General features: G+C 46.7%; 1 protein-coding gene and 1 long non-coding RNA gene across 2 annotated transcripts; both read left to right on the forward strand.

The window, feature by feature from the left end:
• Nucleotides 1-32,333: 32,333 nt before the first annotated feature.
• LOC122944871 lies at nucleotides 32,334-92,421 on the forward strand. Its single transcript, XR_006391061.1, has 3 exons — nucleotides 32,334-32,441; nucleotides 86,394-86,493; nucleotides 92,228-92,421. It is a non-coding gene; the product is annotated as an uncharacterized LOC122944871 (long non-coding RNA).
• Nucleotides 45,040-46,850, forward strand: LOC122944866 (lamina-associated polypeptide 2-like). The gene is made up of 2 exons (XM_044303565.1): nucleotides 45,040-45,362; nucleotides 45,442-46,850. Exons 1-2 carry the CDS (start codon nucleotides 45,303-45,305, stop codon nucleotides 46,729-46,731), a joined length of 1,350 nt encoding a protein of 449 aa, XP_044159500.1. The 5' UTR covers nucleotides 45,040-45,302; the 3' UTR covers nucleotides 46,732-46,850.
• Nucleotides 92,422-144,179: the final 51,758 nt, after the last annotated feature.

The following is a 144,179-nucleotide window of genomic DNA, read 5'->3' on the forward strand; positions in this document are numbered from 1 at the left end:
AGGGATTATAGCACTATATAAGCTAAATTACAATCTATATGTGTATTTTACGAAATTTCGTAATATTGCTCTAACTTCGTCTTTTAGAATATTCGTAATATTCTAAAAGACGAAGTTAGAGCAATATTAAGAACATTTGCAAATTTCGCAAGTTGCGATGCGAGTAATATAACACGAAATAATCGCATGAAGATTTCAACTTAGCACTGCTATATTCCATATTCTAGCCTAGTATGGAATACAGCAGTGCTAACTTAGCACAGCTATATTCCATATTAGGCTAGAATATGGAATATAGCAGTGCTAAATTGAAATCTTCATGCGATTATTTCGTGTTATATTACTCGCATCGCAACTTGCGAAATTTCGTAAAATACACATATAGATTAGATTGTAATTTAGCTAATATGGAATATAGCAGTAAGTTGAAAACACCACTGACTGGAGCAGCCAGGAAGCCAGGAATCCAAAGGACAGGTAAGAACAACTTTAGAGAAGTGGGAAAGAAAAAAAATATTATAATAAAAAATAAAAAAAAAAGAATATTCGAATTCGCGAATATATAGAACGATATTCTAAATATTCGCGAAATCTCGAAATTGCGATATTCGAGAAAAAAATTCGTAATTCGAATATTCGCGCTCAACACTAATATGGTTGAGGAAGCCGGATCTAATTCCGTATGTGAACGGCGCTCTATAGGTGAGGTAGAGACAACACGTATATTAGGTAGAGCCCAGACGGGCAGGTGTTTATTTTCTTTGTTTATGTGTGTAATGGTGCTGAAGTGCCAAAATAAAGCACCTTTTGGACTTGAACCCCGTTGTCAGAGGAGAAGTCTGTGATTGCAACCTCCTGAGAGAGAGTGAGATAGATAGATAGATAGATATATATGAGATGAGATGACGGTTTGGTACAATTTTGGGGTACATCCGACTTTTTGATCGCTTGGTATTACACTTTTTGCGATGTTAAGTGATTTTATTTTTATTTTTTTTAACGGCATTCACCAGACGGGCTGGATCACATGATATTTTTATAGAGCAGGTTGTTACGGCCTTGGCGATATTTTATTTGTGCATTTTAGTTATTTTATTTTACACAATAGGAGCATTTAAAAAATAAAAATCATGTTTTTATGTTTCCATTTTTTTTTAAGTTTATATTTTTTCTCTTATTCTTAGGTAGGGTCTCATTTTTTGCAGAATGAGGTGACAATTTGATTGGTGCTAACTTTGGGTACATATCACTTTTTATACCATTTTTTGGGAAGTAAGGTGGGCAAAAGTTCAATTCCATCATAGTTTTTTTTTATGGCGTTCACTGTGTGGGGAAAGTAATAATGCTCCTTTTATAGATCAGGTTATTCCCCTGAGGAAGCAACTTGCGAAACGTGTGTTGGGGTTTGATCCACATTGGTCTGTATAAATTTATTTTGATGTATTTCTTGATGAACTTTAAATGTTATTTATTGCACATAGCACTTTTGCCCCGCTTGTACTGAAGGCTACATAGATGATTTTGCATTATGCAGGGATGAATTAGTATTGTTTTCTAATCCATTTCAAGAGAGGGTATCTTACTATATGTATAAGGCTCATTATTGGGATTTCTTCTTTTTACTGATATATGACATGTATTGTGGCTTTTTTCTTTGTATATGCCGCTGCTGCTGACTTTTTTAAAATTGTACATGATTGGTAAGGAATTAATAAAGAATAATTTGATTATTTATGTGCTGTGTATTTATAATTTGGGTGTGTAAAATATGAACTGCTTATAATTATATTTTAATTTCACATGGCATGCAACCTCCCACACTTTTGGGCAGTACTGATATCTCCAGGCTTTATTACTTTATAAATTTACTTCAGCTTCCACCCTTGTTTCTATCAGTACAGAGGGACCCCTCCCCGATATAAATGTATGCTCCAGAAGAAGTCAAGAGAGTGAAACCCAGGGTTGGGTGAAACTTGGAATGCTATATGCATTTAATTTTAATTTTGATAAGCTGTTCAACAAAAGTGTACGATAGAACCCCTGTGTTAACTGTGACGTATTACAGTGCTGCATTGTGTTAGATGGTGTTCACAACATAGAATTGAGGATCATATCAAGGGTTGAGCGCATCGAAGTATGCGAAGTGGACTTCCAAATTTCAGGGAAAATTTCAATCGCCGCAAAGTCGAATTTTCTCGTGCTTCGTGGTAACTAATACATTTTCTGTGAAATGGCAGTAAAAAAAAACAACATACTCACCTCATCCATTTTAGCGCAAAGAGGCCACCGCGGATATCTTGATTAAAGATCCTGTGCGCAGTGACATATAACTTCACCATGGCAGCTAGCGTGATGATGTCATCATGCACCGCATGAGATTTTGCTTGGGATCTTCAATCAAGATGGCCGCAGCAGCCTTTGCATGCTTAAATGTATAAGGTAAGTATTTTTTTTTTAAACTGATTAACCCCTGAAAGCCCCCATTTTTTATATCTGATCCCGCGATCAGCGATAAACGCAGCATCTGAGGGGTTTAATAATGGGGGACGGTGCAATCACCCGCCATTGTGCCCGCTACTTCCGAAGAAAAGTATTTCAGCAAAGTAGCCAAATCGAATTTTTGTAAATTTTGTTCAACACTAATCATATCCCAATTCTTCTTAAAAGTGCTATAAAGACCTGCAAGACAATTAAAGAGATAAATGCTGCTTCAAATAGTTGGATAAATCACCTGATTTATGGTGTCATCAGTGAGATAAATTGAGGAATTGATTGGTTTTAAAGGTGTTGTTCAGAAACACCACCATACCTGTCCATGGGTTGTGTCTGGTATTACTGTTCAGCAGGGGTGGATTAAGTACATAATAGGCCTGGAGCTGTCTGCCCATCTTGGGCCCCTCCCTCCATTTTAGTTTAGTTTTATTTTCTATATGAAGAGACTGCTGGGCTTCGTGAGCACCACAGTCTCTTAAAGTGAATGGGTCCGTGATCCGCTGCGAATGCCCCACGGTCGGTGTTTGTGTATTGCGGCCCGCAGCACGGCAACAGGGCGCACATGTTCGTGTGCAGGAGGTCTAAAAGAAAAATACCCAGGAGCCATTGGCTCCTAAACTGAAAAATGTAGGAGCCAAATAAAAAAAAATTGTCGTAAAATTTAAAATACATATAATTATAATAAACAAGACTTGCCCCCACACAGCCCCCATATAGTAATCTGGACCACATAGTAATTTGCCCCCATGTAGTAGTTTGCCCCTACTGTTCCTTCACTAATATATCCTCCTGTGCCCCCCCAGTAATGTCCCACAAAGTTGGCACACACACAAAAAAAAATATAAAAAAATAACTAATACTCACCTGTGTCCAGGCGCCCAATCGCTGCTGGTACAGGCCCGGCACAGGCATGCGATGACGTCATCACGCCCACCTGCGCCAGGATTTTACAACCAGAGGCCTCAGGCCTAAAGCCTATGGCAGTGATCAGCGACGGGGCAGTGAACTATGCGCTCCTGTGCCCTGCTGCAGTATGTGGGCGTTTGGGTCGGCGTTGGGCCCCCAGCGATACCTGGCCCAGGGCTGCCAACCCAAACGCCCTTATTATAATCTGCCATTGCTGCTCAGCCATGTTGAAGTGAAAGGGGCTGAGCTGCAGTACCACACCCAACCTATGGACAGGTGTGATGCTGTTTTTGGAACAGAGCAGTCTCATCCTGGACAACCCCTTTAAGGCCCCTTTCACACGTGCAAGTTTTCCACGCGGGTACAATGCGTGACGTGAACGCATAGCACCCGCACTGAATCCTGACCAATTAATTTTAATGGGTCTGTGTACATGAGCGTTTTTTTCCACGCATCAGTTATGCATTGCGTGAAAAAGGCAGCATATTGCGGATGCGATGCGTTTTCACTGATGGTTGCTAGGAGATGTTGTTTGTAAATCTTCAGTTTTGTTATCATGTGTGTGAAAAACGCATCAAAACGCATTGCACTCGTGCGGAAAAAACTGAAGAACTGAACGCAATTGCAGACAAAACTGACTGAACTTGCTTGCAAAATGGTGCGAGTTTCACTGAACGCACCCGTACGTAATCCGTCATGCTCATGTGAAAGGGGCCTAAGTGAACTTAGTTCAGTGGTGAGGTGTAAATATTAATACTCTTCATACAGCCATTTTTACAAACTATGCTATCCAGAGGATAGGTGATCAGTTTAAAAAAAAAAATAGAAAACCCCTTTAAACAAACCATTTCGTCTAGTTGGTTGTCCTTTTTTCTTTAGATGTACTGCATACATTAGTGCTAGTTCAATGCAAAGAATTGGCACATCAACTGTTTATTCCAAGATCACATGTAAGGTGCCTTTTTCCTATGCAAAAATCCCGGTAGCACCAGCCTTTTTATGGCAGGTTTAATTGATTTTGACTATTTTAACAGCTGCAGTCCAAAGCTGTAAATTGACTTTTATGCAATCATTCCAAGATAGAGAAAAAACATGGATCTGCCCGTCACAAGCTCTGCATTGATCTGTTGCTTTTCAACACAATTTACATTGGTTCTCAGCATAATTACTAGTATACAATGCCATAGTCCACTAATTGTACATGAGGCCATTTGTATACAATTTGAGCACAGTGCATAAGCCCGCACACCACGTCAAAGTTGTCTCTTTAGAGTGGGACCTAAAATAATTTGGCACTGAACCGTGTCACAACCACCGCCACCAAAACACAGCACCCACAGGCTTGAGACCCAGCAGCCCAACAGCAACCCTGCTGTCAGACTGAGCCCCCCTGGTACCACCACCCACAGGCACAGCAGCAACCACGCAGTACTGCACCATGTGAACAGAGGGATAGAGCTTACCTGTCCATGTAGTCTCAGAATTTAGGCTGGGCTGAATAGGAGAAGTGCTGATACCATGAAAGAAAGGCAAAACAATCAATAAAAAAAAAAAAGGAAAAAACATGGTGCCAAACTTAGCCGTATTTCAGGCGCTATCTGCGACTTTGGGCGCTCACGCCAGGTCTAAAATTGTGGGCATTGCGTGGGCAGGGGAGGGGACCATTTTCTACCCTGTTTTAGGTGTAGAAAAAGGTCTAAAATGTAAGATAGCAAGGAAGCTGTCTTACATTCAGAACTGGCGGAGGATCCGCTGAAGTTATGAAGAGGAAAGCGCATCTTCATAACTTCAGCAGATCCACAACCAGTTTAGGGCTTTAATAAGAACGGCGTCTAAAACGCAGGTCTTAATAAATGTGTCCCATGGATCGCACTTCCACAAGCTCTGCATTGATCTGTTGCTTCTCAGCACAATTTACATTGCTTCTCAGCATAATTACTAGTATACAAACTGACTTGTATGCAGTCTTGTGCTTACAACTGTCAGTCAATAGTTAAAAGCAATAAAGTGCTACAAAATGTCTAGTTGTAGTAGCAGCCTAAGGCCCCTTTCACATGGGTGTCGCGTGTGAGGGCCGGACAAGATGCGGGTGCGTTGCGGGAAAATGCACGATTTTTCCGCTCGAGTGCGTTTTGCACGAGTGTGAGAAAAATCGGCATGTTTGGTACACAAACCCAAACTTCTTCACAGAAGTTCGGGGATCGGTGTTGTGTAGATTTTATTATTTTCCCTTATAACGTAGTTATAAGGGAAAATAATAGCATTCTTAAATCAGAATGCTTAGTAAAATGTCCATTGAGGGGTTAAAAATAATAAACAAATTTAACTCACCCCATCCACTTGATTGCGTAACGGATCTACTCTTCTTTCTACTTTCTTCAGGATCTGGCTAAAGGACCTTTGATGACGTCACTGCGCTCATCACATGGTCCATCACCATGGTAATGGACCATGTGATCAACCATGTGATGAACGCAGTGATGTCACCACAGGTCCTTTCATAAAAAAAGACATGCCAGGCTGAGCGTTCAAGTGGATTAAGGTGAGTTTATTAATAGTTTTTTATTTTTTAACCCCCCCATCACTATTTTAGTAAGCATTCTGTATTAAGAATGCTATTATTTTCCCTTATAACCATGCTATAAGGGAAAATAATAAAGATTGGGTCCCCATTCCGATAGTCTCTTAGCAACCATGCTTGAAAAATCGCACCGCATCCGCACTTGCTTGCGGATGCTTGCGATTTTCATGAAGCCCCATTCATTTCTATGGGGCCTGCGTTGCGTGAAAAATGCACAATATAGAGCTTGGTGCGATTTTCACGCAACGCACCAGTGATGCGTGAAAATCACTGCTCATGTGCATCACTGCTCATGTGTATGTATTACGGACAAGGATAGTACCGTTCTATCAGGGGCCAGCTGTTACGTTCTGCAAAATACGGAATGCACACGGACGTCATTCGTGTTTTTTGCGGATGGCAAAATACATACGGTTGTGTGCATGAGCCCTAAGAGAGATCACCAATTTAGGAATCTCATTCTAGTTGCCTCCCTTTGAAGTCTTTTGCATAATTTTTACAATGTGAACCCCAAAAGGGTTTTTCAGGAAATTTATAGAGTGTATATTGCTATGTCGACAGTCTGCCTAGACCAGTGATGGTAAACCTTTTTGCAGACCCAAACTGCAACCCAAAACCCACTTATTTATCGCAAAGTGCCAACACACCAATTTACCTTGAATACTACAGTCCAATATAGTATATCTTCCATATACTTTATTATACTTAGGAAAAGTGTCCATAGACACCATAGACTTTTTCCAGGGTGCAGGTGCCCACAAAGAGGGCTCTGAGTGCCGCCTTTGGCACCCCTGCCATAGGTTTGCCACCACTGGCCTTGACTGTCGACATATTAGTTTCTTTCTGTAGCTTGCCTGGGGTATTATTATTTGGCATACCATAAAAACATACAACTACTTGGTGAGTGCTTTGTGTACTGAAATCTGTTTGGGTAAAACAAATTACTCTGCCAGATGCTTTCCTGTACAGCTGTGCTATATATGCAGAATGCAAATGATAAACTGAAACTAGTAATTGTTACCATGTTCCCTTTTAACTAAATTACTCAGGCACCAACCATTCTGTCTTGTCACACTACTTCCTAAAATGTGGCAACAATTAAAGGGGATCTAATAAGTGATAGTAAACTGAGAAGCATAACTTGAAGCTCCTGGGCCTCAATGCAATATCCAGTACAGGGCATCTCACCTATTATTGTGCAATTTATAGTCCTGGTGTCCTACTATGGGACACAGGGACCTTTACACCTTCCCGAAAACTAGTTTACACCTTCCCGAAAACTTCCCTATTTCTAGGGCTTGATATTCATTATACATTCCTCGCATTATTTTTAGAGATGAGCGAATCGAATTCACTGGAGTGGAATTCGATACGAATTTTCAGGATAAATTTGATTCGCCAAGAAGCCGAATTTCCTCGTACTTTGTGGTAGCAAATCGATTTAACCTGAAATAGTATTTTTTAAAAATATATAAATCATACTTGCCTCCTCCATTTGCTCGTGACATGCCGGCCGCCACCATCTTGATTGAAGATCTCGGCTGAAATCCCGTGCTCGGTGACATATGACAGTCATCTCGGGCCGCGCCAGAACTTCAACCAAGATGGCGCCAGCCGGCCCGACGCAAGCCAGCAAATGGATGGGGTAAGTTTGATTTACATTTTTTTCTTTTTATGTTAGTTTTACACAGTTTTTACACGCAGATGCTGTGATCATGTATAAACGTGGCATCTGAGGGGTACCATATAGAATTTTCTAAAACTTCTCTCATCTCTAATTATTTGCAATTTAGAAAATGCCACTGTAAACTGCAGCAAGTGTCTGCTTGGGGTTCAGCTCCATTCAGTGGGGCTAAACTGCAAGCAGTTCAGCATTTAAAGTAAAAAAAAAGCAGCAGAAACTGCAGTTTATTGCCATGGAGTAAGCAGTAGATATTGACTGCCTCCAAATCTGCAGGGTGAACATAACCTTAGGTTAGATCCTGATGGGCCTTTGCCTGACACAGGGATTCACAAACACCAAAGGGAGGATTCGTCCAGGCCTTCTGCTGGAGCACAGGAAGTATGACAGCGGAGCGAGGCGCAGACGTAGCGCAGTGGAAATTGACTGGAAGGGGGAAGTGTCCAGGCAGGTTAGGGTTAATATGGATTAGGAAAGGGGGATTGTTTCTGGGGAGGGTCTGTGGGGGTGGCAGGGAATTCGCGCGCAGTATATTAGGCTAGGGTTAGGGGCGGGAACGGCACCAGTGTCCGTTGCGCTCAGGCGAGTTGGGATAGTGCAGTGTTATGGCGTCTCTGGATGATTTAATGGCGGCGGTGCGGGCAGCGGCCGAACAGCATGGTTCGGCTTGGCTGGTGAGTAGTTTGCAGGCCGCAGCGGGGGCTCCTAGCGTGCCTCCGGTTGCGGCAGGGGGAAGGTTGAGGGCTAGGAGGTCGGTGCCGCCTGCGCGTCTGAGCCCGGAGGCGACCCCTCGGGCCCGGCGGCGTTTGAGGAGCCCTTCAGGGGACCCTCCGCTGCGATCGGCTGGGGTGGCAAGTGCTCCTGCCAGCCGGCGCAGTGGGAGGACTTCGGCGCAGCGTGGTGCGCTTGCTGTGGAGGCGAGGGTTAGTGCCCAGCGGGTGTCCCGGTCCCGGCGGGGGGGGGGGGTGCGCGGCGGTCCTGTGGTTCGGCGCGATGTGCGGGGGGGCGGCCGGGCTGATAGTGGGTCCGGCAGCGGTGGGGGAGGCCGGCCTGATGCGGCTGCGCTGGTGGCTGGTGCGGGCCTGGTGGTCGGCGGATCCCAAGTGGCTCAGCGGGCAGAGCAGCGGGCTGTGTGTGTGACCGGCGGCAGCAGCAGCGAGGGGAGACATGTGGATGCGGCTTCACTTACCTCCGGTGGTGGCCAGGCGGCTGGGGATGATTGCAGGAGGCTGAGAGCGGCATCCAGGTCCGGGTCTGAGGGACGGCGGCAGGCTTCTGAAGTGCAGTCTCGTCGGGAGGGTGCAGGAACATCGCCACCTGCTGGTAGGTATGCGCTATCAGGCAGCAGTGAGGGGAATGAGGAGGTGCTGCCACCTGCTGGTCAGTCCTCGGCACCAGGCAGAGGGATGAGGAGGTCTTCTATGTCGCCACCTGCTGGTCGATCCTGGGTATCAGGCAGTGGTCTGAGGAGTGATGCCATGCTGCCACCTGCTGGTCGGTCCTCTGTGCCAGGCAGAAGTTTGCGGAGTGATGCGCTGGTCGGCGGGTTGGACTTCGTTCCGCCCACGGTGCAGCACGTTGACGTTTTTTCTGCAGGATTGCAAGTTGCGGCTCGCAGTGGGCAGGCTGTGGAGCTGGGGCGGGATGTCCTTGGATCGGGAGTTTCGCAGCGGCCACTTGACGGTGGGTCGGCGTGCAGGGAGTTGGCGTCAGCGCAACCACGCCACGTGGATTCTGGCGGGGGTTTCTCAGCCGATCGGTCGTTGGAGGAAGGAGAAGTCAGCCAGGAGGCGTGGGAGTTCGGTGGTCGGATGGATGATGCGGACGGCGCGTGTCCCTCGACGTCCAGGTCCTCGGCTGGGTCGACGCAGAGAGGATCATCGGTGAGGTCGGCGGCTGCTGGGAGGATGCCCCAGGGACGGCCAGGTGAGGGGACGTCGTGTCCGGTTCCTGTTGGGGGGGGTGGGACTTCGGTGCCAGGGGAGGAGGGGTTGGCTCATGAATTGTTGACGGGTATGTGGTCGTTATTGTCGCGGTGGAAGACCGGGGCGGGGTCGTCTCCGGCCGCCGTTTGGGCTGCTGCGCCGGCGGTTGGGGAGGGTGTGCGTTTCAGTGGGGCGGGAGTTGGTGACACCCCTGTCGTGGGGGCAGGGTCTGCGGTGGTTGAGGTTGCCGGGAGTGGAGGCAGTAAGGGGGCTGCCGTGGACGAGGTTCGGTTGGCGGATGCTGCGAAAGGGGAGGTATATGTGTGCTTCGAGGGGCCGTTGGGGGCCCATTTGAAGAGTGATGTCAGGGAGAGGATTTGGAAGGACGAGTATGTTGAGATATTCTCGTTACTTCCTTTGGACAAATTTAACTTGGATAGGGGAAAGCCGGATGAGAGTAAAAAGGAGGAGGAGGAGAAGCGGAGGTACAGGTTGATTCCGCGTACGTTTTTTAATTGGCTGCAGGCTTTTGCTATTTTTGCCAGTGTGGTGGGGGAAAAGGCGCCTGAGCACTGTTCGGCCCTTTTTTGCTATATGGATGCCATAGGGGAAGCGTATCGGACCTATGGTGGGGTGGCGTGGCTCAGGTACGATGAGCAGTTTCGCCAGAGGAAGGCGGTTAGGCCTAGTATTCGTTGGGACCATAAGGACATTGGTCTGTGGATGCGGTTGATGGCGGCGCCAAAAGGGGCTAGCCAGCCCTTTCGTGGGGCGGCCGGGGGTCCCTCGGCGTCCGAAGCGGCTGGAGGAAGCAAGAGGGGATGTTGCTGGCAGTTCAATGAGGGACACTGCAAGTACCTGTCGGAGTGCCGTTTCAAACATGAGTGCTCCGGTTGTGGGGGCGCCCATAGTTTTGCGCGGTGTTTCAAGCGCGGTAGAGGGAGGGGATTGGAGGTTACGCAGAAGAGGGGTGACCCCGGTGAGGGTGGACGTGATGGAGCCGTTTCTAGAGAGCTATCCAAATAGGGAGGCGGCGGCAGTGTTGTTGGCCGGTTTTCGGGACGGTTTTCGGATTCCGTGCACAGCGGTGGGTTCGGTGGTTGCGACGCGTAATTTAGCTTCCGCGTTGCAGCGTCCTGAGGTTGTGTCTGATAAGATTGCGAAGGAGGTGGCTGCCGGTAGGGTGGTGGGCCCCTTTGTGGACTGTCCTTTGCCGGATTTGTGGGTTTCGCCTTTAGGCGTAGTCCCTAAGAAGGAACCTAACAAATTTCGACTTATTCACAACTTGTCTTACCCGGCTGGGGGTTCCGTGAATGACGGAATTGATGAGGTTTTGTGCTCCGTGTCGTATACGTCATTTGACGAGGCGATTAGGTGGGTGCGGCGTTTTGGGCAAGGGACATTGTTGGCTAAGACTGATATTGAGGCGGCGTTTCGCCTGTTGCCGATTCATCCGGATAGTTTTCGTTTGCTTGGTTTTAAGTGGGAGGGGCGGTTTTTTGTGGATTGTTGCTTACCCATGGGGTGTGCGATTTCGTGTTCGTTGTTTGAAATGTTTAGTTCTTTTTTGGAGTGGGTGGTGCGGCGAGAGGCGGGATGGAGTTCAGTGTTGCATTACCTGGACGATTTTTTGTTTTTAGGCCCGGCGGGGTCAAGGGTGTGCTCAGTGTTGTTGCATACCATGAAGCGGGTGGCGGAGAGATTTGGGGTTCCGTTAGCGAGGGAGAAGACGGAGGGTCCATCTACAACTGTGAAGTTTTTGGGGATCGTGATTGATAGTGTGGCTATGGAGTGTAGGCTGCCCGAGGATAAGGTGGTTGATTTGTGTAGTGAGGTGGGTTTTTTGCGTGAGGCGAGGAAGGTGCGGCTCCGGCGGGTGCAGTCGGTTTTGGGCAAATTGAACTTTGCTTGTAGGATTTTGCCCATGGGGCGGGTTTTTTGTAGGCGTTTGTCCAGGGCCACGGCGGGTGTGAAGGCTCCCTTTCATTTTGTGCGGTTGGGGGGTGAGGTGTGTGCGGATTTGGAAGTGTGGGAGCGTTTTTTGAGGGAATTTAATGGTCGTTCTGTTTGGATGGAGGCGCCCGTTTCGAATGTTGATTTGGAATTGTTTACGGACGCGTCGGGGTCATGTGGTTATGGTGCCTTTTGTCAGGGGCAGTGGAGTGCGGGGGCTTGGCCGGAGGAATGGAGGGTTGCTGGCTTGCTTGGGAATCTGGCTTTGTTGGAGTTGTTCCCTATAGTTTTGGCCACTGAGTTGTGGGGAGAGTTGTTGAGGAACAAGCGGGTGCGTTTTTGTTGTGACAATTTGGGGGTGGTGCAGGCGGTGAATAGTCAGTCGGCCAATTCCCCACCAGTGGTGCGGTTGCTTCGGCACCTGGTTCTGACCGGTTTGAGGTTGAATGCGTGTTCCTGGTGTTGATAATTGCGTAGCTGACGCTCTTTCTCGTTTCCAGTGGGATCGTTTTCGCAGTCTGGTTCCGGGCGCGGAAGTGACGGGTTTGCCGTGTCCTCAGTGGCTCTGGAGCGTGGCCTTGGGGTCTCGTTAGACCTGATTCAGCGGTCCGTGAGTAGCAGTACGTGGTCGGCTTATTCTTCCGTGTGGTCTCAGTGGGAACGTTTGATAGAGCAGGTGGGGGGGTGCGAGGGGGTTGATGATTTTCATTCGTTGCTGGTTTATTTTGTGGGTGTGTCGTTTAGTGCGGGTTTGTCGTTTTCGGCGGCGGCAAAACAGGTGGCGGCGGTGGCTTTTTGGTTGAAGTTGCGGGGCATGGCGGATGTTTCCAGGAGTTTTTTGGTGCGGCAGGCTTTGAAGGGGTATCGTCGTAGTGGGGTTCGGAAGGATGGCCGTCGTCCGGTTTCTTTTCAGGTGTTGCAGTCGTTGTGGGACCGGGCGGAGGCGGTGTGTAAGTCCTGGTATGAGGTGTGTTTGTTTCGGGCGGCGTTTTCTTTGGCTTTCTTTGGGGCTTTTCGGGTCTCGGAACTGGTGGCTGGCAGTCGAGTGAGTGGCGGTGGTTTGCTGCGGGAGGATGTGAGTGTTGGTGAGGCTGGATTGCGGTGTAGGTTGCGTAGGTCCAAGACGGACCAGGTGGGTAAAGGGGTGTGCGTTTGGTTGCGGCCTCTGCCGGGGTCAGTGTTGTGCCCTGTGCGGTGTTTGGAGATTTTTCTGGCGGTCCGGCCGGACGGGCCGGCTTCGTTGCTGGTTCATGTGGACGGTTCGGCTTTGTCTCGTTATCAATTTATTGCGGTTTTCCGACAATGTTTGACAGCGGCGGGTTATGAGGCAAGTGGGTTTGCGTCTCATTCATTTCGTATTGGGGCGGCGACTGAAGCAGCTAGATGGGGTTTGGGGGACGAGGCCATTAGGAGGATTGGCAGGTGGGAGTCCGCTTGTTTTCGTTCCTATATTCGTCCTCATATGTTATAAGGTCGGTGGGTGGGGGTGTGTTGATTGCATGTAAGTTGTTATTGTTGGTTTGGGTGCTAATTTCTTTTGTTTGTTTGCAGGTTCGCCTTCTTGTTTGGCCTGGATTTTGGGCCATTCTTATGTGTATTGGGGAGCGTTGAGAGCGGACGTGCGGAGGAACGGGCGGCAGTTGGGGTTCCGGCCGGAGGACTTGCAGGTCCGGTGGATTGGCGTGCGGGGTATGCTGTGGGGGCGTGTGTTGCCGGTATTCCATGAGTATGCTTCCCTGGATAGGTGCCCTGACATTGTGGTTCTGCATGTGGGCGGGAACGATTTGGGCGTTCGCCGCTCGAGGGATGTCATACGTGATGTGAAGTTGGATTTGCTGCGTTTGGCTGAGGAGTTCCCGGATTTGCTGGTCGTGTGGTCTGATGTGGTGGCAAGGAGTTCATGGCGTTTTGCGAGGTCCGTGGATCGCATTAACAAGGCGCGTGCGAAGGTGAACAAGGAGGTGGGGCGCTTTGTGCGGCGGCAGGGCGGTTTGGTGGTGCGTCACCGGGAGTTGGAGGTTGCGTCACCTCAATTCCTCAGGGCTGATGGGGTTCATCTTAATGAGATTGGGATGGACTTGTGGGCGCTGGGGCTTCAGGAGGGTTTGGAGACAGCGTTCAGGGTTTGGCGGGACGTCCATAGGTGAGGTGTCTCCTATGTGCGTCGATGGCAGGTTAACGGGGGGTCCTGGAAGGCAATTCTACGTTTTATTAGGTGCATGACACGTTGGAGCGTGCATCTTATGTGGTTTGGTAAGCTGAAAGCTGGGGGGCTCCTGTTGGGCTAAAAGGCCTACAGGGGTAGAGGAAGATATGGATTCTGGAGGATTCGGTGCCCTTGGGTCGGAGAGTGCGGCCGAGGGTAAAAGGATAAGATGTGAGGAGTGAAGATAGCAGCTTCCTTGGGTTGCCTTCTAGGATCCTTCCGCAAAGGGATTGTTGGGACATTGTACTGTTGATGTTTGCATATATGTATATCTCATGTTTGCATTATAATAATGTTGGATAAAATATTGTTATTTAATAAACGGCTGCTATGGCCTTTCCACCAAGAATTCAGGTTTTGCGTGCTTACTGGGGGTAGGGGGGAGTGGTTGGTGGGAAGAGTCTGGAAATGATCTTACCTCCTTAAGTCAATGTAACAGACACAGCATGAGTAGTGTTAGGCTACTTTCACACTAGCGTTCGGGGCTCCGCTTGTGAGTTCCGTTCAAAGGCTCTCACAAGCGGCCCCGAACGCTTCCGTCCAGCCCTAATGCATTCTGAGTGGACGCGGATCCGCTCAGAATGCATCAGTCTGGCGGCGTTCAGCCTCCGCTCCGCTCAGCAGGCGGACACCTGAACGCTGCTTGCAGCGTTCGGGTGTCCGCCTGCCTGTGCGGAGGCAAACGGATCCGTCCAGACTTACAATGTAAGTCAATGGGGACGGATCCGTTTGAATAGGACACACTATGGCTCAATTTTTAAACGGATCCGTCCCCCATTGACTTTCAATGTAAAGTCTGGACGGATCCGTCTGAGGCTACTTTGACACTTTTTTTACAATATAATGCAGACGGATCCGTTCTGAACGGATCCACCGTCTGCATTATATGAGCGGATCCGTCTCAGACGGATCCGCTCTGAACACAAGTGTGAAAGTAGCCTTAATCGCGAATAATCTAATTGCAAATTCTTATTGCGAATATTAGCACTTTGAGAATTTGCGAATATCTAGAATATAGTGCTATATCTTCGTAATTGTGAATATTCTAGATTTTTTTTCATCATTACCCATGATCCCTCACTGCTCCTTGCTTGTGGGCCAATGAGAAGGCTGCAATATCTTTGACTTTAGGAATAGGGTTGATCGCGGATTTTCGTATAGCAAATTTTTATATCAAATTTTCCGATTGCCGATTTTCGCAATCAAGAAAATAATGACTGGAGATCACGAATTCTCGAATTTGCAAATATATGACGACTATTCACCCAAATAGTCACAAAATATTGCAAATTCGAATATTGCCCCTGCCGCTCATCACTGAGGGTGAGTAGAGCATTGCCCATGCCTGCTCTGGAGAGTGGGGTAGCGGTGGGAAAAGGCACAAATTTTATGCGGAAATTGACCTGTGGTGCAGAAAATAAATCTGCATCTTGTCATTTGCAATGCCTCACTGCGTTGTGCACCAACATCAGTTTCAACTAATTTGTAATTTGCATCAGCCACTACTAAGACCACAGAAAACCAACATTGTCTTAAAATTAAAGAAACATCCTCCCGAGTGCTGTGACTGTTGTACCCATACTGTTTACCATTGACTGTATCTAGAGAGTTTGGAAATTTGGCTACAGTTTGAAAGTTGAATCACAGAGAGCAGGAGTTTAAAACTTAAAGGGCTTCTGTCACCCCACAACAGTCATTTTTTTTTTTGGGCTAGTTACATTCATTATAGCGCGATATATGAGAATATAATGTTGTCACTTACTTTCATGCGGCCGTTTCTTGAGAAAACAAAGTTTTATAATATGCAAATCCGGTCTCTACCAGCAAGTAGGGCGTCTACTTGCTGGTAGCCGCCGCAGAAAACCGCCCCCTCGTCGTGTTGATTGACAGGGCCAGCCGTGATCTCCTCCTCCAGCCGGCCCTGTCAGTATTTCAAAAATCGCGCGCCTCTGTTCATTCGGCGCAGGCGCTCTGAGATGAGGAGGCTCGTCTCCTCAGAACTCCCTCAGTGCGCCTGCGCCGATGACATCACCGAAAGAGAAGACGTCATCGGTGCAGGCGCACTGAGGGAGTTCTGAGGAGACGAGCCTCCTCATCTCAGAGCGCCTGCGCCGAATGAACAGAGGCACGCGATTTTTGTGGGGTGACAGAAGCCCTTTAACCTTTAATACTACTTTATGGATAAAAGGTGGCCGTCTTTATTATTAAATGAACCCTGGGCAAACATTTACTTGGGCCCCCTGGATCCCGTCTTCCCACACCCTTGCATGCAATCACGGCCTTCACCACAACACACACACAAAAAATCCACACACCTGGTAGAGTACAGTGAATGACTGTAAATACTTCCAGTTCTGAAGACTCCAGCGGCTCAGGATCAGTGCTCTGGGCAGCTGGGCTCAGGCTGGAAGTGGGCACCGCTCTGCAGGAAGGAGACCGGGGCTCGGCTCAACCTAGCGTTACAGTGCACCCCAGCACCCCACAGTATGCAGTATAGCACCCTATAGTATACAACACCCCACAGTGTGCAGTAAAGCACCCTATAGTATACAGCACCCCACAGTATGCAGTATAGCACCCTATACTATCCAGCACCCCACAGTATGCAGTATAGCCCCCCACACTATACAGTATACAGCACCCCACAGTATATAGCCCCAACACTATACAGTATACAGCACCCCACAGTATATAGTAGAGCAGTAAAGCACCCCACAGTATACAGCACCCCACAGTATACAGTATACAGCACCCCACACTATACAGCACCCCACACTATACAGTACAGCAGTATAGCACTCCACAATATACAGCACCTCACGGTAAACAGTACCTCACAGTATACAGAATACAGCACCCCAAACTATACAGAATACTGCACCTCACAGTATACAGCACTGCACAGTATACAGTAGAGCAGTATAGCACCCCACAGTATACAGTAGAGCAGTATAGCACCCCACAATATACAGCACCCCACAGTATACAGCACCTCAAGGTATACAGCCCCTCACAGAATACAGTATACAGCACCCCAAACTATACAGAATACAGCACCTCACAGTATACAGCACCCCACAGTATACAGTAGAGCAGTAAAGCACCCCACAGTATACAGCAACCCAAAATATACAGCCCCCACAGTATAAAGCACCCCACAGTATACAGTATAAAGCACCCCACAATATACAGTATACATCCCCCCACAGTATACAGCACCCCACAGTATACAGCACCCCACAGTATAGAGTAGAGAAGTATAGCACACCACAATATACAGCACCCCACAGTATACAGTAGAGCAGCATAGCACCCCACAGTATACAGCACCCCAAAATATACAGCCCCCCCACAGTATACAGCACCCATAGTATACAGTAGAGCAGTATAGCACACCACAGTATACAGAACCCCACAATATACAGCACCTCACAGTATACAGCAGAGCAGTATAGCACCCAACAGTATACAGCACCCCACAGTATATAGTAGAGCAGTATAGCACCCCACAGTTTACAGCCCCCCACAGTATACAGCACCCCTCAGTATATAGCCCCCCACAGTATACAGCACCCCACAGTATACAGTAGAGCAGTATAGCACCCCACAGTATACATCCCCCCACTATACAGTAGAGCAGTATAGCACCCCACAGTATACAGCCCCCCCCACAGTATATAGCCCCCCACAATATACAGCCTACCACAGTATACAGACCCCCACAGTATACAGCACCCCACAATATACAGCCCCCCACAGTATACAGTAGCTTACAGTATACAGCCCCCCACAATATACAGCCTACCACAGTATACAGACCCCCACAGTATACAGCACCCCACAATATACAGCCCCCCACAGTATACAGTAGCTTACAGTATATTAGCATAACAGCCCCTCTCACCTTCTCCTGATGTAATCTTCACAAAAAAAGCTCCACAGTTAAGGCAAACTTCTCCTGCAGCAACACTTCTAGTAGAAAGAAATGACCTTATAGCCATTTGACCAGTAATATTGCTAGGTTACTGGTCATATGGTGATGATGTCATCTAAGGTCCTTTCTGCTAAGAGAATCACAGCTCTCACAGTTCGCTGCCTGGAGTGCCGGCAGGCATGGTATGGCAGCACCCCCCTATGTAGCTGACAGCCTGACACCCAGGGCAGTGGCTAGCAGGGCCTTGGGCCCCCCAGGAGATACTTGGCCCGGGGCAGCTGCCCCTTTTGCCCCTTGTTAAAGACGACCCTGACTATATGGACAAAGATAATGCAACACCTATACATTACACTTACAGGAGCTTTCATGGCATCCCATTCTCAATTCATGGGCATTAATATGGACTTGGTCCCTCCTTTGCAAATAAAAAAGTTGCCAAACTTCTTGATAGACTTTCTACAAGATTTATGAGTATGTATGTGGTTTTGCTCACCCGATGAGCAGCACAAACCTGGCAGTCATTGATAGCTGGGCCCCTGCTACATACGCCGGCATCAGTGAAAACACAGATGCAGGTGTAGTAACCCTTTATCAACCACATGACCTAACCCCTCAAGTGAACACCAAAAAATACAAAAATAAAAGCAGTGTCAATAAAGCAATTTTTTGTCACCTTATCACAAAAAGTGTAATATCAAGCGATCAAAAAGTCATATGCGCCCCAAAATAGTACTAATCAAACAGTCATCTCATACCGCAAAAAATGGGATCCTACCTAAGACGATCGCCCAAAAGATTAAAACAACTATGGCTCTCAGAATATGGAGACACTAAAACATAGTTTGTTTCAAAAATGCTTTTATTGTGTAAAAAATAAAGTATACATATTAGGTATTGTCACGTCCATAACAACCTCCTGTATAAATATATCACATGAACTAACCCCTCAGATGAACACCGTAAAAAAAAATATATATATATATAAACTGTCAAAAAAGCAATTTTTTGTCACCTTACATTGCAAAAAGTGTAATACCAAGCAATCAAAAAGTCATACGCACCACTAAATAGTACCAATCAGTCATCTCATCTTGCAAAAAATGAGACCCTATCTAAGACAATCGGCCAAAAAAATAAAAGAAAAATTTTGTTTTTCTGTAAACTACAGAATCAGTGTTGTTTGGCTGTTAACCCTTGCTTTCTTACCGGAAAAAGATGGATTAAAATGGAAAATCTTCCAAAAAAGTGAAATTCTGAAATTTCATCTACATTTTCTTTTAATTCTTGTGGAACACCTAAAGGGTTAACAAAGTTTGTAAAATCAGTTTTGAATACCTTGAGAGGTGTAGTTTCTAAAATGGGGGCAATTAATGGGTTGTTTCTATTATCTAAGCCCCACAGTGACTTCATAACCAAACTGGTCCTTAAAAAAGTGGTTTTGGAAATTTTCTGAAAAATTTCAAGATTTGCTTATAAACTTCTAAGCCTTCTAACATCCCCAAAAAATTAAATTGCATTCCCAAAAGATCCAAACATAAAGTAAACATATGGAAAATGTAAAGTAATAACTATTATATGAAGTATTACTATCTGTTTTAAAAGCAGAGAAATATAAATTTGGAAGGTTGTGAATTTTTCCAATTTTTGGGGTAAATTTGGGATTGAAAAAAAATAAAAATGAAAAATATTGACTGAAATTGACCACTATTATAAAGTACAATGTGTCACGAGAAAACATTCTCAGAATGGCTTAGATAAGTAAAGGCATTCCAAAGTCATTACCACATAAAGTGACACATGTCAAATTTCCCAAAAACGGCTGGTCCTTAAGGTGAAATATGGCAGGGTCCTGAAAGGTAATCACTGCAGGTAATATTGCACCGAATAAAGACAGCTCAACCAGAGTATAAATGCCGTGCCAAATAAACTAGCTATACCACACCAAATCACAAAGCACAGCATATAATAAATCTACTATATTTAATACATATAGGAAATTACATGAATAAAAGATAACAGTGGAGGCATGGCTACACAGAAAAGACCAAGAACCACAGACAATAAGTCACATATCAAACATACAGACTCCTTAGTGACTGATATTCATAGCAATCCTATATTACCCTAAGTGTGAAAACCACACAGTAAAATGCATATCATGAATTCCAAGTGGAGAGCAAATAATTCATAGGAGAGAATGAAATATCGAATAATTTAAGTGTCACAATTAGAGTTGAGCGAACACCTGGATGTTCGGGTTCGAGAAGTTCGGCCGAACATCCCGGAAATGTTCGGGTTCGGGATCCGAACCCGATCCGAACTTCGTCCCAAACCCGAACCCCATTGAAGTCAATGGGGACCCGAACTTTTCGGCACTAAAAAGGCTGTAAAACAGCCCAGGAAAGAGCTAGAGGGCTGCAAAAGGCAGCAACATGTAGGTAAATCCCCTGCAAACAAATGTGGATAGGGAAATGAATTAAAATAAAAATTAAATAAATAAAAATTAACCAAAATCAATTGGAGAGAGGTCCCATAGCAGAGAATCTGGCTTCACGTCACCCACCACTGGAACAGTCCATTCTCAGATATTTAGGCCCCGGCACCCAGGCAGAGGAGAGAGGTCCCGTAACAGAGAATCTGTCTTCATGTCAGCAGAGAATTAGTCTGCATGTCATAGCAGAGAATGAGGCTTCACGTCAGCCACCACTGCAACAGTCCATTGGCATATATTTAGGCCCAGCACCCAGGCAGAGGAGGGAGGTCCCGTAACAGAGAATCTGTCTTCATGTCAGCAGAGAATCAGTCTGCATGTCATAGCAGAGAATCAGGCTTCACGTCAGCCACCACTGCAACAGTCCATTGGCATATATTTAGGCCCAGCACACACACAGGCAGAGGAGAGAGGTCACGTAACAGAGAATCTGTCTTCATGTCAGCAGAGAATTAGTTTGCATGTCATAGCAGAGAATGAGGCTTCACGTCAGCCACCACTGCAACAGTCCATTGGCATATATTTAGGCCCAGCACCCAGGCAGAGGAGGGAGGTCCCGTAACAGAGAATCTGTCTTCATGTCAGCAGAGAATCAGTCTGCATGTCATAGCAGAGAATCAGGCTTCACGTCAGCCACCACTGCAACAGTCCATTTTCATAAATTTAGGCCCAGCACACAGGCAGAGGAGGGAGGTCCCGTAACAGAGAATCTGGCTTCATGTCAGCAGAGAATCAGTCTGCATGTCATAGCAGAGAATGAGGCTTCACGTCAGCCACCACTGCAACAGTCCATTGGCATATATTTAGGCCCAGCACACACACAGGCAGAGGAGAGAGGTCCCGTAACAGAGAATCTGTCTTCATGTCAGCAGAGAATTAGTCTGCATGTCATAGCAGAGAATGAGGCTTCACGTCAGCCACCACTGCAACAGTCCATTGGCATATATTTAGGCCCAGCACCCAGGCAGAGGAGGGAGGTCCCGTAACAGAGAATCTGTCTTCATGTCAGCAGAGAATCAGTCTGCATGTCATAGCAGAGAATCAGGCTTCACGTCAGCCACCACTGCAACAGTCCATTGTCAGATATTTAGGCCCAGCACACAGGCAGAGGAGGGAGGTCCCGTAACAGAGAATCTGGCTTCATGTCAGCAGAGAATCAGTCTGCATGTCATAGCAGAGAATCAGGCTTCACGTCAGCCACCACTGCAACAGTCCATTGTCAGATATTTAGGCCCAGCACACAGGCAGAGGAGGGAGGTCCCGTAACAGAGAATCTGGCTTCATGTCAGCAGAGAATCAGTCTGCATGTCATAGCAGAGAATCAGGCTTCACGTCAGCCACCACTGCAACAGTCCATTGGCATATATTTAGGCCCAGCACACACACAGGCAGAGTAGAGAGGTCCCGTAACAGAGAATCTGTCTTCATGTCAGCAGAGAATTAGTCTGCATGTCATAGCAGAGAATGAGGCTTCATGTCAGCCACCATTGCAACAGTCCATTGGCATATATTTAGGCCCAGCACCCAGGCAGAGGAGGGAGGTCCCGTAACAGAGAATCTGTCTTCATGTCAGCAGAGAATCAGTCTGCATGTCATAGCAGAGAATCAGGCTTCACGTCAGCCACCACTGCAACAGTCCATTGGCATATATTTAGGCCCAGCACACACACAGGCAGAGGAGAGAGGTCCCGTAACAGAGAATCTGTCTTCATGTCAGCAGAGAATTAGTCTGCATGTCATAGCAGAGAATGAGGCTTCACGTCAGCCACCACTGCAACAGTCCATTGTCAGATATTTAGGCCCAGCACACAGAGGAGGGAGGTCCCGTAACAGAGAATCTGGCTTCATGTCAGCAGAGAATCAGTCTGCATGTCATAGCAGAGAATCAGGCTTCACGTCAGCCACCACTGTAACAGTCCATTGGCATATATTTAGGCCCAGCACACACACAGGCAGAGGAGAGAGGTCCCGTAACAGAGAATCTGTCTTCATGTCAGCAGAGAATTAGTCTGCATGTCATAGCAGAGAATGAGGCTTCACGTCAGCCACCACTGCAACAGTCCATTGGCATATATTTAGGCCCAGCACCCAGGCAGAGGAGGGAGGTCCCGTAACAGAGAATCTGTCTTCATGTCAGCAGAGAATCAGTCTGCATGTCATAGCAGAGAATCAGGCTTCACGTCAGCCACCACTGCAACAGTCCATTGGCATATATTTAGGCCCAGCACACACACAGGCAGAGGAGAGAGGTCCCGTAACAGAGAATCTGTCTTCATGTCAGCAGAGAATTAGTCTGCATGTCATAGCAGAGAATGAGGCTTCACGTCAGCCACCACTGCAACAGTCCATTGGCATATATTTAGGCCCAGCACCCAGGCAGAGGAGGGAGGTCCCGTAACAGAGAATCTGTCTTCATGTCAGCAGAGAATTAGTCTGCATGTCATAGCAGAGAATCAGGCTTCACGTCAGCCACCACTGCAACAGTCCATTGGCATATATTTAGGCCCAGCACCCAGGCAGAGGAGGGAGGTCCCGTAACAGAGAATCTGTCTTCATGTCAGCAGAGAATCAGTCTGCATGTCATAGCAGAGAATCAGGCTTCACGTCAGCGACCACTGCAACAGTCCATTGGCATATATTTAGGCCCAGCACCCAGGCAGAGGAGGGAGGTCCCGTAACAGAGAATCTGTCTTCATGTCAGCAGAGAATCAGTCTGCATGTCATAGCAGAGAATCAGGCTTCACGTCAGCCACCACTGCAACAGTCCATTGTCAGATATTTAGGCCCAGCACACAGGCAGAGGAGGGAGGTCCCGTAACAGAGAATCTGGCTTCATGTCAGCAGAGAATCAGTCTGCATGTCATAGCAGAGAATCAGGCTTCACGTCAGCCACCACTGCAACAGTCCATTGGCATATATTTAGGCCCAGCACACACACAGGCAGAGGAGAGAGGTCCCGTAACAGAGAATCTGTCTTCATGTCAGCAGAGAATTAGTCTGCATGTCATAGCAGAGAATGAGGCTTCACGTCAGCCACCACTGCAACAGTCCATTGGCATATATTTAGGCCCAGCACTCAGGCAGAGGAGGGAGGTCCCGTAACAGAGAATCTGTCTTCATGTCAGCAGAGAATCAGTCTGCATGTCATAGCAGAGAATCAGGCTTCACGTCAGCCACCACTGCAACAGTCCATTGGCATATATTTAGGCCCAGCACACACACAGGCAGAGGAGAGAGGTCCCGTAACAGAGAATCTGTCTTCATGTCAGCAGAGAATTAGTCTGCATGTCATAGCAGAGAATCAGGCTTCACGTCAGCCACCACTGCAACAGTCCATTGGCATATATTTAGGCCCAGCACCCAGGCAGAGGAGGGAGGTCCCGTAACAGAGAATCTGTCTTCATGTCAGCAGAGAATCAGTCTGCATGTCATAGCAGAGAATCAGGCTTCACGTCAGCCACCACTGCAACAGTCCATTGTCAGATATTTAGGCCCAGCACCCAGGCAGAGGAGAGAGGTCCCGTAACAGACAATCTGGCTTCATGTCAGCAGAGAATCATTCTGCATGTCATAGCAGAGAATCAGGCTTCACGTCACCCAACATTGGAACAGTCCATTGGCATATATTTAGGCCCCGGCACCCAGACAGAGGAGAGGTTCATTCAACTTTGGGTAGCCTCGCAATATAATGGTAAAATGAAAATAAAAATAGGATTGAATGAGGAAGTGCCCTGGAGTCCAATAATATATGGTTAAGGGGAGGTAGTTAATGTCTAATCTGGACAAGGGACGGACAGATCCTGTGGGATTCATGCCTGGTTCATTTTTATGAACGTCAGCTTGTCCACATTGGCTGTAGACAGGCGGCTGCGTTTGTCTGTAATGACGCCCCCTGCCGTGCTGAATACACGTTCAGACAAAACGCTGGCCGCCGGGCAGGCCAGCACCTCCAAGGCATAAAAGGCTAGCTCTGGCCACGTGGACAATTTAGAGACCCAGAAGTTGAATGGGGCCGAACCATCAGTCAGTACGTGGAGGGGTGTGCACATGTACTGTTCCACCATGTTAGTGAAATGTTGCCTCCTGCTAACACGTTGCGTATCAGGTGGTGGTGCAGTTAGCTGTGGCGTGTTGACAAAAGTTTTCCACATCTCTGCCATGCTAACCCTGCCCTCAAAGGAGCTGGCATTGACACAGCTGCCTTGGCGACCTCTTGCTCCTCCTCTGCCTTGGCCTTGGGCTTCCACTTGTTCCCCTGTGACATTTGGGAATGCTCTCAGTAGCGCGTCTACCAACGTGCGCTTGTACTCGCGCATCTTCCTATCACGCTCCAGTGCAGGAAGTAAGGTGGGCACATTGTCTTTGTAGCGTGGATCCAGCAGGGTGGCAACCCAGTAGTCCGCACAGGTTAAAATGTGGGCAACTCTGCTGTCGTTGCGCAGGCACTGCAGCATGTAGTCGCTCATGTGTGCCAGGCTGCCCAGGGGTAAGGACAAGCTGTCCTCTGTGGGAGGCGTATCGTCATCATCCTGCCTTTCCCCCCAGCCACGCACCAGTGATGGACCCGAGCTGCGTTGGGTGCCACCCCGCTGTGACCATGCTTCATCCTCATCCTCCTCCACCTCCTCCTCATCCTCGTCCTCCTCGTCCTCCAGTAGTGGGCCCTGTCTGGCCACATTTGTACCTGGCCTCTGCTGTTGCCAAAAACCTCCCTCTGAGTCACTTCGAAGAGACTGGCCTGAAAGTGCTAAAAATGACCCCTCTTCCTCCTCCTCCTCCTGGGCCACCTCCTCTTGCATCATCGCCCTAAGTGTTTTCTCAAGGAGACATAGAAGTGGTATTGTAACGCTGATAACGGCGTCATCGCCACTGGCCATGTTGGTGGAGTACTTGAAACAGCGCAACAGGGCACACAGGTCTCGCATGGAGGCCCAGTCATTGGTGGTGAAGTGGTGCTGTTCTGTAGTGCGACTGACCCGTGCGTGCTGCAGCTGAAACTCCACTATGGCCTGCTGCTGCTCGCACAGTCTGTCCAGCATGTGCAAGGTGGAGTTCCACCTGGTGGGCACGTCGCATATGAGGCGGTGAGCGGGAAGGCCGAAGTTACGCTGTAGCGCAGACAGGCGAGCAGCAGCAGGATGTGAACGCCGGAAGCGCGAACAGACGGCCCGCACTTTATGCAGCAGCTCTGACATGTCGGGGTAGTTGTGAATGAACTTCTGCACCACCAAATTCAGCACATGCGCCAAGCAAGGGATGTGCGTCAAATTGGCTAGTCCCAGAGCTGCAACGAGATTTCGCCCATTATCGCACACCACCAGGCCGGGCTTGAGGCTCACCGGCAGCAACCACTCGTCGGTCTGTTGTTCTATACCCCGCCACAACTCCTGTGCGTTGTGGGGCCTGTCCCCCAAACATATGAGTTTCAGAATGGCCTGCTGACGTTTACCCTGGGCTGTGCTGAAGTTGGTGGTGAAGGTGTGTGGCTGACTGGATGAGCAGGTGGAAGAAGAGGAGGAGGAAGCCGAGAAGGAGGAGGTGGCAACAGGAGGCAAAGAATGTTGCCCTGCGATCCTTGGCGGCGGAAGGACGTGCGCCAAACAGCTCTCCGCCTGGGGCCCAGCTGCCACTACATTTACCCAGTGTGCAGTTAGGGAGATATAGCGTCCCTGGCCGTGCTTACTGGTCCACGTATCTGTGGTTAGGTGGACCTTGCTACAGATGGCGTTGCGCAGTGCACACTTGATTTTATCGGATACTTGGTTGTGCAGGGAAGGCACGGCTCTCTTGGAGAAGTAGTGGCGGCTGGGAACAACATACTGTGGGACAGCAAGCGACATGAGCTGTTTGAAGCTGTCTGTGTCCACTAGCCTAAATGACAGCATTTCATAGGCCAGTAGTTTAGAAATGCTGGCATTCAGGGCCAGGGATCGAGGGTGGCTAGGTGGGAATTTACGCTTTCTCTCAAATGTTTGTGAGATGGAGAGCTGAACGCTGCCGTGTGACATGGTTGAGACGCTTGGTGACGGAGGTGGTGGTGGTGGTGTTGGTGGTACATCTCCTGTTTGCTGGGCGGCAGGTGCCAACGTTCCTCCAGAGGCGGAGGAAGAGGCCGAGGCGGCAGCAGCAGAAGAGGCCGAGGCGGCAGCAGCAGAAGAGGTAGCAGGGGGAGCCTGAGTGACTTCCTTGGTTTTAAGGTGTTTACTCCACTGCAGTTCATGCTTTGCATGCAGGTGCCTGGTCATGCAGGTTGTGCTCAGGTTCAGAACGTTAATGCCTCGCTTCAGGCTCTGATGGCACAGCGTGCAAACCACTCGGGTCTTGTCGTCAGCACATTGTTTGAAGAAGTGCCATGCCAGGGAACTCCTTGAAGCTGCCTTTGGGGTGCTCGGTCCCAGATGGCGGCGGTCAGTAGCAGGCGGAGTCTCTTGGCGGCGGGTGTTCTGCTTTTGCCCACTGCTCCCTCTTTTGCTACGCTGTTGGCTCGGTCTCACCACTGCCTCTTCCTCCGAACTGTGAAAGTCAGTGGCACGACCTTCATTCCATGTGGGGTCTAGGACCTCATCGTCCCCTGCATCGTCTTCCACCCAGTCTTGATCCCTGACCTCCTGTTCAGGTCTGCACACTGCAGAAAGACGCAGCAGTTGGCACCTGTGTTTCGTCATCATCAGAGACATGCTGAGGTGGTATTCCCATGTCCTCATCATCAGGAAACATAAGTGGTTGTGCGTCAGTGCATTCTATGTCTTTCACCGCTGGGGAAGGGCTAGGTGGATGCCCTTGGGAAACCCTGCCAGCGGAGTCTTCAAACAGCATAAGAGACTGCTGCATAACTTGAGGCTGAGACAGTTTCCCTGGTATGCATGGGGGTGATGTGACAGACTGATGGGGTTGGTTTTCAGGCGCCATCTGTGCGCTTTCTGCAGAAGACTGGGTGGGAGATAATGTGAACGTGCTGGATCCACTGTCGGCCACCCAATTGACTAATGCCTGTACCTGCTCAGGCCTTACCATCCTTAGAACGGCATTGGGCCCCACCATATATCGCTGTAAATTCTGGCGGCTACTGGGACCTGAGGTAGTTGGCACACTAGGACGTGTGGATGTGGCAGAACGGCCACGTCCTCTCCCAGCACCAGAGGGTCCACTAACACCACCACGACCATGTCCACGTCCGCGTCCCTTACTAGATGTTTTCCCCATTGTTATGGTTCACCACAACAACTAAAATATTATTTGGCCCAATGTATTGTATTCAAATTCAGCGGGATATAAATTTGAGGCCTAGTATTTAGGCGCTGGGTGACCGGTATGGATTTAGTGACAGAATTAGACTTGGAAATGCACAGTAGCGTGTGTGTGAAGTTATTCTGAATGACCCTATGTGCACCTTGAATATTATATACCCTTTTAGGGATAGATTTCAAATAGCTCTGATATAGCAGAAACCACTAAATTATGAAATTGCTAAATTGGGAATTGTATTTCAACCCAGAACAAAAAATGTGCTTTGACGGACACTAAATAACTTTCCCAGCCACAACAGTACAGCGGTAACGAGAGATTTAGCGGGATATAAATTTGAGGCCTAGTATTTAGGCGCTGGGTGACAGGTATGGGTTTAGTGACAGAATTAGACTTGGAAATGCACAGTAGCGGGTGTGTGTGAAGTTATTCTGAATGACCCTATGTGCACCTTCAATATGATCTACCCTTTTAGGGATAGATTTCAAATAGCTCTGATATAGCAGAAACCACTAAATTATGAAATTGCTAAATTGGGAATTGTATTTCAACCCAGAACAAAAAATGTGCTTTGACGGACACTAAATAACTTTCCCAGCCACAACAGGACAGCGGTAACGAGAGATTTAGCGGGATATAAATTTGAGGCCTAGTATTTAGGCGCTGGGTGACCGGTATGGATTTACTAACAGAATTAGACTTGGAAATGCACAGTAGCGTGTGTGTGAAGTTATTCTGAATGACCCTATGTGCACCTTCAATATGATCTACCCTTTTAGGGATAGATTTCAAATAGCTCTGATATAGCAGAAACCACTAAATTTTTAAATTGCTAAATTGGGAATTGTATTTCAACCCAGAACAAAAAATGTGCTTTGACGGACACTAAATAACTTTCCCAGCCACAACAGGACAGCGGTAACGAGAGATTTAGCGGGATATAAATTTGAGGCCTAGTATTTAGGCGCTGGGTGACAGGTATGGATTTAGTGACAGAATTAGACTTGGAAATGCACAGTAGCGGGTGTGTGTGAAGTTATTCTGAATGACCCTATGTGCACCTTCAATATGATATACCCTTTTAGGGATAGATTTCAAATAGCTCTGATATAGCAGAAACCACTAAATTATGAAATTGCTAAATTGGGAATTGTATTTCAACCCAGAACAAAAAATGTGCTTTGACGGACACTAAATAACTTTCCCAGCCACAACAGGACAGCGGTAACGAGAGATTTAGCGGGATATAAATTTGAGGCCTAGTATTTAGGCGCTGGGTGACAGGTATGGGTTTAGTGACAGAATTAGACTTGGAAATGCACAGTAGCGGTGTGTGTGAAGTTATTCTGAATGACCCTATGTGCACCTTGAATATTATCTACCCTTTTAGGGATAGATTTCAAATAGCTCTGATATAGCAGAAACCACTAAATTATGAAATTGCTAAATTGGGAATTGTATTTCAACCCAGAACAAAAAATGTGCTTTGACGGACACTAAATAACTTGCCCAGCAACAACAGGACAGCGGTAACGAGAGATTTAGCGGGATATAAATTTGAGGCCTAGTATTTAGGCGCTGGGTGACAGGTATGGATTTAGTGACAGAATTAGACTGGGATATGCACAGTAGCGTGTGTGTGTGAAGTTATTCTGAATGACCCTATGTGCACCTTGAATATTATATACCCTTTTAGGGATAGATTTCAAATAGCTCTGATATAGCAGAAACCACTAAATTTTTAAATTGCTAAATTGGGAATTGTATTTCAACCCAGAACAAAAAATGTGCTTTGACGGACACTAAATAACTTTCCCAGCCACAACAGGACAGCGATAACGAGAGATTTAGCGGGATATAAATTTGAGGCCTAGTATTTAGGCGCTGGGTGACCGGTATGGATTTAGTGACAGAATTAGACTGGGATATGGCCAAAAAATAACCACACTATTGCTGGTTAAATGCACTTGGTGACGGGCGCAGCTTGCCCCTGATGTAGTATATGGCCAAAAAATGAACAGACTATTGCTGGTTAAATGCACTTGGTGTCACAGCTTGACCAACCACACTACTGAGGGTTAAATGCACTTGGTGACGGGCGCAGCTTGCCCCTGATGTAGTATATGGCCAAAAAATGAACAGACTATTGCTGGTTAAATGCACTTGGTGTGATAGCTTGACCAACCACACTACTGAGGGTTAAATGCACTTGGTGACGGGCGCAGCTTGCCCCTGATGTAGTATATGGCCAAAAAATGAACAGACTATTGCTGGTTAAATGCACTTGGTGTCACAGCTTGACCAACCACACTACTGAGGGTTAAATGCACTTGGTGACGGGCGCAGCTTGCCCCTGATGTAGTATATGGCCAAAAAATGAACAGACTATTGCTGGTTAAATGCACTTGGTGTGATAGCTTGACCAACCACACTACTGAGGGTTAAATGCACTTGGTGACGGGCGCAGCTTGCCCCTGATGTAGTATATGGCCAAAAAATGAACAGACTATTGCTGGTTAAATGCACTTGGTGTCACAGCTTGACCAACCACACTACTGAGGGTTAAATGCACTTGGTGACGGGCGCAGATTGCCCCTGATGTAGTATATGGCCAAAAAATGAACAGACTATTGCTGGTTAAATGCACTTGGTGACGGGCGCAGCTTGCCCCTGATTTAGTATATGGCCAAAAAATGAACAGACTATTGCTGATTAAATGCACTTGGTGTGATAGCTTGACCAACCACACTACTGAGGGTTAAATGCACTTGGTGACGGGTGCAGCTTGCCCCTGATGTAGTATATGGCCAAAAAATGAACAGACTATTGCTGGTTAAATGCACTTGGTGTCACAGCTTGACCAACCACACTACTGAGGGTTAAATGCACTTGGTGACGGGCGCAGCTTGCCCCTGATGTAGTATATGGCCAAAAAATGAACAGACTATTGCTGGTTAAATGCACTTGGTGACGGGCGCAGCTTGCCCCTAATTTAGTATATGGCCAAAAAATGAACAGACTATTGCTGGTTAAATGCACTTGGTGTGACAGCTTGACCAACCACACTACTGAGGGTTAAATGCACTTGGTGACGGGCGCAGCTTGCCCCTGATGTAGTATATGGCCAAAAAATGAACAGACTATTGCTGGTTAAATGCACTTGGTGTCACAGCTTGACCAACCACACTACTGAGGGTTAAATGCACTTGGTGACGGGCGCAGCTTGCCCCTGATGTAGTATATGGCCAAAAAATGAACAGACTATTGCTGGTTAAATGCACTTGGTGACGGGCGCAGCTTGCCCCTGATTTAGTATATGGCCAAAAAATGAACAGACTATTGCTGGTTAAATGCACTTGGTGTGATAGCTTGACCAACCACACTACTGAGGGTTAAATGCACTTGGTGACGGGCGCAGCTTGCCCCTGATGTAGTATATGGCCAAAAAATAAACAGACTATTGCTGGTTAAATGCACTTGGTGTGACAGCTTCACCCTGATGTAGGCTTTAGCCAAAAAACAAACGCACCATTGAGGGTTAAATGCACTTGGTGACAGGCGCAGCTTGCCCCTGATGTAGTATATGGCCAAAAAATAAACAGACTATTGCTGGTTAAATGCACTTGGTGTGACAGCTTCACCCTGATGTAGGCTTTAGCCAAAAAACAACCACACCATTGAGGGTTAAATGCACTTGGTCGCAGCTTGTGCTGGCGCACCACAAGACACAAAATGGCCGCCGATCACCCCAGAAAAATGTGACTGACAAACGGTCTGGGCAGCCTAAAAACAGTGAGCAATTGAGGATCAGCAGCTCAATGATCCACAGCTGCAGATCGATCAGTTAATCAAGTCCTTTGGATGAGTTAATCTGCCTAATCTCGCCCTACTGTCGCAGCCGCAACCTCTCCCTATGCTGATCAGAGCAGAGTGACGGGCGGCGCTATGCGACTCCAGCTTAAATAGAGGCTGGGTCACATGGTGCTCTGGCCAATCACAGCCATGCCAATAGTAGGCATGGCTGTGATGGCCTCTTGGGGCAAGTAGTATGACGCTTGTTGATTGGCTGCTTTGCAGCCTTTCAAAAAGCGCCAGGAAAGCGACGAACACCGAACCCGGACTTTTACGAAAATGTCCGGGTTCGGGTCCGTGTCACGGACACCCCAAAATTCGGTACGAACCCGAACTATACAGTTCGAGTTCGCTCATCCCTAGTCACAATTTAAAGTGCCAAGTGCCATAAATAACATGTAAATATCAAGAAGTACTGATTGTAATAAAGTATACCGACGAGTGTGGTTCTTAACCCCCACGAATGTTTCGCGTGAAGCTTCCTCAGGGGATGTAGCTTTAGTATTCTTGATATTTAAACATGTTATTTATGGCACTTGGCACTTTGAATTGTGACACTTTAATTATTCAATATTTCCTTCTCGCCTATGAATTATTTGCTCTCCACTTAGAATTCATTATATGCATTATACTGTGTGGTTTTCACACTTACTTAGGGTATATTGGATTGGATTGTTATGAATATCAGTCACTAAGGAGTTTGTATGTTTGATATGTGACTTATTGGCTGTGGTTCTTGGTCTTTCCTGTGTATACATGCCAGCACTATCATATTTTATTCATGTATTGTCCTATATATATTAAATAAAGTATTTTTTATTTATTTATTTGCTCTGTTTTGTGATTTGGTGTAGTTAGGGTCCTGAAAGGGTTAACTGGGACAACTCCTGTGAATGACTCCTACATATGTGATGGGGTTCATAACGTCATCATTCTAGGAAATGGGCATTGGCATGTCATGACCTTCATTTTCTGTAAGGAACTGTAAAAACTATACTTCCTCATTGTAGCCTGGTGTTCACCCTGGCTGTCTCTACTAGACAGGTCTTATAGGAGGATCAGATGTCTCAGAGGGAGTAATGATCACTGAAATGCTTGAAGACAAGCTGAAGCTTGCAAAGAACATTCTCTGGAAATGTTGTCATTTAAAATACAACCATCATACTTACTGGAGGTAGGCAATGTGATTACAAATACATAGAAGGGCTAAGCCTTTCATAAAGCAACATTAACACCTTATGCCTCTTTCACATGAGCAATATAGAACTTGTCTGAATTTTGTCAGGGAAAAATGGATGAGTTTCCTGCAGTTTCCTTCAGTCTGCTTCAGTGTTTTCTACAAATCTGTTAAAAGGGTTATTCCATGACAAATATAAAAATATCAATATCAAATACAAAAATCAGACATCATATAGTATATGACAATCTCTCTCTAAAAAAGCTAGAACCAGCCCTGTACCTCACATGGATCCAGAGATCTCCCCATTCAATGCTCTGCTACATTGATATCAAGCTGGCAGCTCAAAGGGAGTGTCTTCTCTGCTGCAGCTAAGGGGGTGTGTCCATGCTCTCCCTATCACAGCTCAGCAGGCAGCTGAAGAATGGAACTGAGCATGTGCGGCTATGTCAGTCAGCAGGTCAATAAGAAGAAAAAAGAAATAAGAAAAAAAACAGCAGGTGGCGCTACACAGACACATTTTATTGAATAACTAAGGGTCTATGCTAAATTTTTAATTACATGCAAATACAAAAGTATTCAGATCCGGATGGTGGTTTGAAAACTGTTGAATATTTTTTGCTGGTCAACCCATTTAAGTTCTTAACAGGCAGCAGTATCCGGCAATGCCGTATCCGGAGAAATCCGGCAGGGTGTTTTCTGCGGGAATGTAAAGGTGTGGAGCAATGTTCATTAATGCTGTTGAATGTAATTGGTATTATGCCTGCAATGTCTCTCTTCTGTCAGTAGATGGCGACAAAAGATAATATATAGTCTCGCTGAAGCTGTTAGCAGAGAAAAGTTATATTTAGTTATCTTTCAAAGTTCAAATTGTCATGAGATGCAGGCGGCGGGCTTCTGTCCCCCTGTGCTGCCGGCGTTCCCCGATCTCTCTGTAGCCTGGACGTTCGCTGCGTCCGGCTGTGCTTCTGGGTTCCCAGCATCTCCATTGTCATGGTGACGGGGTATGCGGTATGTCTGGCTGCACTCCTCCTTCAGGAGCGGTTGGCGTTCCCCGTCACCATAGGAACCGGGAGGGGCTGAGCGCTGAGCTAGGTATTCGGCGCTCGGCTACAGTCCGGGAGGATGGGTCATGTGACGCTGGCCACATCACATGATCTCTCTCCTCCACTATTTAAACAGGCAACCTGCTGGCCACAGGTTGCCTGTGATTTCGTCGCTGGGGCTGTGTATATTGTGTGCTACTATCGTGATTTACTGGAATTTGACCTTGTCCGTCTTCTGACCTCCCTTCTGCCTGCTCCCTTTGTTCTGTCGCTACCTCTTGGATTTGACCTCGGCTCCCTCGGCTCGTTCTCGGATTTGTCTCCTGTCTCTCCCCTTTGTACTTGACGTGACTTTCCGGACTGACCTTGGTTAGTTGACCCACCATTGCCTTCTCTAGCAGAGGGTTTCTTGTCTTGTTTACTTCCCTGTCCATCTATCTGCAGACGTCTTGTTTGCCGTTCTCTGCCTTTGCAATCTTGTTCCCTCTCTGTCTCTGTCCTCTCTACTTTGCACTTATGTAGGTCAGGGACCGCCACCCAGTTGCGCCCCGTCGCCTAGGGCGGATAGTGCAAGTAGGCAGGGACAGGGTTGAGGGTGGCAGTCAAGGGGGTGCACTTCCTCTCTCCCTTCCTTTCCCATGACAGAATCACAGGCCAGATTAGCATTGACCCTCTACCGAGCCTCACCGAGCATGTGCAGGGTCTTGCTCAAATTGTCCAAGAGTTAGGGGAGAGGTTACAGGAACAAGAAACCGCCCAAACACCCTCATTCTCGCTCCCGCCGTAGTTCAGGCGGAACCGCATATAAAATTACCAGATCGATTCTCGGGTGACCGCAGGAGTTTTTTAACCTTTAAAGAGAGCTGCAAGCTTTATTTCCGACTACGGCCTCACTCCTCTGGTCCTGACTAACAGAGGGTTGGGGTAATTATCTGTCTGCTTCAAGGGGACCCCCAGGAATGGGCCTTTTCCTTGCTGCCTGATTCCCCTTGTCTGAATTCTGTTGACGGCTTCTTCCAGGCACTAGTGGTTCTTTACGATGAGCCTGACCGAGCGTCTGTGGCTGAGTCTAATCTTAAGGCCCTTACCCAGGGGGATCGTCCCGTGGAAGATTATTGTACCCAGTTCCGCAAGTGGTGCGTTCCCTCGGATTGGAACGAACCAGCGCTCAAGTGCCAGTTCAGAGCAGGATTGACAGAAAGGTTAAAGGATATACTGGTCTGTTACCTTAGTCCCAAGTTTCCTTCTTCCGGAAGATCGTCCAAGTCAGAGAGATCCAAGGACAAGGTACTCCCGGAGGTGGTAAGAACAAAAAAAAGGGGTCTGGAAGTGCTTTTGTGGATTCAGGATCAACATTTAGTTTTATTGATCTCAATTTTGTGGAACGGGTGGGGATCCCAATACTTAAGTTGTCCACCCAGGTCGTCGCCATCGATTCTACCCCCCTGTTGGGGGGCACAGTAAAACTCTGTACTCCCGAGATTACCCTGTCTGTAGGGGTTTGCCACTCAGAAAAGTGTTCTTTCTTTGTTTTAGAAAATCTTCCAGTTCAGGTGGTCCTGGGAATGCCCTGGCTCCAGCAACATTACCCGGTTATTAACTGGAGTTCGGGCGAGTTAGAAAGATGGGGTTCCAACTGTAGTTTCTGCGCAAGGTAAAGAGAGGCTGGGCGGCACAACCTGAATCCCCTGGTCGATCCCCGCAGCCTTTACGAGCAACACAGGTGCGGAGGTACAAACGTGATCAAATGGAGCTGCCAAACAGGTGGTGCAATGCCAAAAAAGCAAATAGCCACAAATTCCACAGGATAGGGGAAGATAATAGGCGGAACTCACCCAGCAGTACATACAAAATTTCTTTATTTCATCTGGGATACAGGTAACATGCCTGTCAGGGCATACAGGGGTGGACGGTCATCAAGCATGCACAGCGGCAACGGTCGTTTCACGCAAGACTGCGCTTCTTCAGGCCACTGACGTGGGAGCATGAAACCATGCTCTCTTTTAAACTAACCCAGGGGGGAGTTGCCATGACATCACATGACGCTCCACCCCCTATTACAGGTGAAATTCTTTAAAGAGACAGAATGTCTATAATTAAAAGCAAACATAATACAGATAGCAAAGACCTCATAAGAGCACACTAAGATAATTTTGGTCATTTAATCCTAGTTCACCTAGGGCATTCGCACGCAGGATCCATCTAGCCTCCTTCTGTAATAATAACTTGTGCCTGTCCCCTCCCGCAGATGGGTTGGGCACTATTTCAATACCAGCAAATTCAAAGGTTTTACAATCCCCATTGTGTGTTTTTCTTACATGTTTTATAAGCCAAGGGCAGCCTTTACCTGATTTTATGGAATTCATGTGCTCTCATCCTTTCAAAAAGGCATCTGATAGCCTTGCCTATATAAAAGTTTCCGCAGCCACATGAGATCACGTACACAACAAAGGTGCTTCTGCAGGTAATAAAATCTGTCACCCTGTGCTGTACACCACCAAAACTGAGAATACTCCTCTGAGAATTATATCTACAGAAGGAGCAGTTACTGCACCGATAATTACCCTTAGGCGTCTCTCATATAACCAACTATGGTTTTTATCAATAGTAAAGCGACTCCTCACCAACTGTCTCTAATGGTGTAACTCTTTCTGAAGGTTATCAATGATCTATCTACATATTCTGCGAGCGCCTCATCCCTTATGACAACCTCCCAATGCTTGTATATAGTTTTTCTTATAGCCTCCGCCATCGGGCTGAACTTAAAGAAGAACACAAACCTCTTCTTCTTAATCCGGCCTGAACATCTCGGCTCATTTGCCTCTAGGATTCTACCCTTATTCATAAGGAGGTCATTCTGGGAGAACCCACTCGCTTTCTGGAGGGCTATTTTCAAGATCTCTTGGGGGTAACCCCTTTACCTTAATCTCTCGGTTAACTCCGCAGCCTGTTTCTCAAAGCCCTTATTAGTACTATTAATGCGCCTGAGACCGATAAACTGCCCGTATGGGTATGTAGTTCCTGTCAGGGGCGTACCTAGAGCATTTGGCACCCGGGGCGAACCCTTTGTTTGGCACCCCCCCCCCCTCATCTGACCCTGCACTGAAGCAGAGGCATGGTAACCCAAAGGAAGTGCCTGTGCTACCCCAATCCCTTATTAACCCATTCAGTAACAGGATTAGAAACAGCAGATTTAGCAGAGAAAATAAATCAGAGGATGAAGGGACAGACCGAGAAACACGGGTTTCCTCACCAGGCAGAGAATCCAACATAGAGCGCTGCTGCTGTTCCAGGACATGAAGAGTTAACTCCATGTGGGGAGGAGAACAGCACTTCCTCTTCCGACAGCTGACCCTCGAAGCTCCACCCCAAGGGGGCGTGTAAACCCGCTCTCCGCGGACTCCGTCCACATCCAGCAGGTGAAGCTTCAGACGCTGCTCCCAGGCTCTCAGCGCATAAGGCTGGCATAGGTCACGTGACCCGGAGGAAGGCTTAGAGATGGATGGGGCTGCCAGCGCCTCTTGTATCCTGCGACCTCAGAATAGCCAACCACTACCATGGCAAACATGCCAGTCGCACCGCGACCCCAATCATTTCTATGGCTGCCCTGTCGGATCCAAAATTACTGTGTAGCATGTTGCGCGCCTCCGGAGTCGCGTCGCGGTGCAGCAGTGGATGGAGGCAGGGGCGTAGCTAATGGCTCATGGGACCTGGTGCAAGAGTTCAGCTTCGGCCCCTCCTTCCCTCAGTGCTTTGTAGCCAGGGGCAGGAAGCACAAGGCCTTTGTGCTGCCCGAGGCAAAAACTGAAACGGCACCCCCTTGAGCCAGAGGTGTAACTTGACCTGCATGCACTTTCTATAATACTGGTTTCTTCTTATGCACCACAAGGGTCTTTGGGTCTCCTCAGGCTCCTGGGCCCGATACAAACTGCTACCTCTGCACCCCCTATAGCTACGCCCCTGCTGTCAGCTAAAAAACGCACCATAAACCACCAGCATTACCTGGCAGATGTTCTCATTACGTTTCTAAATTTTGTTTTCTCTTTGCTCTCTGATACGAGGGCGCCACAAAACTATGCGTGCTTCTGGTCCTGTTAGTGACGTATACGCGCTGCATTGTTTTGTGGTGTGCTCGTGCAAAGGTGAGCCTGCACCTGCACATTGAGTCACTTAAGACAAGTACACAGCAGCGGGGAACATTTCAGAGGCGCCGGTATCCCGACAATACAGCGCATGCGTGAAATTTCAAGCTGGGTTTGTATATGAAATTAGAATGGATTCCATCAAATGTGAAGGGGCATGAAGGGGGGGCGGTGAGCTGGACTTTAAGCCAGAAAGCCATAGCACCCTTGACTTCAAAAACTTCATTTGCATGTGGCCTGCATGGGAATCAAGCTGTTTTTTCTGAGAGCAAAGAGAAAACCAAATTTAGAAACATGCTGAGAACATCTGTAAGGTAATGCTGGTGGTTTATGGTGTGTTTCTTAGCAGACAGCTTCCCTTTAATTTCTATACCCTAAATATATATTTATCTCTCTACTATTTGTCAGTGATTAACCAGCTACTGGGAGATGCATAACAGCTTACTGCTCGCTGTCATGTATCGTTCAGTTACCAGAGCTTCACTTGTAAAACTTGCAGGGCATGCTGCAACAAGTAGTACTTCGAACAGTGGGAGAGCAACTGGTTGCTAGGGTCTCTGTCCAAAGAATGGAAGGACAGGCAAGCACATTCCTGAGTCTGCAGCAAGAGGGGAGATGAGAGGGGGCTTTACGGTGCCAGATCTGTATTATAAAGTACTGTAGAGGGGCTAGAGGGCCCGGCGGTGGGCCAGAAGCTATTCAAAACTCACCTCGCGCCGCCAGCCACCGCACGTCCGCACAGTCACTGCCGCCTGCCTGCTGCTTCCGAGTGTCTGACTGGGAGGGAGCCGGAGATGTGCGGAAACCACGCCTCCGGGCGGCTCCTCCTCACTCAGTCACTCAGACCTCACCTCACTCAATGTCTGCTTCCGCGGCCGCCCCCTCTGACACAGTCACGTGAGCTGCCTACTGCGCTGCGCCGTGCGCACTGCCCCCGGGCCCCGGCACTATTAGATCACATTTTGAATAGGAGGCGGTGGGGGGGCCGTGGGCCCCCCTGGCTCAGGGGCCCGGTCGCAATTGCGACCGCTGCGACCCCTGTAGCTACGCCACTGGATGGAGGGGTGACTCCGTCATGGCACCCCCCTTGTGAGTGGCACCCGGGGCGGCAGTGGGAAAACTGCCTTTAACACTCCAGAGGGACACTTTGAGTATCTTGTTATGTCATTTGGTCTCTGCAATGCCCCACCTGTATTTCAGAACTTTATGAATTACATTTTTAGAGAACTTATCAGCAAAGTTATGATTGTTTATCTAGATGATATTCTTGTCTTTTCATCTGACTGGAAGACCCATGTTTCTCATATCAGATTGGTTCTTAAAATCCTCAGGGAGCATCATCTGTCTGTTAAGTTGGAAAAATGCATGTTTGGAGTTCAAGAGATTCCCTTTCTCGGGCATATTCTTACTCCACTTTAATCTAAAATGGATCCCAGTCAGGTTCAGGCTATCCAAGACTGGGTAAGACCATCCTCCTTAAAGGCACTTAAACGATTTTTAGGATGCTCCAACTTTTACCGTAAATTCATAAAAAAAAATTCTGTTATTGCCAAGCCCCTCAATGATTTAACTAAGAAAGGGTCCGATCTTGTCAACTGGTGGTTGGAAGCCTGTCAGGCCTTTGAGACTTTGAAAACCTGTTTTCAAATGGCCCCAGTCTTGGTTCAGCCTAAGGCCGAATGCACACAGCCGTACGAGTGTATTACTGTTGTACAGCGGCTGCATGAAGCGCACGGTGTCATAGCAACCAGTGACATTGCGCGCTCCTGCTCGCAGCCGGAATCCAGGCCGTGTGCATTCGGCCTAATCCTGAGTAACCTTTCGTGGTGGAGGTGGATGCCTCTGAGGATGGCGTAGGGGCTTATTAAGACCCTCACAAGGGTGATAGGTAACTGTAATTGCAGATTTGAGGCTGCATGAAGATATTAACTTACCGCATCACACTCTCCCACACACTCTTGGCTCTAGGATACAGCAGCATGGTGTGGAGGCTCCTTACGGCTGGGCGATGGCAGAATGTCTTAGCAGGACGCTGGTATTCATGGTAGGATCGGAGTGGTTTGCACGGGACCAACGCTGCGGTCTGTGACATGTAGCGCTCTGAGATGTAGCAGAGTTGGGCGCTAAACGGTTGAGTGATGGTTGTTAGTTGGTTCAAGCCATGCATGCTGTGTTTTCATATCAATGGTAAAAAAAAAAAAAAAAAATGCTGTAGTATTGCACTTGATGGCATGGTGCCTATAGTGCGGCATGCGATGCGCAGTACTCTGGTTCAAAGCAGAGTGGGGTGGTAACGGTCTAGTGAATGCCCGGCTGTCTAGGGGCTCGTTGGGGGCCATTGCATATAGTTATTGGCCTAGCAGGCGCCTGGAGTAGGTATGGTCGCAGGTTTCCTGAAAAAAATGTGTGTTTTATCACGTTGGGGCACATCTGTAGCCAACGCCAAACATGCAAGGAGTTGGGGTATGTATACCAGGGGTCTGCATGTGGAGATCCATGCAGATCAGTCGAGGCGCCCGCATTTGAGTTCTGATGCTCTTGTAGGTAAGTGTGGTTTATCTATAAACTGTATGTTATGGGCACGCATGTGTCAGCGGTTCTGTGCTGGGGTATAGGTGCACTATATGTTGATTTATGGGCGTCACATCAAGGTTCATGTTTATGTTTTCTTGGGTGGTGCTGTGGTGACCATCCCAGAGAAAAGAAGGGGGGGGGGGGGAAGCCTGCAGCATGGTGCCATATTCAACAATAACCTTTAAAGACATATACCTTCACCAACATAGACTGTAATAATAATTAATAAAAACAACGGAAACTTCAAGTGGATGAAAAGGCCGCGGTCTCTATTAAATTATTGGGGGTTACATAACTCAACCAATTTAAACCAATATAAAACCATATTAATAAAATTCAAGTCCATTTACTGAATTAATTTAAATCCACCCAGAATTCTGAGCGACTAACCCCCCCCTTTAAAGAAACAAAGACCGCGACAATATTCAGGGGAGGGCGGGAGGGACAAGCCTCTTCTCTGTTCTTGACACGGCGACTGATCTTCACAGGTACGACACCTTCTTAAATAGGTAGAATTCCCGCCGAACCGCTCCACAAACCAATCCAGGACCTAGATAAAAATAGAACAAGGCCCAGCAACCAGACAGCAACCGATTTAACCAATAGTAACACTGCCCCTTCAGCCACACTGACCAATCCAGAAGCTGCCCAGTATCCAGCTGGCTTACTTGACCTGAGGGAAATAAACAGAAACACAGGGAACAGACAAGGGGGAAAAAAGGCAGAAAACACAGTCCATAGCAACCTATGTTTCAATGGCACCATGAGGTGCAAAGCCTATTCAGGCCAAGCCCCTATCATTATGTGGAGGCGTTACCTTCAAAGCTATGTCCATGTGTCGGCATTTACAATTTATACTCTGTTCACCACTAGAGCTGCGTTCATGCGTTGCTGTTGCATCACATTGATACCCTGTCATTTCAGATTGCATTCACAGCTGCGTTATACCGTGCTCTTCATGCTCACAGCTGGGCCCATACCATGTTTTAGGCACTACTCACATCCACAGCTGCGTTCACCCACCTGTTCATACATCACTTCGGCTTCCACTTAAGGCTGCATTTTCCTTTTCATTGCTACATCATGGTTACTCAGTATTTTTTCTGGGGGAGTCAGTGCACCGCTCTGATACCGTTCTCCTGATGAACATAGCTGCTTTCTTTCAGGTTTATGTTTCTTCCCTCGCTGGCGCCTGGCCCCGCCATTAGGGTCTCTCGCGCCTGGCGATTAATAAATCCTGTCACGACTACAGGCGCTTACGAAGTCCTGTCACGACTACAGGCGCTTACGAAGTCCTGATCCATTACCAGAGTTAAGCGGCATATGCCATCTTCTAACTTTTGGGTCCTTTATAAATAATAAGAATAAATTAAAGCGGTGGCCTGGGGAATAAGTATAGGTGAAGTATTTGCTACCAGCAATAGTTGGTGTCCGAGCAGGGCCTTTAGCGAATGGTTGGACTTCATTAAGTCTTCCATCACATTCACCATTGTTATTTCAGTCTGCAGCTCCCGGGTTCAGACCTTCTCGTAATATGTTCATATGATCATCAACATAGGGGTAAATCGTTTCTGACTACCGACCGCTCTTTCAAAACATCAACTTTAGCTACCTCCAAAAACAACGGCATGTGACAGAGGTAAGGTATATAGAAGTCGCTGATATGTACGGTATATTCCGCACCTTCATCGGGTAGAGTCTTCTGCGTTCAAAGCGGGTGTCGTAATGGTATGTATGTTTTACTCTAAATAAGGTCTACGCTTTTTGGCCCCTTTAGGCTGCCCTACCGCAGCAGTTATGGCACAATTCTACTGCTTGTTGCAAGATAGGGTTAGATGGGTTAGGGACACCTTTCTGATAGCCGCTCCGACCACAAATATACTATACAGTCACCGTATGCTGGTATTATTTAGTTATTGTACGGTATTACTATACATTTTGTCAGTTAGAGATGCCTCCCCTTCACCAGAAACAATAATATGACATAATCACCCAATACAGTATCTTATGCAGTCACAGCATGGCATTGCTCCAGTGTTGTGGGTGTCTTGGTAAGACTTCCAACTTTAGTAAGGAAGAAAAATCTGGTTTCCAAATCAGGCACAAATAAAGTCAGGGGACTTTGATGACAATAAAATAATGCCTGACGTACATAGTTTATTGTTTGGTTTATTTTTCCTTAAGTAATTTAGTGAAATGAATTAAAATAAATAATCCAGGGGGTCATAATTAGAGGTGAGCAAAGATTTGGAAAATTCGATTCCGCTGCTTCGCAGAATAAAAAAATTTGCTTCGTGACAAATTACTTTGTCACAAAGCACATTTTTTGTAAGTAGCCGGCGCAATCACAGGGAGCAGCGATAGCGCCGCTCCCCATCATTGTACCCCTCAAATTCCGCGTTCATACAGGATTGCGGCATCTGAGAGTAATAATACAGTGTAAAAACAACATATAAAAAAATTCTATCATACTTGCCGCATCCATTTGCTCGCGACAGGCCAGCGGCTGCCATCTTTCTTAAAGATTGTGCGCAAAATCTAACGCGGCCCAAGATGATGCCATCACGCCGGCTGGCGTGGTGACGTCATATGTCACCATGCACAGTATTTCAGACAAGATCTTCAATCAGTATGGGACCGGTGGCCCGTCGCGAGCAAATGGAGGGGGTAAGACGGGGTTTATTTTTTTACACTATTTCAGGTTAAATTGATTCGCTACCACGAAGAATGAGGTAATTCGGCTTTGTATCGAATCGAATGTATCCTGAAATTTTGATTGAATTCCACTTTGCTGGATTTCATTCGCTCATCTCTAGTCATAATCTTCACTTGTCACCTCTCCTACTGTGATTGTTTTAATAAAATATTTATTACACATGAGATGAAATTCTGAAGCATCTGTTCTTACAACTCTGCATTGTTCCAGTCCTCTGTTATTCCTCCTAGAATTTTATGAATAAATTGACAATTGGGTGTTACCAGTTGGGGTTGTGCCTCTAGAGAGGTTTACACTATCCAGTCAGTGCTCACAGACTGTCAGACTGTACGAACACCCCTCTTTGACAAAAGAAATGGTAACAACCTTTTTTTTTTTTCTTTTTTTTTTTATTCATACATTTCTGGGAGCAATAACAGGGGAACTAGGCAAAGCAGAGCTCTAACGCTGGGTTCAGACCTGAGCGTTCGCGATGGAGCGCTCTGTATGCGCGATTGTACCGGCGTTTGCAATCGCGCATACAGAGACAAGCGAACGCCCATTGTCGCGCGTTCCCGAAAGTCTATGTACGGGAACGCGCGACAAGACGCCCCAAAGAAGCTCATGTACTTCTTGGAGCGTCGGGCGTTTTACAGCGTGATCGTACGAGCTGTAAAACGCCCAGGTGAGAACCATGCCGATAGGGAAGCATTGGTTTCTCCATGTTGAGCGTTTTACAGCGCGTAGGAACGCGCTGTAAAACGCTCAGGTGTGAACCCAGCCTAAGGCTGGGTTCACACGGGCATTGCGGGTGACATGCCGGAACAGATGCGGGTGCGTTGAGGGAAGATGCACGATTTTTCCCCGTGAATGCAAAGCGTTTTAATGAGTTTTGCACACACGTGAGAAAAATCAGCATGTTTGTTACAAGACCCGAACCCGGACTTCTTCACTGAAGTTCGGGTTTGGGATCTGTGTTGTGTAGATTTTATTATTTTCTCTTATAACGTGGTTATAAGGGAAAATAATAGCATTCTTAATACCGAATTCTAAGTAAATTAGGGCTGAAGGGGTTAAAAAAATTAATAATAATTTAACTCACCGTAATCCACTTGTTCGCTCAGCCCGGCTTCTCTTCTGTCTTCATCTTTGCTGTGCACAGAATTAGGACCTTTGATGACGTCACTGCGCTCATCACATGGTCCATCACATGATCCATCACCATAGTGATGGATCATGTAATGGACAACGTGATGAGCGCAGTGACGTCACCAGAGGTCCTTTTCCTCAAAGAAGAAGACAGAAGATAAGTCGGGCTGCGCTAACAAATGGATTAAGGTGAGTTAAATCATTTTTAAAAAATTTTTTTAACCCCTCCAGCCCTAATTTACTTAGCATTCTGTATTAAGAATGCTATTATTTTCCCTTATAACCATGTTATAAGGGAAAATAATAAAGATCGGGTCCCCATCGTAACCTAGCAACCATGCGTGAAAATCGCACAGCATCCACACTTGCTTGCAGATGCTTGCGATTTTCATGCAGCCCCATTCATTTCTATGGGGCCTGCGTTGCAAGAAAAACGCACAATATAGAGCAGGGCTGGCCAACCTGAGGCTCTCCAGCTGTTGTAAAACTACAACTCCCACCATGCTTTGCTGTAGGCTGATACCTGTAGGCAGTCTGGGCATGCTGGGGGTTGTAGTTTTGCAACAGCTGGAGAGCCTCAGGTTGGCCAGCCCTGATATAGAGCATACTGCGATTTTCCAGGACGTCCCTCCATGACAGCACCCATGGAGGTTGTCCTATTGGTCTCTGTAGGGACAGGAAGCGAGAGAGATTAAAAGGCCCCCACCCCTCCCACTCTCCAGTGTTCTTCCTGTCCCTACAGGGATGGGAGCCGAGAGAATCTTTTCCCTGCCCTGGGAATCTATATGGGGCCGAGCCTGGTCGGGGGGGTCTCCCTCTCCTCTTCAGGCTTCGGGGGCCCTAAAAGCTAGCACCTCTCTGGGTAGAGGTCCCCTGGCTTCCCCAGATACCTTCTTTTCTGGCCGCATCGGCGAGGAGCTGAAAGCGGTCGGGAGCGCTGTGTGGTGGCCGCGGTATCAGGGAGCCGAGGCCGCTTCTTCCGGTTCGGGAGCTCTGGGATCGGCTGCGGCTCCTGCGCTCGGCGCTCCTCCCGTTCGGCGTGCAGCCCATGTGACCGGAAGTGCGGGTCACATGGGCGAAAGAAAGATGGCGGCGCCCAGGGAACGCCGAGCCCGGCGGATGCACGCAGGGGGGGTCGACTCTGCATGGCATTGAGTCCCCCCCCACCTGGAAATAAGGAGGCGGAGCCGCGCGGCAACGGGTGGACCAGGTAGGACTTAAATTGAATGTCAGTTTGCTGTCCAGGTGTGGTATGGAGGTCCAGATGTCAGCTATGCAGGACACTAGCGCAGACATCCCTACCCCGAGTCATGTAAGTAAAGTGAGATGTATCCAGGTCCCTCTCCTTTATTCCTTACGCTGGGCTAAGGGTCTCTCTCTCTTCCTACCAGGGGGAGAAAGACACCACGGTTAAGTCGCTGGGAGAGCCTAAAAAGAAACCCAGAAGATGTGCGCTATGCTCAAAGAGACTGGGGGAGGCATATATAAAAGCCCTGTGTAGTGACTGCCTAGCAAAGATCCTCAGAGACGAACAATCCTCCCTTCTGGCAGACCTGAGAGTGATTGTGAAAGAGGAGATCCAGGCGGCCAGCTCTAGTGTAGCGCAGAAACCCTGTGCCGTCTCCCCTCCCCCCAAAAGACCCCGTGTGCTCAGGGAGTCGGATTCTGAAGAAGAAGGCTTATACCTTTCAGAAGGGGAAACCTTAAAGGGGGACGACGACGCTCAGGGTTCCTCCCATATGGCCGACGATCAGAGAAGATATCTCTTCTCACAAGAAGATCTAGATCCCCTCCTGTCGGCTGTAAGACAGACTATGGATATAGAGGAAGAGGAGCAGACTCGCTCGATACAGGACGAGATGTTCGGCGGCTTAAAAGCTAGGAAGAAAAAATTGTTCCCGGTGAACGAGAATTTGAAGGACCTAGTCATAGACGAATGGGCTGACGCCGATAAGAGAATGTATATACCGCGGGAATTTAAGAACAGGCTTTTGTTCAACCCGGAGGACACAAAACTGTGGGATGTAGTCCCTAAAGTCGATATCCAGGTGGCGAAGGTGGTAAAAAGAACCACCCTCCCCTTTGAGGACTCAGCCCAGTTAAAGGAGCCAATGGATCGGAAGATCGACGGTTTGCTCAAAAGAGCATGGGAAGTTTCGGCCAATAGCATTAACACCAATATTGCTGCTACGTCCGTGGCCAGATCTCTGTGTCTTTGGGTGAACCAGCTGGAAGAACATCTTAGGCAAGACACCCCTAAGGAAGAGATCCTGGCGTCATTACCCCTATTTAAGATGGCTGCATCCTTTGTAGCAGACGCCTCAGCAGAGTCCATAAGATTTGCAGCAAAAACAGACTCCCTAACCAATACGGCAAGGAGAGCCCTGTGGCTAAAACCCTGGTCGGGGGATATAGCCTCCAAGAATAAACTATGCGCCTTACCCCTTAAAGGTTCTCACCTCTTTGGTCCGGTACTGGATGAGATCCTGGAGAAGACAGCGGACAGAAAGAAGGGGTTTCCGGAGGAAAAAGGAAAGAAACCTTTGCCCTTTCGTAAGACAACCGGCAGCTTCCAGGGCACTCCCAGAGGTAAAGGGAAGACTGGAAGGTGGAGCTACCCCAAAGGGGGAAAAGGTCGAGGTTTCCTTTTTAACCCCAATTCCAAGCCTGAGAAACAATGACGCCAGGCCAGTAGGGGGCAGACTCCAGTTCTTTTGGGAAGAATGGACCAGGATAACCAAAAACCAATACATCCTGGAATCCATCCGAACGGGGTTCAAGATAGAGTTTCGCCTTCCTCCTCCTCATCTGTTCCAGACCACAGTCTTTCAATCGACCTCTCTGCAGGACCAGCTCCTGACGGACATCCAAAAACTTCTGACTTTAGGCGCAATCGTACAAGTCCCTCCTTCAGAGGAGTTCAAAGGTCACTACTCAAAACTCTTCCTCATCACAAAACCAGATGGCTCCAAGAGAACCATCATCAATCTGAAATTTCTGAACAAATGGATAACACATCATCATTTCAAGATGGAATCAATAAAATCGGCAATTCCGTTGATAAGCCCAGGGGCGTTCCTATGCACCCTGGATCTAAAGGACGCATATTATCACGTCCCCATTCACCCTCATTGTCAGCAATATTTGAGGTTCGCAATCAAGAAGGACGGAAGGATTATGCATTTCCAGTTCCAATGTCTCCCGTTTGGAATTTCATCAGCCCCACGCATCTTCACAAAGGTAGTGGCGGAGATAGTTGCCTATCTAAGACAGAGACAGGTAACTATAGTTCCCTACCTAGACGACTTTCTGCTTGTGGCAGACTCAGAGGAGGAGTTAGAGCTTCACAAAGGAAGGACTCTATCTTTACTCACTCGTCTAGGATGGAAAATAAACCTGGAGAAATCGGACCTACAACCAGCAACGCAAAAGAAGTTCCTAGGAACCCTCCTAAATTCCGTGACCCAGTACTCTCTTCTTCCCCAAGACAAGCAGGTCAGCATAAGGGAAAGAATAAGAGCCTTCAAACTAAAGAAAAAACGGACTCTGCGGGAAGCCATGCAGGTCCTAGGACTGATGACCTCATGCATCACAACTGTTCCTTGGGCCCAGTTCCATACAAGAACCCTCCAGGCGGAGGTCCTCGCTTCTTGGGACAAGGACCACAGATCACTAAACACCAAGGTATCTCTTTCAGACGGGGCGGTAAACTCCCTCTCCTGGTGGTTGGTAACAGAAAACCTGTCCCGAGGAGTTGCCTGGAACACGATACCGCTCAAAACATTAACCACGGACGCAAGCAGCCATGGTTGGGGAGCCCACCTAGGGGACCAGTTCTTTCAGGGCAGTTGGTCCGACGCAGACGCCCTAAGATCCTCAAACTACAGGGAATTGAAAGCGGTCTGGGAGTCCCTAAGAGCGGCAGAACATCTCCTCATAGGTCATCATGTCCGAGTGCTATCGGACAACGTAACAACAGTTTGCTACATAAAAAGACAAGGAGGGACGAAGAATCCTCATCTCCAGGACCTAGCGAATCTCATCTTCAGCTGGTCAGAGGAGAAGATCTTGTCCATTTCAGCCACACACCTGAAGGGATCTCTCAATTACACAGCGGACTTTCTCAGCCGACAATTAGTCAGGCCAGGGGAATGGAAGTTGAACCAGGAGGTATTCCAAATGATTTGCCAACAGTGGGGGAGACCTCAGGTGGATTTATTTGCGTCCAGCAGAAATACTCAGCTGGACTATTTCTTCTCGCTAGACCCAAGAGGAGGACCACTGGCGGTGGATGCTCTTTCCCAACCTTGGGATATGAGCCTAGCCTACGCTTTTCCCCCACTTCTCCTCATACCGCTAATCCTGAAGAAATTGAGAGGGTGCTCATCCACGCTGATCTTGGTAGCTCCAGCTTGGCCCAAGAGAGCCTGGTTTTCGGTTCTAAAGACCATGTCCATCAGGGAACCAATAACCCTTCCAAGAAGACAAGACCTACTATCACAAGGTCCTCTGTTTCACCCCAACCTGGACAAACTGAACCTTACAGCATGGATCCTGAGAGGCAAACCTTAAGGAACAAGGGACTCTCGGACAAGGTAATTTCAACTTTACAGAGCTGCCGCAAACCTATTACAAGAGCAATATACAACAAGATTTGGAAAAAGTTCTCATCCTGGTTGTCACAGAACCAGGCAGATGCCAGATCCCCCACGGTGGGTTGCATTTTAGAGTTCCTTCAGGAGGGGTTTGATGCAGGTCTGAAACCCAGCACACTCAAAGTACAGGTCTCGGCACTCAGCTGTTGTCTCGATACTCCCCTTGCAGATCATAGGTGGATTAGAAGCTTTCTAAAAGCAGCTTCCAGATTGAGGCCCACTTTAAGACAGTCGGTTCCCCCCTGGAGTCTGAACGTAGTTCTAGAAGGATTATGCGATCCTCCGTTTGAGCCGATTGGGCAGATATCCGAAAAATTTCTGTCTCTCAAAGCAGTGTTTCTTCTGGCTATAACCACAGCCCGCAGGATAGGGGAAATCCAAGCCTTGTCAATTAAACAACCTTACTTAAGGATTTTGGATGACCGCATAATCTTGAAGCCAGACCCAGCCTTTCTACCTAAGGTGGTCTCTGCTTTCCATAGAGAACAAGAGCTAACACTCCCTTCATTTTGTTCCCTCCCCAAAAATATACAGGAGGAAAGATTCCAGAGGCTGGACGTTAGAAGAGCAATCCTGGCCTATCTGGACAGAACCAGTTCCTGGAGAAGATCAAGTAATCTGTTCATCCAGTTCGGTGGGAAGAATAGAGGCTTGAAGGCCTCAAAACAGACGCTGGCTCGGTGGATTAAGGACACCATCAGAGAAACATACAGGCTGCAAGAAATAGCCTGCCCCTTAAATCTGAAGGCACATTCCACGAGAGCAATGGCAACTTCCTGGGCCGAAAGGGCCGACGCTACAATTGACCAGATTTGCAAAGCGGCAACCTGGTCTAGCTTCCTGACTTTTGCCAAACATTACAGGCTAGACGTTTTGGCCGGACAGGACTTGGCCTTTGGGCGGAAAGTCCTTCAGGCAGTAGTCCCCCCCCTAGGAGATTCAGTTGTTAGTTCTCCATGGGTGCTGTCATGGAGGGACGTCCTGGAAATACTGGTTTAGTTTACCGGTAAATCCTTTTCCAGGAGTCCGACATGACAGCACCCTGTACTACCCTCCCCGTTATGCTGGTTCCAGCCTTGTATGCAGTGTGAATATAACATTGTATTAATAAAGGTGTTGGATCCTATCCGGTGTAGTAATTTGGTAAAACACTGGAGAGTGGGAGGGGTGGGGGCCTTTTAATCTCTCTCGCTTCCTGTCCCTACAGAGACCAATAGGACAACCTCCATGGGTGCTGTCATGTCGGACTCCTGGAAAAGGATTTACCGGTAAACTAAACCAGTATTTCACGCAACGCACAAATGATGCGTAAAAATCACTGCTCATGTGCACAGCCCTCTAGAAGTGAATGGATCCGGATTCAGTGCGGGTGCAATGCGTTCACCTCACGTATTGCACCCGTGCGGAAAACTCGCCCGTGTGAAAGGGGCCTAAGGAAAGCTCCTGCAGAATTGTTATTATAAGGCCTCATGCACACGACAGTATTTTTTCACGGTCCGCAAAAACGGGGTCCGTAGGTCTGTGATCGTGACTGTTTTTCGTCCGTGGGTCTTCCTTGATTTTTGGAGGATCCACGGACATGGAAAAAAAAGTCGTTTTGGTGTCCGCATGGCCGTGCGGAGCCAAACGGATCCGTTCTGAATTACAATGCAAATCAATGGGAACGGATCCGTTTGACGTTGACACAATATGGTGCCATTTCAAACAGATCCGTCCCCATTGACTTTCAATGTAAAGTCTGGAGTTCCCTTTATTCCATCGGATCAGAGTTTTCTCCAATCTGATGGTATATTTTAACTTGAAGTGTCCCCATCACCATGAGAATGCCTCTGTTAGAATATACTGTCGGATATGAGTTAGATCATGAAAACTCATTTCCGACAGTATATTCTAACACAGAGGCGTTCCCATGGTGATGGGGACGCTTCTAGTTAGAATATACTACAAACTGTGTACATGACTGCCCCCTGCTGCCTGGCAGCACCCGATCTCTTACAGGGGGCCGTGATCAGCACAATTAACCCCTCAGGTGCCGCACCTGAAGGGGTTAATTGTACTATCATATCCCCCTGTAAGAGATCAGGGCTGCCAGGCAGCAGGAGGCAGACCCCCCCCCCCCCTCCCCAGTTTGAATATCATTGGTGGCCAGTGCGCCCCCCCCCTCTATTGTAATAATAGGTTGGTGGCACAGTGTGCGCCCCCCCGCCCCCCCTCCCTCTATTGTAATAATTCGTTGGTGGCACAGTGTGCGCCCCCCATCGGCCCCCCCCTCCCTCTATAGCATTAACAACATTGGTGGCCAGTGTGCGGCCTCCCATCTCCCCCCCCGATCATTGGTGGCAGCGGAGTTTCGATCGGAGTCCCAGTTTAATCGCTGGGGCTCCGATCGGTAACCATTGCAACCAGGAAGCTACAATAGTAGAAGATTCATACTTAACTGCTGGCTGCTGCGATGTCCTGTGTCCGGCCGGGAGCTCCTCCTACTGGTAAGTGACAGTTCATTTAGCAATGCGCCGCACAGACCTGTCACTTACCAGTAGGTGGGGCTCCCGGCCGGACACTAACATCGCAGCAGCCAGCAGGTAAGTATGAATCTTCTACTATTGTACTATTGCTAAGTAACCATGGCAACCAGGACTGCAGTAGCGTCCTGGTTGCCATGGTTACCAATCGAAGCCCCAGCGATTAAACTGGGACTCAGATCGGAACTCCGCTGCCAGCAATGATCGGGGGGGGGGGGGGGGGAGATGGGAGGCCGCACACTGGCCACCAATGTTGTTAATGCTATAGAGGGAGGGGGGCCGATGGGGGGCGCACACTGTGCCACCAACGAATTGTTACAATAGAGGGAGGAAGGGGGGGGCGGGGGGGGCGCACACTGTGCCACCAACGAATTATTACAATAGAGGGAGGAAGGGGGGGGGCGCACACTGTGCCACCAACAAATTATTACAATAGAGGGGGGGGGCCACCAATGATATTCAAACTGGGGAGGGGGGGGCCACCAATGATATTCAAACTGGGGATGGGGGGGTCTGCCCCCTGATGCCTGGCAGCCCTGATCTTACAGGGGGATATGATAGTACAATTAACCCCTTCAGGTGCCGCACCTGAAGGGGTTAATTGTTCTGATCACAGCCCCCTGTAAGAGATTGGGGGCAGTCATGTACACAGTTTGTAGTGTATTCTAACTAGAAGCGTCCCATCACCATGGGAATGCCTCTGTTAGACTATACTGTCGGATATGAGTTTTCACGAAGTGAAAACTTAGATCTGAAAAAGCTTTTATGCAGACGGATCTTTGGATCCGTCTGTATGAAAGTAACCTACGGCCACGGATCACGGACACGGATGCCAATCTTGTGTGCATCCGTGTTCTTTCACGGACCCATTGACTTGAATGGGTCCGTGAACCGTTGTCCGTCCCAAAAATTTTGACGGACAGGATACACGGATCACGGTCTCGGCTGCAAAATGGTGAATTTTCAGATTTTTTTTTTTATTTTATTTTTATTTTATTTTTTTCCCCCTCCCCCCCCACGGACTCCTTGAAAGTCAATGGGTCCACGAAAAAAAATGGAAAACGGCCACGGATGCATACAACGGTCGTGTGCATGAGGCCTTAGAGGAACACAAATATTTACTTAAACAGACCATTCAGGAGAGGTGACAGGTCCTCTTAAAACGTCCAAAACCTACTCCATGTCAGGTTTAGATCCTTTTTCTACCTATAAGTAATGTTAAGTGTTATTTGATATTTCATATCTCACTACATGAATGATCTTCAGAGGAGATGTCCTTCAGGAGTTTCTGAGGTCTGTGCAGGTGGTTCCTCTTTCTCTATTATTGTGTAATGGACATAACGGAAGTTGCGGAATTTAGAAAATTGTGTCCTCATAGTCCTGTCAGCAGCACAAAGCCCCCTCCTATATGTAGCCAATAAATAATACAGAACAGGGGTGCAGTCTGCGATGCCTTCGTGTTATGGTCATTAAAAATGACATTTGTTCTTTCAACACACATTGTAGAGATGTAGAAACTTTCTCCACCATTGTTCATACAAATATCATATGACTGGCTCACATAAATCATGTATTTATTAGCTAGACATAATGCGCACAATTCCAAAAGTCATAAATATACCTATACTCCTAGACTCCTGATATAAAAAAGGAACACATGGGAAGGCGTCACATGTGGCAAAACTGATACAATTTATCCAGTTTTAATGCATAAGACAAGTGAACGAATAGATAATTGAAACAACTATTTTAATGTGGCAGCAATATATATCCTTAACTGTATACAGTATATATACATGCGAGAGCTCCGCATGATATAGAGGTGGTGGGACCAAGACCTATTTTATATTTCATATTTTATATTTGATATACAAGCAGAGCCCTTCTAGCACTCAGTGGATGTTTTAAGCTGGAGTAGGGTTCCCACCCCTTTTATAATAGATACAAAGACTCCAGCCAAGTCGTATTTGGTGCAATTTGTTTTATTTGCGTATCAACGGTGGTTGCTGCGGCGGAGTGACGTTTCGGCACCTCCGTGCCTTCATCAGACTGCAGCAAAAATAAATATAGATATAATATAAATCAGTGAATAGAGTGCCGTAAAAATCCAATCCTAATGTGTAACAGACGGCCTAAGAACCTACGAGACTTACTAGTCCGAGCAGACATTGGCTCAGCCACCAGAATACCCCGCCAGACATTTCTAAGGACACCAAAAAAAGGCACATTTCCCTGTCACCACTGCATTCAATGTTCCCACGTACAAAAAGGCAGTAGCATCTCCCACCCATACACAGGCAAACAGTTCCTGATAAATGACTTTTTTACATGCGATTCTGACTTTGTTGTTTACACACTAAAATGCTCGTGTGGACTCATTTATGTCGGTGAAACCACACAAACCATCCGCAACAGAATATGTCAACATAAATCATCAATAGCAAACAAAATCTCCTGCTCCCTGTTCCACACCATTTCAACCAGGCCTCGCATTCCATCTCACAATTAAAATACCAGGTTATAGAGCACATCCCGGCACCAAGAAGGGGTGGTGACAGAGTTAAACTACAAAGAGAGGCCTTCTGGATACATAAGTTTGAAAGCATGGAACCAAGGGGACTAAACAGGTTATACGAGATACAAACCCTATTATAACGACCATAATGTTCACTGATTAACTACCTATGTTTTCTCTCTTCACAGGCCCATTGATTCTCCAGGACCACTCTAGTGCCGCAATGTATCCTTTATGTATCACAATGTAGTCCTATGTTGTATCATACTGTGGACCCACGTCGTATGTTATATCCCTATCTCACAACCATGTCCGTCTAAGTAACTCACATGTCGTCGCCACACTACACTCTACCATTATAGTCTGCTCCAATTACTATAGTCTACCATACAACCAATCACCTCCAGGATACATCCAATAGCATGTCCCCATCCTATACACACATCACCTCTACACATTTATTATACCTCATTATACTTTATTATATTTACTGTTTTCCTACTCCTCATATAGACTCCGCTCCCATAACAGCAGCGGTGTCCCTATTCTTGCCCCTACTATGACATACCCACTATATGACCCTTTCAATTAAATATGGCCCCTTATACTCTTTAGGACACCATTTATCTTTCTTCATTTTTGTATCATTTTTCTTCATTTCCCCTCATTTCTCGTATTCCTGCATAAATGGAGTCACTTGATCCCCTTATCCGTTATACTTGTCAGACCTGGATGCCCCATTCCCCATATCCGTACACAACCCTTGTAGCCATAGAACCCAGTATACCGACACACCCCCGTGACCGACTTCCGGTCGTTGGAACGCAGCACTTCCTACAGATGCGTTCCATTCTACCATGCAGCCCAAAACTAGATCATTACACAACATGCACCATCATTACAAACACCTCATGACAACACCACTCCTGTCCTGTCTACCCTCCTTTCTTCTCAGTGACTGCTCGTGCCGCTGTGCGCTCCACCAACATACTTCCTGTTGGTGGAACGCATCGCGGCGATAGTATGCGTTCCACGTGATGCACTTCCGGTTTCCGGAGGCGCGCTAACACGGCGGGGCAGCGCAGGGTTATTTAAACCCCTTACCACAGACATGGCGCCTATACCTGTTAGCGGTACTGTTTATTCCTGACTGCGTCCACACCTGTGTGACTCCCTCCACCAGCGGCACTAGGTAAGTTGCTCCTGGGGCATTAGACCCCCACCATTTTTTATCATGTACTTAATAGTTGGTCTGTTAGGAATGTGTTAACAGTGATAATAATAGAAAATGTTAAACAACCACTGCTTACCTGATAATTCCCTTAACCCCACATCACAGCCCTCCCTTCTTTGATTGAGAGATGGCGGCACCTGACTGTGTCCTTACCACGAGAGGCTCTTTCAGCCTTGAACTTCAGCATTTGAAAATATGCATTGATACCATTTTATTTTACCTGATTGCTTTTCTTTTTTCTTTCTTTTTTTCTTTGTTCCTTAAAAATTTGGATCCGTGAATCCACTACTCTCTTATAATATATACGTTTGTGGATGTATGACGCACATAGAGACTTATGCTATGTATCCGCTGTCATGTTATACGGCACTCTATTCACTGACTTGGCTGGAGTCTTTGTATCTATATTTTATATTTGATGCACAATTTTTTTGTGTTTTTGCATTTAATAGTTAAGGCTGCATGCAGCCTGTAATTGTGGGAGGGGCCAGGTCCCCTTCTTAAACCCCCTGCTCCCTGACCTCGATGCCGCGTTTGCTCCTCCGTTGTCTCGTCACTTCCGGTAGGTGTCACTCTCTGGTAAGTATGCCGGCCGCCTCGCACCGCGGCTCCCTGGTCATCCGCTCCCCCCCTCCTCAGGCTCGCCGTCCGGGGTCGTCGGCGCCCAGCCACGCACACCGCCCCGTTCCCGCGGGCTCCCGTCCGACCGCATCCTCGCGAGAGGTCGGGCCTGCCGCGGTCGGGTCCCGAGCACAGCGGCGGGGAGGTGGAGAGGGGGGGCGGGGAGAGCGGAGGAGGAGCCCCGACCGCTGCCATGGCTACCATGACTCCCGTACACAGCGGGTGGCACGCCAGCCGCCCACGCCGCCCCAGAGACAGCGTGCAGCCTGCACCAGGCCTTCATCCCCATGCGGCACCACCTGCTCTCTCAAGTTCCACTGTAGGAACACCTCTTACTCCCTTGCTGTCATGTACATCGCCATACCACACTCCCACCACTCACCTCATTGTCCTGGTCCATGGCATCACCCGCCATGCCATTCGGACGAGGGCATCCTGCAAGCTGGCGCCATGCCACATGCCGTCGGGGTGGTATGGTGGGGGCCAGTTCACTTCGCACCCGCAGGCCACCCCGTGCATGCCATCTCATTCCCCTCATCACATCCGCACCCGTGCCAGTTGCATGGGCCCATCCGTTCCCCATGTCCAACATCTCCAAACCTTGGTTCCCAGCACCGTCCGTGCACGGCGCTGGCCGAGTCTCCATCGTGGCACTTGCCCGCGCGCGCGGTGGCCAGCATGGCCAGCGGTCCTCGGCTGGTCCCTGCGAGCCTGCGACCGGCCATGCTGCCGTGCACGGACACGCGGGGTACTCGATGGAGGCAGGACAGCACTCTCCACGTGCCTCGGCTCCACCGTCCACTCATCCATGCCCCCCGCACCGGCCAGGCAAGCGGCACACACCCACCGCCACGCCTCCCAGGTCCGGCCTTGGCCTCCCAGGCCTTCCACGCCCCAGCCGGCCTCGCTCCTTCCCTGCACCCCACGACCTTACGGCCGGGCCTCACGGGACCCCCCGGTCATCGCCGCCCCCATCCTCACATCTTCTTTCTTTTTAGGTACCAGTAGCGTGCGTGGTTCCCGCCGTGTCTTGTCGCAGCATTCTGACAGCAGGTTTAGGTATTAGGCGGGGGTATTGCGGTCACACAAAAAAAAAAAGGAAAAGTGTTTATCTTTCAACAGGTTGCAGAAGATTGCTACCAACCACTCGCGGGAGTTCGTTAGTTCAAAGGTTCCGGTAAGTTATTACGGCTGTACCGTCCACCATAGCCTGAAACGTTCAGGTGTCTTCTCTGTCCGCCTCAGCCTGAGGCGTTCAGGCGTCTTCTCTGTCCGCCTCAGCCTGAGGCGTTCAGGCGTCTTCTCTGTCCGCCTCAGCCTGAGGCGTTCAGGCGTCTTCTCTGTCCGCCTCAGCCTGAGGCGTTCAGGCGTCTTCTCTGTCCGCCTCAGCCTGAGGCGTTCAGGCGTCTTCTCTGTCCGCCTCAGCCTGAGGCGTTCAGGCGTCTTCTCTGTCCGCCTCAGCCTGAGGCGTTCAGGCGTCTTCTCTGTCCGCCTCAGCCTGAGGCGTTCAGGCGTCTTCTCTGTCCGCCTCAGCCTGAGGCGTTCAGGCGTCTTCTCTGTCCGCCTCAGCCTGAGGCGTTCAGGCGTCTTCTCTGTCCGCCTCAGCCTGAGGCGTTCAGGCGTCTTCTCTGTCCGCCTCAGCCTGAGGCGTTCAGGCGTCTTCTCTGTCCGCCTCAGCCTGAGGCGTTCAGGCGTCTTCTCTGTCCGCCTCAGCCTGAGGCGTTCAGGCGTCTTCTCTGTCCGCCTCAGCCTGAGGCGTTCAGGCGTCTTCTCTGTCCGCCTCAGCCTGAGGCGTTCAGGCGTCTTCTCTGTCCGCCTCAGCCTGAGGCGTTCAGGCGTCTTCTCTGTCCGCCTCAGCCTGAGGCGTTCAGGCGTCTTCTCTGTCCGCCTCAGCCTGAGGCGTTCAGGTGTCTTCTCTGTCCGCCTCAGCCTGAGGCGTTCAGGTGTCTTCTCTGTCCGCCTCAGCCTGAGGCGTTCAGGTGTCTTCTCTGTCCGCCTCAGCCTGAGGCGTTCAGGTGTCTTCTCTGTCCGCCTCAGCCTGAGGCGTTCAGGTGTCTTCTGTGTCCAGGTTCCGGCAGCTGCAGGTGTCTTCTCTGTCCTTCCACCCTGAAACGTTCAGGGATCTTCTTTGGCCAGGTGCCCCGGGGCCCAAGGGTCCCCTCCGTCCCCCGTTGCCAACACCGTCGGGGTCTCGTCTTGGTTGCTTCTGCCTACTGCTCACAAACCCCATGACGGTCGCAACCAAGACGTCAGGTATCCTCCGGGTCCACGTTCCTGGCAGCTCCCAGGCAACCCTGCTTGCGCTCCCGTCCCGGAACATCCAGGTCACTCCTCACCACCAACCCCGGTACCTTCAGGCCGCCTCCTTTCCGCTGTCATCAATTCCGTCTCCGGGCTCACCCGTCATTCCTCCGTTCCTTCAGTGTTCTTTCTCACCCCACTGTGTCCAGCCTTGAGCTGGCACAGTGGCGGGTCCGTCCGCATATGCTTTGCTTCGTGTCCACTCCACTACTTTTCTCACGTCGCTCCTAACTTTTCCAGTCCTCAGGGCCAGCCGGGTCGTTCTCGTGGTTCCTTAGACGGTAAGGCAAGGGTCTCGAATCCCAAGCTTTCAGGTACGTCATCCATACGTTCACCCTCATCCGCAGCAGCCACGGTACTCGGTCCCCTTATCCGTTCCAGCGGCCATATTGTTGTCTCTAATTCCAGGTCTCGCTTAAGTCTCGTCCGGCGGCGAAACCATGTCTCAAGTCTCAGATATGGACGACGCGTTGTCCCTCCCGGGTACTTCGGTCTCTGGCCAAGGTGGGCCCGAGTCCCTCCGAAGATGGACCGTACCGAGGCTGGTGGCAGAATTAAGCAGAAGGGGCATCAGGCACCCAGCCTCAGCCAGAAAGGTGGAGCTGTACAGGTTGTTGATGACGGAATCCGGTCCTCCTGAGAGAGAAGATCTGACCCCGTCCATCCAGCAAGCCTTGGTGCAATTGCAGGCCTCAATGGATTCTCTGGTCTCGTCCGTGGCCGACATCAGGTCCAGGGTGGTGGACTTGGAGGCCAGGGCGCCGGCTCCATCTCAGGCGGTGGTCCCTCTCAGCGATCCCCCGCTGTACCAGCTACCAGCTCCAGGTACGACCCCTGCCGCTCCCGTGGTGGCTCCGGCACACTTCGTGCCGGACAACATCAGGAAGGACATTTTGGCGGGCAAGGACGTGAACCTCGCGTCCATCCTGATCGCGTCCCACGATGCAGCGGACAACAAGACCTTCGACTGCGGGGAGATCTCGGTGGTCCTCCGGGCTAAAGATGGCCGCCTCAACCGCAAACTCACGGTGCCTGAGTTTGTCTTGGCCTTCAGCCTGTATAGGGATGTGATCTGCTCCGCGTACCCAGCTCGCCGGGAGGAGCTGGACACATACCTATACAGGGTCACCGATCTGGGGCACAAGTACGGCGGCACGGCTTTCTACGATTATCATCGCTCCTTCTCAGCCAAAGCCGCCGCCGCACTGACCCAGTTTCAGTTTGCTGTCAGCTGGGCCACCTTGGACATGGAATTGTTCTGCCGGCACTTCGCCGGTCTCCGGGCCCCCGCGTGCTCAACATGCCAGTCAATATTCCATGCCACCGAGTGGTGTCCCCAAACGGTCACGACCCAGCCCGACAGGGCCATCCCAGGCCCCTCCGGGGCTTCCCGCAGCCCCTCCGCCACCGATAAACTGGGCCGACCCATCGTATACCTTGGCAACAGTCAAGTATGCAATAACTTCAACTACGGGTCATGTCTGTTCAGCGGGTGCAGGGCCCTGCACATCTGCTCCATTTGCTTCAGGGCTCACCCCAGGTCCACTTGTCCCAAGAAGGCATCAAAGCGCCTATGACTGGCCGACTGCAACATCGACCTCCTGGCCCTCCTGTTACGAGAGCATCCGGTGCCGGGTTTTGCGGATTTCCTGATCGCGGGCCTCTGCTTTGGTTTCGACACAGGGTTGGTGGCGCTCCCCCATTCCAACTGGGAGTGCGACAATCTGCAGTCGGCCAGAGCAGATCCTGCCTCGGTTCAGGAACTCCTGAACTCTGAGGTAGAGAAGGGGTTCCTCCTGGGCCCTTTCAGCCAAATTCCCTTCTCTCGCTGGCGGATCAGCCCCATAGGCATTGTGTCCAAGAAGGACTCAAATAAAAAACGTTTGATTTATGACCTCTCCGCCCCCCATGGTTCTGTCATCCCCAGCATCAACTCGCTGATTCCTTCTGAGGAGTTTTCAATGTCTTATGCCTCCATTGACGAGGCCATCGCCCTCATCCTCCGCGCTGGGAGGGGCGCCTGGCTGTCCAAAGCTGACATAGCGGACGCTTTCAAACTGCTGCCTATCGCCCCGCACCTATGGCAGTTTTATGGCATCCAGTGGGAGGGCAGGTTCTACTTCGCCAACCGGTTGACCTTTGGCTCCAAAAGCAGCCCGTGGCTGTTTGACCGGTTGGCGCAGGCCTTACATTGGATCCTGCTTCACCACGGCAGCACCCCGGCGGTCATCCACTACCTGGACGACTTCCTCCTCATAGAACCTCCGCTATGTCAGCCAGCCGGGCTGCGCTCCCTCCTGGACCTGTTTTCCGGCCTTTGCATTCCCATCTCGCAGGGGAAAACCGCGGGGCCTGTCACGTCCATCACCTTCCTGGGCATCGTCCTGGACTCCGACCGGATGGAGGCCAGGCTGCCAGAGGCAAAGCTGTCCCAGATCCGGGAAGTCGTGGCAGGGGCCATCACCTCGTCCCAGGTAACAAAGGTCGAGCTCCAGTCCATCCTGGGCCGGCTGAACTTTGCCTTAAGGGTGATGCCCCAGGGCAGGGCCTTCATCTCCCGCCTGCTCTCTCTTCTTCCGGCGGCCTCCGAGCCCAGCAGCATCATCCACCTGGACAGAGCTGCCATGGCTGACTTGCGCATGTGGGACAGCTTTCTCTCCACCTGGAATGGGGTCAGCCTGTTTGTGTCCCCGTGGTCCCAGTCGTCCACCAGGGTGTTCTCTGATGCCGCGGCGTCGCGGGGTTTCGCGGCCATCTGCGAATCCCGATGGTTGGCTGGGCCATGGCCGCCTCAGGTCAGTGCTGATCCTCAGTCCCTCAGGTCATCCCCGTTCCTGGAATGTTACCCCATCGTGGCTGCCGCATCGGTTTGGGGTCATCTCTGGGCCAATACCAGCGTAATGTTTGTCACCGACAGTCAGGACTTGGTGGACATAGTTTCCAAAGGCCGAGCCAAATCCGCCAGGGTCATGTCCTTGCTGCGAAAACTAGTCTGGCTGGCCATGGTCAATAATTTCCATTTTACTTGTGCCCATATTCCAGGTGTCAGCAACACGGCGGCCGATGCTTTGTCCAGGTTCAACTTTCAAACCTTCTTTCAGGTATGTCCCGATGCAGACCAGACCGGGGCCCGGATTCCCGGTTTCCACGACCTGATGTTGGATTGAGGTCCCTGCTGGCGACCGCCAGGGTACTCATGCACCGATCCCTCTCGGTCAACACGGCCCGGAATTACAACACGGGTTGGAACCTGTACCAAAAGTTTTCAAAAGAGCATCCGCAGCAAGATACCACCTTCGTGTCATATATCATGGCTTTCATGGCCCATTGCCATGTCAATCTCAAACTGGCACCCAGCACCATCCGTTTGTATCTGGCCGGGGCTCAACATTTCTTGGTTCTACGGAATCCTGAAGTTCGCACAGCTTTCACTTCCCAAGCCGTCAAGGCCACTCTCAGGGGTATCGAAAAGAGCAGCAAGGAATCAGGTCCTTCCCGTCGACCGGTCTCAGGCGAACTTTTCAGGCAACTATTCGCATCCCTAGATGGTAACCCTTTTGGCCCTTCCGTTAGCCTTGTCATCAAGGCCGCGATGTACCTGAGCTTCTACGGATTCCTGCGCCCAGGTGAATTCTCCGTCTCTTCCCAGAAGTCGACCTTCCTGAAGAGAAAACAGCTGTCCTGGAACCAGGACCATCTGGTGTTAAGTCTTCCATCCACCAAGACGTCGCAAACTGGTCCTCCCACTCGGATCCGCTTCTTCAAATCCGGTAACGCCTGGTGCCCTGTGGTAGTACTCCAGGGTCTCATCGATTCCACGCCTTCTCCAAACCCAGAGGCTCCGTTGCTCCCGTGCCAAGGGAAACCCCTATCCACGCCACAGTTTGTGTCTTACATCCGGTCGCTGGGTTAGGGGTGGACCCCAAAACCATATCAGGTCATTCCTTCCGCATTGGGGCGGCCTCCGCAGCCTCCAAGCACGGGACACCTCCGCACGTCATTCGCCACATGGGTAGGTGGAGATCTGCCTGTTTTTCCCGGTACATTCCGGATCCGCTGACTGAAACCCGCCAGGTATTCCGTTCCTTGGTTTTGTAATCTGTGTTGCACGCATTAAACAGCACCTTCCCTACCCTGTGTCTTTTGGCCCTCTTTTAGGCAGGCCCACGTCCCGTGGCTCCAGGCACACACCAGCCACCGTTAGGACCCCCTCCTGTCACACCTCTGACCGTGGCCGCGGCCACAAATAGTTAAGGCTGCATGCAGCCTGTAATTGTGGGAGGGGCCAGGTCCCCTTCTTAAACCCCCTGCTCCCTGACCTCGATGCCGCGTTCGCTCCTCCGTTGTCCCCCCCCTTGTTCCCTCCCTTTTCTTCTACTCTCCCTAGGGTTGGCCCTCTTTTAGGCAGGCCCACGTCCCGTGGCTCCAGGCACACACCAGCCACCGTTGGGACCCCCCTCCTGTCACACCTCTGACCGTGGCCGCGGCCACAATTGTGAATGTATATCAACTGAATTGTGGGGAGTATAGGTATATTTATGAATTTTTGTACAGACTTGTGCGCATTATGTCTAGCTAATAAATACATGATTTATGTGAGCCAGTCATATGGTATTTGATGCTGAAAGCTTATTAACGCTCCAGTGGTAGGGAGCGGACTGGGCTCCATGTTAGCGGAGCTGGTGAGCTGAGCCAATCTTTTATTTAACCATTGTTCATACAAGACTGACTACTTAGGCCAGGTCACACCTGTCTGGCAGTGGAGAAATGAATCAGCTCATTGGAATACAGTACGTGCCTAAGCTAGCAATCCTTTCAAAGCAATAGAAATATTTTTTAAAAAGCCATAATTGTTAGGCCTCTTTCACATGGGCGTCCCGAATTTGCTCCGGATGCGTCACGTGTGCATTATGGGAAACCCGCGCGAGTAGGCACGCAATTGCAGTCAGTACCCAGACCTGAACCCGGATTTCTTTACTGAAGTTCGGGTTTGGGTTAGGTGTTTTATTCTATATCTATGCATTTTATTATTTTCCCTTTATAACATGGTTATAGGGGAAAATAATAGCATTCTTAATACAGAATGCTTAGTATAATGTGCCTTGAGGGGTTAAAAAACTAAAATAAAAATTAACTCACCTCATCCTCTTGTTCGTGCAGCCGACATTGTCTTCTTTCTTCTTCTTTCAGGACCTGCAAAAAGACCTTTGATGACATAATCGCGCTCACCACGTGGTGAGCGCGGTGATGTCAGCACAAGGTCCTGCTGAATGAAGATAGAAGATCAGCAGGACCTGCGCTGACGTCACCGCGTTCACCACATGCAGCCATGCGTGAAAATCACATTGCATCCGCACTTGCTTGCGAATGCTATGCGATTTTCACGCATCCCCATTCATTTCTATGGGGCCTGCGTTGTTGTTGAAGTGCCTCTAGACCCTGTTCATGATCTATTATTGTATATAAAGAATTGACATCCAGTGCACCCAGTATGTACCCTTCCTTATATTCCATCTCCTCCAATATTTTGATCACTTCAGTAGTATCTTTGATATACGAAGGTATGTTCTTCACAATAGGTTGTAATAATTGATCAATATATCTTGACAAATTGGAGGAGATGGAATTTATCCCCGATATTATAGGCCTCTTGTAGCAGAAAAACTGCTACAAGAGGACATAGTTTTAAATTAGAGGGGCAAAGGTTTAAAAGTAATATCAGGAAGTATTACTTTACTGAGAGAGTAGTGAATGCATGGAATAGCCTTCCTGCAGAAGTGGCAGCAGCAAATACAGTATCGCTGTACTCAGGAGAAGTTGGGGAATTTGTTTTGGGGTGTCATTTTACATAGACCCATGCTGGGTGAGAGAAATATCTTGGCAAAAGACAACTTTTCCAATTTTTTTTATTCAAAGTTGGCATTTGACCAAGATATTTTTCTCACCCAGCATGGGTATATGTAAAATGACACCCCAAAACACATTCCCCAACTTCTCCTGAGTACGGCGATACCAGATGTGTGACACTTTTTTGCAGCCAAGGTGGGCAAAGGGGCACATATTCCAAAGTGCACCTTTCGGATTTCGCAGGCCATTTTTTACACATTTTGATTGCAAAGTTCTTCTCACACATTTGGGCCCCTAAATTGCCAGGGCAGTATAACTACGCCACAAGTGACCCCATTTTGGAAAGAAGACACCCCAAGGTATTCTGTGAGGGGCATGGCGAGTTCCTAGAATTTTTTAATTTTTGTCGCAAGTTAGTGGAATATGAGACTTTGTAAGGAAAAAAGAAAAAAAAAGAAAAATCATCATTTTCCGCTAACTTGTGACAAAAAATAAAAAATTCTAGGAACTCGCCGTGCCCCTCACAGAATACCTTGGGGTGTCTTCTTTCCAAAATGGGGTCACTTGTGGCGTAGTTATACTGCCCTGGCAATTTAGGGGCCCAAATGTGTGAGAAGTACCTTGCAATCAAAATCTGTAAAAAATGGCCTGTGAAATCCGAAAGGTGCTCTTTGGAATGTGTGCCCCTTTGCCCACCTTGGCTGCAAAAAAGTGTCACACATCTGGTATCGCCGTACTCAGGAGAAGTTGGGGAATGTGTTTTGGGGTGTCATTTTACATATAACCATGCTGGGTGAGAGAAATATCTTGGCAAAAGATAACTTTTCCAATTTTTTTTATACAAAGTTGGCATTTGACCAAGATATTTTTCTCACCCAGCATGGGTATATGTAAAATGACACCCCAAAACACATTGCCCAACTTCTCCTGAGTACGGCGATACCACATGTGTGACACTTTTTTGCAGCCTAGATGCGCAAAGGTGCCCAAATTCCTTTTAGGGGGGCATTTTTAGACATTTGGATCCCAGACTTCTTCTCACACTTTCGGGCCCCTAAAAAGCCAGGGCAGTATAAATACCCCACATGTGACCCCACTTTGGAAAGAAGACACCCCAAGGTATTCAATGAGGGTCATGGCGAGTTCAGAGAAATTTTTATTTTTTTGCATAAGTTAGCGGAAATTGATTTTTTTTTTTTTTTGTTTTTTTTCTCACAAAGTCTCACTTTCCGCTAACTTAGGACAAAAATTTAAATCTTTCATGGACTCAATATGCCCCTCACGGAATACCTTGGGGTGTCTTCTTTCTGAAATGGGGTCACATGTGGGGTATTTATACTGCCCTGGCTTTTTAGGGGCCCTAAAGCGTGAGAAGAAGTCTGGAATATAAATGTCTAAAAATGTTTACGCATTTGGATTCCGTGAGGGGTATGGTGAGTTCATGTGAGATTTTATTTTTTGACATAAGTTAGTGGAATATGAGACTTTGTAAGAAAAAACAAACAAAAAAATATATATATTTCAGCTAACTTGGGCCAAAAAAATGTCTGAATGGAGCCTTACAGGGGGGGTGATCAATGACAGGGGGGTGATCACCCATATAGACTCCCTGATCACCCCCCTGTCATTGATCACCCCCCTGGTAAGGCTCCATTCAGACGTCCGTATGATTTTTACGGATCCATGGATCGGATCCGCAAAACACATGCGGACGTCTGAATGGAGCCTTACAGGGGGGGTGATCAATGACAGGGGGTGATCAGGGAGTGTATATGGGTGATCACCCCCCTGTCATTGATCACCCCCCTGTAAGGCTCCATTCAGACGTCCGTATGATTTTTACGGATCCATGGATACATGGATCGGATCCGCAAAACACATACGGACGTCTGAACGGAGCCTGACAGGGGGGTGATCAATGACAGGGGGGTGATCAATGACAGGGGGGTGATCAATGACAGGGGGGTGATCAATGACAGGGGGGTGATCAATGACAGGGGGGTGATCAATGGGTGATCAGGGGTTCATAAGGGGTTCATAATGGGTTCATAATGGGTTAATAAGTGACGGGGGGGGGGGTGTAGTGTAGTGTGGTGGTTGGTGCGATTTTACTGACCTACCTGTGTCCTCTGGTGGTCAATCCTAACAAAAGGGACCACCAGAGGACCAGGTAGCAGGTATATTAGACGCTGTTATCAAAACAGCGTCTAATATACCTGTTAGGGGTTAAAAAAAATCAGATCTCCAGCCTGCCAGCGAGCGTTCACAGGAAATCCCGGCCCTCGCGAGATGACGCGTATATGCGTCGTTGTGCGCAGGGCTGCCGCCTCTGGACCGCACATCTGCGTTAGGCGTTCCGGAGGCGGGTAAATTCACTATGCTCGATGTGTTTTCTGTTTGTTGTACCTGCTTCTTCTTACAGTGTCTCCCTCTTCTAACCTTTCTTCTCCCCTGTGGGATTGCATTCTTGTATGTGTTCTCACCTCCTGGTTCTGTGATGGATAGTGATTCCGTGATGGATAATAATTCTGTCTGGAGTAGTGGTAATTGTGATTGTGTCTCTGTGACGTGACTCTCGTGGGTGTTTGTCGGTGTCTCAAATTGTACTGGTGAGGTTGCCTCTGTTCCCTCGTGTTGTCCCTTACTGGGGTTGGTGTTCGGGTTTTTCTCATTCTTGTTTTGTGATGGGGGGGTGTATAATCTAAAAAAAGAGGTGATGAAAGTGACTCATACCGATTTGATGTTGAGACATTATAATGGTTTAGGTCTCCAGTTTTGTTCATGTCGCCATTTCTTTGTAATCTTGGAAACTCAGTTGCATGCTCATTAGCAATGGGTTCCCCCGCAACTATATTGGGAATATCATTGGTATTGAGCTGCTTTAATTTTTTACATTTTTTATACATAATATCTTTCTCTAATGTATCTAAGTTTCTACAGATTCTCTGTTCCCATTTCTGTACTTGTTCTGTATTTGGGAAATGGTCCACTGTTTTTTTAAAGTCAGTGATCTGGTCTGAGATTTCACCTAAAATTGCTTTTGTAGCAGTTTGCCTGGGGACTTTTTTGTCCCCAGGCAAAAACAAGCAAATGATGAGACAATAAGAATGATCTTACCATTTCATGCACAATACAAAAATATGGAGAGAATCATTGGGAAATATCGGCATCATTTGCTTGGAGATAAGATAATCGGACCTACACTCACCAATACACCCCAGATTACTTATACCAGGGCTTCAAACTTGGGACTGAAGGTAGCGCCGTCTATAAAAAATAAAGAATGTGGCATACAAAAACAAAATTGGTTATCTTTTAAAGGCTTTCATAGATGTGGACGCTGCTCTAATTGTAGAATTACTTCATTCCCTAAAAAGATTTCGAAAGTAAGTTCAACCCAAAACTCATTCTCCTTGGATATCAAAGAGGGCCTAACATGTGATTCGACAAACGTGATTTATCTGATAGAATGCCCATGCCAAAAACAATATATAGGGTGAACAAAACGTACCCTAAAGAAAAGGATATCAGAACACGTAAATAATATAAAAAAGGGGTATGAATTACATTCCCTATCTAAACATTATAGGGATTATCACAAAAGTGACCAATCGAGTTTAATATACATGGCAATAGAGAAAGTTGAATATCCATGGAGAGGAGGAAACCATATCCTCCGAATGTCTAGAAATGAATCAAAGAGGATCTTTGAGTTCGACTCCCTTATCCCAAGGGGTCTGAATGCAGATATGGAACTCTTTGGATTCCTGTAGTGGGACGTTGGTCTGTCATGAATGAGACATCTGGTGTCAGGCTGTGTTATCAGCACCCAGATCTCCCCTTCCTGGTAGGCCCGCGTCCCTACACACATCACATCTGAATGTTACTATAGGCATCACAATATGGAAAAGGAACATGGGGATGAATTTCTGGTATTATCTTTAACTTCAACTCAAAATTTTAACAAAAACGCACCAAAATCGCAGGTGCGTTTTTTTTCTGAATTTTTGGGATGGTGATACTATAGTGATGCGATCTTTTAAATGGAAATATTAGTATTTATTGTTTTAATACATCCAAGTTCAATAGGTCTCTATACACCAACTACTGTATGATACAAAATGAACAGTTCTGATGAAAAAACTGATGTTAAAAGATGAATGGAAAAATAAAATAAAAAAAACAATATATGGGGATAAACATATGAACCCCACTTTAGAATAAGACCAGCAGTCTACCATTATCCTTATTATACATTTTTCTGTTTTTATATATTCTTCTGTTTTTATTTCAACATTTTTAGCAAAAACACACCAAAAACGGACAAAAACCGCAGGTGCGTTTGCGCAACATTTTGATACTACACTTATGCATTTTTTTTATATTTATCTTGATTAAATTCATAGATTTTTATGTTTAAATATTAGACAACAATACAGAGCTTTCAGCAAAAACTTCGTGATTTAGAAGGATGTATTGAAGATATGTCAATTACGACTTATACAACATTGAAATCATATTCGGATCACTATAAGTACACAATCGGACTGCTATAAACTGGAAATCCACATCCTGGTCTTCCGAGTCCCTCACTGTCCCAGCATGCATTTTACCAATTAATGACAATATAAAAAGGACACCTCAATCCCACTGTCTGTACCACTGAGGAAGGGGCTGCTGTACCCCGAAACGCGTATGGTAACAGACAGTGAGGGACGATATAAGGAAGAAATTTATATTCACAATCGGATGCCAAACAAATTTGAAAACCCCGCCTGGAATTGAAAGTCACCTGACCATCCAGTGGAAACCACGTGGGACGCCACAAACAGGTCCTGGAAGGCCAAAGCTATAAAGAACATTGTAAAGCAATATCCAGCAACACCAGGGATTTTCTATAGAAAAGATCGGATCCACAGGTACTTACAGCTCACAACAGAGCAATCGCATTTCGAAGGACAAGCGGTCTATAGGAGTGGTAAAGTACCTCTGCGGTTTTTGCAACTAAACGCTAAAGTACCTTTGTGACTTTTTACAATCAATATTGGCTCTTTGACTCCACCCTGGTGATCATTATATGTACCTTTGAACACAAACTATCGGGGACATTGATATATTTGGGCTTTAGAGACCCAATTTAGCTATTTCTAGGAGGCTATATGTGCGATTTTAGAGTATTTTATGTATCTTATGTTAATTTTATTGCAAGTTTTATACAACATGTTGTAAGTGTGATATAAATATAATATTCTCAGACACTTTTTTTTCTGATTCTGTCTGTTTGATGCCCGATATTGAGTGACGCCCAACTCTACTTCAAAATTTGATTCTAAAGGGGTTGGGTCACCTCAGCAGATAGCATTTATAATGTTGAAAACATGAATGCAAGCCACTTTATAATATATTAGTATTACCACCATTTCTTCCTACGCTGGCTGGCTTCATTTTAAAATAACTTCCTACACTTCTTTTTTCCATGGTTACGAACTCCATGAAATCCAGCTGCAGTGACCGCGCTTGCACAATACAGTTAAAAAAGCTCCAGTAGTCCCAGCCCATAGAGAGGGTGGCACTTTTTCCTTTTCTATGAAAGCATGGCCACCACTGCTGGATAGCAGCGTTGTTGTAACCAGGGAAACGTGCCTGTGGTCAAACAGTTGCCAAACGTTATATAGTTAAAATACAGGGATGGACAATATGCGGCTCTACAGCTGTTTACTAACTACAACTCTAAGCATGTCCAGACTTAATAAAGAGTAGGGATGAGCGAACTCGAACTGTATAGTTCGGGTTCGTACCGAATTTTGGGGTGTCCGTGACACGGACCCGAACCCGGACATTTTCGTAAAAGTCCGGGTTCGGGTTCGGTGTTCGTCGCTTTCTTGGCGCTTTTGTGACGCTTTCTTGGCGCTTTTTGAAAGGCTGCAAAGCAGCCAATCAACAAGCGTCATACTACTTGCCCCAAGAGGCCATCACAGCCATGCCTACTATTGGCATGGCTGTGATTGGCCAGAGCACCATGTGACCCAGCCTCTATTTAAGCTGGAGTCACATAGCGCCGCCCGTCACTCTGCTCTGATTAGCGTAGGGAGAGGTTGCGGCTGCGACAGTAGGGCGAGATTAGGCAGATTAACTCCTCCAAAGGACTTGATTAACTGATCGATCTGCAGCTGTGGATCATTGAGCTGCTGATCCTCAATTGCTCACTGTTTTTAGGCTGCCCAGACCGTTTGTCAGTCACATTTTTCTGGGGTGATCGGCGGCCATTTTGTGTCTTGTGGTGCGCCAGCACAAGCTGCGACCAAGTGCATTTAACCCTCAATGGTGTGGTTGTTTTTTGGCTAAAGCCTACATCAGGGTGAAGCTGTCACACCAAGTGCATTTAACCAGCAATAGTCTGTTCATTTTTTGGCCATATACAAAATCAGGGGCAAGCTGCGCCTGTCACCAAGTGCATTTAACCCTCAATGGTGTGGTTGTTTTTTGGCTAAAGCCTACATCAGGGTGAAGCTGTCACACCAAGTGCATTTAACCAGCAATAGTCTGTTCATTTTTTGGCCATATACAAAATCAGGGGCAAGCTGCGCCTGTCACCAAGTGCATTTAACCCTCAATGGTGTGGTTGTTTTTTGGCTAAAGCCTACATCAGGGTGAAGCTGTCACACCAAGTGCATTTAACCAGCAATAGTCTGTTCATTTTTTGGCCATATACAAAATCAGGGGCAAGCTGCGCCTGTCACCAAGTGCATTTAACCCTCAATGGTGTGGTTGTTTTTTGGCTAAAGCCTACATCAGGGTGAAGCTGTCACACCAAGTGCATTTAACCAGCAATAGTCTGTTCATTTTTTGGCCATATACAAAATCAGGGGCAAGCTGCGCCTGTCACCAAGTGCATTTAACCCTCAATGGTGTGGTTGTTTTCTGGCTAAAGCCTACATCAGGGTGAAGCTGTCACACCAAGTGCATTTAACCAGCAATAGTCTGTTTATTTTTTGGCCATATACTACATCAGGGGCAAGCTGCGCCCGTCACCAAGTGCATTTAACCCTCAGTAGTGTGGTTGGTCAAGCTGTGACACCAAGTGCATTTAACCAGCAATAGTCTGTTCATTTTTTGGCCATATACTACATCAGGGGCAAGCTGCGCCCGTCACCAAGTGCATTTAACCAGCAATAGTGTGGTTATTTTTTGGCCATATCCCAGTCTAATTCTGTCACTAAATCCATACCGGTCACCCAGCGCCTAAATACTAGGCCTCAAATTTATATCCCGCTAAATCTCTCGTTACCGCTGTCCTGTTGTAGCTGGGAAAGTTATTTAGTGTCCGTCAAAGCACATTTTTTGTTCTGGGTTGAAGTACAATTCCCAATTTAGCAATTTCATAATTTAGTGGTTTCTGCTATATCAGAGCTATTTGAAATCTATCCCTAAAAGGGTATATAATATTCAAGGTGCACATTGGGTCATTCAGAATAACTTCACACACACCCGCTACTGTGTATTTTCAAGTCTAATTCTGTCACTAAACCCATACCTGTCACCCAGCGCCTAAATACTAGGCCTCAAATTTATATCCTGCTAAATCTCTCGTTACCGCTGTCCTGTTGTAGCTGGGAAAGTTATTTAGTGTCCGTCAAAGCACATTTTTTCTTCTGGGTTGAAATACAATTCCCAATTTAGCAATTTCATAATTTAGTGGTTTCTGCTATATCAGAGCTATTTGAAATCTATCCCTAAAAGGGTAGATCATATTGAAGGTGCACATAGGGTCATTCAGAATAACTTCACACACACCCGCTACTGTGTATTTCCAAGTCTAATTCTGTCACTAAACCCATACCTGTCACCCAGCGCCTAAATACTAGGCCTCAAATTTATATCCCGCTAAATCTCTCGTTACCGCTGTCCTGTTGTAGCTGGGAAAGTTATTTAGTGTCCGTCAAAGCACATTTTTTCTTCTGGGTTGAAATACAATTCCCAATTTAGCAATTTCATAATTTAGTGGTTTCTGCTATATCAGAGCTATTTGAAATCTATCCCTAAAAGGGTAGATCATATTGAAGGTGCACATAGGGTCATTCAGAATAACTTCACACACACCCGCTACTGTGTATTTCCAAGTCTAATTCTGTCACTAAACCCATACCTGTCACCCAGCGCCTAAATACTAGGCCTCAAATTTATATCCTGCTAAATCTCTCGTTACCGCTGTCCTGTTGTGGCTGGGAAAGTTATTTAGTGTCCGTCAAAGCACATTTTTTGTTCTGGGTTGAAATACAATTCCCAATTTAGCAATTTCATAATTTAGTCGTTTCTGCTATATCAGAGCTATTTGAAATCTATCCCTAAAAGGGTAGATCATATTGAAGGTGCACATAGGGTCATTCAGAATAACTTCACACACACGCTTCTGTGCATTTCCAAGTCTAATTCTGTCACTAAATCCATACCGGTCACCCAGCGCCTAAATACTAGGCCTCAAATTTATATCCCGCTGAATTTGAATACAATACATTGGGCCAAATAATATATTTGTTGTTGTGGTGAACCATAACAATGAGAAAAACATCTAGTAAGGGACGCGGACGTGGACATGGTCGTGGTGGTGTTAGTGGACCCTCTGGTGCTGGGAGAGGACGTGGCCGTTCTGCCACATCCACACGTCCTAGTGTACCAACTACCTCAGGTCCCAGTAGCCGCCAGAATTTACAGCGATATATGGTGGGGCCCAATGCCGTTCTAAGGATGGTAAGGCCTGAGCAGGTACAGGCATTAGTCAATTGGGTGGCCGACAGTGGATCCAGCACGTTCACATTATCTCCCACCCAGTCTTCTGCAGAAAGCGCACAGATGGCGCCTGAAAACCAACCCCATCAGTCTGTCACATCACCCCCATGCATACCAGGGAAACTGTCTCAGCCTCAAGTTATGCAGCAGTCTCTTATGCTGTTTGAAGACTCCGCTGGCAGGGTTTCCCAAGGGCATCCACCTAGCCCTTCCCCAGCGGTGAAAGACATAGAATGCACTGACGCACAACCACTTATGTTTCCTGATGATGAGGACATGGGAATACCACCTCAGCATGTCTCTGATGATGACGAAACACAGGTGCCAACTGCTGCGTCTTTCTGCAGTGTGCAGACTGAACAGGAGGTCAGGGATCAAGACTGGGTGGAAGACGATGCAGGGGACGATGAGGTCCTAGACCCCACATGGAATGAAGGTCGTGCCACTGACTTTCACAGTTCGGAGGAAGAGGCAGTGGTGAGACCGAGCCAACAGCGTAGCAAAAGAGGGAGCAGTGGGCAAAAGCAGAACACCCGCCGCCAAGAGACTCCGCCTGCTACTGACCGCCGCCATCTGGGACCGAGCACCCCAAAGGCAGCTTCAAGGAGTTCCCTGGCATGGCACTTCTTCAAACAATGTGCTGACGACAAGACCCGAGTGGTTTGCACGCTGTGCCATCAGAGCCTGAAGCGAGGCATTAACGTTCTGAACCTGAGCACAACCTGCATGACCAGGCACCTGCATGCAAAGCATGAACTGCAGTGGAGTAAACACCTTAAAACCAAGGAAGTCACTCAGGCTCCCCCTGCTACCTCTTCTGCTGCTGCCGCCTCGGCCTATTCTGCTGCTGCCGCCTCGGCCTCTTCCTCCGCCTCTGGAGGAACGTTGGCACCTGCCGCCCAGCAAACAGGGGATGTACCACCAACACCACCACCACCACCACCTCCGTCACCAAGCGTCTCAACCATGTCACACGCCAGCGTTCAGCTCTCCATCTCACAAACATTTGATAGAAAGCGTAAATTCCCACCTAGCCACCCTCGATCCCTGGCCCTGAATGCCAGCATTTCTAAACTACTGGCCTATGAAATGCTGTCATTTAGGCTGGTGGACACAGACAGCTTCAAACAGCTCATGTCGCTTGCTGTCCCACAGTATGTTGTTCCCAGCCGGCACTACTTCTCCAAGAGAGCCGTGCCTTCCCTGCACAACCAAGTATCCGATAAAATCAAGTGTGCACTGCGCAACGCCATCTGTAGCAAGGTCCACCTAACCACAGATACGTGGACCAGTAAGCACGGCCAGGGACGCTATATCTCCCTAACTGCACACTGGGTAAATGTAGTGGCAGCTGGGCCCCAGGCGGAGAGCTGTTTGGCGCACGTCCTTCCGCCGCCAAGGATCGCAGGGCAACATTCTTTGCCTCCTGTTGCCACCTCCTCCTTCTCGGCTTCCTCCTCCTCTTCTTCCACCTGCTCATCCAGTCAGCCACACACCTTCACCACCAACTTCAGCACAGCCCGGGGTAAACGTCAGCAGGCCATTCTGAAACTCATATGTTTGGGGGACAGGCCCCACACCGCACAGGAGTTGTGGCGGGGTATTGAACAACAGACCGACGAGTGGTTGCTGCCGGTGAGCCTCAAGCCCGGCCTGGTGGTGTGTGATAATGGGCGAAATCTCGTTGCAGCTCTGGGACTAGCCAATTTGACGCACATCCCTTGCTTGGCGCATGTGCTGAATTTGGTGGTGCAGAAGTTCATTCACAACTACCCCGACATGTCAGAGCTGCTGCATAAAGTGCGGGCCGTCTGTTCGCGCTTCCGGCGTTCACATCCTGCCGCTGCTCGCCTGTCTGCGCTACAGCGTAACTTCGGCCTTCCCGCTCACCGCCTCATATGCGACGTGCCCACCAGGTGGAACTCCACCTTGCACATGCTGGACAGACTGTGCGAGCAGCAGCAGGCCATAGTGGAGTTTCAGCTGCAGCACGCACGGGTCAGTCGCACTACAGAACAGCACCACTTCACCACCAATGACTGGGCCTCCATGCGAGACCTGTGTGCCCTGTTGCGCTGTTTCGAGTACTCCACCAACATGGCCAGTGGCGATGACACCGTTATCAGCGTTACAATACCACTTCTATGTCTCCTTGAGAAAACACTTAGGGCGATGATGGAAGAGGAGGTGGCCCAGGAGGAGGAGGAGGAGGAAGAGGGGTCATTTTTAGCACTTTCAGGCCAGTCTCTTCGAAGTGACTCAGAGGGAGGTTTTTGGCAACAGCAGAGGCCAGGTACAAATGTGGCCAGCCAGGGCCCACTACTGGAGGACGAGGAGGACGAGGATGAGGAGGAGGTGGAGGAGGATGAGGATGAAGCATGGTCACAGCGGGGTGGCACCCAACGCAGCTCGGGTCCATCACTGGTGCGTGGCTGGGGGGAAAGGCAGGACGATGACGATACGCCTCCCACAGAGGACAGCTTGTCCTTACCCCTGGGCAGCCTGGCACACATGAGCGACTACATGCTGCAGTGCCTGCGCAACGACAGCAGAGTTGCCCACATTTTAACCTGTGCGGACTACTGGGTTGCCACCCTGCTGGATCCACGCTACAAAGACAATGTGCCCACCTTACTTCCTGCACTGGAGCGTGATAGGAAGATGCGCGAGTACAAGCGCACGTTGGTAGACGCGCTACTGAGAGCATTCCCAAATGTCACAGGGGAACAAGTGGAAGCCCAAGGCCAAGGCAGAGGAGGAGCAAGAGGTCGCCAAGGCAGCTGTGTCACGGCCAGCTCCTCTGAGGGCAGGGTTAGCATGGCAGAGATGTGGAAAACTTTTGTCAACACGCCACAGCTAACTGCACCACCACCTGATACGCAACGTGTTAGCAGGAGGCAACATTTCACTAACATGGTGGAACAGTACGTGTGCACACCCCTCCACGTACTGACTGATGGTTCGGCCCCATTCAACTTCTGGGTCTCTAAATTGTCCACGTGGCCAGAGCTAGCCTTTTATGCCTTGGAGGTGCTGGCCTGCCCGGCAGCCAGCGTTTTGTCTGAACGTGTATTCAGCACGGCAGGGGGCGTCATTACAGACAAACGCAGCCGCCTGTCTACAGCCAATGTGGACAAGCTGACGTTCATAAAAATGAACCAGGCATGGATCCCACAGGACCTGTCCGTCCCTTGTCCAGATTAGACATTAACTACCTCCCCATAACCATATATTATTGGACTCCAGGGCACTTCCTCATTCAATCCTATTTTTATTTTCATTTTACCATTATATTGCAAGGCTACCCAAAGTTGAATGAACCTCTCCTCTGCCTGTGTGCTAGGCCTAAATATATGCCAATGGATTGTTGCAGTGGTGGCTGACGTGAAGCCTCATTCTCTGCTATGACATGCAGACTGATTCTCTGGTGACATGAAGCCAGATTGTCTGTTACGGGACCTCTCTCCTCTGCCTGGGTGCTGGGCCTGAATTTATGACAATGGACTGTTGCAGTGGTGGGTGACGTGAAGCCTGATTCTCTGCTATGACATGCAGACTGATTCTCTGGTGACATGAAGCCAGATCCTCTGTTACGGGACCTCTCTCCTCTGCCTGGGTGCTGGGCCTAAATTTATGAAAATGGACTGTTGCAGTGGTGGGTGACGTGAAGCCTCATTCTCTGCTATGACATGCAGACTGATTCTCTGCTGACATGAAGCCAGATTGTCTGTTACGGGACCTCTCTCCTCTGCCTGTGTGCTAGGCCTAAATATATGCCAATGGATTGTTGCAGTGGTGGCTGACGTGAAGCCTGATTCTCTGCTATGACATGCAGACTGATTCTCTGGTGACATGAAGCCAGATCCTCTGTTACGGGACCTCTCTCCTCTGCCTGGGTGCTGGGCCTAAATTTATGAAAATGGACTGTTGCAGTGGTGGGTGACGTGAAGCCTGATTCTCTGCTATGACATGAAGACTGATTCTCTGCTGACATGAAGCCAGATCCTCTGTTACGGGACCTCTCTCCTCTGCCTGGGTGCTGGGCCTAAATATCTGACAATGGACTGTTGCATTGGTGGCTGACGTGAAGCCTGATTCTCTGCTATGATATGAAGACTGATTCTCTGCTGACATGAAGCCAGATTGTCTGTTACGGGACCTCTCTCCTCTGCCTGTGTGCTAGGCCTAAATATATGCCAATGGATTGTTGCAGTGGTGGCTGACGTGAAGCCTGATTCTCTGCTATGACATGCAGACTGATTCTCTGGTGACATGAAGCCAGATCCTCTGTTACGGGACCTCTCTCCTCTGCCTGGGTGCTGGGCCTAAATATATGAAAATGGACTGTTGCAGTGGTGGGTGACGTGAAGCCTGATTCTCTGCTATGACATGCAGACTGATTCTCTGGTGACATGAAGCCAGATCCTCTGTTACGGGACCTCTCTCCTCTGCCTGGGTGCTGGGCCTAAATTTATGAAAATGGACTGTTGCAGTGGTGGGTGACGTGAAGCCTCATTCTCTGCTATGACATGCAGACTGATTCTCTGCTGACATGAAGCCAGATTGTCTGTTACGGGACCTCTCTCCTCTGCCTGTGTGCTAGGCCTAAATATATGCCAATGGATTGTTGCAGTGGTGGCTGACGTGAAGCCTGATTCTCTGCTATGACATGCAGACTGATTCTCTGGTGACATGAAGGCAGATCCTCTGTTACGGGACCTCTCTCCTCTGCCTGGGTGCTGGGCCTAAATATCTGACAATGGACTGTTGCATTGGTGGCTGACGTGAAGCCTGATTCTCTGCTATGATATGAAGACTGATTCTCTGCTGACATGAAGCCAGATTGTCTGTTACGGGACCTCTCTCCTCTGCCTGTGTGCTAGGCCTAAATATATGCCAATGGATTGTTGCAGTGGTGGCTGACGTGAAGCCTGATTCTCTGCTATGACATGCAGACTGATTCTCTGGTGACATGAAGCCAGATCCTCTGTTACGGGACCTCTCTCCTCTGCCTGGGTGCTGGGCCTAAATTTATGAAAATGGACTGTTGCAGTGGTGGGTGACATGAAGCCTGATTCTCTGCTATGACATGCAGACTGATTCTCTGGTGACATGAAGCCAGATCCTCTGTTACGGGACCTCTCTCCTCTGCCTGGGTGCTGGGCCTAAATTTATGAAAATGGACTGTTGCAGTGGTGGGTGACGTGAAGCCTCATTCTCTGCTATGACATGCAGATTGATTCTCTGCTGACATGAAGCCAGATTGTCTGTTACGGGACCTCTCTCCTCTGCCTGGGTGCTGGGCCTGAATTTATGACAATGGACTGTTGCAGTGGTGGCTGACGTGAAGCCTGATTCTCTGCTATGATATGAAGACTGATTCTCTGCTGACATGAAGCCAGATTGTCTGTTACGGGACCTCTCTCCTCTGCCTGGGTGCCGGAGCCTAAATATCTGAGAATGGACTGTTCCAGTGGTGGGTAACGGGAAGCCAGATTCTCTGCTATGATATGAAGACTGATTCTCTGCTGACATGAAGCCAGATTGTCTGTTACGGGACCTCTCTCCTCTGCCTGGGTGCTGGGCCTAAATTTATGAAAATGGACTATTACAGTGGTGGGTGACGTGAAGCCTGATTCTCTGCTATGACATGAAGACTGATTCTCTGCTGACATGAAGCCAGATTGTCTGTTACGGGACCTCTCTCCTCTGCCTGGGTGCCGGGGCCTAAATATCTGAGAATGGACTGTTCCAGTGGTGGGTGACGGGAAGCCAGATTCTCTGCTATGGAACCTCTCTCCAATTGATTTTGGTTAATTTTTATTTATTTAATTTTTATTTTAATTAATTTCCCTATCCACATTTGTTTGCAGGGGATTTACCTACATGTTGCTGCCTTTTGCAGCCCTCTAGCCCTTTCCTGGGCTGTTTTACAGCCGTTTTAGTGCCGAAAAGTTCGGGTCCCCATTGACTTCAATGGGGTTCGGGTTCGGGACGAAGTTCGGATCGGGTTCGGATCCCGAACCCGAACATTTCCGGGATGTTCGGCCGAACTTCTCGAACCCGAACATCCAGGTGTTCGCTCAACTCTAATAAAGAGATCACCCGACAGCAGGGCATGGTGGGAATTGTAGTTTCACGACAGCAGGAGAGCCACAGGTGGCCATCGCTGATGTAATATATCAATGTATAGTGCTCTGGTAGGCGACAAGGAATATAACTATTTTATTACATCCTCAGGGTGCCCCTTCACATAAAATTTCCCTGCTTCCCCTCTATACGCCAGTGCATCAAAAGGTAGACCTAAACAATAAACATTTTCAGAGCAAAAAACGTCCACATGGGTTGGCTTACCTAATTTGCGGCGTTTGGATTAATTCGCCTTCTCCCACTCTCTGGCCAGCATCTCGCGAGTGACCGTCCCATGCCCGCTTCTTTGTAATCCGCTCGTGGTATGCCCCACGGTGGGTGTCCCACAGCTGGGGACGCTCTTTGATCAGTAAAATGAGTCTCTCCACGTCCATCCTGTCTTCTGAGGCAAGGCAGACATGGTGGGGTCTGTTTCAGCACCTTGCACATGTACTCAGCTAATGTTTGTAAATAGCAAACACATGGGCAAAGTGGGCTGGGCCTAGCATTTCTACAGCATGGATCCGCAAAATACGGATGACATACGGATGTGTTCCGTATGCATGCTGTATTTTTTTCCGGACCCATTTACTTGAATAGAGCCACGGAACGCTATTTGCGGACAATAATAGTACAAGTTCTATCTTTTAGCGGAACGGATATATGGAAATGGAATGCACACGGAGTACCTTCTGTTTTTTTTTTTTTTGCGGACCCATACGCAAAAAGAAAGGCGCAGACACGGAAAGAAAATGCGTTCGTGTGCAAGAGGCCTAAGGCCGTGTTCACATCACATTTTCGTTTCTGTTCTTTTAAACCACGAGAAGAACATAGAAATAAAGAAAAAAATGGATCCTGCATTTTAAGCATCCGTTATGCTAATTTATTCACATTTGGCATCCATTTTAGCCATTTCCGTCTGAGATCCGTTATTTTAGATGAAAAAAAGGTCCTGCCTGCAGGATGCTTAAAATACAGGATCTGTTTTTTGTTTTTTTTCTGACGGACGAACATAAGGGCTCCGTGCTCGTGCTGCATACGGCGGTTCCGCAATACACGGGTCACCAGCCGTGTATATTCAGCATCACGGATGTGGACCTATTCACTTGAATGGGTCCACAAATCCGGAGATGTTGTGCGGAGCGGAAGCACGGAACGGAACCCCACGGAAGCACTATGGAGTGCTTCTGTGGTGTTCTATTCCGTGCTTCCGTTCCACAAAAAGATAGAACTTGTTCTATCTTTCTGCGGAACGGACGGATCGTGGACCCCTTTCAAGTGAATGGGTCTGCAATCCGCATGCGGCTGCCCTACGGTCGGTGCAGGTGCATTGCGGACCACAATTTGCGGCCCACGGCACGGGCACGGAGCCCTTACATTCGTGTGAACAAGCCCTAAGGCTGGGTTCACATCACTGTTACATTTTCCTATCTTCTGATCCGTCTGAAGAGCAAAAAAAAACAAAAAAAAAAGATCCTGTAAAAAAAAAGAAAAAAACTGATCCTAAGCAAAAAAAAGGCCTGCATACCTAAAATACAGGATCTTTTTTTTTTTCCCAGCTCTTCTGATGGATCAGAAGAACAAAAAGAATGTGATGTGAACCTAGCCTAAGAGATTATTGAGAAGAGCCTGTATTGTGGGAATGCAGTGAAGGGCTGTAAATATTTTTATCTAAGAAATCACTTAAAGGCAACATCCTTTTCTGGAAGCATTTTCAGAGGTCAAAGAGATCAGCAGCAGCAGTTTATTACAAAATGTGAGGAATGCTAGAAATGTAAAGGTTAGGGTATGGCCATGTGTTTCTGCATGCAATTTTGGGAGTAAAATCAGGTATAGTAATGAGCGAATTGGGTTTGTCCTACTTTAGACGAACCTGATTTGTTCATCTCAATAACTGAGCTTCATTAAATTCCCCATTTCCGTACATCTGTTAAAATGCATTGGCAACCGATGGGGCTGTATTAAGATGTATATTCCAGCTAAAAAATAACCCTTAAAACTAATATTCTTTATTGCAATTACTTTAACCCCTTCAGGACACAGCCTTATTTTTTGCAAATCTGACCAGTGTCATTTTATGTGGTGATAACTTTAAAACGCTTTTACTTAGCCAGGCCATTCTGAGATTTTTTTCGTCACATATTATACTTCATGACACTGGTAAAATTGAGTAAAAAAAAATCATTTTATTTATAAAAAAATACCAAATTTACCAAAATTTTTTTTAAAAAAAAAGCGAATTTCTAACTTTCTATTTCTCTACTTCTACAATACATAGTAATAACTCAAAAAAAGATATTAATTTACATACCCCATATGTCTACTTCGTGTTTGGATCATTTTGTTACAAGGCTTAGAAGTTTAGAAGCAAATCTTGAAATATTTCAGAAATTTTCAAAAACCCAATTTTTAGGGACCAGTTCAGGTCTGAAGTCACTTTGCGAGGCTTACATAATAGAAACCACTCAAAAATGACCCCATTCTATAAACTACACCCCTCAAAGTATTCAAAACTGATTTTACAAACTTTGTTAACCCTTTAGGTGTTCCACAAGAATTCATGGAAAATAGAGATCCAATTTCAAAATTTCACTTTTTGGGCAGATTTTCCATTTTAATAATTTTTTTCCAGTTACAAAGCAAGGGTTAACAACCAAACCAAACTCATTATTTATGGCCTTGATTCTGTAGTTTACAGAAACACCCCATATGTGGTCGTAAACTACTGTACGGGCACACGGCAGGGCGCAGAAGGAAAGTAATGCCATACGGTTTTTGGAAGGCAGATTTTGCTGGACTGTTTTTTTTTTTTTACACTATGTCCCATTTGAAGCCCCCCTGATGCACCCCTAGAGTAGAAACTCCATAAAAGTGACCCCATCTAAGAAACTACACCCCTCAAGGTATTCAAAACTGATTTTACAAACGTCGTTAACCCTTTAGGTGTTCCACAAGAGTTATTGGCAGATGGAGATGAAATTTCAGAATTTAAATTTTTGGGCAAATTTGCCATTTTAATCAATTTTTCCCAGTAACAAACAAGGGTTAACAGCTAAACAAAACTCAATATTTATGGCCCTGATTCTGTAGTTTACAGAAACACCACATATGTGGTCGTAAACTACTGTACGGGCACACGGCAGGGCACAGAAGGAAAGGAATGCCATACGGTTTTTGGAAGGCAGATTTTGCTGGACTGTTTTTTTTTTTTACACCATGTCCCATTTGAAGCCCCCCTGATGCACCCCTAGAGTAGAAACGGCAAAAAAGTTACCCCATTTTAGAAACTATGGATAGGGTGGCAGTATTGTTGGTACTAGTTTAGGGTACATATGATTTTTGGTTGCGCTATATTACACCTTTTGTTTACATTTACAACATTCATCTGACAGGGTAGATCATGTGATATATTTATAGACCAGGTTGTCATGGATGCGGCGATACCTAATATGTATACTTTTTTTTATTTATGTAAGTTTTACACAATGATTTCATTTTTGAAGCAAAAAAAAAAATCATATTTTAGTCTTTCCACAGTCTGAGAGCCATAATTTTTTCTGTTTTTAGGTGATTACTTTGGGTAGGGTATGATTTTTGCGGGATGAGATGACGGTTTTATTGGCACTATTTTGAGGTGCGTGTGACTTTTTGATCGCTTGCTATTACACTTTTTGTGATGTAAGGTGACCAAAAAATGGTTTATTTAGCACAATTTTTTTTTTATGGTGTTCATCTGAGGGGTTAGGTCATGTGATATGTTTATAGAGCCAGTCGATATGGACGCGGCGATACCTAATATGTATACTCCCCCCCCCCCCCCCCCATTTTCTTTACAATTTTTTTTTTTACTTTATTTGGGGAAAATTACATTTTTGTTTATTTTTACTTGAAACTTAATTTTTTTTGGGGGGGGGGTGACTTTATTTTTTCAACCTTTTTTTCACTTTATTTTTTTGTCCCACTTTGGGACTTGAACTTTTAGGGTCTAATCCTTTACAATGCAGTCCAATAGTTCTGTACTGGAATGCATTAGCTGCATGAGTAACACTGTGTGTATTACTCATACAGCTTCCGGCCTGTGAGATCCAGGGGGCTGGATCTCACAGGCTCATCACCGGAAAGCAGTGTGATGCCTTCCTTAGGCATCGCTCTGCCTTCCATGCCATCGGGTCCCCCCTACAGCCGCATGGGGACCTGATGGCACCGCCGCCAGCAGCCGAATACCGCAGATAAAGCCGCAAACCGCAGGTCTGAATTGACCTGCAGTTTGTGGCGATCGCTGACACGGGGAAGGGGGGGTCACGGGACCCCCCCGCGCATTTAGCCAAGGTGCCTGCTCAATGATTTGAGCAGGCACTGGGTTCCGATCGCCGGGCGGCGGTGATCGGAAATTCACAGGACGTACCCGTAAGCCCTGTGTATTTATGTACCAGGACATCAGGGCGTAAAAACTGGGAATTTATGTCCCAAATACAAACAGACAATTATCATTGAAGGTCTGATATATACAGACCCATAGTAAGCACCCAGGAAAAAAGGAAGGTGGGGAGTCTGTCCCTTTCCTCTCCCTCTTATATTCCTCAGCTCAGGGACGGCCCCTGATGGTGGGGACTCCCTGTCCTCAAACCTGATCTGCTATTGCCCTCGCGAAACCCTGAGGGGTACAGAAAGAGGGTATAGATATGAATAGCTTTGGTACCCTGAGGGAGGTGCTTACAAAAAAGATAATGAAAAAACGAACACAAAACACCCAACCCTGTTTGAAGGGCCTAATGGTATGCCGATGGAGGAGGTTCGGAGGACCACCTGATCCGTATACAGACGACTCATGGGCTATCTGTATGGACTGAAGGACTTGGAGATGCACCCCTGGACCTGTGATAATTTATGTTATCTTATGCAGACTATATCTGCGGTGAACTTTGCATAAGTCCTGAGACGGGCACAATTGCCGATTGGTGCTGGCTCTTGGTCATACTACTATGCTGTACCTGTAATGAATGATTGTTCCTCCTACCATCGGTTATCGTTGCCCTATCTTATATATCTTTTGGCATCTTTTTTCTAGTTGCGGATGCTACACTATCTATATTGGTATCCATCACCCAAATCCTATTGACCCCCTGATGAACCCGTTAATGGGGGAAACGTGTCGGGATTAGCGTGTACTATTTAATTCAATAAGTGGACTACACATTCCCTCTCAGGTCCCCGACATCATCGTGACTAAGAGTGAATGTGACCCACCAATAGTTTTTGATTATAAACCTAGATATATAGTAGTATCTGCTAAGTAGCTGGACTTGGGCTATATTAAGATGGCTGCCGTTATCGCAATACTTTATCAGTTTCGTCCATGCACTGTTAGGGTCCATTCACACGTCCGTTGTTTCTTTCCTGATCTGTTCCGTTTTTTGCGGAACAGATCTGGACCAGATCTGGACCCATTCATTTTCAATGGGTCCTGAAAAAAAATCGGACAGCACAATGTCAGATTTTTTTTTCAGGACCCATTGAAAATGAATGGGTACAGATCTGGTCCAGATCTGTTCCGCAAAAAACGGAACAGATCAGGAAAGAAACAACGGACGTTTGAATGGACCCTTACTGTGAGTAGTGGTGCATGCATATGTGTATTTCCTAGATTCATGGTGCGCAATCATTAACAAATTACTGGTTCGTATTCAATAGTTTAAAAAAAATATTTTTTTTATAAAAAGAAAATTCCAAGTAAAAATATATATTTGCATACCTTCCAACTTTTGAAAAGAAGGAACTGGGACACCATGTGCGGGGATTTTTTTTTTTCTGCACTTGGCCACACCTCTAATTCCATCCAAAACATAATTAAAAACCTAATCCCACTCAGTCCCCTAAATGCCCCCACATAGTAATTATTCCTCCTTTACAGTATTTATGCCCACATTATGTCCAGATATGTGCCCCTCACAGTAGTTATGACAGATATGTGCCCCTTCACAGTAGTTATGCCCAGCTGTGCCTACTCACAGAATTATGCCCAGCATTGTGCCCCCTCACGGAATTATGCCCAGCTGTTCCCCCTCACAGAATTATGCCCAGCTGTGCCCCCTTCACAAGATTATGCCCAGCATTGTCCCCCCTTCACAGGATTATGCCCAGCATTGTCCCCCCCCTTCACAGGTTATGCCCAGCGGTGCCCCTCACAGAATTAGGCCGAATGCACACGGCCGTTTTTCACGGCCGTTTTTCACGGCTGTGAGCGGTCCGTGGAACCGCGGCCTGGATTCCTGCTGAGAGCAGGAGCGCACGGCGTCATTGGTTGCTATGACGCCGTGCGCTCCCTGCTGCCGCAATACAGTAATATACTGGTATGATCTATACCAGTGTATTACTGTACTGTGGCGGCAGCAGGGAGCGTACGGCGTCATAGCAACCAATGACGCCGTGCACTCCTGCTCTCAGCAGGAATCCAGGCCGCGGTTCCACGGACCGCTCACGGCCGTGAAAAACGGCTGTGTGCACCACGGCCTTAACAACTACAGTTTAATGTGACCTCAAAGCACATGTCGACGTTAACTATATTAGTAAACTAACCAGTGGTCCAACTGGACCTATCTTAGTCTTTTGCCATGTGCTGTTGTGTTTCTATAAAACATCACTTTTATTTATCATTCCCTGTAAAAACACTCATAAATTAGTGCTAATCAAACTAAGACAGATTAAAACTATCAGTGGCCTGGGTCGCTCCTTCTTTGGCTCTATATACCAATGTTATTGCCGTTACTTCACAGCAGGTGAATTGTATCAGTGTCAACCACAGCCTAGTGTCACGGCTTGCAGTTATCTTGTTTCTATTTCTATACTTTTTATATACTGTCTGTAATTCACTCCTAATATGGAGCTCTCTCCCTGCCACTGAGCCTATAAACACAAACACTTATACACCCTGCATCCCGACATGTTTCGCTGGTCACCCAGTGTCTTCAGGGGATCGTGCAGGTATGAGTGTAGGTGGCGGGGACCATCTCTTAAAGATTTGAATTCCAGTGATGTGTTTCGGACTGCCTATAGCAGGCATGCTCAACCTGCGGCCCTCCATCTGTTTTAAAACTACAACTCCCACCATGCCCTTCTGTAATGTGATAGCTGTAGGCTGTCCGGGAATGATGGGAACTGTAGTTTTGCAACAGCTGGAGGGCCGCAGGTTGAGCATGCCTGGCCTATAGTATAGTGTTTCATCATCCGTCCCTCCCTTTTTACCACTCCTCCCTCATTTCAATAGGTTTGCGTGTGCTAGGGGTCACTCCTCCGGGTTTGTCTCAAGTCTTGCAATATGTCATGCGAGTTCACGCTTGCACGCCATCGGTACATGTTCAGAGGTAGGATTGCGCAAGCGTGCGGACTTAGAGAATTTTTCGTTCCTGTAGGACATCAGAGCGCATGTATTTCCACTTAGGAATTATTTCTATCATCCTCCAAAGTGCGCAGGCGCGGCAACTTAGAAATATTGCTTCATTCATCTGCCGTCACAAGGTGGGACGAATGCGCGATAACTTCAAAGATATATATGTTTTGTGACATTCTGATAAAGTTTAGGTATTTGACAATAGATGTATGTAGAAATAGGTATCTTACCTCAATAGGTATACATTTAACCAGATGTAAGCTTTATATCCTCCAACTGATCAATGAAGTGATTATTCATTGCTAATATCTATAAATTTCATATCTCTATCCTACTTGTTCTTAGGATCTGCTTCAGAGGATGAGTCCCACCGAGACGCATAGCGAATCCCACCCACCCGTGGGCCCTATTAATCCCAGGGAGAAAACGCGCAGCCACCTCCATGGTAAGTATTATAATCTTCTCACTGTACTCTCTTTTTATATTGTAATATATATATATATATATATATATATATATATTTTTTTTTTTTTCTTCTTTCATTTTCATTTTTTCATTTTGTCTTGACTTTGTCAGTTATTGTCACAATGTTCTCTGTCTATATTAGTTATGAATAGCAATTCTTTCCTATTATGTTTATTTTAATTTAATATTATGTTATACTGTATATTATGTGAATTGGAGAATTGCTGTTCCATTATCTTACAAAAATGACGAAAAAGTAAAACCTTCATTTATCCCAGTTAGTGACAGAGATTTTAGGCGATAGATCTATTTAGTCTCCTCCTGCTGCAATCTCTTGTCAATATCTCCCTGTCTAGGGCCTGCTCTTACTTTCTGTATCCTCCGATTTTTAAGCCTGAGGGACTGCCTCTGTGGTATTTATGTGTTTTGACAGAGGCGTTTCTTCATTTGTGTTCAGGTTACTGAGATGTTTGGAGATTTTATTTTAAGACACGGAGGCTCCTATTGTGTAATCTCTCTTTACTGACAACTACAGCAGCAAAGAAAAACTGTTCTGAGATTAACATATCTCCATAGCAACAGGCCCTCCCCTCTAGAGCCCCTAGATAGTGCCCATGAACCAGGAAATCCTCCTCTTTCTTTGCTGCTGCCACAGATAAGTAACCAGCTCTTACTGTTTAACTTTACTGTGTCATGGAGTGAATTTAGTGTTTCTTGCCCACTGTACTCCCGATTTTTGTGTTCTGGGCTTTTATGCCCTTGTTGCCTGTCTGCAGTTAGATATTCTTAGTTTTTTTTCTTCCCCTCAGGTTTTTTCCTCTTCCCCTCTGGGCTCTACTTCCTATTCTGTGGCCAGTTGGCCCTACCCTACCCCCTTCCCCTTTTTAGTCAGGCCTTCAACCTTTTCCTCTTGTTCTCTGCACTTCTGTTGCCTCTCCTCCCGTCCCCGTCGCACCATTGTTCCTGCCCGCCCGTTTTCCATTGCGGCTGAGGTCTAGCGAGATTTCGGCGGCCATCTTGTCCGGCGCATTCACCGGTTATTCTGCTCTCTCTTCTCTTCCTACAGTTTTTCTTTTGCGCGCTTTGCGCTCCCTCTTGGCTACGCCCCTTCCGCTTCGATCTGGATTCCTGCGGTCAGAGGTCCCTTGTGAGCACTCTGGTCTGGTTAGTCAGGGTAACTCACCCTAAATTAACCCCTTGTCCTTCTGGCTATTGTCCCCTGTTACCAGGCTCCCCCTTTTTGCCCAGGCTTTAGTGTTACTCAGGCTAGATACCATGTCCCACCTTCAAAGATCCCCCAGTCCTTAGGCTAAGGACTCAGATTTGGGGACCCATTCTCCCCATCTACCCCCTCTTTCTGAGGATAGAGGAGCTTTGTCCCTCCCAGACATGTCCCAAGCAAAGGCCTTCCAGCGCTCCGTCTCGGATGCCATTCTTGCGGCCAAGGGATCCATGTCCCAGTCCCTATCTAAGTCTATTTCAGAGGCCCTAAGAGCTCATCCCTCCACATCCAGGGACCCGGCCCAATCCCTACCAGCAACTCTATCGGTCCCTCATACCTCCAGAAACCCAATGATTGGTGTGTCTTTTGCCACCCGTGATGACACGCCTGCTACGTGCAAACGAACCTTACCACGCCAGGCAGAAAAGGCGTGGAACTGGAAATGTGCCAGAGCACAGCCAGTGTCTGATACCGAGTCTGAAGAGGGCTCTCAGGAGGAGGCTAGGTTTGAGGACCTGGAGGTCCCCGAGGTGGACCTGTCAGGTACTGTATTGTCCCCTGATCGTCCCACTCCTATCCCTTCAGGTACCGCCACAGGAACCTCCGGTTCTGAGGCCATGTCGGTCCCATTGATCCCTTTAACAGACCCATCTGGTGAGCCGCTCTTTGACCCGGACGTCCTTCACCCCCCTAGGTCTGCCGAGTGGCTCCCTATAGACCATGTGGCCCAATATCTAGAAGCTCGAGTACGCTGCCCTCTCAGCAAAGAGGCGCGTAATAAATTAAGGGGTGGAATGCCCTAGGCCCCTTGTAGCCAACTAGGTCTCTGAGACTCCGGTCGTTGACCCCAAGATGGCCCAATTTTTATCAAAATCTGTCTGGAATCCCCGCAAGGGCTTGGAATCAGCCCTCAAGGCATGTCAGGATAAGCTCCTGGATGTCTTCGGCCCTTAGCAAAAATATTTGAATTAGCTGAAACCGCTAGAGCGGCGGATGAGTTGGTGGATCCGGAAGAGCTCCGGGGTTGGATCCAACTCTCTATATGCATTACCGGCAATGTAAACACGTCACTCTCTATTGTGAGACGTAAGGCTATATTGTTCAAAATTTGGCGCTCTGAGGCTGGACGGAACGCACAGGGCCTTTTATTTGGCGATTCTTTCATCAAGGATTTAAGCCAATTTGTGGGCGCTTTCACGGCCTTGGATAAGGCCCAATCCTCGATGAAGAGGGTGTTCCAGGGCAGGGTCTCCACCAGGGACGGCAGTTCTAGGGGCAGTCTGTCCGGACACTCCACATTCCAGACCTGGGGTTCGGGTCGAGGCTCCTATGCCCATCGCTCATTGTCCAGTGATCCGCCTTTCAAGAGGGCAGGCAACCAAGCTGGAGAGGGTACAGAGGGTACTCTGGCTCACGCCGACCATTTGGTAAGTGTCAGTCCTTTTCCTTAGGTTTGTGTAGGGGGCAGACTCCGACATTTTTCTCATGCTTGGGCCGACATCACCACGGATCGTTGGGTCCTGTCCTCGGTCCTCCGGGTTTGGTGAATTCCCCTCTCCGCTTACCCTTTCCTCACCCTCAGGTCCTGTCGGTGGCCGCTCAGAGCTGCAACAACAGAACTGTCGGACCTCTACAGGAAGGAGGTGATCGAACGTGCTCCAGTTACGCACGCTGGCATTCTCAGCAACATCTTTTTGGTTTGGAAGAAGGGCGGTCAAATGCATCCTGTCATCAATCTCCATCCTTTGAACAGTTTTGTCCGCTATCGACACTTCAAGATAGAGACCTCAACTCAGAGACCTCCTACTTCAGGGAGACTGGATGTTAAAACTCGACCTCAGGGACGCGTACCTCACTGTTCCTGTACAGGAGTCCTCCAGAGACCTCCTTCGCTTCCAGTGGAAAGGGTAGATTTGGCGTTTTACTTGCCTGCCCTTCGGCCTTTCTTCAGCCCCGTGGTGCTTTACCAAACTGATGCATCCGGCAATGGCTTGGCTCCGCAGCCGAGGAGTTTGGTTGATTATCTACCTGGACAACATCCTCCTGTCAGCACAGGACCCTGCTACCCTTCTCCAGCATCTGGACTCGACCATGTCTCTACTGTCCCGCCTAGGTTTCCTCATCAATCAGGAGAAGTCGGTCCTGGTTCCGGCCCGTACCATGGAGTTCCTCTGTTTCTCGGTGGATTCCGTGATGGAGACCCTCAGTCTCCCGCCAACGAAGATTTGTGCGATACGCAAGGAATTACGCAAGACGCTGGCCATGCCCCGGTTTTCCCTTCGGCACCTGGCCCGGATCATCGGTCTTCTTTCTTCATCCATACAGGCGGTGTTCCGGCCCAGCTCCATTACAGAGCTCTACAACGCCTGAAGATCGCCCATATCCACGCGGGGGCCTCTTACGCGGACCTGATCTCTTTGGATTCGGAAACCAGGGACGAGCTAAGTTGGTGGGTCCACAATCTTGCGGCATAGAACGGGAAGGCTTTCTGCAGCCCTCGGCCGGATTTCACTGTGGATTCGGATGCCAGCCTACACGACTGGGGAGCGCACTGTGAGGGGGTGTCCACCGGAGGCCGTTGGTCGGATCAGGAGTCCTCTCTCCACATCAATGCGCTGGAGCTTCTTGCAGGCTCTTTTGCCATTCGCAGTTTTATGAAGGGCATTGACAGAGCTTGCATCAGGTTACGTATGGACAACGTCTCTGCTGTCTTTTATGTGAATTCAATGGGGGGTACTCACTCAGCCATGCTTTCACATTTGGCCAAGGAGTTTTGATCTTTTTGTCTGTCTCAAGGCATTACAGTGATCGTGGAGTATCTTCCGAGCCTGCACAACACCCAGGCGGATTGGAGCTCTCGCTATCTCACGGATGGCAGCGACTGGAGATTGGACGTGCAGGTATTCTCCACCATCTAGTCGCTCTGGGGTCCCTTCTCTATCGACCTTTTTGCTTCCCGCCTGAATACACAGCTTCCCCGGTTTTTCAGTTGGCGTCCAGACCCAGACACAGAGGTGGTCAACGCTTTTCTCCAGGACTGGTACGGTCCTCTGCTTTATGCCTTTCCCCCCTTCTCGATGATTCCTAGGGTCCTGAATCAAGTTACAGCGTAGTCATCAGCTAGCCGAGCTGGTCCTGATCGTTCCCTTTTGGAGCTCCCAGTCTTGGTTCCCTCTTCTTTTGGAACTAATGGTCCTTCCGCCCTTGCTTCTACCAGGGGGTCCAACTCTCCTCCGGGGTCCAGGGGGCCTTCTGCACCCTCTTCTCCTGGAGGGCTCCCTTCATCTGTTAGCATGCAGGATCTTGGGTGTTCCGGAGTCGGCGGAGAATTTTCGGAGGCAACTAGACAACTTCTGGAGGACGCATGGGCTCCCGGCACAAGACGGGCCTATACAGCAGCCTGGAGATCTTGGGCTAGCTGATGCTTGGCTCGGGGTTTGGATCCCGTTTCAGCGCCTGTAGCGGAGATCTTACACTTTTTGACATCCTTATTTGAGAACGGTAAGGCCTACCGAACCATTAACCTCTTCAGATCCGCCATCAGGGGTTCGAGGGGCGTCCAGCAGGCCAACATCCTTTGGTTTGTCACCTGCTTAAGGGTTCTCGGTTGTCCCGGCCGGCTAGACCTCGTTTTTCCTCTACATGGGACGTCTCATCCGTTCTATCTTTGTTCTCCTCATGGCCGACTAATTCTGATCTCTCTCTGCGTCAGTTGTCGGCCCAGCTTATTACCCTGTTCTGCCTCATCTCTTGCAAGAGTGTCGGACGTCCAGGCGCTAGATTATGACGCCAGATCCTTTTCTCCGGAGGGAGTTGTCTTTAACATCACTCGCCGGACCAAGACTCAGATTCGCTCTGTCACTTACCCGAGTTTCCCTGCTGTTCCGGCGCTTTGCCCAGTGGCTTGCCTGCAGGAATATAAGACAAGAACTCTTCAGTATCATTCGAGGGACTCTCACCAATTATTCCTCTCTTTTCGTTGGCCGTTTGCTCCGGTCACTAGCGTTGGATTAAGTGGGTCATGACCTTGGCGGGGGTGGATACGTCTGTTTTTGCAGCCCACTCTACTCAAGGTGCATCTTCCACTTCTATGGTTATTTCGGGTGCCCATTTGGAAGATATCATGAAGATAGCGGATTGGTCCAGGGTTTCCACTTTTAGGGAGTTCTATTTTCGTCCGCCACAACACGCTTTTTCATCTATCATTACCAGTTTTGAACCTGCAATAGGAGCCTCCGTGTCTTGAAATAAAATTGCATGATTTTCCTAGTCTATGGTGTAAAGTCATGATTTTATGAAAGACACTGAGGAGAGTATTGCCCACCACTCTTTCTGGGCTCCCTCCCTTTTGTATAATTGCTTTTGTTATTAATGTATGCTATTGTTATTACTGTTATCTATTGCTACAACTGGTGATATGTGTATGCTTCCTTATTGCCTTTGACCCCAGTAGGTCTATAACATCCTCTTTGTGTCCTTTATGTTTTCGCAGGATGAGTAGACGATTTTTCCTAGTTCTGAAGAACCTCCCGGCGGTTGTCCGTTTTTCAATTCCACCGAGTTTTTCCTTCTTTAGTTCGGTTGGAGTTTCCGTGTTCAAGCAGAAGTTATGGGTGGCATCCGCCAAGAAAGAGGAGGATTTCCTGGTTCATGGACACTATATAGGGGCTCTAGAGGGGAGGGCCTGTTGCTATGGAGATATGTTAATCTCAGAACAGTTTTTCTTTGCTGCTGTGGTTGTCAGTAAAGAGAGATTACACAATACTCGCCTCTGTGTCTTTCATAAAATCATGACTTTACGTCATAGACTAGGAAAATCATGCAATTCTCCTTCTAGATTCCTGAATTGTCTTCCCAACATAAGTGTTTGGACATTCGCATTGGATCGCATATACTACTCCAGTTGTTTTACAGTTAATATAATCCTCTATGGTGAACATGTTTTCATCAGTTGGATTTACAAATTCCTTTTTAGGAGACACATTTACAAAAGGGGAATGAGCCCTGTATTAATAGCCATGTTTTTGTACATTTTTCTTTTGAAAGTGACTATGTACCATGATCTCTTTTAGGTTTTTTCCCCGTCCTATAAGTTATTGATGGATTAATGGGTACCACTTCTCTAAAGGTCCTTATCCGATCTCAGGATATGCCAGTGTTTTAAGACTTCCATATAGTCTTTGATATTGTGAATCATAGGTTCCTATACATCGTATTATTTTTTCATTTTTCAGTTCTTTCCTCTGGAATAGACTATCTCTCTATGTTTTTTGCTCTATTATAGGCCTTATATTGTGTCTTTCTAGGATAGCCTCTGGCCAGGAACCTGTGATACAGTAATCTACTTTCCTCCTCAAATGCTGATTCATTTGTACTATTTCTTTTGGCTCTCAAATATTGGGCTACTGGTATACCTTTTTTGTGGGGCGGTGGGTGACAACTCTCTCCGTGGAAAAAACTGTTGGTTGCCGGTGGTTTCCTATATATCTCAGTATTTACTCTGCCATCAGATCCTAGATTTATTTTATAAATCAAGAAAACTCAGACTTTTCTTCTCACAGAATTATGCCCAGCATTGTGAACTCTTCGCAGGAAGGTAAAAAACTCCACATACTCATCGTGTTCTTAGCAGCAGCAGCAGCAGGATATATCAGCCAGCCCCACCACTCACACAGACCTACAGTGTGGAGCATCGGCAGAGGGGAGGAATGATGAAGCAAGGAGCCGAAAAAAAGTAATAAAAAGCAAATCAAAAAGAGTTATGAACCCCCAAATGATACAATTGAAAACTACAAGTCATCCTGCAAAAATCAAGCCCTCACACAGTTCTGCAAAAAGAAAAAGTTATGGGTCTTGGGATGCAGTAATTTGTTTTTCCTTTTTAAAAACATACAGGTAGGCCCTGATTTCTAATTTCTTCACCCCAGAATTGTGGCATCAAAAAGTCTCAAAACAGGGCTTTTAAAACATTTTGAACTTGCTTGTGCAAAAACGTTGCAACTTTTTGCATTTTTACACCACTAACTCCAGTAATGTGGGTGGAAAAGTGGGTATGGTTAGCTATGTTAATGAGTTTCACTCCAGATTTATCATTTAGATTTGCAAAAAAGTCGCAATCTCACTCCAGGAGGAGGGTGGAGTAGGAAAACTGGAATAGCTTCTCTAGACAAAAGTGTTAAGCCTCTTTCACACGAGTGTGACGGATTTGGTCCGGATGCGTTCAGTGAAACTCACACCATTTTGCAAGCCAGATCAGTCAGTTTTGTCTGCGATTGTGTTCAGTTGTTCCGTTTTTTTCTGCATGAGTGCAATGCGTTTTGATGCATTTTTTTATGCGCGTGATAAAACTAAAGGTTTACAAACAACATCTCTAAAGCAACCATGAGTGAAAAACACATTGCACCCGCACTTGCTTCCGGATGCGTTTTTCACGTCAAAAAACTGACTTTGAATATTCCCGTCATGTTAAATTCCACCCCTCCCTCCAGGGTTTTCATTGTGCAAAAGTAGTAAAATGTAATAAAAATTATATATTTGGTATTGCTGTAATCATACTAATCTTGAGAATAAAGTTAAAATATTATTTATGCTAAAAAATGAACACAGTAAAATTTATAATGTAAAAAGTCAGTGACCGTATTGCTGTTTTTTTCCTATTGCCCAAAATGACTTAAAGGGCATCTGCCAGCAGATTTGTACCTGTGAAACTGGCTGACCAACATAGATGCATTCAGCTGCCAAGCTCACATCCTGTTTTCCTCAGGATAGGTCATCAATATCAATTGGGTCCCCCATTGATCAGCTGTGTTCTCTTTTCTGTTTATCTGCTCGCCATCAGTGATGAGCAGCAGGGGCAATATTCGAATTCTCGATATTTCGCAAATATTTGGGTGAATATTCGTCATATATTCGCGTATTTGAGAATTCGTGATATCTAATCATTATTTTCTTGATTGCGAAAATCAGCAATCAGAAAATTTGCTATAAAAATTTGTGATACGAAAAATTGCCATCAACACTACCCCTAAAGTCAAAGATATTGCAGCCTTCTCATTGGCCCACAAGCAAAAAGCAGTGATGGATCATGGGTACTGATGAAAAAAATCTAGAATATTTGCGATTATGAAGATATAGCACTATATTCTAGATATTCACGAATTCTCGAAGCGCCAATATTCGCAATAAAAATTCACGATTAGAATATTCGCGATCAACACTACTTGCTGTAACGGACCGTTTCAGCAGACAAGGGGTTAAAATCCGTTTAGGCGATATGCCCCTTTCTGAGAGACAGGCACAGCTACTGCAGAACACCAACCTCCCGAACTGGATACAAAATAGCACTCCATACTGGAACCTCGCGAATAGCTTCTGGCAGATGAACAGGAAAAGCATACAATCGGCTTACACTCCTGGCAATCAGTCTCTAACAGCATACAGGGAATCCCCCAATAACGAGACAAGGCTCCGTGTTGAGGGTCAGCAGTGGTCTGACTGTACTTCAGATACAGCCTGTGTGGCGAAACCAACCTCGCCACGGTGTTTTGGAGGGGGCTGTTTGAAGGCCTCTTGCCTCAGGATTATATCCCATGCTAACTTTTGAACCCCTGAACCTATTCAAGTGAATTTTGGATAGGTTTGTCCCCCAAGTTATACTGTTTAAATTGATGTATGTTATATGTATATATGGACAATGTAACCTCACAAAGTTGTAACAATTTATAATAAGTGTAACTTGTCAGCTTGGGAGGAATATGCTGGGTGTGGTTCTATTGTCCCATTGTGTGTTTAAATGGTGATGTCTGTCCTGTTGTCTCCACATGTGTATTGGCGATCTCCCCTTTGTCCTGAGAGATAATTGGATTGCCCTCGGTTGTCTCTGGGACAGAGAGGAGGAAACCATGATACATTGTGGGGATGTGTTGTATCTGTTCTGTGTCGCAGTCTCCCTTCTGGTCCTCTAGGGGGCGGGAACAATTGGTTGCTTTACTTGCATTGTGTGTGCTGTAAGATATTGATTGGTTGGATTTCAAAACCCTGTGGGCAGTACTATGTTTGTTTTTTATGAATAAAAGAGGCTGTATCTGAAGTACAGTCAGACCACTGCTGACCCTCAACACGGAGCCTTGTCTCGTTATTGGGGGGATTCCCTGTATGCTGTTAGAGACTGATTGCCAGGAGTGTAAGCCGATTGTATGCTTTTCCTGTTCGTCTGCCAGCAGCTATTCGCGAGGTTCCAGTATGGAGTGCTATTTTGTATCCAGTTCGGGAGGTTGGTGTTCTGCAGTAGCTGTGCCTGTCTCTCAGAAAGGGGCATATCGCCTAAACGGATTTTAACCCCTTGTCTGCTGAAACGGTCCGTTACACTCGCTATCTACATTGCAACGGTGAGCAGGAGTAATTACAACTCTCCCATCCCCATTCACTTCCATGGACAGCTCCTTCCTTTTCACTTGAATAGGAAGGAGCCATAACATTTAAGTGCATGGGATGATTTAGGGGTAATTACACATGCTCATGGCTGCAGTTGTGACAGCGAGCACGTAACAGGGTAGAGAAGGCAGTGCTCGTAAGACCGCTGCAACCTCTTCAAACAGCTGATCGTGGGGGTGCCGGAAGTCGGCCCCTGTCTATCTGATATTGATGACCTATCCTCAGGATAGGTTATCTATATTTAAAAAAAAAAAAAAAAAAAAACTGACAACCCCTTTAACCCCTTGAGGACTCAGCCCTATTTCACCTTAAGGACTTGGCCATTTTTTGCAAATCTGACCAGTGTCACTTTAAGTGCTCATAACTTAAAAAACGCTTTGACTTACCCAGGCCGTTCCGAGATTGTTTTTTCGTCACATATTGTACTTCATGACACTGCTAAAATTGGGTCAAAAAAGTTAATTTTTTTGCATAAAAAAATACAATTTTTACCGAAAATTTAGAAAAATTAGCAAATTTCAAAGTTTCAGTTTCTCTACCTCTGTAATACATAGTAATACCCCCAAAAATTGTGATGACTTTACATTCCCCATATGTCTACTTCATGTTTGTAGCATTTTGGGAATAATATTTTATTTTTGGGGGATGTTACAAGGCTTAGAAGTTTAGAAGCAAATTTTGAAATTTTTCAGAAATCTTCAAAATCCCACTTTTTATGGACCAGTTCAGGTTGGAAGTCATATTGTGATGCTTAGATAATATAAACCTCCCCAAAATGACCCAATTCTAGCAACTACATCCCTCAAGGTATTCAAAACTGTTTTTTCAAACTTTATTAACCCTTTAGGTCTTCCACAAGAGTTAATGGCAGATGGAGAAACAATTTTGAAATTTCTATTTTTTGGAAAATTTTCCAATATAATCAATTTTTTTCCAGGAGTAAAACAAGGGTTAACTGCCAAACAAAACTCAAAATGGGTTGCCCCGATTCTGTAGTTTGCAGAAACACCCCATATGTGGTCGTAAACTACTGTTTGGCCGAACGGGAGCACATAGAAGGAGGGGAACACCATATGGGTTTTGGAAGGCAGATTTTGCAGGACTGGTTTTGTTTATACCATGTCCCATTTGAAGCCCCCTGTTGCACCCCATGAATAGAAATTTCAAAAAAGTGACTCCATCTAAGAAAGTTCACCCTTCAAGGTATTCAAAACTGGGTTTACAAACTTTGTTAACCCTTTAGGTGTTCCACAAGAGTTAATGGCAGATGGAGAAACAATTTAGAAATTTCTATTTTTTGGAAAATTTTCCATTTTAACCCTTACTTTATTACTGGGAAAAAAGGGTGAACAGCCAAACAAAACTCAAAATGGGTTGCCCTGATTCTGTAGTTTGCAGAAACACCCCATATGTGGTCGTAAACTACTATTTGGCTAAACGGCAGGACATAGAAGAAGGGGAACGTCATATGGTTTTTGGAAGGCAGATTTTGCTGGACTGGTTTATTTACACCATGTACCCTTTCAAGCCCCCCTGATGCACCCCTAGAGTAGAAACTCCATCAAAGTGACCCCATCTAGGAAACTACGGGATAAGGTGGTTGTTGTTTTGGGACTATTTTAGGGGTAAATATGATTTTTGGTTGCTCTATATTACTCTTTTTTGAGGCAATGTAACAAAAAAATTTAATTCTAAAATAGTTTCTACATTCGCTATTTAGTTTTGTGGAACACCTAAAGGGTTAACATAGTTTGTAAAGTAACTTTTGAATACCTTGAGGGGTGTAGTTTCTTAGATGGGGTCACTTTTTTGGACTTTCTAGTCTAGACTACATCAGGGGGGGCTTCTAATGGGACATGGTGTCAAAAATAAAACTGTCAATCAAAATCTGCCTTCCAGAAACCGTATGGAGTTCCCTTCGTTCTATGCCCTGCCGTGTGGCTATATAGCCATTTACGACCACATATAGGGTGTTTCTGCAAACTACAGAATCAGGGCCATAAATATTGAGTTTTGTTTGGCTGTTAACCCTTGCTTTATTACCGGCAAAAAGGATTCTAATGGAAATTTTGCCCAAAAATTGGTGTTTTGGCACCGTTTTTATTTTCTATTTTTAACACCGTTCATCCGAAGCGTTTGGGCAAAAGTTATTTTTATAGCGACGACTTTTACGCACGCGACGATGCCCAATATGTACGGTTCTCAGACTTTGTAGACACTAAGCAGGCATCCTAAAAACTGCGGCACTCCAGATGTTGTAAAACTACAATTCCCACCATGCCCTGCTGATGGCTGTAGGTTGTCTGGGCATGCTGGGAGTTATAGTTTTACAACATCTGGAGGGCCGCAGTTTGAGGATGCCTGCACTAAACTAATATTTTTGGGGAAAAAAATGTTGTTTCCGTGTCTCCAAAGTCTAAGAGCCATAGTTTTTTATGTTCTCTAGTGGACTGTTGGGGATTATAAAAATGTAGTACTCCATGGAAGTGTGATACTCCCTGAAGCAATCGATAACGCAGAGGCCCGGATGATCGGGGCAAGTGTCGCACTGAGTGGTGGTGTCCTTCCGTATCCCCCTCCTGCGACACACTCTGCACTTTTTTTGGGTTCGTCCCTTCTTTCCAGTATGGGGGCCCACACCTGGAAAGTGTTGGCCAGGGACGATCCGGTCGCCTCCAATTCCCGAGGTACTCCGGCCTGCTCTTTCCCGGTCCGAAAAGATCAGGTCCTTGAGGACTGCCTCATAGAATTGGAGGAATGTCCCTGTGCTGCCAGCGCTTCGGGATAGTACAAAAGAGTTGTACATGGCAACCTGCACCAAGTAGACCGCAACTTTTTTGTACCATGCCCGGGTTTTGCGCATGGCGTTATATGGCGTGAGGACTTGATCAGAGAGATCAACTACTCCCATATACCGATTGTAGTCGACGATACAATCGGGCTTGAGGACCGTTGCTGCGGTACCTCGCTCAGGGACAGGGGTGGTGCTGTTACCGTGGATTGTGGACAGCATAAGGACATCCCTCTTGTCCTTATACCTGACCAGCAACAGGTTTCCACTGGTAAGGGCACGGGTCTCACCCCTGGGGATAGGTACCTGGAGGGGGTAGGCAGGGAGGCCGCGTTGATTTTTCCGCACGGTCCCACAAGCGAACGTGGATCTGGCGGCAAAGGACCTGAACAAGGGAATGCTGGTATAAAAGTTGTCCACGTACAAGTGGTAACCCTTATCCAGCAGTGGGTACATAAGGTCCCACACGAGTTTCCCGGTAACACCCAGAGTGGGGGGGACATTCTGGGGGTTGAATCTGGGAATCTCGCCCCTCGTACACATGAAATTTGTAAGTGTACCCTGAGGTACTCTCACAAATTTTGTATAGCTTCACGCCATACCTCGCCCGCTTTGTGGGAATATATTGGCGGAAACTGAGTCTCCCCTTGAACGCAACGAGAGACTCGTCAACCGCGACCTCCCTTCCAGGTACGTAGGCCTGCTGAAATGTGGCCCCAAAGTGATCGATGACCGGCCGTATCTTATACAGCCGGTCATAGGCAGGATCACCTTGGGGTGGACATGCTGCATTATCGGAATAATGCAGACATTTCAGGATGGCCTCAAACCGGGGACGTGTCATGACCATACTGTACAGTGGGGTCTGGTATAGGACGTCCCCACTCCAGTATTGCCTGACACTGGGTTTTTGGACTAGACCCATATGCAGCACGAGGCCCCAAAATGTCCTCATCTCGACTGCACTGACCGGCGTCCAGCCACCGGGTCTAGCCAAAAATGAGCCTGGGTTTTGAGCGATGAACTGTTGGGCGTACAGATTCGTCTGCTCCACCATCAGATTCACCAGTAGGTTACTTAAAAAAAAACTAAAATAGTCAATTTCAGTAAACCCCACTGTGGGAATCTGGATTCCAGGATTGCCAGCAAAATCCGGAATCTCAGGCTCAAAGTCCACTGGGGGACACCAACTAAGTTCATCGGCAGGGGGCTCCGGTGGGCTTATTTGGTGGGCCGGGAAACCAGTACGAACCCCAGGGCGGCTCGTACTAGGGTGGGCCACAGGAACCCTAGCATGTGGGGCCCCTGGCTCCGCCTGGCGGCGTCTCCGCCGCCTTGGTGGCTCATCGTCATCAGATTATGATGAGGAGGATGCGGATGATAAAAGGAACGTGGGGTCATCCTCACTGGGGCTCTCAGAGTCGGAGGCAATCTGGGCGTATGCCTCCTCGGCCCAGAACATCCGGCAGGCCATGGGTGTGTGTGCGTGTGTGGAAAACTTTATTATATGTGCGTGTGTGTGGGGGCAACGGGTGTTCGCGTACTAAAAAAGGCAAAAAAAGAAAGGGCAAGTGTTAGGAAAAAAAAAGTTCAAACTTGCTGATCAGCGGTACAACGCTGATCAGCGGGGTGGTGGGGCGGGCGATGCACTAACAGTGGACGGACGCTAAAAAGTGCCGGCCAGTCAGCGCACGCAGAAAAAAAAAAAAGTGGTGGTAAGGGGGCTGGTGGTCAGGGGAGGGGGGGGGGGGGCTGGTGTGGGGGTCTGGTGGTGGTGGGGGGGGGGGGCAAGTGGCAGAGGGGGGTCGGGGGTCTGATGGATCGATCAAAGGAATAAAAATATATTATTTTTTTTCCTAACTAGCTTTTCCCTTCTTTCCCTGCCTAACGGTGCCTCTCCCTCACTGACCCTAACCTACCTGGGTGGCGATGGGTGCAGGAGGGTGATGGATGCCGATTAGGGGGACACAGGAGCTGGTGCTGGACGATGCTGCACGGTCAGGGTGCTGGACAGGAAGAGGAGGGGAGAGAGGAGGAAGTTTGAATCTCGCGCCTCTCTCCCCTGCACCAATCAGCACCCTGGACAGCAGTGTTCAGCACCAGGGCCAGCACCGCCTCTCCAAATCCTCGGACTGCGATAGGTGGTGTATAATTACGCCACCGGTCGCAGTCTTTTTCCGGTTCATCGGGTCACAGGACACCCGAATGGACCGGAAACGCAGAAAACCGCAGGTCCTGCATTGTTACGGGATGACCCCCCCTGCATTGTTACGGGATGCCGGCTGAATGATTTCAGCCGAAATCCCGTTCCTATTAACCCCTGGGGCGCCGGAATACCGATTTTCAAGTTAGGACGTACCGGTACGCCCTGAGTCCTTAAGGACTCGGGAAATAGGGCGTACCGATACGCCCTGCGTCCTTAAGGGGTTAAGGCCCAAAACAGGCTGGTTGCTAAGGGGATACATAGCATGTCTAAATGCTAGCTCTATTGAATAAATAGGAAATGAGTTGAACATCATGGCATAGGCTACTTTCACACTAGCGTTTATTGCGGATCCGTCATGGATTTGCAAAAATGCTTCAGTTACAATAATACAACCTCATGCATCCGTCACGAATGGATCCGATTGTATTATGTCTTCTGTAGCCATAACGGATCCGTCTTGAACACCATTGAAAGTCAATGGCGGATGGATCCCTTTTCTATTGTGCCAGATTGTGTCAGAGAAACCGGCTCCATCCCCATTGACTTACATTGTGTGCCGTTTGGCTCTGCTTCGTCAGGCGGACAGCAAAAAGCTGCAGGCAGCGTTTTGGTGTCCGCCTCCAAAGTGGAATGGAGACGGAACGGAGGCAAACTGATGCATTAGGGCAAAAGTAATCCGTTTTGGACCGCTTGTGAGAGCACTGAAAGGATCTGAACGGAAAGCCAAAACGCCAGTGTGAAAGTAGCCTTACAGAGTGTCGTCATTATTGGCATTGAGGGTTATAAAGAAATGAGCATTGCATAATGTACAATTCCTGTAATCAAAGAAAGGTTGAATATGTTGGACATGTGTCTTTTTTTAAACAGTATACAGCTATGTAGAATGTAATGTATCCACAGTTGGCTCCTATCAATTGTAATAGAAAAATCATATGCATAACTTTATGGAATCATTTTGAACATTACCAGCTGTTTTTAATTCAATTCTTTACCAGAAAACTTCTTCAAAAGGAAAAACACAGCGATATGCATTATAGGAACCATATCCTAAAAGTGGTGTACCAAAGAGAAGTGGTTCAGCTCGGAGAATCTATCACAAGGGAAAACACAGTGACATTACTAGAAAAATAATATTTATAGAAATGTGTGATCACATCATATGAAATGTGTGACACTGGCTTTGTATGGGAAATTCCTTTTTGATCTGAGGGAAAAAAAAACTAAACAAGTGAATATAGTTTACATAACAGGCAATTATATGTTCACTGCAGATGTGAAAAACCTCAAAGCAACATGTAAAACTTTCACTTTTATCCAACTTTCTATATGCAATTGAGCTGGTACTCATACGCCTTGCATATTCCAACATGATCATATACTTCACAAGCTGCATAAACTAGTAGAAATTATTTTTTAGGCTTTTGTGTAAACAATCTAAATGGCAAACATATTGAAGACATATGCTATATAGAGACAAGTATTAGGGAATATTCTGTTATGGAGTCTAAGACAATTGAGTGATGGGCAAATGTACGAGATGCTATCTATGGATCCAGTGATGGACATTCAGCACCGTCTAAGGATTTTGTTACATAAATATATGACATTGGATTTTATCTAGTCGTTTGATAGAAAAACTTATACCACTGTACCCCACTAAACCATCTTGGTATTTTCTACCTAAGATCCATAAGTCACTGAATCAACCCCCTGGTCACCCTATTGTGGCAGGGATTGGCTCAGTGACTGAACCATTATCTAATTATGTGAATTGACTATTAAGACCACTGTTGAGTAGTGCTTCTGCCTACTTGCGAAAACAAATTATTTCCTTCTGGCTCTGAAAGATTTTCATTGCCAGGGCGATGTCAGTTTGGTTTCTTTAGATGTGGAGAGTCTGTATATCCATATACCACACAAGGCGGGCATAACAGCAGTCATGGATATTTTAAGCAAAACAAACAAGCGTGGCCTTTTTTGCGATTTTAACAGAGAAGCTTTGCATTTTATTTTGACCAATAATGTGTTTAAGTTTGGGGACCTACTTAAACAGAAGCATGGTACTGCCATGGGAACCACGGTATCCTGTACGTTTGCTAATATCTATCTAGATTTGCAGATAAGTATATATTCTCTACCAGTAATCCATTTTTATGTTATAGTATTTTATGTTCTATATAGTTTTATGAATAGATATATAGTTTATGAACCACAGCATGTAATCTTCAATTGGAATGCTTTTATTTGCGGAGTACATTTAGAAGACATGTGGCAGTTCATGTGTTAACGTTTTCGGCGCGTAGGCCTTTGGCAGACACTGTGCCGCAGTCAGTAACCAGAATAAAGAGGGTGTTGACACCAAGTAGAGTGGTGCATATACTGTAGCACCTAAGGAAAATAGTGTTCTTTATATGCACCACTCTACTTGGTGTCAACACCCTCTGTATTCTGGTTACCGACTGCGGCACAGTGTCTGACAAAGGCCTACGTGCCCGAAAACGTTAACACACAAACTGCCACATGTCTTCTAAATGTACTCAGCAAATAAAAGCATTCCAAATGAAGATTACCTGCTGCGATTCATAATTTACTGTAAACTGGGGTGGGAACCCTTTGCACAGCAATACTTGCACAGTGTTCGACAAAGCTTTGACAATCATATATAGTTTTATGTTATTTTTTAGATATGTGGATGACATCTTCATGTCACGGTGGGGAGTGGGGAAAAACCCCCACCGTAGAGTAGGAACTGTTACTAGGCCAGACAACAATGAAGGCAGCAGGCCACAACCTACAGCCTCGCTAATCCTGACCCCGATCTCCTGACAGCATGAGCAAACCCTGAAAGTGGGAGGGTTCATGCACTAGACCCTGGATCCTGCTGACTCTGTCGGTCCCTGGCCTAGGGGTCAGGAATAGGAGACAACCAGTTCCTCAAGGGTAGACGAACCAGAGTCTCTAGCTGCCTAGTAACAGGTGGAAGGGAAATGACCATATGCAGCATCTGGATCAGCAGGTAAGAACACCCAAAAACTCACTTACCTGCCGCCACGACTGGAACCTGAGCATAAGTACAGATGCCCACACACCAGACAGGACACCGCAAAGACAACACGCACACACAGGTATCCAGCACTCCTGATACTGCCTGGACCCCATGCCGCAAGGAGCACGGCAGCCCCAGGCAGCACTGCATACAGACTATGGGTTAACCCCTCCAGAAAACCAGCCCCCCTCACAGAGGTATCAACATACCGGGTGACATATAGCATACATGCAGGGACCAACACCAACAAAAGCCCAGACATGCAACAACCAACAAAATGCTACACACACCCAGAACATAAACCCACACCACACATACAACAAGTGAGGGTAAAGGTACATGGAGGGTACATAAGGGAGGTAAATTTATGTTCCATAAGGTGGCCCTCAAGGACTGGGTCGCATCATCCAGACAAGGAGCAGAGCTCCATCACCAAACAAGGCTGTAGAACAACTACCCCCAGCCAGCAAGCCACAGGTATATATCAAGCTTGCGGCCACACCCAGGAAACACCTTAATCCCCACTAGCCAGAAGATTAACCCCTTGCTCACCAAACAGCAGGGAGGCACACCTTAAATGGGAAGTGCACGTGCAAACCACAAACTACACGTTGCCCCTGGCAACCAGTCTGTACGGCAACCACGTCATGGTCAAACACCAATATGACCGTGACACTTCATAGTGTGGTCAGGAAAAGAAACTCAATGTGTGGAGTCTGTAACATACTTGAATGAGACCAATGAGATGAACATGAGGTTTACCTTGAATTATGGAGGTGCTACTTTGGAATTTTTGGATGTGGCCGTTGAAGTGAGTGGCGGGGATTTGGTCACCAGGAGTTATCATAAACCCACAGCGACGAACTCGCTGCTGCACTACAACAGTTTTCATCCTCAAAATGTGAAAGAATCAGTCCCTTATGGACAAATTATCAGATTAAGGGCTTGTTCACACAAATGTAAGAGCTCCGTGCCCGTGCTGCGGGCCGCATACGGCGGTTCCGCAATACACGGGTCATCAGCCATGTGCATTCTGCATCACGGATGTGGACCCATTTACTTGAATAGGTCTGCAAATCCGGAGATGCAGAACATAAGCATGGAACGGAAACCCACTGAAGCACTACGGAGTGCTTCTGTGGTGTTCCGTTCCGTGCTTCCGTTCCGCAAAAAGATAGAACTTGTTCTATCTTTTTGCGGAACGGATGAATCACGGACCCCATTCAGGTGAATGGGCCTGGGATCCGCATGCAGCTGCCCCACCGTTGGTGCCCGTGCATTGCGGACTGCAATTTGCGGTCCACAGCATGGGCACGGAGCCCTTATGTTTCGTGGGACCAAGCCCCAAGGAGGATTAATAGCACTGAGGAAGGATTTAGAGCACAGGCCATGAGTTTAAAGAGACGTCTCCTTGATAGGGGTTATCCTGAAAAAATGTTAGAAGCAGCTATGGAAAAAGCAAAAAAACTTTCCCAATTTGAATTATTAAGGGCCAGAAGGAATAGAGTAGATAAGAATAGGGATAAGAAGAGATTTACTTTCCCTTTTGAATATAGCCCCATGGCAGGCACGATACGTAAGGCAATTTAGTGTTGAATTGTGTTAAGAACAAACCTTTAATCACATTATAAGTAGAGATGAGCGAACTTCTGTTTTAAGTTCGGCGTCTAAAGTTCGGGGGCGGGTTAGCGGAGAATCCCGATCTGGAACCGGATATGGATTCCGACTTCCGTTGTGGTCCGTGGTAGCGGAATCAATAATCGGCCATTATTGATTCCGCTACCACGGACCACAACGGAAGTCGGAATCCATATCCGGTTCCAGATCGGGATTCTCCGCTAACCCGCCCCCGAACTTTAGACGCCGAACTTAAAACAGAAGTTCGCTCATCTCTAATTATAAGTCACACTATTAAAGACAGATTAGTGAGCAGTCGCTATGTAGAAAAAAGGAGTAGTAATTGGTTGCAAGAAAGGAGACCAACAGGTAATTTCAAATGTGGTAATTGCTTTTTTTGTAAGTATAACCTGCAGAGTAAGGTCCTCAATTTTGGAGGTATTTACCACAAGGTGACTAGTTTCATAACATGTAGCAGCACATTTGTAGTGTATTTGGTATTATGTCAGTGTGGATGTTTTGATATCAGTAAAACAATAAGATGCATGTATGAGAGGTTCAGAGAACGTCTTAACACAATAAAGTCAGGAAAAGCATGCCCCAGACTATATGAACATATAAGAGATGAACATGGTGGGGACTTAAGATCCCTAAGTTCCGTAGGTATTATGTTAGTGTGGAGTCCGCCACAAGGGGGCGATAGACATCACCTCCTATTACAGAAAGAAGCAATGTGCGTTCTGGAGCCATGGGTCCCTTAGGACTAAATGATAAAAATGATTTAAGTGTATTTCTTTAATGTTTACAAGATTTACATGTTGATGCGTGTGGTGGTTCCTTATTGTCGGTATTGTATGTCAGTACTGGGTTGTGTTTGTGAATTCCATGACAACCCTGCACAGTGATGTATAAATGAGGCACGTGAGTACGTGATGACGTCAGTGGCCTGGAGAAACGCGCACAGTGCGAAACGGACATTGCTACTTTTCTACACTATGTGTGAGCCGTCTTGCCCCCGCCTTGTTATTTTATTCTTGGAAGAAATAAAGGACTGCATTTATCACACAGTGGTTGAGTTCCACCTATCGATCTTTCTACTTGCATTTGAAAAATTGTTGTTTTGAGGCTAGAGCACAACAGCGACTGTTTTTGACACGTGTGTGCAAGGACACTTAATTTGGTATGGACTGAGATGATAGCTGTGCTACCTATACTTTCTCTATTGCATGCGATTCCTATTGATTTATTTATTTTAAATGTCTGATCTGAGGTCTGATTGGGGCTTGTCAGAGGGTCTGATGGGGAGCTGATCTGAGGCTGGGGGGTCTGATCTGAGGGTGGGGGTCTGATCTGAGGCTGGGGGCCTATTGGGCAGTCGGATCTGAGTCTGGGGGTCTGATCTGAGACTGGGCGGCTTATTGGGGGTCTGATCTGAGGCTAGGGGGTCTGATGGGGACTGATCTGCGGCTACGGGGGTCTCATCTGAGGCTAGGAGTCTGATCTGAGGCTGGGTGGGCTAATGGGGGTCTGATCTGAGGCTGGGGGGTCTGGTCTGAGGCTGGTGGGTCTGATCTGAGGCTGGGGGGTCTGATGGGGTCTGATCTGAGGTCGGGAGGTCTGATGGTGGCGTGATCTGAGGCTGGGGGTCTGATGGGAGTCTGATCTAAGGCTGGGGAGGGTCTGATATGAGGTTGATGTAGGCTGGGGGGGTCTGATGGGAGGCTAATTTGAGACTGATGGAGGTGGGGGGCAGATCTGAGGCTGAGAAAGGGACAAAGGCAGGGACAGTCGCGAAGAAAGAGGAAGGGACAGTGGCAGGGAGAGTGAAAGATGGGTGAACCCCTCTCTGGATGCCTCTGGGTTTAGCTTGGCTGCTATTAATGCCAAATAAAGAACTAGTGCAAATATATACAATTCTCAACTTAAAAATTAGACTGCTATATGTGGTCAGAATGGCGCCTGCATTATTTGTAATATATAGTGCAGGCGCCATTTTGTGCTGCAAAAATACAGCGCTCTAGATTTTTTTAATTGAAGCACAATTTCTGTAACTTACCCCAAAGTCACTTATATGTTTGACTAAATATAGCAGTGAAGATTTTAAGTTGAGAATTTTGTATGGCCCCCGAATGATGTTGCAAATATCCAAATGGAGCAAATAACATGAAGATAGGCGCTAAAACAAAATAATAATGTCTTTATTAATTGTCTAATTAAGAAATAGGGGGTGTCAACCGTCAGTATAATGTGCAAAACTGACTATAACAATTGTGAAAACACTGATATATACCAAATAGCACCACCATCTGGATTGCCAGTGTAGTCTCACAAGCTACTAGCATAAGGGGCTCATTCCACCACAGGGTTCAAGATGTGTAACCCAGGGTGAAAGGTATCGAGGGGATGTATTGGTATAGGAATTTCACCAAACACCACTCCAAAACAGTGAGAGCCAGCGCGCAGACTCTCACTGCACTAATAATCACAGGTGCTGGACTATGGCAGAGCAATGGCAATCACTCCAGGTGGATTAAAGGAGCAATAGTTGCCCTGACATGTCCCTTATTGGCAACAGCTCAACGCGTTTCCATGCATAGGGGATGCATTTCATCAAGAGCTATGTGCACCAGGTTAATACTAGAGCCCAGAGCCTCAGTGTTGTTTTACTGACCGAGGTAATGGACAAACAAACAGTGATAGAGATCCCTGCCTAGCGCCGTTTTCCTCTAGTGTGAGGTACGGAGCTTTACAAACAGTCACTATCCTCCCTGAGCTAGCAACCTCTAGGCTGAGGTGCTGCGTGCTAGTGTGCATGTAATTCGGCACTGTGATGGCCGCGAAGCGGCCCACAGAACGCCGAGCTTTACAGGATGAAGCCCCGCCCTGTTAGACACGCCTCCGTCAATCAGCCAATCCGGCCAGGAGGCACGGCACAAGGCGAACCAAAGGCTGAAGGGAGGAGGAACACGGTGAGTCACAGGGAAAGCGCAGCAAGCGCCACATAAACAAAGCAAGGAATTTACAAGGCGGCTTTATATACATTTATCGCAGCATGGACATCTTTATTGTAAATATACGGTGAAGGAGAGTCAATCCAGGAGAAGTGTGTAAAAACGGATAGACACCTAGATTCATGTGTGTAGCCACTTATCTCAATGATCCCACACATGAATCCACTCCTCATAGTGCTTAGTACAGTAACACAAAGAAAGCAGCCTGGTCACTAGATAAACGGGACGTATGAGATCGCATCATTAAGGCCAGATGGTTTGATGGTATTCAGAGAAAAAATCCATCTCGCCTCTTTTTGCAACAATATGCGATCATAATCACCGCCCCTTGGTGACGGCTTCACAGAGTCGATCACTTGAAATTTGACCGATGATGTATCCCCCCTGTGAAGGTCAAGAACATGACGAGCAATTGGCGTATCTTTGAGATTGGTAATATCCAAAATATGCTCCCCAATCCGTCTTCTTAGCTCTCTGATGGTTTTGCCCACATATTTGATGCTGCATACACATGTCATTAAATACACAACACCAGCTGACTTGCAATTGTGGAAAGACTTAATGAAGAACGTTTTGTCCGCAGTGCTGTTAGTGAAGCTTTTGGATTTTTTAATGAACCCACAAAATTTACAGGATCCACAAGGAAACGTACCTGTAAGTAGGTTTCGCAGCCATGACTGCGGACGGGGGCTGATGTACAAACTATGTGTCAACATATCACGTAAATTATTGTTGCGGCGATAAGTGACTGAAGGGTTGGCTGAAATCATCCCACCAATATCCGGATCGGGTTTCAAAATGTCCCAGTGCTCGTTAAGGACATGGCGCACCTCGTCATGGGCACCGTCAAAAGTCCCAATAATCCTCACGATGTTCTCACTAGTGTCCCTCTTTTTCGGAGACAACAACAGATCCCTGTTGGTACTCATTGAGTGCTGGTAAGCCTGCTTTAGACACTGCTGAGGATAACCACGACACTGAAACCTCTGCTGGAGATCTTTAGCAGCCACCCTAAAATCACTGAGATGAGAACAATTCCTCCTAACCCTCAAGTATTGGCCCTTAGGGATTCCTCTCCTAAGGGCCACAGGGTGCGCACTGTCCCATTTCAAAAGGTTATTGGTAGTTGTGGGCTTTCTGAAGACGTTGGTACTAATATGCCCATCAGCAGACAATGAAATGGACAGATCCAGGAAGGAAATGTTCTTCATATCCATTTCTGAGGTGAAAAAAAGTCCCACGGTGTTATTGTTGAGGACCGCAACAAATTCACGGAACAACTCACTGTCGCCCCCCCACAGGATCAGCACATCATCGATGTACCTGATCCAGAGGGGGACAACGTCTGTGAATCGCTCCATATCTTCACAAAACACTACCTCCCTCTCCCACCAGCCCAGGTAGAGGTTCGCAAAAGTCGGGGCACAGGGACTGCCCATTGCGACCCCCCTGAGCTGGTGGAAGATAGAGCCATCAAACAAAAATACATTGTGTGTGAGTATGAAACTCAACAATTCCATTACAAAGGCATTATGGGCCCTGTATTGTTCACCCCTCTGCTGAAGGAATGTCAGGATCGCTCCACAGCCCAATCCATGAGGGATTGAGCTGTAGAGCGCCTCCACATCCAAACTAGCTAGATAGGTACCACTGTCACATTGGACACCATCCAAGCGTCCCAGCACATCCATAGTATCCCTTACATGTGAGGGCAAGCTGTTAACAAATGGACGCAGGATGGTGTCAACATAAGTACTGATATTGGCTGTCAAACAATTGTTTCCAGACACTATCGGCCTCCCCTTTAGAGGTTCATACCCCTTATGAACTTTGGGGAGACAATAAAAGGCCGCAGTGACTGGGTGTGCAGGTAACAAGAAGGCCAATTCAGTCTTATCAATGAGTTTCTTCTCAAGGGCTTGGTTCAAAATACAGGACAATTCCACCTTATAAGTTGGCGTGGGATCAGACGGAAGTAGTTCATATGTAAGCTTGTCCCTGAGCATGCTCATACACATATTACGGTATTGTTCGTGCCCAAGGACAACAATATTTCCGCCTTTGTCTGATGATTTAATCACCACTTCTTTGTCCTGTTGCAATAACCACAAGGCCCCTCTTTCTTGGTCATTCAAATTGTCACTGTTAAGTCCATGCATGTCAATCTGACTCAACTTATTAGACACTATGGACACAAAAGTATCAATTGGGGTGCAGTCACCAATAGGTGGCATTTTGGTTGAGGGTAATCTAAGCTTGGTGAACCGACCATCACCTGGATCTCTTTGTCCCTCAGCAAGAAGATCTGATAAAATTTGGACATCTGGCAGGTCTGATATGTCAATTCCTAGCTCTTCGCATTTTCTGCGGTCATTGTTGACAAAAAAATTTCGCCACTTGAGCTTGCGCGCAAATAATTTAAGGTCTTTGACCCACCCAAAACAATCAAATCTACGCATCGGGACAAATGAAAGGCCCTTTTGTAGAACATGGGTCTCCAAATATCCAAATGGCCCTCGGCAGAAAAAAGGTTCCCCACCTCTGCTCTACAACTAAGGCCTCATGCACACGACCGTTGTGTGCATCCGTGGCCGTTGTTCCGTTTTCCGTTTTTTTTGCGGACCCATTGACTTTCGGAAAAGGCACCGTTTTGCAGCCGAGACCGTGATCCGTGTTTCCTGTCCGTCCAAAAAATATGACCTTTCCTATTTTTTTGACGGACAACGGTTCACGGACCCATTCAAGTCAATGGGTCCGTGAAAGAACACGGATGCACACAAGATTGGCATCCGTGTCCGTGATCCGTGGCCGTAGGTTACTTTCATACAGACGGATCCGAAGATCCGTCTGCATAAAAGCTTTTTCAGAGGTGAGTTTTCACTCAGATCCGACAGTATATTCTAACACAGAGGCGTTCCCATGGTGATGGGGACGCTTCAGGTTAGAATATACTGAAAAACTGTGTACATGACTGCCCCCTGTTTTTAACTCATTGGTGGCCAGTGGTGGCCAGTAGTGGCCAGTGGTGGCCAGTGGGCCAGTGGGCCCCCCCTCCCTCCCCTGTAGTTAACTTGTTGGTAGCCAGCCCCCCCCCTCCCTCCCCTGTAGTTAACTCATTGGTGGCCAGTGGGCCCCCCTCCCTCCCCTGTAGTTAACTTGTTGGTAGCCAGCCCCCCCTCCCTCCCCTGTAGTTAACTCATTGGTGGCCAGTGGCCCCCCTCCCTCCCCTGTAGTTATCTCATTTGTAGCCAGTGGGCCCCCCTCCCTCCCCTGTAGTTAACTCATTGGTGTCCAGTGGGCCCCCCCTCCCTCCGCTGTAGATAACTCGTTGGTGGCCAGTGGCCAGGTAAGTATGAAGCTTCTACAAATTGCTAAGTAACCATGGCAACCGGGACTGCAGTAGCGTCCCGGTTGCCATGGGTACCGATCGGAGCCCCAGCGATTACACTGGGACTCCGATCGGTACTCTCCACTGCCACCAATGATAGGGGGGGAGATTTTAATTAGGAGGGGGAGGGAGGGGAGAAGGCCCACTGGCCACCAACGAGTTAACTACAGCGGAGGGAGGGGGGCCCACTGGCCACCAATGAGTTAACTACAGGGGAGGGAGGGGGGCCCACTGACCACCAATGAGTTAACTACAGGGGAGGGAGGGGGGGGCGGCCGCACTGGCCACCAATGAGTTAAAAACAGGGGGGAGGGGTCTGCCCCCTGCTGCCTGGCAGCACCTGCCAGGCAGCAGGGGGCAGTCATGTACACAGTTTTTCAGTATATTCTAACCTGAAGCGTCCCCATCACCATGGGAACGCCTCTGTGTTAGAATATACTGTCGGATCTGAGTTTCACGATCTAGCTCATATCCGACAGTATATTCTAACATAGAGGCGTTCCCATGGTGATGGGGACGCTTCAAGTTAAAATATACCATCGGATTGGAGAAAACTCAGATCCGATGGTATAAAAGGGACTCCTGACTTTGCATTGAAAGTCAATGGGGACGGATCCGTTTGAAATGGCACCATATTGTGTCAACGTCAAACGGATCCGTCCCCATTGACTTGCATTGTAATTCAGGACGGATCCGTTTGGCTCCGCACGGCCAGGCGGACACCAAAACGATTTTTTCATGTCCGTGGATCCTCCAAAAATCAAGGAAGACCCACGGACGAAAAAACGGTCACGGATCACGGACCTACGGATCCCGTTTTTGCGGACCGTGAAAAAATACTGTCGTGTGCAGGAGGCCTAAGGCCTCCTGCACACGACAGTATTTTTTAACGGGCCGCAAAAAGTGGTTCCGTTGTTCCGTGATCCGTGCCCGTTTTTTCTTCCGTTGTGCTTCCGTGTGCCCATGTTCCCGTTTTTTTTGCGGACCGTCAGAAAACTTGGCATGGTGAAAAAAATTTAATTTTAATAACTCCACCCAGGATACTGGTATAAATCAAGGGCACCTGAGTATGCATTTGTGGCCATTTTCTGTAGTCTTTCCAGAGTACAGAAGTTATTTTGGCTGCTTCTCTTTGCTGTTTCACCATGTCTCATTCAGAGGAAGAGGTCTTAGTGCATTGACTCGTTTCTCGACAATGGGGTCCGCGCCCTCCTTTGTTGACTGAGGAACCGAGTAGAAGGCGACGATTTTGGGTCCATCCGATAGTTTCCCAACGGTACCGGAAAGGACACTTCCATACCCTCTATGAAGATCTGCGCCTGCATCCTGCGAAGTTCTATTCCTTCTGTCGGATGTCAGTGCCTACATTTGATCGCTTGCTGTTGTCTCTACGTACTGTCCTTACCTTTATGGACACCAATATGAGGCGCAGCATTACTCCTGAGGAAAGGCTCATCATCACGTTGAGGTAAGCAGTTAAGTACTTTTAAAGTTAAAACAGTAATGTGCACTGAAAAAACAGTAATGTGCTAGAAAATGGCTGCTGTTAGACATGTGCTAATGTTTGCAGAACCTACGTTTCTTTCTCCTTTTTTTTTTTTCTTTCATTTGTTTGTGGGTGTTTTTTTTATCCCATTAATCCCTGGCGCCTAACATGCCTAAATTTTTGTTTTGGGTTTGCTTTTGTGCAAGTTTCAAACTTGTGTTTAGCTCTCGGCCTCCAGACAATCCATGAAGCCTCTGCACTCGCCAGTAGTTTGTTTAAAATGTTGTTTGATTCAGTCAGTCAGCCATGTTACAGCAGGCTGTAACCTGCCTGTCTGAGTGAATAATTTCCTATCTTTCTTGAATTACTGGCAAGTGTTTTTTTTTTTTTTTTTTATCGTAAAGAATTAGGTCCCTCAGCAAAGTCTATATACCGTTCTGTACCCTATTTCGTAGGATTGTGCTGCTGCGAACCTCTGAGATGTCCAGCTAACCTTTGCATCATGTCTAATGTTCACAATATTTCGAACCGGCACAACACTCTCCGCATTTATAAAGGGGCTAAACACAGTTTATGTAACTTAGTTGTGGTAGTACTGCCCACAGCCCAATAGCTGTTAGTGTTTAGCTCAGATACACCTTTTTTTTTTTCAGTTTAATCAACCAAGGACATAGGGCAGTGATGGCGAGGCGTTATCAGACTGAGTTGGCAATGTTCTAGCCAGATCCATTTTTTTCCAATTTTCTACTCAGCAAATTTGCATGAATAATGTACTACAATAGAGTTTAACGTCATTGCAGTTTCGCATTTTACCTTAATTTCAGGCTTCCAATCAGTGCTGCCGGTAGTAAGCATAGTGTGCCCTGTTCTGATGAATGCTTTGTAAACTCAAGGGTGTATATTTGTAAACCATAGTCTTTTCAATGGGTGTGGGTGCCCACACAGTGGGCCTTGAGTACAGCCTCTGGCACCCGTCCCATAGGTTCACCACCACTAGACATAGGGTGTTTACAATCATGGTGTGTATACAACATTATGCTTGAATCTTGAATCTGTTTTCCCTTATATTCGCAGTTTACAGATTTATTTTTTTCTTAACAGATTTCTTGCAACTGGGAACTCATTTGCATCACTGCATTTTGAGTTTCTGTTAGGAACCTCGACGATCTCGAGTATTGTACAACACACTTGCCATGTCATGTGGCAGCAACTCCGAGAGATGGTGATGCCGCAGCCCAAGGTGGACGATTGGGTTCGGATCGCAGAGGGCTTCCAAAATTCAGCGCAGTTTCCAAACTGCATCGGGGCAATGGATGGCAAGCACATCCGTGTGAAGAAGCCGCCACACTCAGGGAGCCGTTTCTTCAATTATAAACAATATTTTTCGGTAGTGCTGATGGCTGTTGCTGACAGTAACTACCGGTTTATAATGGTTGATATCGGGGCCTATGGAAGCACTGCGGATGCTCGCATCTTTAGTGCTTCTAGAATGGGTGAGCGGCTTCGTGCCAACCAGCTTGCCCTGCCCGAGTCCAGAAGACTGCCCGGATATGCAGGTCCGCCGGCGCCATTTGTCATCGTGGCTGAAGGGTTTGCATTGACTCCACATGTTATGCGGCCCTTTCCAAAGCGTGGTTTGGATGTCAGGAGGCGTATATTCAACTACCGGTTGACTCGTGCCCGTCGGTATGTTGAGTGCGCCTTCGGAATACTCTCTAGCAAGTGGAGGGTGTTTTTGTCATCCATACAGATGGCTCCGGAGAATGCTACCCTGGTGATTAAAGCTTGTGTTGTTCTACACAACTTCACCAGGATTCACGAGGCTTCCTCTTCTGTTGACATGGAAGATCTTCCTACGTCTTCAGATTTGGGTTAGGAAAGGACCCTGCATAGACGACCGGGAACTCTATGCAGACTACTTTTCAAGTCCAGAGGGGTCCGTGCCGTGGCAGAGGGACGCTATTCGTGGCAGTTTTTGAAATCTTCCGGGCTCTTTAGTTTTTTTTTATTTTCTAGATAGATTCCTGAAATTTAGTGTTGTAGTTGAGTGTAGGGACTCGCAAGATTATGAGGTCCCTTGAAGCGGGCTTGATGGCTGAGATTTTTGGGACATGACATAATTTAATCTGCATATAAAGAAATATAAATGATGATTTGGTCTAAATTTGAAATGACTTTATCATCTTTATATTAGTATTATATAGTCCAAATTTTTTTCTAATACCTCTAATTGAAAAGATCCTATAATAAAGATGTTGTTTTTCAAAATAAAGTGTTGCTTTTTGGCGTTATAGTGAGTTTTAGTGGTTTCTTACATTTCATTAAATTTTCACTAATAATGTTTTGTGGAGTGTGCTTTAAAAACAACAGACGACTTGTTTTCTCCCAAATCAGATTTATGAAAAAAATTGGGAGCAACATTGTAATCATGAAGACAAAAAGTTCAACATTTTTGAAGCAACATATAACGTGCACCATACATAAACAAAATACAAAATTATAAATTAAGTAGGTCCTGGGTGAAAGAACCCGGGCCAAATGAGGACTGTGGCCTTACATGTGCCTGTTGTTGGGGCACAGTTGGCAACCTGGGCGGGTATAGGGGCTGTCCCGCCTGCTGCATTGGGCCCTGGGGTAGGCCGTACAGGGGTTGTGGTGGGTATGAAGGCCCTTGTGTGGTTTGGGGTGGAAACTGAAAGGAGCCAGGCCTTGGCTGCTGTGCGGCATTCTCCAACTCCAGTTTCATGGTATTCAAACGCCCCAGAATGTCACCGTGGTTGGGGATGGCGAACATTTTAATCACGACTGCTAATGAAGCAATGCACTCGTGATTCTCCAAAGGAGCGACATGCTTCATTAGCGGTCCCAATCCACGGAGCAGCTTCTCCTCCACGCCATCACTCCTCCTCTGGGCAAGAAAATCGATGACGCGGGCATCAATTACTTCCCGACTATCTTGCCCAGAGGTAGAGGGAGGGACGTGGTGGCGACGTCTGTGCTGGGGTTGGACAATCCGTGGTGGACTGGCTAGTGGTTGGGGGGCCTGGCTCAGGGTGGAGTCCTCTGGGTCCTCAGCTGGCGTGGGAGCAGGACTTGTGGCGGGGGAGAAAACCGCAGGGGTTTCACTCCCAGACGTCTCCGAATCTGGCGAGGGATCCAGACTGTCCACAGTACTGAAATGGATAAAAAAAAAAAAAGAACATTACATTTTATGCTCTATTAAATTTAAAAGTACATAGACTATATTAGTTAGAAATTGCCGTGTGTATCCAAATTAGATACAGAGTGATAGCATAGATCAGACATTTGTTTTTAATTACACACTACTAGCTTTGAGGTGAACAGTGCAAAATCAAATTTAATAGCATTTAACATCTAACAGTAGCAGAAGTCTTGTAAAGGCATAATGTTACTGAAAATGGAAAACATTGTTTGCCGTTTGGAGCTGTCCAACAGCAGAAGAGGATTCAACATTCAAGGGCCAAAACCAGTGCCAACGCCATCTCGTCTGTATGTGACCCGCTACCACCATCCAAAGTAACAAGATGAAAATAGATCCTAGTATAACATCATTTACTGAGAATGAACATGTACCAGCCCTCAATTGACCATGGTGAGAGTAGTACTTTTAATCCTGCTGGTCAACCGTAGTTGGAACATCATTATAATCCATTTTCTTTGATTAGGGTTTTTGACATTTTCTATGTGCAAGGAAAGGAATCAATGTTGTCTTTGGTTCAGTACCATTTAAGCAAATACATACCAAAGTAAGGTAATAGGTCTGTATTGAACCAAAGTCTCATTGTCCCAAATCCAAAATATGAAATAAATATTCTGCCCTCCTATTAAAACAGGAGGCTTTCTGCAAGCTATGGTAAATAGTAAACCAATCCTTGGAATAGGTTCAAACAAATCGATTGGTGTGTGACTTATAGCCGGCAAACTTGATGATCTACTGTATGAGGAAATAATGCGTGCAGTGTGCACGTGTCATCTCCCTTCTCCAATATCTTGTTCATATTGCAAACATCTATGTTCCTGGACGGACAATAAATTGATTGTACACGAACAAAACAGAGAGGGGAGGCGCAATCTGCACACTACACGTGTCGTTTCATCATACAGCTCATAAGCGGTGGGCCCTGGTTTAACCACACCACAAAAATAATGTAGACAAACAACACCAGGCATGTACAAACTGTTGCCCACCAGCTGATGCACAACTACAACTCCAAACAGGACTGGTTAGTTTACAGCTATTTTGCCATGCTGCGAGTTTCCGTTGTTATAGAGCTGGCACTACAGAAAGTATAGTTCTACAATACAAGAACACAACTGGATCCTTTAGTTTCTTGTTCAGTTTTACTCGTCTACATACTAACGAAAGTGTGCCCAAAAAAAACATTTATAGTAAAACAAGAAAACTACTTACGGCCTCAATTCCATTACTGGCCTTAAGAACTGCAACTGGGCAGTGTAAATATAGGCCTGTTTCTTGGAGGTTCCCTCCCCACTCCGGCCTTTGCTGGTAACCTCCCGCCGGAATTGGTCCCGGCAACTTGCCCATCGGGTTTTTGTTTGCTTGACTGTTTAAAAATGAAATTAAAGACAATTGTGAGGTTCTATATTTTTATCGGGTTAAAAAAACATGAAAAAAAATAAAAACCCAAAAAAAGTGAAAAGGGAAAAGCGCAAAATATGCAAAAATGGACATATTAAACAGCACATGATACAGTCCAGCAGGTGTGTGGATACTAATGAAGAAGTACAAGATGGAGGAGACGCAAGCCATTAGGACAAATCGTGGCAAGCCATTAGGACAAAAATACTTTACAATATGTGAAGGTGACAACTGTAAGATGCGCAATTACAAGGACACAAGTGTCACCCATAAAAAAGTACCCAGACATGTGATTATACATGAGTACTGTATGCTGTCGCAAAGGGAAGGACAGCCATTTAAAGTTCGAAATGGGGGAGTATGGAATTTAATACACGTCTCTTTAATAAACCAGGTACAGGGCTTTAGGATAAATGAGGCTGTACAACAAAGAAAACACTATTGTGACCTCTGGGAATTAAAAACTACATCTTTGGGCCACACAGAGGGGAATGACAGCACAACTACATTGCTATCACTTACCTAATTCAGCACGACCTCGGCTATCTGCTTTGGCCCATTCATGCTTTCGCAGGCTCCGGGCCACTTGCTTCCACGAGGCATCCTTTTTTACACGGTCACAATAGGAGTTGGCACGGATGTCCCAAAGTTCTGGCCTCTCCTGGACCAGGGTAATTAGTTTTTCCACGTTCCACCTTGGCATGGTTGCTGGCAAAATATGGTAAAATGGCTGCCTCACCACACAACAGCTTGTCAGCACAGAAGGCTAGAAATTAGCACATCCTGTGACCATAAACTTCCTGTATCTATTTTTTTTAGAATGTATTGGCACAAGTTTTGGCAGACAATTTGCCCATGTCTGAAGTATGAAATAAAACGGGCGCGGACACGGGCGCGGCCACGGATGTCAAACGGGTGTGCAACCGCATTTTTCACGGCCCCATTGACTTGAATGGGGCACCGAACCGTTAGCCGTGAAAAAAAATAGGACAGGTTATATTTTTTCCCGGGCAGGAAACACGGGTCACGGGAGCGGGTGAAAAAACGGTGCAGTAGCCGAGTTTTCAACGGACCCATTGAAAGTCAATGGGACCGCAGAAAAAAACGTTAAACGGAACAACAACCACGGGTGCACACAACGGTCGTGTGCATGAGGCCTAACAGAAACAGCCCATATTTATGAAGCACCTGTTACACTTTTTCTGAAATAGAAGTCAGATAAAGTTGGTTTAGGCCAAGGGAATTTTTTACTACAATTTCAGAATTTTCACACTTGCCTAGGAGTGACTGATGCATGCGTACTGGAAAACTGGGTGGGGCAGGGGGCCCATGCTATGTTTTGATATGGGGCCCTATGAGATCTATGTATAACCCTGGCATTTAGATAAATTGAGCACATTTGGGGCAATAGAATGAAGTACATGGCGTCCTTCCAAAATTGTATCAGAATGCCATATAGACAAATTGCCTTCAATCAATGGAATATCCTATCGATCAGGTATGTAGATAGCTATCTAGTGTGACTGTACTGCAATAAATGTCACAAATAAATGTAGATTTCCTGCAATGTAAAACAGATACAATTCCTAATATATGTACATTCCTTCTCAGATGTAAGAGCACGAAATCTGTAAAGTGTTACCACAGAACAATAAAACACAATTGAAGTGACTAATTTCTTGTGCAAACTGACAGTAATCTGTAAAATGTGTGACGCACAGCCATTTGCCAATATCTACATAGAAGAAGACTGAGTAATCAGATAAACTGTTATACTATTGCAAATTACACCTTTATATTGTATGAGTTCACTGTGGCCTAATTTCAAAGTATTAGGCCATGAGAATTTTGTATCGGTTTGAAACACAGCTCATATAAAATAGAGGGGTGCAGGGCATTCATTGTGGAATACTGCTACAGTGCCTATTAAGTTCAGTCACCCTTCTTGACAATATTAGGTTATATGGAGTAACCTTCTATACTATATCTATCAAGTATTAAACAATCTACAATCATTGCTGTTTTAAAGGCTAAGGACACCTTTGTGCACTAAAAATCAATAAACCCATATCATAGGCTACTTTTACACTGGTGTTTTGGCTTTCCGTTTGTGAGATCGGTTCGGGGCTCTCACAAGCGGTCCAAAACGGATCAGTTTTGCCCTAATGCATTCTGAATGGAATAGGATCCGCTCAGAATGTATCAGTTTGCCTCCATTCAGTCACCATTCCACTCTGAGGCGGACACCAAAAACGCTGCCTGCAGATTTTTGCTGTCTGCCTGACGAAGCGGAGCCAAACGGCGTGTAATGTAAGTCAATAGGGGAAGGATCCATTTTCTATTGTGCCAGATTGTGTTAGAGAAAACAGATTCGTCCCCATTGACTTACATTGTGTGCCAGGACGGACCAGTTTTCTTTGACACAATCTGGCACCATAGAAAACGGATCCGTCCCCCATTGACTTACATTACATGGCTATAGAGGACATAATACAACCGGATCCGTTCATGACGGATGCATGTGGTTGCATTATTGTAACGGAAACGTTTTTGCCGATCCATGACGGATCCGCAAAAAAACGCTAGTGTGACAGTAGCCTTACGGTAATGCAGAACATAATAAAATTGCACTTGTTCATTTACTGGTATCAGCTTTGCTTCACATGCCCTCAGAAATGCTCTGGTATGAGTTTTGCTCACTGCTGTCATCTCCTGTGAGGCTCTGTGGGCGTTCCTGGTGATTTTGTAGACAATAGATATTTCTGCTGATAACATTAGTGCAGCGATCTACAGTCAGAACCATGGCAGTATAAGCAGGATATAGATCTCATTACTGACGCTCTCATTACATGCAGTAGTACATAAAGTAGAACTGGCTTAGTTGCCCATAGCGACCAATCAGATTCCTCCTTTCATCTTCCAATGAAGCTGTGAAAAATGAAAGGTGGAATCTGATTGGTTGCTATGGGCAACTAAGCCAGATCTAAGATCACCAGTTTGATAAATGACATATATATATATATATATATATATATATATAAATGAATATTCCACGGCACTCCAAAAAAGTAAAATAAGGGTCCATTCACACGTCCGTTTTTTCTTTCCTGATCTGTTCTGTTTTTTGCGGAACAGATCAGGACCAGATTTGGACCCATTCATTTTCAATGGGTCCTGGAAAAAATCGGACAGCACAATGTGTGCTGTCCGTTTCCGTTGTTCCGTTCCGCATGTCCGTTTAAATATAAAACATGTCCTATTCTTTTCCGCAAAATTCAATGGATCCACAAAAAACGGAAGACGTTCGGATGTCATTCCGTATGTCATCCGTTTTATGCGGAATCCGTTCCTGGAAACACATAACAAATTTATTTTTATTTTTTTCAATTTTTTTTCAAAGAAATCCAAACAACTTTATTTGATTATTGAAATTTATACATGTTTCCGTTTTTTGCAGATCCGCAAAAAACGGATGACATACGGAAACATTTTCAGGAACAACGGATCCGCAAAAAACGGACCGAAAATCGGGATATAGGAAAATACTGACGTGTGAATGTAGCCTAAATGTGACTTTTATTCACCAACACATTTCGGTCCACACACTGGAACCTTCCTCAAGCAGTGATACAAATAGTGGGTATAACAGCATATAAATAGGGTGATTGATTTAAATCATGATTAATATGATTAAGTAAAACAGTATAAAATAAGCCATATGAATACAGTGCAATATCAGTGAGTTTCCAAAGGATACATTTTTTCGTAAAGATCAATAGGATTTTATCAACTTGTGCAATTAAATATAAATAAATACATTAAATTCATATATAAGTATAATTCATGATCAGGTGAAAATATTGATTACATAATTAGTGCACAAGTGATCCATAAAAACATGATTAAAAACACATAATTCATCAATCATGACCATAATAGATACCTTGGTTAACATGAGGATCTCGGCGTGGGCTCTGTGTCAATGCGCTTGCGCGATGTGTGCTTCCTACTTCCACTCCATTTGGAGTGCATCGTTGGAACGCACACATCACTTCCCCATAGGGACGTCATATTGTAACCGCCTCCTACATTAGGTGGCGCATGCGTATTAGCGTACTGGGAGTCACATGATTCGTAACATAAGTCATATGGCTAAAGTCCCATGTGACTAGACTCTTAGGCCTCTTTCACACGGGTGAGTTTTCCCCGCAAGTGCAATGCGTGAGGTGAACGCATTGCACCCGTACTGAATCAGGACCCATTCATTTCTATGGGGCTGTGCACGAGTTGTGATTTTCACACATCACTTGTGCGTTGCGTGAAAATCGCAGCATGCTCTATATTGTGCATTTTTCATGTAACCATGTTATAAGGGAAAATAATCAAATCTACAGAACACCCATCCCAAACCTGAACTTCTGTGAAGAAGTCCGGGTTCGGGTCTGGGTACCAAACATGCCGATTTTTCTCACGCGCGTGCAAAACGCATTAAAACGCTTTGCACTCGCGTGGAAAAATTGTGCATTTTCCCGCGACGCACTCGGATTTTATCCGGCCCTCACACGCGACGCCCATGTGAAAGAGGCCTTAGTAGTCAATGGTCACCTGATGTCACGCAGGCGCTGCAAATAAAGGGCTCATTAGAGTATAGTCACATGATCAAATGAAAGGTCCAAAAAAAACTATATCTCTAATTGCCTCTTCTTTTCACAGGAACCTTTTAATAATGAAACACAAGTAACTGTATATTTGTAGGAAGTGGATTGGCTTTCTGTTTGTAACAATGGAGTAATCGGCATCCAATCACACTACCAATGCAAATTAGCAGCCGATGAGGACAGCTATGGTTGTCCAATATCCAATATAGACACGGGACCCACCATTGTCTGTCAACTCCCTGTCACATATTCTATAAGGAAAAAAAGTAAATACATCAAAAGATCCAATGTGACAGCGGAGTCATTGATATCTGGTCCCACCAACCAATGAGACCTCGGTATCTCTGAGGGTGGCAATGGTTGTCTCGTCTTTAATTTTAGACACCAGACCCACGACACTCCATATCACCATGAATTAAATCAATAATAATAGATCGCCTATTTACGATCACCTCTGTATCCACCAGATCCCAAACAGGATCCAAATGTCAATCCACTATCTCCCACATACCGTACTTTACTAAATCTAAGCATAATACTACTAGATATAGCCCGTATGAGAAAAGAGGTCAACAAGAAAAGAAAAGACTGTAGAACTTAAATTGTCTCTTTCATTCAAAGCGGTTCAATTTCAGATGTATATCCTCATGTGTATCCAAGGTTTCCACTGGTCTTCATTTCTCTTCTGTTTTATATGGCATTGTATAATCTGCAGGATATGATAAAAAACATATAAAAAAAAGTTGCACCCATATATATGTCCACAAGATGATGATATCTGGCAGCCTCAAATGTATCAAGAGGAAATCCATCCATCTACTGTATATTTAAGTACAAATCCATGGTTTGAAATCTACATTCAGTCCATTTGGTTTTAATGTATTTAATTTTATAATCTATTCAATTTCTCGTCTTTTAAGCGCCAAGACCCTATTTCTCCCTCTGCGAGAGGTGGGAATATGGTCAATGACCATACACCTGATGTCCTTCTTACAATGACCTAATTCTGTGAAGCGTTTAGAAACCAGTAGGGCCATCAATTTTTTCAGGATCGTGTACCTGTGTTGATTAAAACACATTTTTTTATTTAATGTGGTCTCCCCTACGTATAATAATTGACATGGGCACCATAGAACATACAGTATGTATGCAAAGGCTTAGAGCAAATATTCAGTCACACTGCTGAAAATGGTATATTGCAACATGACATAAATGGCATCCAGTTGTGTGATGAGCTACCGAATTTCCAACTAACTATAAACGAAAATTCTGTCACACCCCTTGAAGATTTGCAACACATACACAATACTGAACTATGCCCAGATATATGGATTGCAGTGAGAATTTTTATTAAAGAAGAACCCCTGCAAAAATGTTATTCTTGTGTGAGTTATACAGTACCTCCCTTATGCTTCTCCCCTGCGTCATGTGACCAGCAATCAGACTTTCCAAATACTACACTCGTATGTGTGGACAGGAAGTCAGTTTCTCTATGTATTCCTATGGGAGCCTCACTCACAGTCTCATTGGAATGAACAAAGAAGTAAATGACTTCCTGTCCTGTGTCAGTTGGAGATCAGAGAGTTGGTCACATGAAAATAATAATAAAATTAGAATGGAGGGGGATAGCTCACAAATACAGTCACCAATGAGAAGATTACATTCACTGCAGATGACATCATGCACCTTTCTAGCAGGTCAGAGAATAACATTTTTAGCGGGAGTTCTACTTTAAATATTCTAATTACAGTTACAAGCTGTGAAAATACCATTAGCAAATTAAGGCCTCATGCACACGACCGTTTTTTTTTAAGGTCCGCAAAAACGGGGTCCGCAGGTCCGTGATCCGTGTCCATTTTTTCTTCCGTGGGTCTTCCTTGATTTTTTGAGGATCCACGGACATGAAGAAAAAATCGTTTTGGTGTCCGCCGACCCAAACGGATCCGTCCTGACTTACAATGCGAGTCAATGGGGACAGATCCGTTTGACGTTGACACAATATGGTGCAATTGCAAACGGATCCGTCCCCCATTGACTTTCAATGTAAAGTCAGGAGTCCCTATTATACCATCGGATCAGAGTTTTCTCCAATCCGATGGTATATTTTAACTTGAAGCGTCCCCATCACCATGGGAACGCCTCTATGTTAGAATATACCATCGGATTTGAGTTACATCGTGAAAACTCATATCCGACAGTATATTCTAACACAGAGGCGTTCCCATAGTGATAGGGACGCTTCTAGTTAGAATATACTACGAACTGTGTACATGACTGCCCCCTGCTGCCTGGCAGCACCCGATCTCTTACAGGGGGCTCTGATCTGCACAATTAACCCCTCAGGTGCTGCACCTCAGGGGTTAATTGTGCATATCATAGCCCCCTGTAAGAGATCAGGGGCTGCCAGGCAGCAGGGGGCCCCCCTCCCTCCCTCTATTGTATTAACTCATTGGTGGCCAGTGTGCGGCCCCCCTCCCTCTATTGTATTAACTCATTGGTGGCCAGTGTGCGGCCCCCCCGGCCCCCCTCCCTCCCTCTATTGTATTAACTCATTGGTGGCCAGTGTGCGGCCCCCCCTCCCTCCCTCTATTGTATTAACTCATTGGTGGCCAGTGTGCGGCCCCCCTCCCTCCCTCTATTGTATTAACTCATTGGTGGCCAGTGTGCGGCCCCCCCGGCCCCCCCTCCCTCCCTCTATTGTATTAACTCATTGGTGGCCCCCCTCCCACCCCTTCATTGGTGGCCAGTGTGCTGCCTCCTCGGCCCCCCCTCCCACCCCATCATTGGTGGCAGCGGAGAGTTCCGATCGGAGTCCCAGTTTAATCGCTGGGGATCCGAACGGTAACCGTGGCAACCAGGACGCTACTGCAGTCCTGGTTGCCATGGTTACTTAGCAATATTAGAAGCATCATACTTACCTGCTGCGCTGTCTGTGACCGGCCGGGAGCTCCTCCTACTTGTAAGTGACAGATAATTAAGCAATGCACCGCACAGACCTGTCACTTACCAGTAGGAGGAGCTCCCGGCCGGTCACAGACAGCGCAGCAGGTAAGTATGATGCTTCTAATATTGCTAAGTAACCATGGCAACCAGGACTGCAGTAGCATCCTGGTTGCCATGGTTACTGATCGGAGCCCCAGCGATTAAACTGGGACTCCGATCAGAACTCTCCGCTGACACCAATGATCGGGGGGGGGGGAGAGGGGAGGCCGCACACTGGCCACCAATGATATTAATACAATAGAGGGAAGGAGGGGGGCCGGGGGGAGGTCGCACACTGGCCACCAATGAGTTAATACAATAGAGGGGTGGGGGGGGCCGGAGGGAGGCCGCATACTGGCCACCAATGAGTTAATACAATAGAGAGAGCGGGTCCGGGGGGGCCGCACTGGCCACCAATGAGTTAATACAATAGAGGGAGGGAGGGGGGGCCGGGGAAGGCCGCACACTGGCCACCAATGAGTTAATACAATAGAAGGATGGGGGAGCCGCACTGGCCACCAATGAAATTAAAACTGGGGAGGGAGGGGGGTCTGCCCCCTGCTGCCTGGCAGCCCCTGATCTCTTACAGGGGGCTATGATACGCACATTTAACCCCTGAGGTGCGGCACCTGAGGGGTTAATTGTGCGGATCAATGCCCCCTGTAAGAGATCGGGTGCTGCCAGGCAGCAGGGGGCAGTCATGTACACCGTTCGTAGTATATTCTAACTAGAAGCGTCCCCATCACTATGGGAAAAAAATATATATCCACGGCACACTCATATGCTTTGCACAATAGAATGTATTTTATTATCTCTATCTATTGTTTGCCAACACCAACTTTATAGTTCAGTCATCATATGAAAACAGGGCCAACGTTTCGGTCCGCCCGGGACCTTGATCACGGCCTATAATAGTACAGATAAGTAAATGATATAAGTAGAATATTGGTTCACAATAAACAATAAAAAATAAAAAAAATAAAAGAATTAAAGAAACAATCTTTGTAAACATAATAATGTATCTAATAGCAATCACTATATATAGTATCAGTCATACTGTATAGAATCCATCTTTCAGGTACTCAAGTGAAATCAATATATACAGAACCTGATCAGGATTGGGACCCAATCCATACTTTTATAACCAGTAAAAGAACAAGATCTAACAATCTTAAGGTCTATTTCAGAGACTCCATGAGAAGGGTTCTATGCAAAAATAGCAACACGATTATGGGAAGACCGCATTCATGATCAGGTATCCAAGTAAATTTACAAAGAAGAGAGTCCTTCTGGAGCTATGAGCTCAAAACATTATCAAGGCCTGGGCTCAATCGTGAATTCGATTTGTTACTATAATCATGCTGCACAAATTGGCTGTCTGATTATAGAGATTGTCTGTCTGTTTCTGTATCGCCTGTGAAATTAGACTATTCCATTATGAAATTTACATTCTTATATTCTAGTATCTAACTATTTCTATATTTACAACAATCTAACACTGTAAGTGATGACCTATACTATGAAACTTGTGTAAATTGACTATATGGCACACATAATGCTGCCCCTTGATTATCTGTTGTACAATCGATAGGGGATTATTGAAGCTTGATTCTTTTATTACATACCGTACTTTGTAATATATGTCTATTTTTACCTTGCTTGCATGACCTGACTAGCACTGCCTGTATGCGTGAATATGGGCAGCGGCACTCCTCAAGCTGGCACAGAGACGAGCGCTGTACTGCGCATTAGATGTTAGGCATAGATTCACTACGCATGCGCAGCTTCTCCATGGAGCGGCTTGCGTTCCACGAACAACCAGGCGCATATCAGTGACGTCAGACGCCGGAATGCACGAGGGAGACACAATATAACTGGCGCTTCACAGTCAGTCACTGTTTTCTTAACATAAGGTATGTGTATAGACTTTGACCATGATGTTTGTAATTTTATATTGTATACCGGATCATGAATGCGGTCCCCTTATAGTTGTGTTGCTATCTATACATAGAACTCGACTTATGTAGTCCCTGAAATAGATCTTAAGATTGTTAGATATTTTCTCCTTCTCTTTTTCTCTTACTGGTTACAACTTTATATTGGATACCTGATCATGAATGCGGTCTTCCCATAATCGTGTTGCTATTTTTGCATAGAACCCTTCTCACGGAGTCTCTGAAATAGACCTTAAGATTGTTAGATCTTGTTCTTTTACTGGTTATAAAAGTATGGATTGGGTCCCAATCCTGATCAGGTTCTGTATATATTGATTTCACTTGAGTACCTGAAAGATGGATTCTATACAGTATGACTGATACTATATTTAGTGATTGCTATTAGATACATTATTATGTTTACAAAGATTGTTTCTTTACTTCTTTTATTTTTATTATTTTTTATTGTTTATTGTGAACCAATATTCTACTTATATCATGTACTTATCTGTACTATTATAGGCCGTGATCAAGGTCCCGGGCGGACCGAAACGTTGGCCCTGCTTTCATATGATGACTGAACTATAAAGTTGGTGTTGGCAAACAATGATATAATAAAATACATTCTATTGTGCAAAGCATATGAGTGTGCCGTGGATATATATTTTTTGCTATTTAGTGGCTTGACAGCCCCCTTCATTGAGCACCTCCTTTTTGGATTTAAATCCTTTTTTTGGCGGTTGTGCCATTAAAATTTAGATTAATATCCCATCACTATGGGAGCGCCTCTGTGTTAGAATATACTGTCGGATCTGAGTTTTCACAAAGTGGAAACTCAGCTCTGAAAAAGCTTTTATGCAGACGGATCTTCGGATCCATCTGTATGAAAGTAACCTACGGCCACGGATCACGGACGTGGATGCCAATCTTGTGTGCATCCGTGTTCTTTCACGGACCCATTGACTTGAATGGGTCCGTGAACCGTTGTCCGTCAAAAAAATAGGACAGGTCCTATTTTTTGACGGACAGGAAACACAGATCATGGCCGCTGATGAACAACGGTGCATTTTCCGAGTTTTCAACGGACCCATTGAAAATCACGGAAAACAGAACAACGGCCACGGGTGCACACAACGGTCATGTGCATGAGGCCTAAAGCTAATAAAAAAAACATACTTGCGTTTTACTATGTCTGAAGACAGGTTATCAGCTCAAGAATTCAGAAAGTACACATTATTTTCCAGCAATAGACTCTATTGTGGCATTAAAAATTAAAATTAAAGTTTTCCCCTACCAATCCATACTCAATACCCTATAATGAGAAAGAGAAAACTGAATTTTAGACATTTTTGCAAATTTTTTTATATGGAAAATTACACCTTGAATAGAGTCCGCCTGTGGTAAATTCAATTGGTAGGACATAATTTGGAAAGACACATCTCTGTCTATATAAGGTCTCACAGCTGCCAATGCATATGATAGCAAAATCTAAGCCATTTGGAGGAAATAATTGCCTGTAGAGATCAGAAACAGGATTGTGGCACAGAGTACAAGGGTTCTGATGCACTGAAAGTTCCCAAGATCACCTAGCCTCCATAATTCTTAAATGGAAGAAGTTTGGAACAACCAGAACTAAGTAATTGGGGCAAAAGGGCCTTGGTAAGAAAGGTGGCCAAGAACCAAATGGTCACTCTGGGTGAGCTCTAAAGATCCTCTGGGATCTGGGAGAAACTTCTAGAAGGTCAACCATCACTGCAGCACTCTAGCAATCTTGGCTTTATGGCAGAATGGCCAGAGGGAAACATTTCCTTAGTAAAAGACATATAAAAGCCTATCTGGATTTTGCAAAAATTAAGCACTTAAAGGACTCTCAGACTGTTAGAAAATAGATTCTCTGGTATGATGAAACCAAGATTGAACTTTTTGGCTTTAAGTCTAATTGTCATGTCTGGAGGAAACCAGGCACTGCTCTTCACCTGTATCATTACAGTGAAGTGTCATGGTGGCAGCATCATGCTTTGAGGGTGTTTTTCAGTGGCTGGTCATGAAGACTGGTTAGGGTTTAGGGGAAGCTGAATGGAGCACAGAGAAATTCTTAATAGAAACCTGATTCAGAGTGCTGTGGACCTCACACTGGGCTGGCTGCTAACCAGTTATATAATAACCCGACGCTCCCAGTTTCAATTAATTCTGAGAATGTTGGGTATTTATGTAGCTGGCTGGCAGCTGCAGGTGACTCTCTTGAAAAAAAAAACGGTATGCCCGTCCACTATTTGTGTATTACTTAGGGCACTATAAGGGGGGCATGATTTAGGCACTTCCTTGGGGGCATTTTTAATAGTAAGTACTTTGCAAGCATTACTGGGGGCACTGAAGGGGTTAATTTTAATACTAGGGAAAATATGGTTGCCTTCTTATTACTGGGAGCACAATAGGCGAGAATTATGGTTGTTGGAGGTACTATAGGGAGCATTTTTAATCCTAGGGCGCTATAGGGAACTTTACTGGGAGCATCATTATATATTATATGGCATTATTAATATGGGCACAATGTAGGGGCATTACTGAGGTCACTATAGAGACATTTTAATATGGGGGCACAATAGGGGACAATATTACTGGGGCATTGTTACTACTGGGGGTACTATAGGGAGATGTATTACTACTGGGGGGTAATATGGGGTATTATGGCTACTGGGGGCTTTATTTCTAATTACTATTGGGGGCACTATAAAGGATCAGTTTAGCTGTTGAGGGCACTTTGCTAGGCATAAATATTTTTTATGGTAATAGTATTTTCACAGGTGACACAGTATTGCAAGTGGCAGTAGCTGAGAGACATCATGATAGCAGTCTGGATTGAATGGAGAAGAGGAGAGAGAACTTTTACAATCAGCGGAGATGTCACTAGATGTAATAGGCAGTGCTGTATTCTCCTGATGTTTGATACTGCTGAAAGACCAGGCGGCAAGCCAAAGATAGTACTGGCTTGATGCTGTGGCCTGCATCTCATGTTGTGTGTGGCAAATTCTGAAGAGACAAGAGGTAGCTGAAAGGTGCCATTATAGTGGTCTGAGCTGAATGGAGAAGAGGAAAGAGAACATCTACAATCAGCGGAGACATCACTTGATGCAATAGGTATGTAGTGCTGTATTCTTCTGTATGCTTGGTAGAACTGAAAGACCAGGCAGCAGACCGAAGGTAGGTCTGGCTCTATTGTGTAGCCTGTGTCTCATCTCCCCAGTGCCCCCTTCTTTATCTAAATTAAAGACAACTGGAGGAGGTGGCGGAGGACAGAAAGCAGTGGAAGTTTTAGTTTTTTGTCCTGCTAGCTGGTGTTGATGGGCCATTATTTTGTGCTGCACTGTAGCATTTTGTTCTGCAGAGACAGTATTTTGTGCTGCACTGTGGCATTTGGTTCTGCTGAGATATAGAGATGTCGCGAACATAAAACTTTCCGTTCTCGAACGGCGAACGCGAATTTCCGCAAATGTTCGCGAACGGGCGAACCGCCATAGACGAAGTTTAAAACCCACAGGGACTCTTTCTGGCAACAATAGTGATGGAAAAGTTGTTTCAAGGGGACTAATACCTGGACTGTGGCATGCCGGAGGGGTATCCATGGCAAAACTCTCATGGAAAATTACGTAGTTGACGCAGAGTCAGGTTTTAATCCATAAAGGGCATAAATCACCTAACATTCCTAAATTGTTTGGAATAACGTGCTTTAAAACATCCAGTGTGTGTATATGATCAGGTATGATGTTGTATCGATCAGGTAGTGCAAGCGTTACGCCCGCTTCACAGTGACAGACCAAACTCTGACAGACCAAACTCCCCGTTTAACGCACCGCAAACAGTCCATTTGCACAACCGCAAACTCCCCATTTGCACAAGGTTGGATACCAAGCTAGCCATGTCCCGTTCCTTGTCCTCACTGACGTCATTGGAGGTCTCTTCCTCCACCCAGCCACGTACAACACCAAGGGTCCCCGAAAGGTGACAACAAGCCCCCTGGGACGCCTGCTGTGGTTGGTCTTCCACCTCCTCATAGCCACCTTCCTCCTCTGACTCCTCTTTTTCAGACTCCTCTCTCTGCGTTGCCGCAGGTCCAGCAATCGACGACGACAAGGCTGCTTCTGGTGGTGATGGTGACCACAACTCTTCCTCTTCATGCTCATCTATGGCCTGATCCAGCACACTTCGCAGGGCACGCTCCAGAATAAACGCATATGGGATGAGGTCGATGATGTTGCCTTGGGTTTGACTGACCAGGTTTGTCACTTCCACAAAAGGTCGCATGAGCCTACAGCCATTGTGCATGAGCGCTCAGTAACGCGGCCAAAAAATACCCAGCTCCGCAGAGGCTGTCCTCTTTTTTAAAAATAAATAAAAATCAGTTCTTACCAGTTTAATCTCTGTTTTGTCCCCTATTTGGGGCCGGTGTATGGAATAGATTTTAGGAACCGGGAGATGGAAAAAGATGCTTGGTCGTTCCTCTTACTTCCACTTTGGGGCACTGCGTGTGCGCCGTGCATTGTACTGTGCAATCCCAATATGAGTGGTATGTTAAGTAGTACTATTCCTATCAGTTTAATCCCTGTTACGTCCCCTATCAGGGGCCGGTGTATGGAATAGACTTTAGGAACTGGGAGATGGAAAAAGATGCTTGGTCGGTCCTCTTACTTCCAATTTGGGGCACTGCGCATACGCCTTGCAATGTACTGTGCCACCAGATATGAGTGGTGTGTTAAGTAGTACTATTCCTATCAGTTTAATCCCTGTTACGTCCCCTATCAGGGGCCGGTGTATGGAATATATTTTAGGAACCAGGAGATGGAAAAAGATGCTTGGTCCTGCTACTTCCAATTTGGGGCACTGCGCGTGTGCCGTGCAATGTACTGTGCAATCCCAATATGAGTGGTATGTTAAGTAGTACTATTCCTATCAGTTTAATCCCTGTTACGTCCCCTATCAGAGGCCGGTGTATGGAATATATTTTAGGAACCGGGAGATGGAAAAAGATGCTTGGTTGGTCCTCCTACTTCCAATTTTGGGCACAGCGCGTGCGCCGTGCAATGTACTGTGCCACCAGATATGAGTGGTATGTTAAGTAGTACTATTCCTATCAGTTTAATCCCTGTTATGTCCCCTATCAGGGGACGTGTATGAAATAGATTTTAGGAACCGGGACATGGAAAAAGATGCTTGGTCGGTCCTCTTACTTCCAATTTGGGGCACTGCGCGTGCGCCGTGCAATGTACTGTGCAATCCCAATATGAGTGGCATTTTAAGTAGTACTATTCCTATCAGTTTAATCCCTGTCACGTCCCCTATCAGGGGACGTGTATGGAATAGATTTTAGGAACCGGGAGATGGAAAAAGATGCTTGGTCGGTCATCTTACTTCCAATTTGGGGCACTGCGCATACGCCTTGCAATGTACTGTGCCACCAGATATGCGTGGTATGTTAAGTAGTACTATTCCTATCAGTTTAACCACTTCAACCCCGCTAGCTAAAACCCCTTTAATGACCAGGCAACTTTTTACACTGCACTACACTACTTTCACCGTTTATTGCTCGGTTATGCAACTTACCACCCAAATTAATTTTACCTCCTTTTCTTCTCACTAATAGAGCTTTCATTTGGTGGTATTTCATTGCTGCTGACATTTTTTGTTATTAATCAAAATTTAACGATTTTTTTGCAAAAAAATGACATTTTTCACTTTCAGTTGTAAAATTTTGCAAAAAAAAAAACGACATCCATATATAAATTTTTGGCTAAATTTATTGTTCTACATGTCTTTGATTAAAAAAAAATGTTTGGGTAAAAAAAAATGGTTTGGGTAAAAGTTATAGCATTTACAAACTCTCTGACTTTCTGAGCACCTGTCATGTTTCCTGAGGTTCTACAATGCCCAGACAGTACAAACACCCCACAAATGACCCCATTTCGGAAAGTAGACACCCTAAGGTATTCACTGATGGGCATAGTGAGTTCATAGAACTTTTTATTTTTTGTCACAAGTTAGCGGAAAATGATGATTTTTTTTTTTTCTTACAAAGTCTCATATTCCACTAACTTGTGACAAAAAATAAAAACTTCCATGAACTCACTATGCCCATCACAAAATACCTTGGGGTGTCTTCTTTCCAAAATGGGGTCACTTGTGGGGTAGTTATACTGCCCTGGCATTCTAGGGGCCCAGATGTGTGAGAAGAAGTTTGCAATCAAAATCTGTAAAAAATGACCGGTGAAATCCGAAAGGTGCACTTTGGAATGTGTGCCCCTTTGACCACCTAGGCTGCAAAAAAGTGTCACACATGTGGTATCGCCATAATCAGGAGAAGTTGGGGAATGTGGTTTGGGGTGTCATTTTACATATACCCATGCTGGGCGAGAAAAATATCTTGGTCAAATGCCAACTTTGTATAAAAAAATGGGAAAAGTTGTCTTTTGACGAGATATTTCTCTCACCCAGCATGGGTATATGTAAAATGACACCCCAAAACACATTTCCCAACTTCTCCTGAGTACGGCGATACCAGATGTGCGACACTTTTTTGCAGCCAAGGTGGGCAAAGGGGCACATATTCCAAAGTGCACCTTTTGGATTTTGCAGGCCATTTTTTACACATTTTGATTGCAAAGTACTTCTCACGCATTTGGGCCCCTAGAATGCCAGGGCAGTATAACTACGCCACAAGTGACCCCATTTTGGAAAGAAGACACCCCAAGGTATTCCGTGAGGGGCATGGCGAGTTCCTAGAATTTTTTGTCACAAGTTAGCGGAAAATGATGATTTTTTTTTTTCTTACAAAGTCTCATATTCAACTAACTTGTGACAAAAAATAAAAACTTCCATGAACTCACTATGCCCATCACAAAATACCTTGGGGTGTCTTCTTTCCAAAATGGGGTCACTTGTGGGGTAGTTATACTGCCCTGGAATTCTAGGGGCCCAGATGTGTGAGAAGAAGTTTGCAATCAAAATCTGTAAAAAATGACCGGTGAAATCCGAAAGGTGCACTTTGGAATGTGTGCCCCTTTGCCCACCTAGGCTGAAAAAAAGTGTCACACATCTGGTATCGCCGTACTCAGGAAAAGTTGGGGAATGTGTTTTGGGGTGTCATTTTACATATACCCATGCTGGGTGAGATAAATATCTTGGTCAAATGCCAACTTTGTATAAAAAAATGGGAAAAGTTGTCTTTTGCCGAGATATTTCTCTCACCCAGCATGGGTATATGTAAAATGACACTCCAAAACACATTCCCCAACTTCTCCTAAGTACGGCGATACTACATGTGTGACACTTTTTTGCAGACTAGATGCGCAAAGCGGCCCAAATTCCTTTTAGGAGGGCATTTTTAGACATTTGGATCCCAGACTTCTTCTCACGCTTTAGGGCCCCTAAAAAGCCAAGGCAGTATAAATACCCCACATGTGACCCCACTTTGGAAAGAAGACACCCCAAGGTATTCAATGAGGGGCATGGCGAGTTCATAGAATTTTTTTTTTTTTTGCATAAGTTAGCGGAAATTGATATTTTTTTTTGTTTTTTCTCACAAAGTCTCACTTTCCGCTAACTTGGGACAAAAATTTCAATCTTTCATGGACTCAATATGCCCCTCACGGAATACCTTGGGGTGTCTTCTTTCCAAAATGGGGTCACATGTGGGGTATTTATACTGCCCTGGCATTTTAGGGGCCCTAAAGCGTGAGAAGAAGTCTGGAATATAAATGTCTAAAAAATGTTACGCATTTGGATTCCGTGAGGGGTATGGTGAGTTCATGTGAGATTTTATTTTTTGACACAAGTTAGTGGAATATGAGACTTTGTACGAAAAAAAAATATATATATATAATATTTCCGCTAACTTGGGCCAAAAAAATGTCTGAATGGAGCCTTACAGGGGGGTGATCACCCATATAGACTCCCTGATCACCCCCCTGTCATTGATCACTCCCCTGTAAGGCTCCATTCAGATGTCCGTATGATTTTTACGGATCCATGGATACATGGATCGGATCCGCAAAACACATACGGCCGTCTAAATGGAGCCTTACAGGGGGGTGATCAATGACAGGGGGTGATCAGGGAGTGTATATGAGGTGATCACCCCCCTGTCATTGATCACCCCCCTGTAAGGCTCCATTCAGACGTCCGTATGTGTTTTGCGGATCCGATCCATGTATCCATGGATCCGTAAAAATCATACGGACGTCTGAATGGAGCCTTACAGGGGGTGATCAATGACAGGGGGTGATCAGGGAGTGTATATGAGGTGATCACCCCCCTGTAAGGCTCCATTCAGACGTCCGTATGTGTTTTGCGGATCCGATCCATGTATCCATGGATCCGTAAAAATCATACGGACGTCTGAATGGAGCCTTACAGGGGGGTGATTAATGACAGGGGGGTGATCACCTCATATACACTCCCTGATCACCCCCTGTCATTGATCACCCCCTGTAAGGCTCCATTCAGACGTCCGTATGTGTTTTGCGGATCCGATCCATGTATCCATGGATCCGTAAAAATCATACGGACGTCTGAATGGAGCCTTACAGGGGGGTGATCAATGACAGGGAAGTGATCAGGAAGTCTACATGCATGATCACCCCCTTGTCATTGATCACCCCCCTGTAAGGCTCCATTCAGACGTCCTTATGTGTTTTGCGGATCCGATCCATGTATCCGTGGATCCGTAAAAATCTTACGGACGTCTGAATGGAGCCTTACAGGGGGGTGATCAATGACAGGGGGGTGATCAATGACAGGGAAGTGATCAGGAAGTCTATATGCGTGATCACCCCCCTGTCATTGATCACCCCCCTGTAAGGCTCCATTCAGACGTCCTTATGTGTTTTGCGGATCCGATCCATGTATCCGTGGATCCGTAAAAATCATACGGACGTCTGAATGGAGCCTTACAGGGGGGTGATCAATGACAGGGGGGTGATCAATGACAGTGAAGTGATCACGAAGTCTATATGAGTGATCACCCCCTTGTCATTGATCACCCCCCTGTAAGGCTCCATTCAGACGTCCGTATGTGTTTTGCGGATCCGATCCATGTATCCGTGGATCCGTAAAAATCATACGGACGTTTGAATGGAGCCTTACAGGGGGGTGATCAATGACAGGGGGGTGATCAATGACAGGGAAGTGATCAGGAAGTCTATATGGGTGATCAGGGAGTCTGTATGGGGTGATCAGGGGTGATCAGTGGTTCATAAAGGGTTAATAAGTGACAGGGGGGGGTGTAGTGTAGTGTAGTCGTGTTTGGTGCTACTTTACTGAGCTGCCTGAGTCCTCTGGTGGTCGATCCAAACAAAAGGGACCACCAGAGGACCAGGTAGCAGGTATATTAGACGCTGTTATCAAAACCTGTTAGGGGTTAAAAAAATCACATCTCCAGCCTGCCATCGCCGGAGATCCACTCGCTTACCTTCCTTTCCTGTGAGCGCGTGCGCCTGTGTGCGCGCGTTCACAGGAAATCTCGGCTCTCGCGGGAGGACGCGTATATGCGTCCAACCAGAAGAGCAGGGCCGCCGGCAGGACGCAATCCTGCGTACGGCGGTCCTGTAGCGGTTAATCCCTGTTACGTCCCCTATCAGGGGACATGTATCGAATAGATTTTAGACAACCGCAAAGAGTTGTCAATAGTTGACACACTTATGACATAAATGTTATTCCTCTATGCGTCAATCTTGATGTAGTGATGACTGTGCTCTTGCACACGTTTGGGAAATTGCAGGCGGTGGCGGTTTTTCAAAGTCTATGTTCGTGCTGAGGTAGTTCAGTGACAGTTAAGTGACCCAGAAAACAATGATTCTGCAGTGTGGGCCCATTGTTGGCCAAGTAGGCTTTCATGATCACTAGGGATGAGCGAACCCGAACTGTATAGTTCGGGTTCGTACCGAATTTTGGGGTGTCCGTGAAACAGACCCGAACCCGGACATTTTCGTAAAAGTCCGGGTTCGGTGTTCGTCGCTTTCTTGACGCTTTTTGAAAGGCTGCAAAGCAGCCAATCAACAAGCGTCATACTACTTGCCCCAAGAGGCCGTCACAGCCATGCCTACTATTGGCATGGCTGTGATTGGCCAGAGCACCATGTGACCCAGCCTCTATTTAAGCTGGAGTCACATAGCGCCGCCCGTCACTCTGCTCTGATCAGCATAGGGAGAGGTTGCAGCTGCCACGTTAGGGCGAGATTAGGCAGTGATTAACTCCTCCAAAGGACTTCATTCAGAGATCGATCTGCAGCTGTGGATGATTAAACTGCTGCAATTGAATTGCTCACTGTTTTTAGGCTGCCCAGAGCGTTTTTCAGTCACTTTTTTCTGGGGTAATCGGCGGCCATTTTGTGTCTTGTGGTGTGCCAGCACAAGCTGCCACCAAGTGCATTTAACCCTCAATGGTGTGGTTGTTTTTTGGCTAAATCCTACATCAGGGTGAAGCTGTCACACCAAGTGCATTTAACCAGCAATAGTCTGTTTATTTTTCGCCCATTGTATTCAGCACGGCAGGAGGCGTCATTACAGACAAACGCAGCCGCCTGTCTACAGCCAATGTGGACAAGCTGACGTTCATAAAAATGAACCAGGCATGGATCCCACAGGACCTGTCCATCCCTTGTGCAGATTAGACATTAACTACCTCCCCTTAACCATATATTATTGTACTCCAGGGCACTTCCTCATTCAATCCTATTTTTATTTTCATTTTACCATTACATTGTGGGGCAACCCAAAGTTGAATTAACATCTCCTCTGTCTGGGTGCCGGGGCCTAAATATATGCCAATGGACTGTTCCAATGTTGGCTGACATGAAGCCTGATTCTCTGCTATGACATGCAGACTGATTCTGTGCTGACATGAAGCCAGATCCTCTGTTACGGGACCTCTCTCCTCTGCCTGGGTGCTGGGCCTAAATATATGACAATGGACTGTTACAGTGGTGGCTGACGTGAAGCCTGATTCTCTGCTATGACATGCAGACTGATTCTCTGCTGACATGAAGCCAGATTCTCTGTTACGGGACCTCTCTCCTCTGGCTGGGTGCCTGGGCCTAAATATATGACAATGGACTGTTGCAGTGGTGGCTGACGTGAAGCCTGATTCTCTGCTATGACATGCAGACTGATTCTCTGCTGACATGAAGCCAGATTCTCTGTTACGGGACCTCTTTCCTCTGGCTGGGTGCCTGGGCCTAAATATATGACAATGGACTGTTGCAGTGGTGGCTGACGTGAAGCCTGATTCTCTGCTATGACATGCAGACTGATTCTCTGCTGACATGAAGCCAGATTCTCTGTTACGGGACCTCTCTCCTCTGGCTGGGTGCTGGGCCTAAATATATGACAATGGACTGTTGCATTGGTGGCTGACGTGAAGCCTGATTCTCTGCTATGACATGCAGACTGATTCTCTGCTGACATGAAGCCAGATTGTCTGTTACGGGACCTCTCTCCTCTGCCTAGGTGCTGGGCCTAAATATCTGACAATGGACTGTTGCATTGGTGGCTGACGTGAAGCCTGATTCTCTGCTATGATATGAAGACTGATTCTCTGCTGACATGAAGCCAGATTGTCTGTTACGGGACCTCTCTCCTCTGCCTGGGTGCTGGGCCTAAATATCTGACAATGGACTGTTGCATTGGTGGCTGACGTGAAGCCTGATTCTCTGCTATGATATGAAGACTGATTCTCTGCTGACATGAAGCCAGATTATCTGTTACGGGACCTCTCTCCTCTGCCTGGGTGCTGGGCCTAAATTTATGAAAATGGACTGTTACAGTGGTGGGTGACGTGAAGCCTGATTCTCTGCTATGACATGAAGACTGATTCTCTGCTGACATGAAGCCAGATTGTCTGTTACGGGACCTCTCTCCTCTGCCTGGGTGCTGGGCCTAAATTTATGAAAATGGACTGTTACAGTGGTGGGTGACGTGAAGCCTGATTCTCTGCTATGACATGAAGACTGATTCTCTGCTGACATGAAGCCAGATTGTCTGTTACGGGACCTCTCTCCTCTGCCTGGGTGCTGGGCCTAAATTTATTAAAATGGACTGTTGCATTGGTGGCTAACGTGAAGCCTGATTCTCTGCTGACTTGAATCCAGATTGTCTGTTACGAGACCTCTCTCCTCTGCCTGGGTGCTGGGCCTAAATTTATGAAAATGGACTATTACAGTGGTGGGTGACGTCAAGCCTGATTCTCTGCTATGACATGAAGACTGATTCTCTGCTGACATGAAGCCAGATTGTCTGTTACGGGAACTCTCTCCTCTGCCTGGGTGCTGGGCCTAAATTTATGAAAATGGACTGTTGCATTGGTGGGTGACGTGAAGCCTGATTCTCTGCTATGATATGAAGACTGATTCTCTGCTGACATGAAGCCAGATTGTCTGTTACGGGACCTCTCTCCTCTGCCTGGGTGCTGGGCCTAAATATCTGACAATGGACTGTTGCATTGGTGGCTGACGTAAAGCCTGATTCTCTGCTATGATATGAAGACTGATTCTCTGCTGACATGAAGCCAGATTGTCTGTTACGGGACCTCTCTCCTCTGCCTGGGTGCTGGGCCTAAATTTATGAAAATGGGCTGTTGCAGTGGTGGGTGACGTGAAGCCTGATTCTCTGCTATGACATGAAGACTGATTCTCTGCTGACATGAAGCCAGATTGTCTGTTATGGGACCTCTCTCCTCTGCCTGGGTGCTGGGCCTAAATTTATGAAAATGGACTGTTGCAGTGGTGGGTGACGTGAAGCCTGATTCTCTGCTATGACATGAAGACTGATTCTCTGCTGACATGAAGCCAGATTGTCTGTTACGGGACCTCTCTCCTCTGCCTGGGTGCTGGGCCTAAATTTATGAAAATGGACTGTTACAGTGGTGGGTGACGTGAAGCCTGATTCTCTGCTATGACATGAAGACTGATTCTCTGCTGACATGAAGCCAGATTGTCTGTTACGGGACCTCTCTCCTCTGCCTGGGTGCTGGGCCTAAATATCTGACAATGGACTGTTGCATTGGTGGCTGACGTGAAGCCTGATTCTCTGCTATGACATGAAGACTGATTCTCTGCTGACATGAAGCCAGATTCTCTGTTACGGGACCTCTCTCCTCTGCCTGGGTGCCGGGGCCTAAATATCTGAGAATGGACTGTTCCAGTGGTGGGTGACGTGAAGCCAGATTCTCTGCTATGGGACCTCTCTCCAATTGATTTTGGTTAATTCTTATTTATTTAATTTTTATTTTAATTCATTTCCCTATCCACATTTGTTTGCAGGGGATTTACCTACATGTTGCTGCCTTTTGTAGCCCTCTAGCCCTTTCCTGGGCTGTTTTACAGCCTTTTTAGTGCCGAAAAGTTCGGGTCCCCATTGACTTCAATGGGGTTCGGGTTCGGGACGAAGTTCGGATCGGGTTCGGATCCCGAACCCGAACATTTTCGGGAAGTTCGGCCGAACTTCTCGAACCCGAACATCCAGGTGTCCGCTCAACTCTACTAGGGAACTATAAAAAAGTGTAAAAATAAAAATAAAAATTCAGATCACCCCCCTTTTCCCAAAATGAAAATAAAAGAACTAAAAAAATACACATCATGGGTGTCGCAATGTGTAAAAACACCCATTGTCTAAAAATATTTTCCCCATATGGCAAACAGCAAAACAGAAAAAAAAAAAGAGTCCAAATGTCCGTTTTCGCCGTTTTTGGTCACTTCGTTTGCTACAAAAATTTTAATAAAGAGTGATCAAAACGTCAAAACACCCCAGAATTGTATCAGTGAAAAGTTCAGATTGCCCTGCAAAAAATGAGCCCCCACCCAGCTCCATACACATAATTACAAAAAAAGTTATAGGGGTCAAAATATGGCGACCAAAAAAATAAATCAGATTCTGGAAATCTCCTGTCACTCCGAGTTACTCAGAATTGGTAGCCCTTATTAATAAATACATGCAACATGAATGCATATATGCCGCTTCACACAGATCACAAGTGTTAGGCCTCTTGCACATGAACGTTGTTGGTCCCGTGCATTGGGGACAGCAATTTGCATTCCCAATGCACGGACAACGTGCGTGCAGCGGCCAGGACAGATCCAGACCCATTCAACTTGAATGGGTCCGTGAACATTTTCTACTTTTTTGCTGTGCGGAGGCATGGCCAGAAACACCACAAAAGCACTCTGTAGTGCTTCTGTGGGGATCCGATCCGTGTTTCCGTTCCGTTCAAGTGAATGGGTCCACATTACGGATGCAGGATGCACACGGCTGGTGCTCTGTGTATTGCGGAACCGCAGTATGTGGTCCACAATAAAACCACAGGCACACAGCAGCCATGTGCAAGAGGCCTTACAAAGATGGGATTTATGGTGCACATCCTCTTATGCTTCCCATATTCCACAGATTTATATCACACAGCTACTTACAGTAGTGCTGATAAGTTTACATACCCTTGCAGAATTTATGATTTCTTAAAGGGGTATTCTCATCTTCCCTTTTCATACTTACCTTCCTTGAGCGCGACGTTCACTTCCTGGATTCTTCTCCCGGGCTGCGCAATGTCCTGAACGCGCACGCCGCCGCGCATGTGCCATGGTGACTTTTTGCTGGCCTGTATAGTACAGAGTCGGCGTGCGCGTTCGTGGCTCTGTACTATACTGGCCATGAAGAAGTCATCAGAGAATCTTCAGTCTTCTGCGCAAGCGCAGCCCGGCGGGATTCGACAGGAGAGGTGGCCGTAACCAGGGGAGACCAAAGACAACATCAAGTAAGAGGGGACTTATTTTTTAAAAAAAGGGTGGAAATTGGGTAATAAAATGTATTTAGAAAGTTTTAGTTACTTTTACTCTACAGGTCAGATCGAATCTGGCGATACATTATATGTATAGTTTTCTTGCGTTCTAATAGTGATAAAAAAAAAAATCTGATTTATTTTTTTGTTGCCATATTTTGACCCCTATAACTTTTTGGTAATTATGTGTATGGAGCTGGGTGGGGGCTCATTGTTTGCGGGGCAATCTGAACTTTGATACCATTCTGGGGTGTTTAAGACTTTTTGATCACTTTTTATTTAAATTTTTGTAGCAAATGAAGAGACGAAAAATGGCGAATCGGACATTTGGACTCTTTTTTTTTCTGTTTTGCTGTTTGCCATATGGGGAATATATTTTTATACAATGGATTTTTTTCCACATTGCGACACCCACGATGTGTATTTTTTTTTGTTCTTTTATTTTCATTTTGGGAAAAGGGGGGTGATCTGAATTTTTATGTTTTTTTTTACACTTTTTTATAGTTCCCAGGTTACACACACATCTCTGTAACACAGTACACAGCTCTGCTACATGAGGTTACACACACTGCTCTATATACACAGTAAACAGCTCTGCTACATGCAGGTTACACACACATTTCTGTAACACAGTACACAGCTCTGCTACATGCAGGTTACATATACAGCTCTAATACACAGTACACAGTCTGCTACATGCAGGTTACACATACAGCTCTGCTACACAGTACACAGCACTTCTACATGCGGGTTACACATACAGCTCTGCTACACAGTACACAGCATTGCTACATGCAGGTTACACAAACAGCTCTGCTACATGCAGGTTACACATACAACTCTGCTACACAGTACACAGCTCTGCTACATGCAGGTTACACATACAGCTCTGCTACATGCAGGTTACACATACAGCTCTGCTACACAGTACACAGCTCTGCTACATGCAGGTTACACACACATCTCTAGTACACAGCTCTATTTGATGGCTTCAGTTCTGTACACTCTACCAGCTGCTGTGCACATCTGATCCACCCCACACACATGACTCGTCACATGGTCATGACATCATCACAGGTCCTTTGCCTCTCCAGCACCTAGCAGCTCCATCAGGTGAAGAGTGTGTGTAGTAGGGTGTATTTTGAGTTAGGGAGGACAGAGTTTTGGCTGATGTCTGAGGGAGGACAGAGTTTTGGCTGATGTCTGAGGGAGGACGGAGTTTTGGATGAGGGAGGATGGAGTTTTGGCTAATGTCTGAGGGAGGACGGAGTTTTGGCTGATGTCTGAGGGAGGACGGAGTTTTGGCTGATGTCTGAGGGAGGACGGAGTTTTGGATGAGGGAGGATGGAGTTTTGGCTGATGTCTGAGGTCTGATGGAGTTTTGGATGAGGGAGGACGGAGTTTTGGCTGATTTCTGAGGGAGGACGGAGTTTTGGCTGGTGTCTGAGGGAGGACGG

The sequence above is a fragment of the Bufo gargarizans genome, chromosome 1, assembly GCF_014858855.1.
Source record: "Bufo gargarizans isolate SCDJY-AF-19 chromosome 1, ASM1485885v1, whole genome shotgun sequence".
In the NCBI taxonomy this organism is placed as follows: domain Eukaryota; kingdom Metazoa; phylum Chordata; class Amphibia; order Anura; family Bufonidae; genus Bufo; species Bufo gargarizans.

What these genes read in the sequence shown, in the direction of transcription:
- LOC122944866 (XM_044303565.1), top strand. Translation starts at nt 45,303, where the DNA reads ATGGAGGTCCAGATGTCAGCTATGCAGGACACTAGCGCAGACATCCCT. An exon ending in ACATCCCTACCCCGAGTCAT is followed by an intron (nt 45,363 to 45,441) that starts GTAAGTAAAGTG and finishes TCTTCCTACCAG; the next exon opens with GGGGAGAAAGACACCACGGT.